Source organism: Prinia subflava, assembly GCF_021018805.1.
Source record: "Prinia subflava isolate CZ2003 ecotype Zambia chromosome W unlocalized genomic scaffold, Cam_Psub_1.2 scaffold_2cwr_NEW, whole genome shotgun sequence".
NCBI lineage: Eukaryota > Metazoa > Chordata > Aves > Passeriformes > Cisticolidae > Prinia > Prinia subflava.
This window is the reverse complement of record NW_026960607.1, coordinates 380,558-524,736: the sequence shown is the minus strand read 5'-3', so window position 1 is coordinate 524,736 and position 144,179 is coordinate 380,558. Positions and strand designations below refer to the sequence as shown.

At 41.4% G+C, this 144,179-nt stretch overlaps 2 protein-coding genes and 1 long non-coding RNA gene across 9 annotated transcripts; all 3 read left to right on the top strand.

Moving 5' to 3' along the window:
- Positions 1–3,513: 3,513 nt before the first annotated feature.
- Positions 3,514–14,145, top strand: LOC134564941 (uncharacterized). 7 transcript variants are annotated; one of them, XM_063424253.1, is made up of 2 exons: positions 3,514–3,652; positions 9,996–14,145. In XM_063424253.1, exon 2 carries the CDS (start codon positions 10,010–10,012, stop codon positions 11,525–11,527), a length of 1,518 nt encoding a protein of 505 aa, XP_063280323.1. In that variant the 5' UTR covers positions 3,514–3,652; positions 9,996–10,009; the 3' UTR covers positions 11,528–14,145. The 7 variants fall into 7 exon arrangements, 6 of the variants coding, with proteins under 6 accessions (XP_063280323.1, XP_063280321.1, XP_063280324.1 ...); XM_063424251.1 differs by having other exon boundaries at positions 3,525–3,652; positions 9,964–14,145; XM_063424254.1 differs by lacking the exon at positions 3,514–3,652 and adding an exon at positions 8,111–8,332.
- A 42,097-nt stretch (positions 14,146–56,242) lies between these two features.
- On the top strand, positions 56,243–106,852 carry GALNTL6 (polypeptide N-acetylgalactosaminyltransferase like 6). Its single transcript, XM_063424255.1, has 6 exons — positions 56,243–56,917; positions 64,534–64,641; positions 86,041–86,262; positions 93,559–93,675; positions 99,529–99,678; positions 106,225–106,852. The coding sequence occupies exons 1-6, from the start codon at positions 56,687–56,689 to the stop codon at positions 106,387–106,389; spliced, it is 993 nt and encodes a 330-aa protein (XP_063280325.1). The 5' UTR covers positions 56,243–56,686; the 3' UTR covers positions 106,390–106,852.
- Positions 106,853–125,390: 18,538 nt separating this feature from the next.
- On the top strand, positions 125,391–131,628 carry LOC134564959 (uncharacterized). Its single transcript, XR_010083719.1, has 3 exons — positions 125,391–126,072; positions 126,818–126,946; positions 131,344–131,628. It is a non-coding gene; the product is annotated as an uncharacterized LOC134564959 (long non-coding RNA).
- Positions 131,629–144,179: the final 12,551 nt, after the last annotated feature.

Genomic DNA, 144,179 nt, shown 5'->3' with positions numbered 1-144,179 from the left:
AACATACGTTCTCTTTATTCTCGAAATGGCTGGTTTTATACAGTGCAGAATAGTTTACAGTTGCAGGTGCATTTCTATTGGCATTCAGCGTGAGCAAATATGTAAACTATTTCAGTTTAAGGCAGCAACTGTGTTTCTATCCTAACTGCCCCAGCTAAAGTATGCACACACCTTAAGTGAATTTCTAACTGTGCCACAGGTTTATCTACTACTACATGGGCCCAAATCTGAGGCCTTGCAGGCCCAAATCTGAGGCCCAGTTTGGGATAGCTCAACTTTCATTCCATAACACATCCTGATCTTGCTACAGGTACTTCACAGCTGTTCATGAGTAACAGCACCATAAGATTTATAAACATCAAAGAAAGATTTGAAGACAATTGTGAAGTACAACGTAGAACATCCCAGATCAGATTGATGCTTTCTAAGACTCTGCAGTAGGGAATCAGCTAGAATAAAGTTTGGATATGAGAACTAACAAAATAGCCATAAGCAAAGATTTGTGTTGAGGATGAGAAAAAGAGAAAAGAAAAATACAAAATAAGGACAGAATCACAATAAAAAACATTTGGGAAAAAAAGCTTAATTTCATATGTCAATATATTGAAGGATTGCACAGGCCCTCCTAAATATATGTACATAATCTGAGTAAGAGGCCACGTTTGAGAACTCAGTTTTAGTAAATACAGCATGGTATCTGGTGCAAATGGTAGTTACATATCTGCAAGTACATGTAAGAAAACATCAAATAAGCAAACATACACCTTAAAGCTGACTTGCAGCCATGGATTTGATAATATTGTAGCAATCATTTTACTAACTTTTTGTCCCCCAAATATTAGCACGCAGGAGCAGATGCAAATATTTGCAGATTCTGCTAGACACTGAAACATATTTGATCTCACCTTCGGTTTCAGGTAAGAATATAGTTATAGTGAAGGCTGAAATACTAAAAATACAAGAAGGCTTAGATTATCATAGGAAAGGGATAAAGAACCAACATAGATAAAAAATTCCAGAAAGCATGCAATAGCTTAGAAGCAAGGAGGGGGGAAAAATAAAATCTTTAAAGGAATCAGAACCTCCTCAGAAATACACAAATACTACAGCAAATCTACTATAACACATATAAAGGTTTTTACCAACAAAAGGCTGAAGATACTGTAATGAGGTATAAATTAGATAGATCTAGTCTAATCATTGATAGGGGCTCTTGGTGACCAACTGCACAAGATTTACACAGAGTATTAATGAAGGGTGTTTTAGATCTGTCTGGAAAAGAGAAAAGGGCTAAAGCTGTTTACTTTCTGTTTTATGTACACTTCAGAAGATGAAACAGTTATCAAGCTGCAGGCAATTAAAAGTGAAAACAAAAACCCATTATAAATAGGGGAATATCACCTCCTGGAACATTATACTTGTGAAGATGGAAATCCTATGGGAAAGGTGCTGTGGAGAACACGCCACTTTCTTTCGCAGTAGACAGTGTTAGTCTGAGCAGAACATCATCAGAAACTAAGACAATACAGGGCAATATGGTAACAGACTCCCAGTGGGAGAGCCATGTGTCTGTTCTGCTTTAGGAGGACAGGCACGCTCACTCCAGGGAGGAGGCAACACAGGAAAGCAGCAGGACGAGCTGTCAGCTCTGACTCCATTGAGGCACAGGAAGATCTTCTCAACAGAACATATGGTATTTTCTCATTTTCTGTAACAGAAACTGAAAACAGGCCTACCCTTGATGGCCTTTGGGAAAATGCAAACTATATGGAATCTGACACACAGGTTTATTTGTGGTTTTACACTTTCCCTCTCTCTATTACTGAATGCTTGGATACTAGAGGTTGGCTTTCAGGGGAAGGGGAATAGCAAAAGGCTTCTGGACTGGGACAGTTCAACACAGCAGCACACATTAACAGCACAAATAAATATTATAATTTTATACAGAAACTGGTTCTTATTCTTATCTATAAGAATAAGAAGCTGTTGGAATTCTGGAAACTGAGAATTTTGGGGTTTAGTATATTGTAATATATGTGAGTCAAGATGGAGGACTTCGGGTCCTTTTTCACCTTCTTCATTGGTTTGAGTGGTTTTCTGTAATTGGGTGAGAGAGGTCCACACTGCAGGCCTTGGGTGGTCCTTATTGGGTCAAAAGTATAAATAATACAGGTGTCACCTAGTTATTGGGTAATTATCGCTTAAATAACCTTGGAAAGAGTCAGAGATACTCCTCATAAATGATTTTACCTCATTTCTCTAACTTGCTAGTTAGAACTCACACCTCGTGAGTCTGTAAATAGATAAGAAACAATAAGTCTGAACTCGAAAACCACATTTCGCATGTCTTAATCCTGACCTTGGCAGAGAAAAAAGAAACCAGAACTGTCACAAGAAGCTACCAGTGTTTTTCATTTTTGCTTTAGGATTTTTTCTTCTTTTAATTTTGTAGCTACAAATTTTCTTCTAGCTTCCTTGAAGAGCCTCCTTTCACAGTTGGCATGGTTTTCCAGATTGTTCCCAACTTCCTTATCCCAAGAAACAGCAGGTGGGAGTGTTGAGATGCCATTGTCATGGGATTCTCTTACATGGAATAGCAGTAGAACAGTGCTTTACTTATTTTTCCAGTTACTTCTGGAGCATAATGAGATGGATGAGAACATTAAAAACGTGTCACTAAGGACATGTGCAGCAAGCTGGGCTATGAGCAGTGGTGAGCTTCCAAAGGGAGGTTTGCTGCTGCTGCTTTCTGTTTGGCTGCTCGAGAACCTCCTGCAATGGAGAAGCCACTGAGGGAGGCAGCAAACAAGCACTGCACAAGCACAAAACACATCAGACTCTCTCATTCACACACACTGATAAACACACTTGTCCCATTTGGGAACAGTTCTCCAGTTCCAAGTGTGTGAGCCTGATTTGCTTCCATTTAATCTGCCATAGGCGGCTTTCTTCAGGCCCATCCCTATGACCTTACAAGCGTTGAGGCAAAGCTAATGAAGCAAACACAATAATCTAAGGTGGTTTATTTTTTAAATCAAGAAACTGAAGTTAATATTTCTATGCTGAAGCTTTTACCTCTTTCACAGACCTCCTTTATTTATTTTTAAGGGCTTGTCTATATTTACAACCATGTTTCTACCTTAATTAAGAGTAGGTTGTTTTCTTGTGTATGTGTAAGATTCGGTCCAAAGGCCCCTCATCTGCCTCACAAATGTCAGAGGCTGAGACCCCCACAGACCCTGGGCCGCAGCACAGGAATTCTGGCCTGACTGAGGCGGGACCCAAGTTTCTCCCTGCAGGTGCACCCGTTGGACCAAAACGCCCTCCCCAGAGACCGGTGCATGAACAATGGGGGGCTGTTATGGTTCCTGGGCTGTGTTTGCGGAGGAGTGTTTACTGTTTCTGTACCGACTGTACTTGCTGTGAAGGACTGGGCACACCGCTCCCTCCATTGTGAGGAAACACCTGCAACCTTCTCTCCCTTTCTGGCATGATGCCCTTTGCCTCGAAAAAGAACTATAATAATCACCCCCAGAGAAGAGACACTTTGAAGCCTCCCCGGCGGACAAGACGGGTCTACTGGCGCACACCACGAGGACTGCGAAGGTGGTCGTGGTTTCCAGCGTCATGAGGACTCGCGTCTGTTTAGTCGGTAGCTATAACCCCCCCTTTTCCTCTTTTCTCTCTCTCTCTCTTTCTCTCCCTTCTCTTCTATCACATAATTGTGTGTATCAATAAAGATACAATTGATTCTATTTGAACTAAGTTCTCATTGCCTCTTTTTGCACTCTGAAATCAAAACGAACCATCACGACCACCCTTTGGCTCGTGACATTAAAATTGGTGTCACTGTGACAGGGTCCTGATAGACAGAGGGGTTGCAGGTTGTCTACAGTCTGTACTAGGAAGATTTGCTCCAGCCGCATGTAGCCCGTCACCTTGGTGAATGACGCTAGAAAGCAAGGGGGACTTTTCAGATTCTTCCCACACTGTAGACACCTAGGTGAAAAGCATCCCTATACTCTATTGAGGTGTATCTGTCTTCAGGATTTCACAAAAGATCTCCTAGTGCAAAAAGAGAATTTGTTTTGTGTGTGCAAACTGTCTTGTTGAAGCGAAGGGACAACTTGACGTAACTAAACAGTGCCTCAGCAGACAGGGTTTTGTCCCTTCACCCACCCCAGGGAAAGAGATGAAAGCAGCATAGCTGTGTTAGTACAATCAAACATTACCTCCCTGTAGTGGTTTTCTAATCACCTCCACAAAATGACTGATGATAATACATATAAAACTGCATTTTATGCAGTGCTAGCAAAACACAATTGCAAGCCATCTACTGGTGGCGAAACTTGGGCTCAAGAGCATTGGTTCAATCTCAAAAGTGTGATAAATAGGATTTCTTCTTTACAAAGTGAACTGAAATATAAAACTGGCAAAGACAAAGCAATAATTTGCTCTGTTTTGGGGGCGTCTCTCACAGCCGCAATTGATGATCGCCATAAGCGATATGAGGAAGACAAAGCTGTGATAGACTCCCTCCAAAATCAAGTAAAAATATTACAGAGCCAGCTAAAGAATGCACTGAAAATCACTTACTGAGAACTGCTTTAAGAGATGAATATTGCAAAAATCAAATGAATTCTGACTCCTTAAAGGAGACAGAACAAACTGACACACTTGACACCAAACAAATTTACCCACACAAAGAATTAGAAACAGTTAAAAATTGTGGTGAATATTGTTGTCCTCATTTGAGACCCCTAATTAAAACAGAATACAACTATCTCAATGATGAGGACTTTGAGCTACACATTACAACTAAAGAAACCCCTTTTGCAGCCACAGAGTTAGTTAAACTGAAAAAAGAATACAGCAGGCTTCCACACGAGACAGAGACAGAATATGTCTTCCGTGTGTCTCTCACAGGAGGACACCAAATTAAATTAACTGAACAAGAAGCCAGTGGATATTGGGGGCACGTAGTCTTTTTAACAACAGGAGACAAACGTGACCCATGGTCCCTAACTCAACAAGCTGCCTTTTGGGCAGGCGGAATTAATGCCTTGGAAAGGGGTGATCCTGTAGCTATAACCAGCACCCTTGATAATATACTGGAGAGTGTGTTGCGGTGCCTTTAAGAGAACTCAGTCTCTCTGCCTGCCCAGGCTAGCTCAGACACCGCAGCAGGCTAAAAGGTACAGCCAGGCAAGTCACACAAGCCGGCTGATCCCTGTGAGTTCTTGTCCTGAGAGGCTGTGTGAGGCGGTGAAGAATGCTGACAATGATGGAGAAGAAGAAGGGAGGAGCCAGTCCATTAAAATGACAGATTTATTTGGGGGTCACACGGGACCTCCTTACCACCTGCCAGATCCTCAAACTGCTCCCCCTAGGCTCTTCTGACCTGCCATTTTATACAGCAGTGTCGTGGGGCGTGGTAAGGAGGTTACAACCAATGGGCTTCAACCAAAGAGGTGGTACGGACATGGGGTGACATTACAGAAACCAAACAGGGACAACAGGGAGGGGTTTACACAGACCATGAGAAAAGATTGAGAAGTAACTGAAGAGTTATATGACTTGGGGAATTCCAGGATAATACCAACAGGGGAAAATGGGGTACAAGGAACATACCATTGTACAATCAACCTGCACAAACCCAACAAACCTACCATGAACTTAATTCCACACCACCACAAGAGTTTACAAAAAGCCGCCTGCCTGCAAATGATACATGATAGGAAATTAATTCCTGCATGTGACTCTCCCATGCAATTGCCTGTGAAGCCCGAAATCATGACCCCTTTAATCCGTGGACTTCCAGAGTTTCTAAAACCAACCGCAATTGCTTTGCAAAAAACCATTGCTGCATTGAGTCCTGTAGAGAGACTTGACAGATTTCTTGGCAACCCCAGCGAAAGAACCAGATCTACTGATCAAGGTTCCAGCCCATATTTAACTTCCTCCCAGGCCCCAACCGCTCAACCCAATTCAGTTACTAATGACCGTAAAGTTTGGGTTTGGAGTGAAATTGCAGTTGAATTGATAAATTACAGTAGACAATACGGGCCAGTTTCTACACCACAAGACACTTCTCAAAAAATCAAAGGCATCAGAAATGTTAAAACTACCAGAAACAAAAACTCAGAGAAAACACATCTCTACACGTCAACACTGGTGGCTATTAGGTATCAAAAGGGGGGTGCCCAAAGATGTCATGGATGGTTTGCCCCTAGATAAACTGCAGAAAATAATCTCAAACTGGCATTTTAAAAAAGCTAATCTGCCAGCTCTACCTATTGCCAAGAAAACACAACCTAGCACACACACTTCTTCTGATGATCTGGGCAGTGAGCCCAGAAATAATCAAACAATTCAAGGCACCGCACCCCCCACCACACAGCAAACATACAACAAGTCACATCAAAACTCCCCCTCTCAAGACCTAATAGACTTTAGCAGTGAACCTAAAAAGGTTTTTCACTGAGACCATTACTTAAAGGTGAGTGAAGTAAGGGTTTTTGGATATATCTCAGAATGCTCAGAAAAACAGAAAAAGGAGACCTAAAAATCACAGCCATTACAGGTCCCAAAAGAGCACCTATAACTTACCTTGTTGACACAGGTGCTCAAATCTCTGCCTTAACAATTAGAGATGCACAAAAGTGTGGAGCTGTGCTAACAAAAAAGAAATACTGTGTTCTAAATGCACTTGGAATATCTGAAGTTATGAGAGCAGCTTTAGTAAGAATTCTCCTGCCAGGAGATGAAAACATGCTCTCTTTAGACAGAGTGATAGGAGACATTCCATACAGTCTCCTAGGGCTAAATGCCATCATTGGTAAACAATGGTTTGACACTGAGGGGAATCTCTGGTCTTTTGGCACACCAATGCTCAACATTAGATTACTTCAAACAGCACCGCCCTTACCACACAGCAGTGACAAATGTCAAACAATACCCAGTTGCGTTAGGAGCCAAGGAAGGAATAAAACCAGTTATACAAGATCTGAGAGAACAAGGAGTTATAGTACACACACACTCTCCCTATAACTCACCAGTCTGGCCTGTCAGAAAGCCAAATGGTAAATGGAGACTCACAATTGATTTTCACAGACTGAACTCAAACACAGAGCCCCTAACAGCAGCAGTTCCAAATTTAGCTGAATTAATAATATTAATTCAAGAAAAAGCTCACACAATCATGGCAACTATAGATGTCAAAGACATGTTTTTCATGATACCTTTACAACCAGGTGACAGAGATCGATTTGCTTTCACCTGGGAAGGCCAACAATACACATTTACCAGACTCCCTCAAGGCTATCGACACTCTCCCACCCTTTTACACCATGCTCAAGCCCAAGAATTAGAAAAAATACCCATACCTGACAATATAGGTGTTTATCAATACATTGATGACATTCTTGTGGGTGGGGACGAAGTAGAAGTGGAAAATGCCCAACAGAAAATAATTTCCCACTTAGAAAGCCTTGACTTACAAATCCCACCTGAGAAAATTCAAAAATCTTCCCACGAAGTAAAATTTCTGGGCATTTGGTGGAAAGCAGGTATGACCTGTATTCCCCATGACACTTTAACTTCTTTAGATCAGATTAAAATGCCACAATCCAGAAAAGAACTGCAACAAGCTTTAGGATTACTAGTGTTTTGGAGAAAACACATCCCAGATTTTTCTATAATTACCAGACCCCTTTACAACTTGCTGAGAAAAGGCAAAAATTTGGAATGGGGTGATTCCCAAGAGGAGGCTTTAAAATTGTTAATTTTTGAAGAAACAGCCCACCAAGCACTTGGTCCTATTCACCCCACAGACCCTTTCCAAGTAGAATGGGGCTTTGCTACTTCAGGACTGTCAGTTCACATTTGGCAAAGAGGTCCTGAGGGCCCCACAAGACCTGTTGGTTTCTTTTCTCATGGTTTCAAAGATGCAGAAAAGAGATATACTGTCTGGGAGAAAGGGTTGTTTGTAGTTAGTCTAGCTCTTGTAGAAGTAGAAAAGATCAGACGACAACAGCCCATTGTCCTGAGAGGTCCTTTTAAAGTCATTAAAGCAGTCACTGCAGGAACCCCGCCACCAGAAGGGGTGGCACAGAGGGCCTCAGTGAGAAAATGGTACGCACAAATTGAGTACTACTGTAACATTTTCTCCATAACTGAAGGGGCTGTAAAGAACTTACCCATACAAGAAACAGAAAACTTGGATGACAGCCAAGAGAAACCAGTTTCAATGATCAAAGTAGCTCCCCCTTTCACACCTGAGCAGTCAGCAAACTCCTGGTTCACAGATGCTTCAGCCAAGAGAGAAGGAAAGGTATGGAAATTTAGAGCTGTCGCTATTAACACTTCTTCTGGTGAACGTATTATCACAGAAGGGGAGGGAAGTGCCCAGGTAGGTGAACTTATTGCAGTGTGGAGTGTTTTTGAACGAGAAGCACAGAATACTTCTCCTGTCTGTATTTACACTGATTCCTGTGCTGTGTTCAAGGGATGCACTGAGTGGCTTCCTTTCTGGCAACAGAATGATTGGGAAGTTAACAGGGTTCCAGTGTGGCAAAAGGAAAAGTGGCAAGAAATTCTAAATATTGCAAGCCAAGGAGACTTTGCCATTGGGTGGGTGCCAGCTCATCAGGGAGATGAGAACCCTGCAGGAGAGTGGAATAACAAAGCTGATGAGCTAGCAAGACTGAGTCCCCTGAAAAATAACCAGATAGCTGAAGACGGGGAACACCTGTTAGAATGGCTGCATGTGAAAAGGCAGCACACTGGTATAAAAGATTTATACCAAGGAGCCCTTGCTCGCGGCTGGCCAGTCACCAGAGAAATGTGTAAAACATGCATATCAGCCTGCAGCCAGTGTCGCAAACGATTAGAAAGACACCCCCTGGAAGATGACCCCCTGCACCTAAGAACAGGTAAAGGCTTATGGGATGCTTGGCAGGTAGACTACATCGGTCCCTTTAAGAGGTCAGGAGGTAAACACTATGTGTTAGTAGGAGTAGAAATAATATCTGGATTAGCTCAGGCTAATGCATTCAAAATAGCTACAGGATGTAGTCTGGAACTCAATCTTGGGGCTGGAGACAGAGCAATGCAAGTCCAATCAATGTGATTAATAATATACGTTCTCTTTATTCACGAGATGGCTGGTTATATACAGTAAGAATAGTTTACAGTAACAGGTGCATTTCTATTGGCAGTGAAGTGTGGACAAATATGTAAACAATCACAGTTTAAGGCAGCTACCATGTCTCCACCTTAACTATCCCAGCTAAAGCATGTTCACACCTTAAGTGATTTTCTAACTGCACCACAGGTTTATCTACTTCTAGGCAGGCCAGAATGTGAGGCCTAGTTTGGGATAGCTCAACCTTTATTCTATAAGTCATCCTGCTACAACAGGAGACAACACTGTCACAGCACTACAGGAGTGGTTTGGAACCTTTCCCAAACCACAAGAGATCCAATCTGATAATGGGTCTCATTTTACAGCTAAAGTGGTGCAAGACTGGGCAAAAAGTGAAGGTATCAAATGGGTTTTTCACACCCCCTACTATCCCCAGGCAAAAGGAATCGTAGAAAGGACAAATGGTCTCTTAAAACGATTTCTAAAACCACATGAGGGAAACTGGGATGTTCGGTTGTGGGAGGCGGTGAAAAGTGTCAATGACAGATGGGGGATAAATGGGTGCCCCAAAATCACTGCTTTCTTCCTGAAAGCCCCAAGCCTAATCCCCTCATTATGGGGACCAGATGATTCCAAAAATCCAGCTCATTACCCTGGACAACCAGTTCTAGTGAATCTCCCTGCTGTTGGAGATGTACCACTAGTGCTGAAAACTCCTCTGAATAAATTTGTGTGGGTTGCATCTGATGCCCTGGGGAAGGAGCATTGCATAAACACACGCTGGATAGTCCCTTCATTTTAACTATTCTGCCCCTTAGTGGCAGATTTTTGTTGTGTTTACTTTTAACAGATGGCTGAAAGAAGATGATAAGGATCATGCTAAAGCTAGTGATTCTTCTCTGCGCCCTTCCACAACTCCGTGGCCAAGAACCAGCTGAGTGGCCATGGACCGAAGCTACCTACAGACACACCACCACCATGGGGTCCTACTCCAGCCTCGGAGGACGTCGCCTGACTCTGGCAGTGGTGGTACTGCATAACTCCGAACTGTATCGGCCGAGTGAATGGAGGTGGGATAGAAACGCTCACTCACACGCTTTGAGTGGAACTGTAGGTGAAAAGATCCAGGCGTCATGCAGAAAGGTAGAAGGGTCTCTCTACGAAAAAGCTTCCTCAGTTACAGTTGCTGGAAAATTCCTAGAGCTAGGTGGGATGAAAGCTTTACACCCCCAACTCACAGCAGAACTTTGTTCCACAACTAAATGGAAATGCATTAAACAAATTCCCCTTAGAATATGCTGCCGTCACACACAGGCTCCCAAGACTGACAATGTAGTAATTACAAAAGAATGCAAAACTGAACCTGCTGACTGTTGGTATAATTTTACCCTAACCCAAACAATTGATATATCATGTAGTTGGTTCAATAACTCGGCAAACCAGTTAGGTCTGAGAGGCTTAGCTCATAAATTTAGAATAAATGTTATGGCTAAGCCCATACTGAGTACAGCAGCCCCATTTGTTATAGAAGTAACAGAAAGTACACCCATTACATCCCAAATCGTAGAAATAACTCAGAGCGCTCCTATCACATCCCAAATAGTAGAAATAGTAGAAAGCACTCCTAGCCATTCTACCACACCACAAATAGTACACACAATCACACCACAAAAGGTAGCAACCACATCGCAAAGGACAGAGGGAACTAGCAGTACCCTCAACCATTCTGTCACTTCCAGCTCCCAAAACCTACTTAACATCGAATGGCCATGGTCCCAAGCTTTTACTCGCTTTACTGGGTCCATGGGAAATGTGAAAGGTTTGAACCTGTTAACTGTTGTTATGCATGATAATCAAGTGTACACTGGGTGGGAATGGGAACACCGAGATAGGATTTGGCAACTACAAGGGATGATAAGAAAAAGAATTAGTGTAGGCTGTTGGATGATTAATGGAACTGCCCAACACAAAGCAATTCAAATCACTGTTTCAACAGACCAGGCAAAGTATGACAGGGTTTGCACGTCCCCTAGAGTACAGGATTGTTGGTATGATTTTATTTTAACACAGACTGTAGAAGTAGTCTGTCTTTGGGCCGATGATGATGAAGGGCTTTCTTTAAAGTTTAAAATAAATGCTGTAGCTCAACCTGTTACTGTTAGCACTAGCACTCAAGCACAACCACCAGTTGTACTAAGCCCAAAAATCTTTAAAATTGGACCATATATAATCAGGAAAACTGGCCAACAACAATTATTGTTTAATCCGATATGGTCTCTCAAACAAGTTAAACTATTGGTGCAAACTAATGTCACTGAAATTCAGCCTGCTTGTTCACCTTTCTTGCAAACTTCTTTTGAAGGAGGGACGACATGGTTGTGAAGGCACAGCCCCCCTGAAAGACGCGTGCCAAGAGATGTTACCGGTGCCGTAGGAACAGGATTGGGAATCTTGAACAGCATTGACTCAGAGGTACTAATAAACAAATCAGCTGCCTCAGCCAGAGATTTGGCCAAATTACAACACCCCCTACGGTCGCCCTTATTTGCTTTAGGAATGACTCAATGGCTTTTGTACAACATATTGCCTAATTGGGAAAAGGTAAACACAAACGATCACAAATTGATAATTGATGCTCTTAATGTTACTTAAAACAATAGCTCTCTGGCTCTCAGCTGTGTCCAAGCTCAATTGTGGATGCAGTCAGTTGCTGCCTCAATCATAAGAGAAGGCGAAGAAGGCATTTTTCCCACTGAAATTCGGAAAATAATTTGGGATAATGCCAATGATTTTGAAAAAGATTTCCAATCCTGGTGGAACTTAGTGAATTTCACTTACAATTCAGTAACAAATACAGCTACAGCTTTTGTGTTAACTATCAGCAATGCTTCAGTGTATACAATATTTCCCATCATTGCATTAGGACTGAACCACAACAGAGCTACTCTACCCTCTCGAGCATAGGGAGTGGGCCCATCAAGTCAGTGAAAAATGGCAAACTGTTAACTTAGAATCTTGCATTGTCCGAGAACAACAAGGGTTTATCTGTGAAAGTAACGCAATTGCAGCACGAGACATTTGCTTAGATACAGAACAGAATATCTGTCATTTTGAAGTACATCCTAATGAAACTTCTGAGACAGTTCTTGTGTATATAGGCAATGGATGTGCATGCTTTAGGACTGCTTGTGATGTAGTAACCATAGAAAATGTTATATTAGAAACTAAGAATCATTCGAATTTTTGTGCTTGTAACTTTACCAAAATAACAGCCTGTGATTTTTCGTACTCAGCTCCAGTTACATCTTATCAGCTTCTACAATCTAACTACACACTGATCCACAAGCTATGGCCTACTCCGATTGGGATGAACCCCACTTTAACAAAGCAATTCTTGCTTCACCAAGATTTAATTAGGATTTTAAAGAAAATTAAGAAAAATGGACAAAAGATTGATAACTGTCCATCACAATGTGGAAGAAATCCATCGTGTTCTGGAAAGGGTAAGAAAGGATGTCGAGCACAGGTGGATGGATACTCTCTTTGGGTGGTCGCCCACAGCTACGAGTGTCCTGAATAAATTGTCTCATCCAATCGTTGTTCTTTTGATTTTAATTTTGATTGGTTTTGTTTTATCAGAAATCTCATTCTTTTTGAATTGGAGAGTGATGAAACAGTTGAAACGGTTAAAATCTGTGATGTATGCACACAATTTAGTGTACATACCCCCTCCAATAGATATACTTAGAAACAATACATATACTTAGAGATGTTGACACAAGATAAACTTTATAAGTAGGCCATAGCCGTGGACTGTGAAATGGATTTTGCCTAAGTAAGATGAAGAAATCTTAGATACATATTTTTAAGCTAATTATGTATTTTTGATTTTGTGTGATTTGCTATGTTCACTTTTAAAATTTGTTCATTATTTGAAAATTGTTTTAATTGTTATCATAATCTTTTTATTTGAAAAAATTGTTTTAAGACTTTTGCCTTGAATATTTGGAAATTGTTTTAATTAATATTATTATGATCGTTTTGAATTAATATTGTTAAGATTGTCTTGATTATTTGACTTTGTGAATCATTTATCATTATAATTTGCCTAATAATTTTATTAATCAATATTGACTATTATTTGGATTTGTTTTAAGATTTTAATATCATTGTGATTTGTCTTATCATTGTGATTTGTTTTGAGATTTTAATAATCAATATTATTCATTGTTATACATCTCTTGTTTTTTCCCTTCTTCTCTCTCTATTTCTTTTATTCTCTCTCTCCCTCTCTCATCTTTGTTTTCCGGGATATACTGCTGACAACGAGTCCTGAAGACTTCAGAACAACGCAACAAACTCAGCTGGTGGAGCTCTCTTGTCGACAACCATGAGTCACAGGGTGGTGTAATAGTCGGTCCAAAGGCCCCTCATCTGCCTCACAAATGTCAGAGGCTGAGACCCCCACAGACCCTGGTCCGCAGCACAGGAATTCTGGCCTGACCGAGGCGGGACCCAAGTTTCTCCCTGCAGGTGCACCCGTTGGACCAAAACGCCCTCCCCAGAGACCCGTGCATGAACAATGGGGGGCTGCTATGGTTCCTGGGCTGTGTTTGCGGAGGAGTGTTTACTGTTTCTGTACCAACTGTACTTGCTGTGAAGGACTGGGCACACCGCTCCCTCCATTGTGAGGAAACACCTGCAACCTTCTCTCCCTTTCTGGCATGATGCCCTTTGCCTCGAAAAAGAACTATAACAATCACCCCCAGAGAAGAGACACTTTGAAGCCTCCCCGGCGGACAAGACGGGTCTATTGGCACACACCACGAGGACTGCGAAGGTGGTCGTGGTTTCCAGCATCACGAGGACTCGTGTCTGTTTAGTCGGTAGCTATAACCCCCCCTTTTCCTCTTTTCTCTCTCTCTCTCTTTCTCTCCCTTCTCTTCTATCGCATAATTGTGTGTATCAATAAAGATACAATTGATTCTATTTGAACTAAGTTCTCATTGCCTCTTTTTGCACTCTGAAATCAAAACGAACCATCACGACCATCCTTTGGCTCGTGACAGTATGTTAGAATTACTTTCATAAAAAAGAGAGAAGCAAAATTCTATACCTCAATTGTAAAATCTCTGGAAAAATTGTATTTTCTTGTTGAATCTTAGTGAGAAAAAAAGGTCAAGGTATGTCACTCAGTTAACAGAGAATTGGCCCCAATAATTAAAAAATAATGAAAAAATGCAATTTTGTTCAGACACCCACAATAAAGAGGTTGAATTCCGTTCTGAGTTGCAATATTCTAAATATAGATGAACAATCAATGATGAAATAATTCTAATAAAAAATGGGGACAAGACAGCAGAAGCACCTTCTCTTGAAATAGAGGAACATAATAAGTCAAGTCAGCCCAGAACAGCTGACCACAAGCTGACCACAAGAAAGATGAATGGAACAACAGCACAGTAAAGGACCAGGAAATTCTAGGGAAAGGAAGAAGAGCCATTTTTTATCTTATTTAAAGCTGATCTATAAGTACTGCTGTTACTCCACTGACTCACTAGAATTAAGTAGTGTATCAGGTAAGGACCTGACCCTAGATGTGTTAAATATGGTCTGTCAGTTGAATTTCACACAGAAACTAGATGGTAAAGATCTATCCACTATATTCCTAGAAAAGCAAAACTGGGGATTCAGTGAAGATAATCTAGTTCATATTTGAAAAATACTTTAAATGAGTATAGACATATATATGTGTGATAAATGACATGGGATACTTCGTGTTTATGATGTATATAAAATATAAACCAAGCAATGCTCTGTGAAATAAATGGAAAAAGTCAGTCGGGCTTGGGACAAACAAGTTTTGAGATGGACAATTGCCTCTGCAGGGGAATTTAGGGATGGGCAATTGTCCTTGCCGGGAATATGGGGATTGTGGAATTGCATTTTATTGAAATGGTGAGCTCTGGCTCACCCCTAGAAAGTGTATGGTTTATTCCAAGTCTGTAACCTCCCCTGCAGTATCGTTTATCTGTAACCCCATTGGCCTGAAGATCTATCCATGCCCACTTTGAATCTGCCTGTTAAGGGTGCAGACAGAGAGGGCTCACTCTTTTTGCCCTGGAGGCCTCTGGAGGCTCTGCTCTTCTCCACTTCCCTCTCCCCTTCCCTTCCCCCTCTCCCTCAGTGACCATGCTGCCTTCCTGGGGTCGAACTCCAAATAAATCTTCATCCCATCAGCACCTCACCAGCCGTCTAGAGTCTCCTTGCCTGCCTGCATGCGAATACCAACGAACCTAGGGCCCGGGGGCCTCTGGGAATCCCTCCCCAGGGACCCCCCAAATCCACACTGCAACAGGGGATGAACAATACCTCTGCCGGGAAACTGGGAACTACAAGATTTGCAATAGAAAAGAAGGAGGGTCCGAGACAGATGAAACTGTGAACGATCCAGCCATTACGACCGATATGGATCTCGCTCCACCATCTGGGGGGCGCATCCCAATACAGATTCCAAGAAACTGAATTAATATTCATCCTCCCTCAGAAGAACTATTCAAGAACTACTCTGTCCCCGGCTAAAAAATAACTGTATATAAGCAAATCCCAAAAAGACTGAATTCGTGAACGGGGGAGTTACGGTGCACTAGAGGCCGTAGCTAAGGTTCACCCAGTGCCGATCCCGGGACTCGACACTGAACTTTCAATTGTTGGCTGACCCTAAATTTTGTTTGTTGATTCTTGAAAATTAATAAAATCATTTATTAATTTGGAATTGGCTAAACGTTTATAATGTATGCAAACACACAAACACACAGATTTGTCAGAATAGAACACAGACAATCCCCTCCCAGGATACAATCATTGGGTGGGGTTTTTATTACTGCTTTGCATACGGAGATAAGACTGCCTTTGGCAACATATCACTTTATGCATTGTGGATAAACATTTTCATATAAGCATGTGAATTTTCAGAGAGATGCACTATCTACAGTAGGAAATAAATTCCACTTTCCACCATTCTGCTCTCCCTCATCTGAACTGTACATATTTTCATCAAGTTTTGCACATCAGGAGTAATATCAACAGAGGAAGAGAGAGTTAGACATAAGGAAATTGTAGACATGTTGCTGTGCTCATTTTTAAGCTACTTTTCTGTCCTGAGTTCCTGTCATAGACTGCACAGATGTATAGGCATGGACATTTCAGTTCACAAAGACTGGGTCTTCTGTAAACTAGTGAGATCACAAAGCAGAAAAAAATTTCCTCTGTGTTATAAATGCCAGGACAAATTTATTGCCAAATTCAATAATTTGGTTTATTAAAATTCAAATCACAAATTTGGAATCAAATTATAACAATTTTAAGTAATAAAAACAAAACAATACGAAACCCCACAAACAGCGACACTTAACTTGACAGAATTTCTCCCGGGAAAAGTTGAGCCAAGGGTGACCCAGAGACACGGAACCTGGCAGTCGGTGTCTCTAGCTGGGTTCACACTTTGCCCACCTAAAGGCTTCACTTAAATACCCTTAACTTCCCCCTCGGCAACCTTTCTCCCATTGTTTCACTAAGCACCGGCCATTAACTTTGTTTATACTAAATCCCGAAAGGGTCCCCTGGCACATTCAAATGCTAATGTCCAGAGTTAGTCCTTGCTTTGAGTAATTTAACCGTCGTAGAAGTGTGTGATGATCCTGTTGGCACGTAGCATTTGATCGGTGAGAGTCCCTGTTGGCACGTAGCATTTGATCGGTGAGAGTCCCTGCTCTGAGCCGTAGAGGTGTGAGTTGCTGATACCGGCTCATCTCAACAGGTCCCCTCCCAATACTTGAGAAGGCTGCAAAGTCTTTTGTTCCCTTCTGAATGGAGACACCTGATTTTCAGGGTGGTCAGTTTCACCATCTGCTGCAGAAACCTCCTGAAACATAGACTTTTACCTGATATAAATTTATACAGCTTTATAATTTTCCAATTTACCATAAGAACATGAATTAATCATCTCACATTTTTCACAATTCCCCCATTTCTTTTCTTTTGTTAACCATTTAATTCATGTTCGCATCGTCATCATTTTAGATTTTTCTTTAAATCTACTTAAAATTCCTCTCTTGAGTTTCTCGTTCCTTGGAGAAACACCTGACCAGCAATTCCTGAATCATGTTTGCCTTTTCTGCTTTTCTTCTGATCTTTCCAATTCCCATGTCCCTGACTGCCTTTGAGTGCCAGCCAGTTACTTGTGTCTTAACAGGGGTAACTTTTTGGAGGAGCCATATGTCACAGGGCTGGCTCTTCACTGAGTGCACAGCCTGGTTCACACTCCTAGAGTGATCCGCAGGAGCTTCCCTCTGTCTGGCCCAGCGTCTGTCGGGTTGCAACCGAACAACGGGGAAGTTTTTCTCTTTGCGACAGCAGGGGCTCTCTGCTCGGACCCTCGGGGTGGTTCGGACGGCATATCTCCTTTTACAAGCTCCCCACCAAGATAACTTTACCGGCTCTGCCACACACGGCACTCAGTGGCTAACACTTGGGCCTTTAGATCCAATTTTCCCTTTAACCCCTTTTTTCGTATATTGAATACCACCCGGGATAATCTGGTTCTATCAATCCCAAACGTGTGGCACAGTCTAAGAATCGCATAGTCAGAGTCTGTTCTTCCTCAGAACTCCTGTGGCATAACCCCAGCGGCCTCCACCCCCACTTGCAGTGCACCACCCAAATTTCAAGACAATAATTGCATTTGAAATGGATATATGGATTGCAGGGGCATCCAGGTTCAGAGCAGCGAATGGATATTTCTTCTGCCATTTGTTTCTGATATCCTGGGGGTGGAGTTCCTTCTCTTTAAATTTCTGGAGCTCCGGATTCACCCTTCCTGATGTTCTTCCGTACTAGCACCTGTTAAAAACAAAACAGGGGAACCCTCCAAAACTGAGGGGTTAGCACAGACTACACCTTTGTCACATGAAAAAAAACCCCTCTTTTTCCAGAATCTATCTGATTTTATAAATTAACATCTTGAAGCTCTCTCACAGCTGGCTTCAAATTAAATTTATCAATTCAGATCTAGGTATAATGCAAGTTTAATTTTTAACCGTACTTTTTGAAAAATCTCCGGAAATACCTTACAGGAAGAAAACATGCTACGACTATTATTCAGACAATCTGAATATTTGAATGAGTTTTCTAGCTCATAATTCACTCATCCCCTTTATACAGAATAATTTACAATTCTTCATACGACTCAAAATCTTCTTTTCACACAAGAATGATTTAATTCCTTATCTAGAATTTAAAGAACTCAATACAAAATTCAAAAAAAATCTTCTTTTTTGTACTGTTACAGGGAAAAATTAAAATTAACAGAAAGAGAATTTTACTTCTTATTAAACGAGGTTTATACTGAAACATACAAACAATTCTTTTTACATTCTACCAATACTTCTGACAATGTCCACTGGATATATAGCGAGTAAACAATAAACACTAAGACTACTCCAAATCCCATAGCATTAACACAGGTTTTAGCTTTTTAAAGAAAAATTCAGTTTAAAAAAAATCATAGACAAGCACAAACAATTTGGGCTTATTTCAAGAACCAAACTCAGCACATTCAGAGTGATTTGGTATACAGACAAACATTCATAAAACCCCGTATCCTACAATGTTTTGTGACACCAGCAGTTTCCAAGACAATCAGTTGTTAAGGTTACACACATCTTCCCTCAGTTTCTGCAGTCTCAGTGCAATGAGTCCGCACTACTGCTAATTAACTGAACTACAAATTTATATTTCAGACCCCTACCCAGCGCGGCAAGATACAATCTGCAGTAATAGCTGAAGTGACCACTTCGACAGGGGGCCAATTCAAACAATCAGTGAGCAGGACAACGTAATGAAGGATAACCTTTAAGCAACATTTGTACCTAATACAAATTAAAAGAAAAACTTAAGACCTCACCCATAATCCTGGGGGAGTATTTTAACAAGACATAGAAAAAACAAGGCACACTAAATAGAAGAAAATGATATTACAAATAGCAGAACTTATTCCTTTACCACTTATAGAATATTCTAGACATATACAGATGCTATAAGAACAATACTGGCAGCAATATAAAAATGGCATCGCCTCAGGCACTTCTAACTTAATGCGGGTCTGAGCTTTCTTCAGTTTTTATCAAAAGAAGTGAATAAAGTAGCAAGACTAACTCATCTGTTTTAGATGGAAGGCATCAAAAGCTATGGTTAAAATGCATCAAAATACTCTGTAATATACCATGCATTACTTAAATTCGGAACTTAAGACTCAGAAAAGTTTTCCAAAGCCAGGAGTCACTGTAAACTTCAGGCCCCGGTAATCAGACAGCTTTATCTAGTGCAATTGTCAGAACATTAACACTACTGCTTTTTACCTCAGTCCTAAAAAACTTCACAAACTTAGCCTCTCTTAACAAGCAAACTCGAGTTAAATTATGCCTAATTCCCAAAGCAAAGCTCCTGTATTTGCTATCCATTCTTGCGTATTATTAAACCTAAATACATGGCTCGAAGGACCACAAGCAAACACCGACCATACTTAACACCGGTGACACAAATGCTGCCTCTCATACATCACCTTCTCTCCACCCCTGAAACACAGGCACCAGGGAAACGTCAAGGTTCACATCCTCCAAATTGAGGAGCAAGTAAGAAGACATAATATCAAAGGGACAACACAAACTATCTCCTTCTAAGGAGTCAGTAATTAAAATTAAGAATCCCGGTTCCCAACTAGATAAAATACATACAGAATAGGAACTGTAAAGAATAAAGACAAATCCTGTAACTACCAACACAGAGAATTATACCACTTTCCCAACTTAATACTAGAATCCTGACTCCAACTACCATTCTAACACTATCTCGACAGAAAGATTTAGTATCCTGCCTCTCAACAGCCGCTTTAATTTGGACTCCACCGGCCACATGCTTCAACCTTTTGAAAGAAAAACTTAAACACACAAAACCTTTGCAATACATTGTCTGCCAACACAAATGCCATATTCCTGCTCAAGCTAACAATCCGAATTCAAAATGTAGCAATTGTTTCAAACACAGACGAACTACATCCACCATACTATCAACATTTTGATTTGCACGAAATCCTCACATGCAGTAGACAGGCAACCAAAAGGAAGATATATTTTCAGCTTTTCAAGAACAAACACCTAGGTATTTCCCACGCATAAGTATAGCTCTCATTCTTGGTCTCTTCTCTCAATACTTTTATCCATTTTTGCTTCCTATTTCGCCTTACAGGGAGGTTTTCTGCCCCGGGCAGCCTCGTCTAGTCACTTTAAAACTGCCGCTTTCCTTCGTCTCCCGGCAACCATGGACTGACTCGCCCTGCCGCTTGCGGGGGGGGGGAAGGGGGGGCGGGTTTCGTTCCTTTCCCACATTAGCGAAAAGAGAAGAAAAGAAAAAAAAGAAAAAACTCTAAAAAAACTCGGCCGATCCCGTCCAGGAGAAGAAAAAACCCTTTTAAGCAAAATACACAACTCTAGGGAGCCTCCAAAATGTATTCAGCCTGAAGTAAAAGATCTACCACCACCAAGGAAAAGAGTAAGCAAGATTCCTTTTAATTCCTTTTTCTATCTTTTTCTCCTTTTGCAGACTTGCGTGAATTCTCGCATTTCTAATTTGCACGCTTCCCAACACCACTAGTTATTCTCTAATGCATTCCAATTCACTTTTGGTAATTTCTGTTTTGCTCTACTGTCTAGCTTAAATTTCTTACGGGAATGCTTCTTTTTCCCCATTTTTCCTCCCGGGCCGTTCTTGCTCTCACACCAACTGTCCCACCCTGAATCCCTCCCGGGTTCTTCAAGATCTCCTTTGGGGGTCCTGGTTTTAGCCGGGGCTCTAACTGGTGTATACCTGTCTGGTTTATTCTTCCACCCTTCGTTTTTCTTACCCTTCTTCTCTTTTTCTCCATAGTTTAGCGTCGGTGGCCGAGGTGCGGGGTCAGGACCAGAAACGGGGGCAGGATTCCCTCTCGGGAATCTCCTTGAGCGGGAGGGAGGTTTCTGGAGTGGCCGCTGAGCTCGGGGCTCCACATGGGTCTCGGATGGCAGTGCTAACGCTGCCCCTGAGAAGGCCGGGGAGGAGGAAGGGGTAGGGGTAGGGGCTGACAGGATGTGGGCCACCGAGCCGTGAGAGAAGTTTATCCCGTAGTCCAGTTCATTCCGTGTTTCCCTTTCCTCAGAATACAGCTTTACTCGTACCCCATACCATAACAGAACATATGCCAATTCCTCAAATTCTCTCCTTTTCTTCTTCGCTACATGTTCCCACAGAGCTTCCCATGCCCATTCGTCAAAAGTACCAAACACAGGCCATGTAAGATTAGGTCCTATCTCCTTTCCTCCCCAAACATTCATACACAAATAAATCATCCGATCTTTAGATGCTCCTCTCCTAATTGGGCATTCTTGCCAACCTTGCAACAACTTTCCTAATGGACTTTTCTGAGGGATTTCAAGAGCAGCCCCCGCTGAGGTTTCCCTTAAGGAATCCTCCCGATCTCTACTGAGATCCGATCCCATACTCCCCGTGGCACAGAAGTTATGGGATACTAAAAAATTAAATCCCGAGTTTCCGAACTCGGTGCCGTTAACTTAATGATCCAACAGATGACTGTTCCGTGGATGTTCGGTTAACCGCGGGGCTCTATAACCGCCACCGAAAAAATTGACGGACCCCACTCGGTCGCGGTCAAGAAGGCTTACTCGTCCCCGAACTCAAAAAGGGATGTTCTCTTTCCTTCAGGACCCCTGGTGACTCCCACACCCCGTCGGGTAACACTCACACACAAAGCGAAATATCACGCTTTCCAATCGCTTCCCCGTCGGTTGGCCGTGTCTCTCGCGGGAGCAGCTGAACCGCGACCTTAAGGTCCGCTCTCGCTTCGTGATAAATCACGTCTCGTTCACGCACACACTCACACACACATATACGTTCTCAAGCACTTGGTCACCCCACTCAACCACGCTATACTTACGGTCCTTTTCCTGCGTGGATTCTTCGTGCACTTAGACTTTTACGAGTGAAACAATACCGCGGTTCCAGGGGAAAACCCCTGCTGAGTTCCCGAGCCCCCCCCCAAGCTAGCTTGTCCTAATACCTAGTACTTTCGCCGTTGTGGGTTCTGGGTTCGTAAAGCCAGTTCGTTCTTCTGGACTTACCCGCTCTGCCAGGCCGCTTTTTACGGCGGGGCACCTCCCAGTCAGAAGCAGGGGTCCGTAGAATATTCAAAACTGGCCCCACGTTGGGTGCCAAAATTGTTATAAATGCCAGGACAAATTTATTGCCAAATTCAATAATTTGGTTTATTAAAATTCAAATCACAAATTTGGAATCAAATTATAACAATTTTAAGTAATAAAAACAAAACAATACGAAACCCCACAAACAGCGACACTTACTTGACAGAATTTCTCCCGGGAAAAGTTGAGCCAAGGGTGACCCAGAGACACGGAACCTGGCAGTCGGTGTCTCTAGCTGGGTTCACACTTTGCCCACCTAAAGGCTTCACTTAAATACCCTTAACTTCCCCCTCGGCAACCTTTCTCCCATTGTTTCACTAAGCACCGGCCATTAACTTTGTTTATACTAAATCCCGAAAGTGAGAGTCCCTGCTCTGAGCCATAGAAGTGTGAGTTGCTGATACCGGCTCATCTCAACAGGTCCCCACCCAATACTTGAGAAGGCTGCAAAGTCTTTTGTTCCCTTCTGAATGGAGACACCTGATTTTCAGGGTGGTCAGTTTCACCATCTGCTGCAGAAACCTCCTGAAACATAGACTTTTACCTGATATAAATTTATACAGCTTTATAATTTTCCAATTTACCATAAGAACATGAATTAATCATCTCACGTTTTTCACACTCTGCATTATTTTTTACATCCTTTTCTTTCCTTCCACACAGCTACTGTGTAATTCCAGAGTAACAGAGTTGAAAAACTGATCAAATTAAAGCATGCTCACCCTGCATTGACTATGTCCCCAATTACTGCAAACACACAGAAAGAACACCCAAATTCTGCCGTTTAAACTGAGTGAAATGGCAGTACATATATTAAAGGGATTCCTCACCTTCTCTTTGAATGTAAATAACAGATTAAATCAACAAAATAGCTGAAATTTCTGAAAGACGTAAAATGCCCCATTTCCCTGTTGAAATGTCACTGTTTTAGTCTATTAGTCCACCATCTAGTTCATTCAACAGAACCTCAGGGATGTGCACCGCACTGCAGGCTGGGCAAAGCAACTCACCTCCTGATAGCAGACTATGAATGTGCTGAAGGACCAAAAATAGAAACAAAAAATTTGCAGGCTTTATCTAGTGTGACAGATGTACCAGGTAACATCTGGCCTGTTGGTCTGACCAGATGCCACCAAGATTCCTGAATCCCAAGTCCCTGTCCCTTTACAAGCATATGCACTCTGCAGAATCCAATTAGCACTTGTATACCTGTTCTCTCAGAATCAAGGTAATTCACTGATCTTCTGCTTGACAACACTTAAAATCCTTAACCTTTAAGTCAATGCTGACCCAATAGTTTTCACTGTCATTTAAATGAGGTTTATCAGGTGCAAAGGAAACCAAAGCTAAAATCAAGAACCTGGCTGTGACTATGATGATGTAAAGAGGTTCTGAATAGACTTGCTCATGACAAAGGTATCTAAAAAAGTGGCAGAGCAACCAGCATACCCTTAGGGATTCAAAACTCTTAGGCTGATACCAGCTGAACAATTCCTGCCAGCCTGCATGGTGCAGCCTGCACCCCAATACCTATACATATAATATAGAGGTAACTAACTCAAAGCATCAAGGAAGAAAAGATTTTAATGGTGACCATTTGAGGTACTAGTATTATTATCACCTGATGGTTTAAAAGCTATAGAAATCACACACAAGTTTATATAAGTGTTTTAGCAATATTTTTCTCCTTATTTAAGTCAAAACTTACTTGAGTTAAAACCAAAGATCTCACTTGAATGACTTTTAATTATATTGATTACATTATATGAACAGCATTAATGATTAAAACATGAGAAGCTAAAAGAGCACTTCTACTGTTCTGCTTTTCTGTGGTATGCAGGCTGAATCATTAACCCAGTATTACAATAAAAAAAAAAAAAAGAATCACAGTGATTAACAAAAAACCCAAAAAGCCAAACCAACCAACCAAAAAAAAAAAAAAAAAAGATCAAACCCAAACAATAGGAAGTAAATGAATTTAGAAAGAGTAGAAGGAAAAATATAAAACAAGAGCATTTACGGAGAAGAAGTATTTACTCCTTCAATTCATTCTTCAAAGTTTTGTGACTGTTGAATAGAAAATATTTACTGATTTAATTTTTTTCACAGGGAACCAACCACAAGCAGTAAAACTGTCAAAATGCACCATAATGTTCAGTACCCCAAATATCAACTCACCCAATAAAGGAAGAAGAACAGCCGACCTATTCAGCCAGTTCCATTAGTCTAGAGATACTGATGGTGTCATTTCTTCTTGCTGCTTTCACATAAATGATGAAAGTCTTTCACTGCTTTTTCCCCCCCTACACAATTAAGTTTGTGCCAAAATGTTTACCAGTAGTATCATTTGTTCTGCAAACTGTGTTAAAAATTCCAAAGCAGTTTTTGCTCAGGTCAGTCCATCAAGTACTCTTCCATACATTTTTCACTGAACAGAAGTTTCAGCAGTGAACTGCTTCTCATCCCTCAGCAGGCCAGATGAAAGATCAGGTAAGTAAAGATTTTAGAAGTCTTGGTTATTAGTCCAATAAGATAATATTTCTATTCCAGCTTTGGAAGCATTGTCATGTGTAGTAACAATGTGTTCCTGGTCCTGCCAGCATTTTCATACTATCTGAATTTTTGTTTTGGTCCAAGATTATGCATGCAACTTATAACAGATGAATGCTTACTGTGCAAAACTGAGATATCTGTGCATGAAGTCAGTGAACTCTTTTCATCCTGTCCAGTGAGAATAGTTTCCAACTGTTTAGCATACACACAGAAGTTAAAATGTAGAACATTTATTGGGAAGAAAAAAACCCAAAACTTTCAAATTCTGAATACTCACTGCCTGGTATCTCCTACTCTCCTGTGCAGCACAGTTTAATGATTTTCCTGCTTTAATGAAGAAAACATGCTTTCCAAGGACAATAAAGGGGCTAAGTAGGTTGCACTTAATTGGAAGACTAAATTTACTCAAAGTGTCTCTGGATGTCTGCCAGATTCTTTTCAGTGACACTTACTATGATCTTAAAGAACTAAAAAAAAAATAAAAATAAATGCCAGTGAACATCCCAAAAAATTAAATGCAACATACTTATATTTAATATAAAGCAATAAATTAGTACATTCAAAAGCTATTGAGACAGAAATGTCATTACATTCTAAGCATAACTGGGGGGGGGGAGGGAAACAGCTTCCAAATTATTTTCACTAAATCTACGTTGTGTTAATGGAAAGTGTATCTTTATGAAAGCACAAAAGCCAGAGAAGTTGATATGACAAATTCTGCCAGGCTTGAATAGCAGAAATGCAGATTATGAAGACTGGCCAGCTAATCATTTAGTAATTCAAGCCTATTGTTATAATTTCCATTGTCCAGACTATTCAATGTGAGCAATAAAAAAAAGTGCATATAAAAGTAAAAAGTGAAAACTCCTTACTTCAAACATCATTCTGCCTTATTAGTCTCTTACAGAGAAACAAAAAAACCTGATGACTACAATAAATGGACCTGTATTTACAAAAAAGAAAAAAAAAAGGGAGCTGAGTGACTTTCTTAAATAAGCCCTTTTTTTACCATTGCCTGAAGCTTCATTCTTTTCCATTACAGTTCTACAATATAAGAAAAGTGTTTATCTCATACACATCAAAACATTAAAATATAGTCAAATACAAGAAGGAGCCTGCTTCAAATACAGACACACAATTTTAAGTGAAGCCTGGGATATTTACATAAATGTATAAAGCTTTTGACATTTAAGTTTTAAACAGTCTTTCAGTCACTGTATTTGAATGAAGAATAAATGCATACACTAAACACTAGACTGGAGTCACACTCATATCTCATTCCAAAGCAGATCAAATTTTGAGTCAGGTGCAGTACTGTGACAAGTTTTTGTGTCACTCCTTGCAGTAACTAAGACTCATGAATTCACCACTTTGTCATTTCAGCAAAAAGAAAACAATAAAAGCAAAAACATATAAATAGACAAAAAAGTGTACATGGCCCCACAGGTAACAGATCTCCTCTCCTTCCTCCCTCAAAGAGTATGTTTGTACAGTGTCACAATTTATAGAAATGCTGAAATAATACCATAAATATCTGGGTTATCTGCATTTTGAACAATGAAGTGTTTATATTTTAGAATTAGAAGATGTGTAAATTAGAATTTTTTCCTAACCATTATGCAGTCAGTAGTCTGATCTTTTCAGAAAAAGGGTTTTCAAAGACATTAGTTTCTCTAGAAGCAGAACTTGATGGACACTGATAACTATTTTCTTTGCACTATAAACTTCTCAATGCCTCTCAATGCCTTTTTGTGATCTCTGTATCCATTACTGGTTTCAGTAAAATGATTTACACTAGGTTCTAGTGAACAGAGGGAAAAAGGAGAAAAAGAAATAATAATGAACCAGTTGCTTACATCTTTGATCATTTCACTGACCCAGAAATCCTTCAAGTACAGATGTAATTTCAGGCACATGAACAGTATTATGATTCTAACGGAAATTGCTCCTGGAAGTGCTAGAGTAGAAGGCTTTGCCTAAAATAAAGACTAAAAATCTCAAGCACTAAGCAAGCTGTAAGGATTTCAAAGATTTTGAATAAAAGTCCTCAGTTTTTTTCTCATGTACTTTTTATGCACTTTATAAATACTTTTTAGCTAATAGTCTACAATTTCTAACTTTCACTTAGAAAAGTTGCATTGAAGACTGAATAGAATGCCACAAAAACTTATACTGATGAGGACTTAAACATCCAAACAAGTACAAGGAAACACGACATTAATTTGTATATGGCCTAATATTAAATACACTTCAGATTAGGGAAAAAAAACCCCCAAAACCACAAAATGCCAACCAACAACCAAAACCCAAATTCCAAACCCCAAAATTCCTTCAGTGTGGAGAGGAACTCATGCTCATATTGGGTTGCAGTAGTTAATCTGAAAATGACAAACCAGACTGCATATATGTACAAATGGAACAACCTCTCATTTACTCCCCTCTCCTGCCTATTTGGGTGGAGGTCAAACAAACTTGTGACATTAACACCTTCCTCCAGTAAAATCACCTGGGGATTCATTAAAATGGCCCACCTAGGAAGGTAGGCCACGAATTTTTAATCTGCACGAGATGATATATGTTTTAAGCCTATAAAAAGGCTTAAAGATGGACAACTGCTTACACCAAATAAAATGAAGAAAAATGTTTCAAATTGAATGAAAATTGCATTGAAATACCCTCAAGAATTCATCTGTCAGCCTTCTGGAATACAATTCATGCTTCAACACAGTCTCAAGAAAGGACAATGCAATCAACAAAAGCCTTCACATGTTAGTGAACTTCAGAACTTCTTGGAATTCTGGCCATTCAGATATTAATATCTAAGATATTCAGACATCTTAGAATTCTGGCCATTTAGCACTTCGCATGTTTAGCCTGCACTGACTCAGATCAAGTAATGTGTGCTTTTTAAATTTTAATAATGAAAAAATTATACAGTTAAACTATGACCTCCAGGGCTCAAGAAATTGCCCTGCATGGAATTTTATTCTTGCAATTTATTAATTAGTCTAAAATATAATTTGTATACAACCACTGACTTCATAAAATCACCACTTACATTGATTAGCTTTAGTAGAACATATTCTTTAATGGTGTATCTTAATACAGTTAAACCAACACAATAGTTCAGATTTCATCCTGAGGCTCATTATATTGCTAATCTCAAAGATGAAGGATGGCTGTGGCAGTGTGGATTTAAGTTTACATAAAGTTTATAAAATTATGTTTGTAGAATGGTTCGTTCTCTGTACCCCACTGTTCTTCCCAGTTGGTATGCTCCTGAAATCTCCCTAGTTATGTAACCGTCAGTTATCTGTCAATTTTGTGTGAATCCCCTCCCCAAGTTTATCTATTGGTTTCTGTAATGTCACCCCATGTTCTTACCACCTCTTTGGTTGAAGCCCATTGGTTGTAACCTCCTTACAATGCCCCACGTCACTGCTGTATAAAACATCATGTCGCAAGAGCCTAGGGGGCGCAGTCTGAGGATTCGGCAGGTGGTAAGGAGGTCCCCTATGACCCCCAAATAAACCTTCTGTTAGTTTACTCTACTGGCTCCTCCCTTCATTTCTCTCCGTCGTTGTCAGCATTCTCCACCGCCTCACACGGCCTCTCGGAGACAAGAACTCACAGGGATCAGCCAGCTTGCGTGACTTGCCTGGCTGTACCTTTTAGCTTGCTGTGGAGCCTGAACTAGCCTGGGAAGGCAGAGAGACTGAGTTCTCTAAAGGCATTGTGACAGATGGCAGCAGTTAATTCTTATGTTATATGTTTTGAAGCTCTTTTAATACTTATCTTCTGAGAGAAGAAAAAAAAAGGCATTTTAACAATTAAATGTAGTTTCTTATTTCTTTACAGAGTTATTAGAAGTTGAATCAAATCTTGCTCCTATCGAGCCAACCCTATAACTGGTGAATTCTTCATACCTTGCAGAACAGTGCTACACAAAATACCTTTCTCCCAAATGTATACAAACTACCATATTTTAAGTATTTAATAAAACAATCAATTTAGCCAGGGCTTCCTCCTGATTAAAAGTTTTCAGAATCTTACCTTTGACCTAATTGTACTTTGCTACTTTACATATTTGCATGAAAGACACAAATGTATTTTGTAATGACAGTAGTTTTAGAAAAAGATATGCTCCCTCAGCTATGACCACTGCATATTACTGTGTAAGACTGTTGCTCATATTCTTCTAAACCTCTTAGATTATTACTTAAATGTAGAATAGCTGAGATAGATACAATAGTGTTTGGCTTTCTAGCCACACCACCAGCACAGTTAAAAAGAAAGAACAAGATGAGATTACAGATAATTTCCACCTAAAAGTAAAATAGTTACATACGAAATAGTTTCAAATGAACATCACAGTCTAAAAGTAAGAATGTGTCAATGGAAGTACAATAATATGAGGAAAAATCATTAAGCTGATACACTGCTTTGAAGGAATGTCTTTGCTATAGTACTATCAGACCTGGCACACAGTGTTTTCTTTTGAGACTGACCCTTCCCAGCGGTAGGCAGAACTTTGATTTAGATCATACATGACAAAAAAACAAACCTGAATGAATCGAGAAAAGGGTGGGCAAGCATCACAGAAGCAACAGGCACACTGGAAAAACATTCCATTCTTATAATGGAGGGCTACAAAATTATTAGGAGACTGGAGAACCTCTCTTATAGGGAAGAGCTGACAGAGCTGTTCCTGTTTACCTGGAGAGGAGATCTTACCAGTGCATACAAGTATTTTAAAAGCAGCTATGGAGAGACTGGGCCAGACTTTTTCAGTGGTGCCCAGCAACAGGCAATGTACACAGAGTGAAACACAGGAACTTCTATCTTTATATCAGGAAAACTTCTTTACTTTGAGGGCGACAGAGCACTGGAACAGGCTGCCCATATATCCTAGGCAATCTGTTCCAGATAAACCTGCTTTAGCAGGGGTTTGGACCAGATGATCTCCAGAGGTTCCTTCCAACCCCCAAAATTCTGTGACTTTGTTACCATGAATAAATAAAACATTTCTTGATTCGTTAAATATATAATCACAGTATTAAGCAACTGTACCTATTGATCTTTCACACTGATGCAAGTAACACACTAGGCACAAAACAGACTTCCACATATGGAGTGTCAGTTGCAGCTGTCATTGACAACTGGAGAATTTTATGGTATTCAAATATAACTACAAGAATTAATTTACTTACTTTCTCATTTTAAAATCTTTATCAAACAGATGTATGTGGAAACACTCAGACCTTTGACTACATACCTCTGGTACAAATAATCATTACAAAGGGAAAAGACCTACTGAAATGTATAGCTCAGCTTTTTCTTTAAGTGCCAGAAGGACTCAGCAACAGGCACATGCTGGGCTGCCTTGCTCACAGTCCACCCAGATTAATATGCGTAGGGGGTGAAGTATTTGTGGAAAGCTACTCACAGCTTCAGCACTGTGGCCAAGTGCTCAGCTGTTAAGGGCTATGTTAAGCCAGCAGGGAATCTTCAATTTCACATGTGAAAGGATGAAAGGGTAATTTCTGTGAAAGGATGTAAGGGTAATTTCTGTGCCAAACCAAGGCCTCAAATTAAGAGTCTGGTGCATCTCTAATTCTATTTGACATGAAACTCTCAGAAGGGTTAGGCTGAATAAGTATATTAAACTGAGCTCTATTTACTAGATTATGTATGAGAAACTGAAAACACAGACCCTGTAGGAAAATAAATTTTCTTCTTTGCTCCCAAAGGACTGGGAAAGAAAGAATTGCCAGAATTCAGCATTCAGGAAATTTGATTCAAATGGAGGCATGTCACCAACACAGGTGCATCAGATTTTTAGTTCAGAATGTGGCCCTCTGCTCCAGTTAAAGAGAATCCGGTAAATACAATGCTCAGCTAGCATATGAAGGTAATGCTATTAACCTCTACCCTCTCTGACCAGGTGAGTAACAAGTAATGAAAGAGGGCACAGCATATTTGGGGAAGTTTTCACTAATTTACTCCTGTGAAGAACCTCCTAGCATGGAGGAAATAAAAAGGCACAATACATACTATATTAAATACTGGCTACACAAATGGCTATAAAAAAAAAAAAAAAAAAAAGCCCCCACTGTTTGAGAAGACCAAAGTATTCCCTAGTCAAGTGGTCTAGAAGTTCTGCTTACTTCCATACTTGTGTTTGGAAAAGTATTAATGTAAGTCATCTTGATGCCTTAGGGCTGGGTTTTCTGGTTTGTTTGATAGCATTGAGTGGTGCTGGGATCTCTTCATGGGGTGATGGGGGTAGGGCAGTCTTGTCCTGGCGGGGAATTCAATGACATTGTCTCCAAACTCCAGGCCGCAGCATAAACAACGTGGAAGAGAAGGGCAAGCAGGGAGGATGGTGTTCTGTGATTTGGGGTTGTTGATTGGACAGTGGGTTGTTATATGCAAATGAATGGAAACTTGTAAAAGGGGTAAGATCTCGGGACAAGCCCCGTTTTTCTCCATCTTGGAAACATCTGGGCTAGGCCACTTGTGTGGCTCTGGAGACGCCAGGGCATAGTGTTGAATAAATACTCACTTTGTTCCTTTCACTCTGTCTAGCCTCTGTTTCAGCCTGTCAAGGCATCAGTTTCTGGCGACTCCGCCGGGACAAGGTGAGGCGTCTGGGAAATCTTCTGTGGATCGAAAGAAGGCACGCCCCCCCACCTCATCCTGCCAGCAGAGGTCCAGAGGTACCAGAGCCAAGAACCTTTGAAACGGAGACACGTGAGTCATCCTCGAATAAAGGGGGTATTCTATTCAGTATCTGGGTTAGGTACTAAAAATATTTGTTTTTTCTTTACTGTGGATACCAGAATGGGGTGTGCGTTCTCTAGCGAAGGGAATAATAATGATATTATCCCGAGAGATAGCCCTCTGGGGTTGATAATGAAAAATTGGGTGTATTTGGTCGGAGAGGAGTCAGGGCTTTCTATACCTAAACTTATTAGGCTGTCGGAGAGGATGTGGCCTACTTATGAATTAGATGGTGGAGAAACATGGCCTAGATTTGGGAGTGTGGACCCAAAATTGATATCAAATTTGATGTCCTGCCTACGCTGGGACAGGGCTTTTGAGGAGTTAAAGTATGCTCGGCTCTTTATGGTGTTGGCCTGCGAACGGAACTCGGGTAATAAGAAAGAAAATATATTGGTCTTGGAAGGAGAAAAGAAAAAGCTGACCATTAGTATTATAAATGCCAATACAACATTCCAATTAAAATAATTTGGTTTATTAATCAAAAGATCGAATTACAGAATTTCAATAAACCCACCAACAGCGGAGATACTTGACAGTCTTTTTCCCAGGAAAATGCCAAGGGTGAACCTCGAGACACAGAACCTGGCCATCTGCTGTCTCCGCCTAGGTTCACAAATTTGCCCGGTTTGGGGCTTAGTTTTTATACATTTTATTCTGCCCTTGGCAATATTTCCCCATATTTCCCTTTGTTTCCCAGCTAGCTATTCAAATCCAAGGGTGTCTCCGGCTAGGCTGAAAAGAGTTCTTTCTCTCAGTTCATATGTTAATGTCCAGTTTCTATAGATTCTCATGGCTGATGAATGGTCGAGATATGGATGATGATGCTTGATGCTTGGTGAGGGTGTCGGCTGAGGGTGTTGATGGCCCTGCCGCCTCATCTTGATGGGTCTCCTCCCGGTGATTGAGGAGACTGCCGGTTTTCCTGTAAACCTTTTGTCTATTTCTGAATGTGAGCTTCTGGGGTGGTGCCTGCCTTTTCATAATTTGGTTTAACAAAATGTTACAAGGTATCCTGAAACTTATACTTTCATACAACACACACATATATACAGTTTTTATAGTTTTCAATTTGTCATTAACCATAAGAACATGAATTATTCATTTCACATTTTTCACAATTCCCCCATTTCTTTTCTTTTATTAACAATTTAATTCATGTTCGCATCATCCCTATTTGTGGAATTGCATTTTACGGAAATGGTTTGCTCTTGTTCACCCCTGGAAAATGTATGGTTTATCCCAAGTCTGTACCCTCCCTGCAGTATCGTGTATCTGTAACCTCACTGGCTGGAGAATGTTACCACGCCCCTTTGAACCTCTGTGTTAAGAATGCTAACGCAAGGGGTCTCGCCCCTCTTTGCCCCTCTTCCCCTGGAGGCCTCCGGATGCTCCCCTTCCCTCACCCCTTCCCCTTCCCCCCTTCCCTTCCCCTCTCCCTCAGTGAATAAACCCTCACCTCATCAGCACCCCACCGGCGTCTGAGTCTCTCTGCCTGCCAGCACGGGAACACCCACGACCCTAGGACCCGGGGGTCTCCCGGGGGACCCTCCCCGGGGACCCCCCAAAATTTAAGCAACAACAAATGGTGCCCAATGTGGGGCAGATGGACCATGGTAACACCGTTTCGGTGCCATCTCCAGTGGAGTGGCCGTTCCGGGGCGGCCCCTCCCCCACCGCGCAGAGACCTCGTGAGCCACCACGCCGCCGTCCCACCACCGCCGACTAGCCCGGTGTGGGCCCAGGTCCCGGCCCCTTGGGGCCCCGGCCCACCTCGGCGCTGCGCGGGCTGCGCAGCCCCCCCGGGCTCTGCCACGGCGAGGCTCCGGTGCGAGCCCCGGCGCGGCGGGACCCCCCGCCGCAGCGCGTGCCAGAGAGCCAGTGCTGCCCCGGCGTGAGCCGTGGCCCCGGCACCGCCGCCGCACGGGTGCCGGCCCCCAGCACCCAGAGAGGCCACCCCCCGGAGCACCCCCCGCCTGGCAGCAGCAGCGTGAAAGGCTCCGCAGCACAAGCAGACCATCAACCCCGAGCAGCCAACGCCCCAGACAGCAGCGAAAGGAACTCAGCGAGACAGCCATCAGAGAAGGAAAAAGCAGTCTTCAACCGTGGAAATGGTATGCTCTTGTTCACCCCTGGAAAATGTATGGTTTATCCCAAGTCTGTACCCTCCCTGCAGTATCGTGTATCTGTAACCTCACTGGCTGGAGAATGTTACCACGCCCACTTTGAACCTCTGTGTTAAGGGTGCAATCCGAGAGGGCTCTTCCTCTTTTGCCCTGGTGGTCTTCGGGGACTGCTCCCTCTCCATCCCTCTCCCCTTCTCCCCCTCCCCCCTTCCCTTCCCCTCTCCCTCAGTGAATAAACCCTCATCTCATCAGCACCTCAGCAGCCATCTGAAGTCTCTTTGCCTGCCAGCACGCGAACACCCGCGACCCTAGGACCCGGGGGGCTCCCGGGGAACCCTCCCCGGGATCCCCCCCAAAATTTAAACTACAACAGAGTTTAATGTCATGCAAAAGAAAGTAGTGTACATAAGTCAATATTCGTATCACTTACAGAAAACACACATGCTTGTTTTATCCTTAAACTCATTTTTCAAGTCTAAATATTGCAACACTATTCCACTACGGAGAGGAAGGATGAATAGCCTACGCCATCAGCCATGCAACTGATGTAAGTTAATGATTTAGTAGGACATATATACCAGGTGACACTATTCCACACACAACCCTGAATTTGCTGAAAAATTATATTTGCAAAAAATTGAAGTTTGGAACTTAAATGTATTTGACACACAGAAAATTCTGCTAAATTGCCGCTTGCTTCCTGTTGATGCATTTCTTGCTTCAGATACTCTACTTGTAGCTAAGTTATTCACTACTGGATCAGGCATTTACCCTCCTGTTATTACCAGCTTATGTACACAGGCAAGTTACTTAATTGCACTTCTAAAATAACCCAAATGAAAACTAGAACCATGAAAGAAAAGAGATTGAAGAAAAGGAGAGCCCAAACAGCAAGAGAGCTCTGCAGGCTGTCACCAGTTAACATCTCACTTTTTTGTTTCTTTAAACATGACCTACCTTTTTTTTTTTTTTTTTTTTTTTGACATCATCCCTGTCCTTGCATATTGTCTTGTCAGAGGCTGAAGTGCAGATGATCTGTATCCCAATGAAATTTGCATATGATGAATTCCCAAATTTGTAAGACTAATGTAATTTCTATGATTTTAATAATAATAATGCAACTTTATTGGCTTGTACATTTGTGAGGAAACTAATTAACTTTTAAATGTAGTGTCTCCTTGAGGGAAAATAAATGTGTTAGAAACTGAAAAAAAATTATTGTTCAGAGCTGCCAACCATGATGGAATGGTGATGAAACTAATGAGAGTGAAGACAAACAGAAGCAACATTAAATGAAATTTGGCTTTAATTCCAACCATATACTTAGAGACTCTCAAAGTCTCTATCAATCCTATGAATGACTAGTCCTTTTTGTAAAGGACAAATGTTATTTCACGGTACTAGATTGAAGACTCTACTAAATAAAATATGGATAGAGCCACATACATGGACAACATACCAAACAACATTCTAAAGAAAAAAAACACCAAGTTTCAATATCAGTTTTCATCATGTTTCATTCATCACATATCTAGTAACACTTAGGCGCTCAAATATTTATTATACTCATACTACATACTACTAAAACTTTACTTATACATTTAAAAATAAAAGTCAATTTCCAACTTATATGTAAAATCAGTATGAAGAAAGAACAGCAACACTGTTTCATAAAATTAATTCTCTAAACTTAAATCCTTGAAAAATGTAGTATCAACATTGGAGATACAGAAAAAAACAAACCAGTTAGACTTACAAAACTTTTTTGGTAGATGCAGGGGTAAGGAGGGTCCATTACAGCAACATATAAGGTGGAGCTAATCAAGTAGAAGTGTTATACCAGGAACTGTATGAACAGTCCCTGCCCGTTAACATACAATTTCACCCAAAAGAATGTCTACTAAAGAGGTAAAATATTGCTACCAAAATACACACAGCAGGGCAGCGGCAGAAGTCTCAACTGCCCAGAGTTGCTTGAATTCAAACCCGTGCTGTTTGCAGGGACAACCCTCCTTGAATATCAAATGCTGCTGCAAGAAGCAGTCCACAAACCCCCCACATATAAACTTTTATGCTTGTGTTTCATCAGTAACTACAACTTCTGTGCTAGTCACTGGCATTCTCTAAAGCAGATTTGCATCAATTCTACCTGCTGTATTCAAGTTAACATAAATTGTTCTAGTAACTGAGGGCAAATAAAACAGTTTAGCCCTAAATACTGAAGACAATACCTTAACTGCATACCAATGCAAAGATGTTCTGTTATTGTTGCCTATATTCCACAGATGGTAGAGATTATGCCCCTGCAGTTTATGTCACCTAGTAGTACTGTTTGTATTGCACAATAATCATGTCCTCCACTGAAAAATAAGAGCAGATCTTGCAACACCCATACAAATACCTCCCAGCTATGACAAGACAACTTGGGTTCATCAGTAGTTAAGGTAGAAACATTCACAAAAAATGAAACAGTTCATTGATTTTTATACTGTAAATTTTCACTACTCAAAACTGAACCAGTTTGGAAGAGATAATAAATGTTTTTCTGTCCAATAGAAAAATGAACTTATCTTTCACTCAGATTTATGACTAAGTTGCAAAAGTTGGATGTGAATTTTCTACCAGTCCCATCATTTTGTGAGTTAGATCATTCTCTTCAGGATAATAAAGTTAGAAAAATTAATCCTTTTTTTCTGGTAATTCAACCATGGTAAAATGTGCATATGCAGTGGGGAGTAGTAAGATCATAAGAGAATTATTTATATTGTATTCTTTTATGACTGAGATGAAAAAAAAAGAAAAAGGAAGGAAGTGGAACTCTAATGTAAAACTGATGACATTACTGCTGCACAGAGAATCTATCAATTCAAATGGTACTCTTAAGAGTAACTCTGCCTAAGATAATTTCCGGATAAAAACGTACGTAAATTTTTATTAAGGTTCTAAAGAGGGAATTAATGTGAAAAACTTTCTGATGAGTTCTGAAATGATAAAATATGCTCAAAAGTATAGATAGGGCTACTCAAACATATGTTATTTCTTCATGGAAGCACAATTTCCAAATACTAACCACATCTAGTGTGGGGTTTTGCCTCTTTAAAAAATATATATATCTATAAGATAAAAACTTCAGAGGCTTCTATGTGATGAAAATTCAATGTTTTAGATATACCTTGTTAGTAACTTTGGGCACTACATGCACTGAAAACTACAGCTGATGACACAAAGTAATTCTTTGAGACATGTTACAAGGAGACAGGCATTTAAGGAAAAAAAAAGTGATAACAAAACACAAAGCAGAAAGTTTCACTTTATCAATTAAATATTTTCCAAAGGTTACAACTTTTCTGTGCTGAATTAAGAGTCTAATTAAGCTCACTGTAATACAGATGACTAAGCATCACGGCACATGGCAAATCTGGAATATCCCTTTTCGTCTAACTACAACACTAAAATCCAACAATGACAGTTTATGGGAGGAAGCACTGTTTTCATTTCCAGTTATCAATGTCTTTGAAAAGTTTTTGAAATCTGTGCCCTGCTCTTTCCTAATGCACTCTGAAATTAGACTAATAATACAGAATTGCTACTGAACTGTTGTATGTTAGTTTTCTGACAAATTCTGTAGTTCAAGATCACTCCTACAAATACATTTTCCTTGTGGGCAGGCACAGGTGCCTTGTTTCACTGTTCAGAAATATCTTTTTCTGGCCTGTTAGTGTCAACAAGTATCACAAAGTGTAAAGAGATGCTTGGTAAAACTATCACAATGCTGGACCTTTCTGTAGCTGAGATAGCATTTGCTGTATTGCACAAGATCTATATCTAGGAACATGTTTATTTGGCACCTATTAGAAATGGGCTACATGCCATCTTCACAGATAGCTCTAAGTATTCACCACTAAAATATCATGTAGCTTCAGAAACCTGAGAGTCAAGGGCAAGGTTTCTCATATGAGAACATTCACATGTTGTCACATTTAAGTTATGTGCCATTATAATTCTGCCGTGAGCAAAATTAACCTTCAAAGTGTGAAACCAAATTTTGCAGACAGGTAAAGGAATACTTGTTAGAGTGACCTACAAGGAAAGAACATGAATTCAAATGCCTTGAGAATTTTCTGTCGACTGCTCACTTTCCCTCCAAGGGCTTCAAAAATAAATACTATCCTACTGTACAGGTAAGAAAAATAATTGGAATGATATTTCCAAAGATGTAATGCAATCTATGGTGAGTCTTGGAAACGTGATACTGACACCAAGTACTGTTTATCTTCTGTTCTAAATACAAAAATTTATCTCTCTCCAGCTGACTTGCACGCAAGTTGGATGCTGCAAAGAATTGAAACTTTGCATGTTTCCAACAACTGCTTGCCAAATCAAGTCTGTTTGCAGAATTTTTTTTCCTTAGACTTTTAAATGGGAATTTCCTAAAGCTCCAATGAACAGAGCTCCATGATGACAGGCACTGAGTAGGACTGGCCAAATGGAAAAACATCTTGCCTAACATACTTATATTAAAGTAATGTAGCATTTGAGTTCATCTGAATATAAAGGCCAACTTAATTCTAACACTAAAGAAAATATTAAATTATGTTCACTAATAGTAAAACATTAAATTAGAAATTTTACCTTTTTTCTTTTTATGTAATATTATATCAGAAGAAAGAAAAGGAAGACAGGAAGGTCTATTATTTGTAGGAAGAGTTTGCCTGTGCTGTAGAATGAGATACCAAGACTTTCAAGCCAGCAATTTGTCATGAGAGGATTCAAAACAATGCAATTTGTAAAACAGGACTGGACTTTTTTTGTAAGTTTCAAGAACTAAGACAATCAGGCTTCCATTTTTTCTCCTGTTGCTGATATTTAGCAATCTCAGACAAATTGTGACTGTGCCTCCAGTCCCAATCTGTAGAATTCAAGTAATGCTGGCCTCCCCAGGGCAGTGCTTCTCATCAGTAGTTTGAAGTGCACTTTGTTGAAGACCAGTATTACAAACACACCACAAAAAGGATGTGCATATGCAAACCAGTCCTGGGATCTCTTTGACTAACACCACTGCCAACAAGAGAAAAATAGAAAATCAATTTCCATTTCAGCAGCGTGTACCATACTATCTTCTTTAAAATAAACATTTACGTAGTACTGTATTGAATTCCTGTTGAATTGATGTTTGCCAGAAAAAGTATTTTGCCCGTGATCTGATTCTGGTGTTGTTTGACGAAAAAATAAGACATGGTGGTATAAAGTCAGACTTCAAGGTTATACTGAATGACTGAAGATACTAGAGGACAACTATTTTAAAATATTGAATTTTAGAACATTTGACAGCAATCTCTCTGTAATTAAGAAATGTGGTACTTTTGCATGGCTAGAGATACCATTTATTATTTTTAATTATGCCACCAAACTAACATCAAAAATGTTCTGAAAGGTTGCTACTGATCTGTTTTTTCCCTCAGTATGTTCATGCACTATTTGTGAACTAATCAAAACTCCAATGTATAACTTCCTAATACCAATGGGCCAATTAACTTAGACAAGAAATTTCTGTTTGGTAACAGGTTCATTGAAATATTCAAAGTCAAAAATAATAAGCTTCAAATCTGTTATGATGCAAGCTCATAGTTTTTTCAAAGCTTATAGTTTCCCCAAAATTATAGTTTAAGATGATTTAAAAAAAAAATAATCAGTAAACCAACTTACTAGAAAATACACGAAAAGCACGCTCAAAATAGATTCGATATGATTCAGACAGTTTCTTATTGAAGTTTAGATATGTTCTAGTATTTATGCTCTGGAGTCAGCATTGAAAACACCGTAACAGCAAAACTGCATCAGATATTTAACACCACAGAATTGCAACTAAAGAGTATCATCTTTGTAACACTTGAAACCCATTGTACTGTTTGTCATATCAGTCACAAGTCCTTAATACAAATCCTATAATAAATTAACATTCAATTGAAAAACTGCAAACCAGCATCTTCTAGTTGATATTTTCCTACATGTATACCATAATTTCAATAGCAATTCATATATTCCTAGAGAAAATGATAATTTGACATCAATTGCCTTTTTTCTCCTCTCAGACATTAAGAGAAGAATCTGATATATATGACCTGTGGACATAACTACATAATTTTTATTCATGCTTCAGAAAAGCAACATATTTATATGCCACCACTCTAGTTGTATTATTTTTAAAGCTTTTGTGAAATTCATGCACAGAATGTCTCATTGGCAGCTCTATTTTTTTTAAGCTTAGGTGTTCCCTTTCACTAGTATGTAATTTTGAGTTTTACTTCCTAAAGGGTGAACCAACAACTCATCCAAAAAGTTCGGGGCCCCTTTGGCCCAAGGTCTGTCCTTATGATACTGGTAACACAATACCTTTCTGCTACAGGGGTAACACCACAAAAACTTAAAAGTGACACTACAGACAAATGGGAGTTTCTGGTCCCTACTTGAATTCTGCTTATAAATATCAGATTTCCTTGGAGAATTCATTACACTGCAGCTGAAACACAAACTGAAAATGAAGAATCGAATTTCCTCTTATTTGTCCTTTCTTCTCTTTATGAGTACTAGTTTTCACTTACTATGAAATCCTAAGTTTCCAAAATTTTGTGGAAATTGGACACTTTCAGATTGTTTTCAGCTGCTCATTTCAGTGATGGTTTTCAGCTGAGACATTTTGATGTGAGTGATTCATTACTATTTCTGGAATGGGAAGAAAGCTTTAATACAATTACAATGCACATTTCGTGGGAAAAACCCCAAAAAACCCAACTACAGATGACTATCAGGATGTCAAAACTCATGGGCTTGCTCTATGGAGTTGATATATCAGTTTTATACTTAAAAACTTCAATCTGAAGTAATCTCAAAACCGTCTCTCTTTTCACATTAGGAAGAAAAAAACCTTCTTAGATTCTAGGCAAAAGAAAAGCCTTTATGTTGAACATTTCCAGCATTTTCAACCAGATAGTGGCACAAGTATAAATAACTTTCTCTTCTAAGAGTTTGTATTAACATATTAACATTTCCAATTATTCTTAACATTCATCTATAGAGTTCTAGACAGAGAAAATATATGGGCACTTTTAAAGAAATGAGGATGAGAAACAGACACGTCAGGCTATTGCCAGTATCTGCAGGAGGAGGGCATGTGGAGCAAACTCCAGTCACTGTTTCTTTTGAAGATGGCAACTTTAACTGAGTGACAAGCTACTAGTACTTTAGTGCTGTTTTTAGTACTTCAGCAACACCAAAGTGCTAATAGCATATTTGCAATACCACAAAAAAATCTCAAAGTAAAGCAGCTTCTCAAATAAAGTGAAATTTCCTCTCCTTGAAGGGAAACCAGTACAGGTTTTGGTGGATGAAACAGGTAAATGAGTCAGTCTTTTAATCACAAAGTCATTACATTAGATCACTTATTCTAAGGGTTTTCAGATAGGTTCTAAAACCTCAGCACTGGTGATTCCCTTCTGAGGGGGACAGAAGGCCCCATATGTCGACCTGACCCATCCCACAGGGAGGTCTGCTGCCTCCCTGGAGCCCAGGTACAAAACATTACTGAGAGACTTCCTAGGCTGATTCAGTCCTCTGAATATTACCCGCTGCTGATACTCCAGGCTGGCAGTGATCAGACTGAAAAAAGGAGTGTCAAGGTGATTAAAAGGGAGTTTAGGGCACTGGGTCAAGTGGTTGATAGGACAGGTGTACAGGTAGTGTTCTGCTCAGTTCCTTTGGTGGCAGAGAAAAATGATGAAAGGAATAGGAGAACCCGCATCTTTAACAAATGGCTCAAGGGTTGGTGTTATCGGCAAAATTTTGGATTCTTTGATCATGGAGCAACCTTTATGGCACCTGCTCTACTGGAATCAGATGGGATACATCTCTCTGTTAAGGGCAGGAGGTTTTTAGCTCATGAACTGGCAGACCTTATTGAGAGGGCTTTAAACTAGGTTTGAAGGGGGAAGGAGATGCATCTGGGCTGTCTGGAAGCAGGCCCAAGGATGATAAGACTGTGTTAGGGGAGAAATCAGTAGCCCAGCTGAGGTTCATGTACACCAATGCACGCAGCATGGGTAACAAACAGGCAGAGCTAGAGGCCATGGTGCATCAGCAGAACTATGATATTGTTGCCATCACAGAGACGGGGTGGGATGACTCACATAGTTGGAGCACTGCACTGGATGGCTACAAGCTCTTCAGGAGAGACAGAAAAGGGAGAAGAGGTGGAGGGGTGGCCCTTTATAATAGGGGAGTTTTGGATGTCATAGGTATCGAAACTAATGATGATGAAGTAGAGTCCCTATGGGTAAAAATTAAGGGGAAGGCCAACAAGGCTGACATCCTCCTGGGAGTCTGCTATCGTCCACCCAACCAGGATGAAGAGGTGGACAACTTATTCTATAAGCAACTGAACAATGTTTCAGGATCATCAGCCCTTGTTCTTGTAGGTGACTTCAACCTACCAGACATCTGCTGGGAACTTAATACAGCAGAAAAACAGCAATCTAGAAAGTTTTTAGAGTGTGTGGAGGATTATCACCGTGGGGCCTGACCAGAGATGGGACTCGGGACACAGTTCTGGGTTCAGCAGAGCAGGGCAGGAAGACCACTTTATTTACAAAAACCCACTCTTATACATTTCCTATGAGGCCCGTGGATTGGAGGATGGAATTCCACCTCTCAATCCACACTGGTCAAGCCAACTGTCAATCACCTTTCTCCTCCCACCTAGAAATATGTAAACAATGAAAGACAGTTAGCAAAACATGGCCAGTGTTTACATTCACGAGCGTGAGAAACTGCACGTCTCTCCTTCAACATGAACACTCGGCAAACCAGGAAAAAACCTCATGGCAAGAGAGGATAACTTTTTGTCACAACTGGTGGGCAAGCCCACCAGGGGAGGGACTATGTTAGACCTATTGTTCACAAATAGAGATGGACTGGTGGGTGATGTGGAGGTTGGAGGCCGCTTGGGGTACAGTGATCATGAAATTATAGAATTCTCGATAATTGGTGAAATAAGGAGAAATATCAATAAGATCTCTACACTGGACTTCCGGAGGGCAGACTTTGGCCTATTTAAGAGACTTATTCAGAGAGTTCCTTGGGAAAGAGTCCTTGAAAACAAAGGAGTCCAGGAGAGATGGGTGTACTTCAAAACAGAAATCTTGAGGGCACAAGAACAGACTGTCCCTGTGTGCCGAAAGAAGAGTCAACAAGGCAAATGTCCAGTCTGGATGAGCAATGAGGTTTTGAAGGAACTTAGAAATAAGAAAAAGATGTATCATCTTTTTAAGGAGGGACTGATTTCTCAGGAAGTATTTAAGGGAGCTGCTAGGGCATGTAGAAAAAAAATCAGGGAGGCCAAAGCTCAGTTTGAACTTAACTTGGCAACTTCTGTTAAAAACAATAAAAAAAGTTTTTACAAATATATCAATGATAAAAGGAAGGGTATAACCAGCCTCGGTTCCTTATTGGATGAGGCAGGCAACTTAGTAACTAAAGATGAGGAAAAAGCGGAAATGCTTAATGCCTTCTTTGCCTCAGTCTTTATTGGTAGGACAGCTTATCCTCAAGATAACTGTCCTCAGGGGTTGGTAGGTGGTGTCAGGGAACAGAATGGTCCTTTTGTTATCCAAGAGGAGGCAGTCAGAGAGCTGCTGGGACACTTGGATATTTATAAATCGATGGGACCAGATGGGATCCACCCTAGGGTGATGAGGGAGCTGGCAGATGAGCTTGCGAAGCCGCTCTCCATCATTTATCAGGAGTCGTGGCTCACTGGTGAGGTTCCAGGCGACTGGAAACTGGCCAATGTGACACCTGTTTATAAAAAAGGTAGGAAGGAGGATCCTGGTAATTACAGGCCAATTAGCCTGACCTCAGTACCAGGTAAGATAATGGAGCAGTTCATACTGAGTGCTATCGCACAGCACTTACAAGATGGCCAGGGTATCAGACCCAGTCAACATGGGTTTACAAAGGGTAGGTCATGTCTGACCAACCTGGTCTCCTTCTATGACCAGGTAACTCGTCTGCTGGATGCAGGAAAGGCTGTGGATGTTGTCTATTTAGACTTCAGCAAGGCCTTTGATACTGTCTCCAATAGCATACTCCTGGAAAAGCTGGCAGCCCACGGCTTGGACAGGAGCACTCTTCGCTGGGTTAGGAACTGGCTGCATGGCCGGGCCCAGAGATGGTGATGTGATGGTGAATGGTGCAGCATCCAGCTGGCAACCAGCCACCAGTGGTGTCCCTCAGGGGTCTGTACTGGGACCAGTTCTATTTAATATTTTTATAGATGACATGGATGAGGGGATTGAGTCGTTCATTAGTAAGTTTGCAGATGACACTAAGCTGGGAGCTTGTGTTGATCTATTGGAAGGGAGGAGGGCTCTGCAGAGAGACTTAGATCGGTTGGATGGATGGGCAGAGTCCAACAGCATGAAGTTTAATAAGTCTAAGTGTCGAGTTCTACATTTTGGCCACAAAAATCCCCTACAGCGTTACAGGCCGGGGACAGTGTGGCTGGACAGTGTTCAGGTGGAAAGGGACCTGGGGGTGCTGGTCGACAGCCGGTTGGATATGAGCCAGCAATGTGCCTTGGTGGCCAAGAAGGCCAATGGCATCCTGGCCTGCATTAGGAATTGTGTGACCAGCAGGAGCAGGGAGGTCATTCTTCCCCTGTACTCGGCGCTGGTGAGACCACATCTTGAGTACTGTGTCCAGTTCTGGGCCCCTCAGTTTAGGAAGGATATTGAGATGCTTGAGCGTGTCCAGAGGAGGGCAACAAGGCTGGTGAGGGGCTTGGAACACAAGCCCTATGAGGAACGTTTGAAGGAGCTGGGGTTGTTTAGCCTGGAGAAGAGGAGGCTTAGAGGTGACCTTATTGCTCTCTACAACTTCCTGAAGGGAGGTTGTAGACAGGTGGGGGTCGGTGTCTTCCACCGGGCAGCAACTGACAGAACAAGGGGACATAGTCTCAAGCTGCGTCAGGGAAGGTACAGGTTAGATATTAGGAAAAAATTTTTCACTGAAAGAATAATAAAGCACTGGAATTGTCTTCCCAGGGAGGTGGTGGAGTCACCATCTCTGGATGTGTTTAAAAAAAGACTGGACATGGCACTTAGTGCTATAGTCTAGTAGAGGTGTTAAGGCATAGGTTGGACTTGATCTTAGAGGTCTCTTCCAACCTCATTATTCTGTGATTCTGTGATTCTGTGATTCTTAGTCATCACTTCAGATGGCATCTGTCTGTAATTAGTCTGTGTCCTATGGCAAACAGGGTGTGTCTTTAAAAACTTCAAAAACCCCAAACAGGTGGTGCATTGTTGCAGCCATGAGGCCTAGTAGGCCTCTTTGGTGGTCAGTCGCCTAAAGGCAAAGAAATGCCTAGTCATGGTGACTAAGCCAAATAACCCCTCTCCTGCCCTCGGACCCTCTCTTATCTCCCTGTAAGACAATAGGTCACTTTCTACCCCGACTCATACCATTGGACCATTTCTCAAAACCTCAGTACCCTATAAAAACCCCACTGTTCCTCAGCTCAGTAGAAGAGCTGTCCCTGAAAGCCTTCACAGAGGATGCCAATAAAGATTCATCTGTGGAACTTCATACAGTGCTTCTCCTCTCTCTCCCTGCATCTGCCAAGGCACTTAGCAGGCTTATGAGCTGAAAATCACTGTAAAGAGCTAAACACTGCAAAGAGCTGAAATCACTGATAACTGAGCTTGCTAAGTATTGCCTGTGCCTGAAAGTTTCGCCTGGGTTGCTTTGGGCAGGAGGTACTTAAGTGTACTCCCTATCCAGGAGCATCTAAGGTAGCCGGGATCGGACTGAAGCTACCGGGAGAAAACAAAAGTGCATCTCTTGCATTCATTTCTCTCTGACTTATTAAATCCCCCAGGAAGTGAAATCAAGTCTCAAGGTGAATCCTTCCCCTGTGATGCAGGAAGAGGAAGGTTGCTTTGTGTGTTGCTTCTGAATGGGGATTTGGAGTATGCTGAGTTTTCTCCTTGGAAAACACAGGTGTATAAACCACCCCTAGATTAATGGGAAGGTATCTAAGGGGTATTGGTACAGACAGGGTGATATATGGAGGAAGAAAACTGCTAATGCAGAGCATGCTGTGTCAGATTTGCTTGAAGCTGTTCTCCCTGCTCTGGAAAGAGAAGCAATGAGGACAAAGTGCTGACCTCTGTGAAGCTCATTCTTCTAAGAAAATGTACTTAGTCTTTCTTTCTTGCTATTATTCTTTGTCAAGAAATTGTACCTTCCAAGTAGAGCAGGTTTTGGCCTCCAGGAATAGTTGCACCTGCAAGTGATTGAAAGATGTCCAAAATCCACTTCATATAAGCCCAAAATACCATTTAGTTGTGACTATATCGCTTTTCTGCCTCTGTGGAGAGATTAAGCCTCATCACTAATAAAACAACTAAGTTGTGAATGGAGTTCTTGTAGCAATACTTGAAAGCAGATTTTTTCCCTTTGGTTTGTTTGCTTTCCCACTTGCTCCTAATATTAATTGGTAATGGAATAACATCCTGTGTAATTACAGTGGAAGCATAGTTCTGCTTTTAAAGTATAGTTATGAGGAGAAAATATTTGTAGTGTTCTGTTTCATTTTAACTTCATTTATAAGTGTAGCATTTAGAAGAATAGCATCCTGTATATAACTTCAGAATGAAAGCTTTAAATGCAACTCTGTCAATGCTAATGATTTCAGTCTTTGACCTGCAGTTCTGTGTTTCATAATGTACTTACTTGTGTTTTGCAATTTTTATTTAATTGCATGTCTAAGAAGGTTCATGCATAACATTCTTCCTTTAAATCTTTCATTCGGGTTTTTTTGGTTTTTTTTTTTTTCTTGCTAGCAGAAAATGACTGAATGCTACAGCAGCTGCTTTACAGCCATAACTCTTCTGTCTTATTGCTGGTAATGACAGCCAACAATTTACTGTGTATATTAAGTTTGATTCTGTGTTGTTGTACAACTGAAGTTTTTAGGAAAATATTTTCACAAATGTAGGATAACAAATGTTAAACTGACGTAATTACTATTCTTCTTTACACTTTCTGTGGGCTCTGTTCTCTTCTGCTAGCTGAAGATGAGTAGTTTGAAAATGTTTTCTCTAGAAAAATATTCAGATTTATTATCTTGGTCTTTATGGCATTATAGTTCTCCTTTCTGTTTAGCTGGTAGTGAGGGTTTATTTTTTATTTACAAAAGTAAGTAACAGGAGTAAAACCTGCTGGTGAGATCCATGCTCCCCAGTTCACACCAGCTGCAGAGAAGCATCCCCTGAGAGTTTTTTGGGGAACCTGGCAAAGTTTCCTAGGCAGGGAGCTGGGGAACAAGCTATAGGACAGGGTCAAAGCCAAGTATTCAGGAGACTCGGATCAAGAGATCAAAAAGAAAGAAGGTTATAGTGACAGTATAGACACACATCATCATCAGATTTCTCTCCTTTGGAGGGGTACAGATTTTATTCAGTCAGCATAATCTGTGCTGACCCTGGCCACCAAATAACAGATGATAATCTCAAAGATTAAGGGTAGATTACTGCAGCATAAACAAAGGTGATGTAAGTATCTGTGGGGCTAAAGTAATGTCCCACGGTGAGAAGTTTTTGGACAGATGGAGCAGCTTGTCTCCTTGGGGGAAACAGGTGATCTGAGGCCTGAAGCCCATCTATGTGCTGACACCAAGGTGGGGTTGACAGCAGCACCTCAGCCTCTCACTGAGATTTGATTCTCGACCCCAAGGACAGCCTCCACCTGTGAGGATGAGAAGCTGGGGAAAAGTGAGGACTCAAGGCCTTAAAGTGGACCTTGAGTTATCTTTGAATCTGCATTTGAATTATTTCTCAGAGGACCTAAGAAGTCCATTGAATCAGAAGCACTGAGCACTCTTTGTGTAGTCTGTAAAATGATAACAGTATTACCGATTCCTCCTATGAATACCATCTACTTAAAGAGACTATCTGTCAGTAATTATCTAGATGATATAGACCCCATTTGTTTGAGGTGGTGAATGTGGCCAGTGATGGAGATCAAGTGAAATGACAGTTTCAGAGGAGTCAGTAGCAGCCATTTCTGACAAAGATTTCTTTGATTGTTTGTGATTAAGGATTTGCTTTTTCTGGTTTTTTTTGTGTGTATGTGTTCGTTTATGGTGGGTTTGGGGGTGTTTTTTTGTAACCTCTTAACAATAAAGCCTATCTAGGTTAGATTAGATATTTCTAATACTGCCAAGGTTGTGGGTTTGATTCCTGAACAGTCCATTTACTTGTGGATCCCTTCCTACCCAGAAGATTGTGTGATCTTCTCACCACTTACAAGAGTTCTTATTACTGTTTAACTTAGCTTCCTGCCAGTTCAGGATTTGATACACCTTTTTTTGTGCTTTCTAATGTAATTCTGAAGTGATCTTCAGCACATTTTTTAAATGATTTGGGCATTATTGATTGCCCAAATCAATTTCTCCAAATCTCGAGATGTTTCGTAAAATAACCATAATGCTTTTTTTTTTTCATATATTATTAGTCTAGATAAATGCAAAAGATTCTTTTTTTCTGGAAGCAAGTTTTCTGGAGACAGGAGTCTTGGGGTTTGAGCTAATGTAGTTACATTGCTTATATGTTATTTTTTTCAGTTCTCAATTTTTTCTTGCAGTATTTTCCTTATAGATATCTATAGGTTAGGGTGACCCCTCCTGATCAATGTGCTGTTATATGGCAGGCAGTGGGACAGTGCTGGCACAAGAGTATCAGGGCTGTGTGAGCTTCTGGATCCAAGAGGGAAAAAGCTTGCAAGGCAGCTGCAGTCTCTGTTGGTGAGTCACCTAAAAGCCAGCATTGTACCCAGTCCAGCCTGAGCCCGTATCATCTCCCATTATCCTGCTTTTGAATTACTCCCAATGGTCCCCTTTTGCTAGCTGTTCTTAGAAATGTATCCTGTACCTTCCAGATGGAAGAGAATTTTAGTGTGCAGCTCCTTGGGTGAAGGAGGTTGGCTGTCTCACTTGCACTATGTAGGGATTCTCGTTCCCAACTCTGAGATCACTATGGTTTGCTCAGCAGTTTTCACTATGGCCTGAGTAAATTAGCAGAGCTCCATGGCAAACCGATTATCTGTGTTTGCCTTCAAAGTCAAGTGCAGGGTTCACATACTTACCTTAACTTCACTGCAACTGATAAACCAGGAAGACTCATTTCTCTGGTTTTCCACAGCCTGTCCATCTTTACAACATCAAATTAAAAGTAGAGGCTATCATGAGACAATCAAGTGCTCGGCCTCATCAGTTTTCAGCTCCTTCATACTCCATTGAGAAGTACTTTCCAGGTTTTTTCCTGTCAGTTCTATACTTGAAAAACTGCTTTCACTGCTTTACATTTTTTACAAGAAAAGATTCTTGTACCTCTGATGCAGGCTGGGAGAAACCTAATGCCTGGCTCCCCATTACCCTCCATAATAGGGTACCACAGCAAATTATAGAGCTTTAATAAATGGCAATGATGCATCTAAGAGAACATTTCCAGGATCCCAGAATACCTTTGTGGATGCACGGCTGGAAAAGCAGGGACATGCACAATCCTGCTCTTAGCTTAAGGGATGAGTAGAAGATGAAATGTCCTTGAACCATTCCTTAGATGGGATAAGGAGGAAGTAAAGCTTGGAACAATAGCTGTAACAGGATGCTAGACAGGATGCATTGACCTTAAGTTAGGGAAGATTTGCAGCATTTAGCCTCGTGGACAGAGCTTCTGAACCAATTATGTATACTGCAAGGACACGTGAACACTATGGTTTAACCAATGATGTTCAGAGTTAGGTGCATGATATGCTTAGCACAGTATAAATGTACGTCAAATAGCTGAATAAATGAGCAAGATTTTTAACTCATATTGAGTGTTGTCTTGACTCTGGCTGATTCCCTGGCCAACATACCTTTGGCCACATATTAGCCTCTTCAGGCATTTTTTTTTTTGCCTGCTTAAAACTTAATGTTCGTGAAATCTTTGACCACTTGCAAATGGATGAGCCGCTTTTTGTAGCAATGGCACAGCTACACAAGCTCCAGCCTCTCTCCCTGTCAGCATGGATTCTTTTCAGACTTCTGCATTAATCCCCAAAGACAGACATAAATGAAATTACTTTTTGTCCCCACTTCCTGCTTGCATTTGAAACAGTGTTTGTGCATAAGGGTAGAGTGGGGGCACTTGCTGACAGTACTGTGGAAGAACTGATCAAAGGAATAACACTCATCCACATCCTCAGCTCCATGGCAGATCAAAGCCATATCATTAACTACGTGTCTCATCTGGTTAGCCTAGTGTGAGTGCTCTGTCTGCTTGATTCAGTCACCAGGGGTGGTCTGTGGGACCCTGAAGAAAAGCCAATTCCATCAGGATGCTAGGCAGCAGTATTTTTAGAGACCTTGCTAAAAAATCAGGAGAAGGTTATTGTAACTATACTTCCACTTATACAAAATCTTTTCAACTCAGAAATGTTCTGGAAATGACCTTCACTAACTATTCAGTCTGATCTGGTGTGTGAATAGTGGCAGGAACAGAAAAGAAAAGCTACTGAAACTCCAGGTGCCATTTCCTTGCAGTGCTTTAATACTAACACTTCTCATTCGCCCACCTGAATCAATTTGGTGTCACACAAAGACAGAGCCTGAAATACTGCAGGAGACCCAGAACAAGCAAAGGTTTCTCTTTTTTGTGGAGTTTATAGTGATGATTGCAATTCAGCTGCCTTGTTGGTCGTTTTTCATAGTTCTCAACTGCTACAAATATGCACATGGTGCTATACAGTAGTGTGTAGTGTATTTATCAGAAGGGTTTCTTTTCCTCACGGGTCATTCCTAAACTACCCAGGCTGCTGGGTGTACACTTTATGTACCAAGCTATTTTGGGTGGGCTGTGACGTCTTTAATCTACTTTAATCTGCAGTAAGTACATAATGTTTTAGAGTTCTAGGAAACATGGAGCTATAGTAATCCAAATAACTTAGTCAAAATCACCTGTAAGTTTTGAAAGCAGACTCCTAACTGATTGCATTTGTAATCTAGGAATCTGCCTTGGGAGGACAATGTCTCAATTAAAGGACTTTTTTGAAAATAAGAACCTATTTTCAGACTAGTGGATATGTTTCAAAAGGAATCATTTATTATCTTTAATGAAATTGAAAATTTTTCCTTGAGTTTAAACTTCGCTTATGATGCTATACGGAGCTTAATTAAATCAGTAAAGCAAAAGTAAGCCCTGAAAGATAATTCTCTGTTTTTTATCTCTCTGTGTAAAGAGGGTAAGCAAACATTGGATAGCAATTCTGTTCAGATACTGCCCCCATATGTTCTGAGAGAACTTCCTTGAAGATAGTGGTGGGATTTAATGAACCATTACTAGTCATAGAAACATAGAATCAAATCAAAGCTCAGTAAAAGCCAGGAAACCTAAAGTTCCTAATTTTTGGACAGTTGATACTATTTTGTCTCCAATCTATCTTTATTTCTACATTTAATTTTCAAGGATTATATTTTCAAGGGACAAATGCAGATAATACCCGTCAATATGAAAAGGTGCTAAAATGACAGAGTTGTTTCAAATTGCGTTTAGAGGGGTTTTTGTTTTCTCCAGCAGTTCTTACTTCCTACTAATAGATTGAAGGATTTTTTGCTGCTGTTGAACTCTACGTGTCCAAGAACTGTCCCTCCTCATGTCATGAATGTGGCTCAGCTGAGGTTCACCCCTTTTTCATTAATTTTCTAAATATGAGAGAAAAGGCTAAAAGGGCCTCAACACCCACATAAGGACTCATTGCTTTTTTACAATACAATTTTTTAATGAAGTTTAGCAATGTGGTTAGAAAAATAAGAACGTGTGATGAAATTACAGTGGAAACTTCTATAAACTGAAAGTCAAGCACTTTTAGAAGTTTCTTTGTAGCTGACTCTCCACAGCTTTCTGGCTCACCATTTGAAGAATGGGGTTTTATCTTAGTATTTCCCAAACAAAAGTGGAGTTTAAAAATTGAAGGTGATTGTAGAGAGACTTGGGAGTTAAGTTTAATGCAACTTGGCTGCTAAATGTGTCAGCATAATGATCATTTGAACTGGTAGTTTACATACATTTATCTAGGGTAAAAGTTGCTCAGAAAAAGTAACATTTGAGTTAAAAAAGAAAGAGTAACTGCCATAGGCTAATGTCACAGAGACAGGTTTTGCTTTCTGAATGTTGATGACTATAAACATTGAAATGGGTCATGTTGTTAGAATGGATAAAAGATAAAACAATGCCTTACAGGAATATTAAATGTAAAAGAGTTGGCACATTTAAAAATACATTTTAATAAGTTTTATTTATATTTGATTAGAGAAATAAGTATATAAAATATCCTTTTTTTTACTTCTTGAGAAATTCAGGAAGACTTACCAATATTCATTTCAGCTACTTTGTCATCTTTTTCTCTACACAGTATAGAAACTGTCTTTAGGTGGAGCAACCACTAAATTTTTATTTTTGTCATTTATTTTAACCTACATCACTTTCTTGCCATCTGATCAACTCATCTTAATTTCAGATTGGTTTATTTCTGCATTCACTTCCTCTGAGTAGCCAAGTCTGTCACTTACATTACACAGACATAAATTTTAATTTTCAGGTTTTTTAGAACTTTTATCTAGGATTAGTGTCAGCTTCTGCTGTTTGCTTTAAGAAGCTTTGATACAGTATCAGAAATCACTGCAGAGAGGGCCTGGAGCAGTCACCGGTGAAACTGAATTTATTCCCTCTCCTGAGGTGCCTTCATGTGGTGCCACTAGGGTGAAGGAACACTTCTTGCTTAACAAGACATTGAAATTCATTCTAAAAAATGCAGAAGCCTAGCTCAAGGCTGCATTCAGTAGGTCACCAGTCATTTCTGGGGCTGCCACTGTGCCAGCAGCAACATGACCCCTTTCCTCTTTTTCCATTACATCCCTGATGCCACAAGGTCAGTAGGACCTAGTCCTGATTTCTGTTGTGGGCTATTAGCCTTTTTTTTGTATCATGTGCCAGTGGGTCTGGCACTGCAGATCAGTTTGTCTGATGTATCCTGCATGAGATGGACTCCTCCCTCCAGCATTCATCCGTCTCTCTCTTCAGTAGCTCAGCACAGAGCCTTTAATCAGTCTGGGTTATACAGAGAGGTGCAGAGTGCAATATGTGCCCTTCTCTTGATTCTATTATAATGGCCAAATTTCAGCTGTTTTGGGCAGGTGGTTCCTATCAGTGTACCTCCTGTGCATGTCATCCAGCACAAGTGCTTTCCCATTTTCATTTCCCTCACTTTCATTCTGCAGGCTGTCAAAGCTTCCCTTTCCTTTTCACAAATCCTTTCATTCCACTGTGTGTATCACTCTTGCAATGTAATGATTCTAAACCCTGCTATGCAGTTCACTTGTTTGCAACATACCACATTTGTTTCTAATGCAAGTAGCTTCACACTCCTTTGAAGTTCATGTCATTTTTCTCTTACCATGAAAATTCATAGGTGAGATTTTCTCTTTCCTTCCTCTGCATGTTAATTGCAAACAGTTATAAAAATCTTTGCTGGCTACAGTTTGAGCTACTGCTACACTTCTTTTAGTGCAGTTTTTTGTTTGTAAGCTATCTTTTCACATGAAGTATTTGCCTGCCTTTTTCTCAGTCTGTCTTTTTTTGCAAAGCAAGTTTCGTGAGGTTTAGGGGATGGGTTTTACACTGTAACTAAATCAAATTCTTTTTCTGTCTCAGCACAGCAGTCTTTGACCAGTTGGGCCATTTTTCGATCAGGTAGCTTTTACTTCCAGTATTGTTCTTTCATGTATATTCAGTGAGTCTGGGCAGTAGTTCTCTTGTGGAAGGATTTTTACAAATATCTTTTAGTTTAGCAACCTTACCCTTCCAGCTTTTCTGATGTTTTAGGAGTCTTTATTCTTTTAATGCTTTGACCGTAAGCACTTTACAACTTTCCACTGTAATTACTCACATAATATTATGCTATAATAGCTCAAGTCTGATTGTTTGAGCATCTGATTAGGACATTTCATGAAAAAATTACTTCTACAAACATAACTTTGTACTTGATATTTCTATACAGAGGCCACTAAAAAAGAGAATAATTCTTGTCCTTTGGTCTCAATGCAGTTATTTTATCCATGTAAGTGATCCTATTGATATATAAGGATTTTTCATATTGCCATGACTGCAAGACTGGACCCTTGTCTTCATATTTTGGAGACAATTTAAGGCCTGTTCAGCAGTAGCTGCTTGTGATGTGGAGTGGAATTCATGCGGTGCCAAGTGCTCAGTTTCACATAGCTTATTACTAATTGCACTCTAATGAAAACCAAAAGGCCATCCTGCTTTTCATTACTCTTCCTACAAAACAAAAAATGTCAGAACATCTTGTGGAATAGGAATTAATGGGGCAACATTACATTCAATTTCTTCTTTTTTAAGGAAATGCAAAAATTAGGAGTTTGCTACTGTTCTGGTCATAAGGTAGTTTTGTTAATTGCAATAAATGTTCTGAACTTCCACATCTAAAAAACAATGGATTTCATTACTCAGTATTTATTACTGGAAAAATCTATCGGTTCAAATATAATTTTTAAGTATTTGCCAAATATTTTGGAATTTTAAGTCTGATGTTTTTTAATCTTCCATCTGATTTACCTGCAGCAGTTGCCTTTTTTATAGGCCATTCACTGAACTGAGAGAAATGCTTAGGAAAGATATTGTATCTTTGAGAATTAGAGAAATCCTGCATTTTCCGAGTGATTTTTGGGACTACATTTCTTCTGTTGGTAGCAATTAGTTATAAGTATTCTCTGTGTAAGTCCTTCTTTATAAAAGGACATTATGTTTTGATTATTTAAAACCTGAAGTCAAAAAGGACATGTTGTAGTTAGATTTACTTTGGTAGGAATTGAAAATGTATTGTAGTTGTCAGAATTCTCAGGGGAAAATGTCTAATAAAATCTCTGTTGAATTTATTCATATGTGGAAATACAGGCAATATTGAAATATGAAATGTCAATAAAAGTAAAAAAATGTTAGCATTCAGTGTATGTTACAGTGCACAGCCTTGCCAGTTTGGATTTTTTTTTTTTTTTGGAAAGCTTTGTTTCTCAAAGCTTCTATGTGCTTTTAAAAAGTATAATCTCTAAAGGAAGATGAAATTAGTCTGTAAGAGTCATGAAAATAGGTAGCTTAATTTTTTTTTTTTTTTTTTTTTTTTTTTTGCTACCATATAGAAGTGAAAGGAAAATTATCCACAATGTTTCTCATTACCATGAATATAAATAAGGGAATAATTTTCTTACATTCATGCATGAGGATTCACTGGCTGCCTGATGGTGACAGAGACCACTCAGTTGTTTGCTTGCTATTTTATCATCTCTACTGCCTTGGATAAAAGACAGCAGTATAAAAAAGTGTTAAGGCAGAGAAAATATGGCAGAATGTTCCATTAACCTGATGTCCTTTTAAATAAAATTCTAACTTGTATATGGATTCCTGAAATATTACCAGTCCCAAGTTCACTGCCTAATTCTAAAGCAGTGACAAAGGGTTGAAGTTTTTATTTTCTAGTCAGGACTTCCAGGATGATACCATCTGCTCCCATAGCCCCAAACAAACCACCAGCAGTAATTCAAAACAAAAATGCCCCAGGATGGAACAATTTTCCCTTGAGGCTTCACTGTTACAAGACAGGGGGCATAGGACCCAGTTTCATGTCAGCTCTCTGCTAAGGAAACATTGCCTGGAAGCCATGCAGGTCTCCCATGGCTGTGTCTTTTCATCTCTCTCTGACCAGCCATCAGCATGAATGTGTTCCTTCTGGCCTCTTACTCTAAAATTCATAAGGCTAGTGTTGATCTGCATTGATGGAATTGCATGGTTGGGTTGGACTTTCTTAAGCATGTTGTTTCCCTCCTGTACAGCACAGATGCCTTTCCATTCCCCTTCCACTAGAACTTCAAGGAATCAGTTGAAGAGCAACATTTGAATCCTGAGAGCTGTCAATGTATTTACTGCATTAGAAACGTGGTCTTCTTGGTACTGAAAGAAAGAGAAAATGCTTGTTTTCCAGTACAAAACTCCTGCTTAAAAATTTACCATATGTTTTTGTCATTATTCTCTAACAATAACTTTAAGTATCTCATTTGTTTTCTATATTGTCTGTGAAAAAGACTGAGTTAACTGAAGAAAATTCCACATATTTATTAATGGAATAAATGGAAACATGGGAAGCATAGCAAATTATTTGCTTATAAGTCACATTACCACTGTGAGATACATTTGAGGAGTTTTAAATGCTTAGGAAAGCAGATGTTTAGCTCCCAACAGCTTCTCTTCAGACATCCTCTTTCACCTTTCTGCCTTTCTCTAGCTGACACCTGTGAGACTGAAATGAAAACTTTTGCTCTCTTTCAAATGCACGTTACTTCACATGGAGTACTGAGACTCATTAAGTACTTTGGCAGGTTTCCAGACTCCCTTTCTTTCTCTGTTACTTAGCAACAAACAGAACTTTTGGGAGGACTATTGGTTTTTTGGGCCTGGTTTTGTTGGTTTTTTTTTTTTTTAAGGAGTTTCTGCACGACTGTCTACCATTCTCTAGATCTACCACATTGCCTGTTTCTCATCTAGAGCCCCTTCTTGGATGAATAAAGAGTAAATATTGTTTGGTTACACTACTCTTTGTATATGCCTTTCATAGCTTTGCAATTCAAACAACATTCATACATACATACCCAGAGGCACACACACATGGTCCAAACATCTTCATTGTTGTTTGTGTTGTTTTATTCATCCTTCAGGTCTCCTGTAATGGCTGGAGGTCTGTTTGCTGTTAACCAGAAATGGTTTTGGGAGCTGGGAGGCTATGACCCAGGCTTAGAAATATGGGGAGGAGAGCAGTATGAAATCTCCTTTAAGGTAAGTCTTCAAGCCACTTCATAGAATATTCCTGCTGATGTTGTCATGATGCTTTCATTCATTTGGGCTTCTGTCTTTTAATTTAATACAATACAATACAATACCTCTTTTCATTATGAATTTCTACAGTGCCATAAACACTTGCTCCAGAAGCCATACAAAAATCACACAGAGTGCAGCTCCCTCTGAAAACATGGTAGCTTACCACTGTCAAAGAATGAAGTTCCACCTTTTTCCTTTTATCAAGTCTTCTCCACTTACCTTCACTCAGATGCTGTGTTTGTGCTCGTGTTGAGCTCTGTTCAACAAGCCAACAGAGAATTAATCCAGCAAAAAAGAAAATGGAATAATTTTTCTGTCTAGATCAACAAGTTTAATCATCTCTGGGGATAGGTTGCCCTGGAGTCAGCTCAAGAAAATGAATGAAAATAGAGAAAGTCATAGGAAGAAAGACTCCTGTCAATAGCAGTGGATCACTAGAGCAGCTCAGCTGCCATGAGCTTTTGTCTGCAGGCCATTTGTTCCAAAGCAGATTTTTTAAAATTTGTCTTGGGTTGAAAAATGTAACCAAAAATGTGTATTCTATTTTCATCTGTTGAAGCCGGTTGGGAGATATTGTTCCTTATCTCTTGTAACTCTAGGGGTGGAAAGAGGGCGGATGCCTTCTGTTAATGGGACACATGATAACACCAGATAAGGCAGTGCCTTCTTATCTCTTCCTCCACCCATCCTCCTCCGAGGGACATCACCTGTGAATGGGCCATTTAAGGCCTCTCACATGACTGATAACATTACTTCATTCCATTGTGAAATGCTTCACCCAGTGGGAGGAGCCAAAGCCTTTCCACAGGGATAAAACCAGCAATCCCAAACACCAAGGGAGCCTGTTTCCACTGGATTCCCAGAGGACGACTGACCCTTTCTTGAGGATCATCTCTGGGAGGACTTACTTCAGGCTGCTTCCAACACCCTGACCAACAGGGTGTCAGGTTTGCATTCTGACTCTGTCAGTGGTCCTTTGTACTATTGCATTTATCTTATTTTATTAAATTTTTACCTTTCTTGTAGTTTGTTCTTTTCTCTCTATTAAATTGTATTTCTGACTTGGAGTCTCACTGGTTGTGCTTTCAAACCAGTACAAAATTGCATTTAAATTATTGTAATGACATATGGAGAGTATTCAAGTGCTCAATTTATGTACAGCCAGCCATGTTATAGTATACCCTCATATCCCGTATGTGGACAGGAAATCAGTTACTTGGCATTTACATGTAGAGCTGAAAGTCTTGTTGCTTTCCGCATGTAAAACAGGCATTTGTATTAGTTTGCTGAGGGCATGTCTACTTTTGAAAACTGAGTTTATTTTCCAGTATACCCAAGGACATAAAAATTTTGCTTCATGGTCTCTACATGCAAAGTTTTCAAGGACTTGGTAGAGTTTCAGTTTCACGACTTAGATGATTTGCATCCAACATGTTTGGATAAAGCTTGGAACTGAAATTTCAATTCAAATTTTGCTCCAGGATCTTTCCAGCCTATTTCCAAACTCTGTCAGTGTAAAGCTCTTTAAATGAATTTCGCATGTCAGCCATGACTAATGTCAGATATCTTGCTGAATGAGTTTCAGCTGCAATTAAAACAATGCTGATGCCATTCTGTTGAATGAAATGTACAGTGTTACATGCTGTCTTTATAGGAGTTCCAAGAACTTCACAATGTTTTGCATTAACTGGCTTACTCTCGTGTTTCTCCAAATCGTTTTTATACCTCAACAAAATAAAACAGGAGGGCAGGAGAAACTCAATAGCTAGACTATATGATTAGAATATATTGATTTACCTTCTATCCATTTAGATTGTTTCAGAGACAAATATAAGTAGTTACTTGTAGCTGTCGCAATGGTGTCTGAGAGATCACCCATTATTTTATTATCCTACTTCAAATATTCCTTTTATTCATCTTCTCAGGGAATATACTTGTTGTCTTCTCCAGGCTTTGTATAGAAACCATGGTAACACAACTGGAAATTGAGAAATGAGATTGTCCCAGTGTGTTTTGTTCAAGTGAGAGGATTTGGTTTTTTGGGGAGGGCAGCTGTGTCACACTAGGTCTCATTTCAGTCATATCTCTGGATCAATCTCACTAGTAGGTAATGATCTTAGGGTCCTTGTCCTTTCCTACTCGTGTTAAAAGCAGAACAATATGATCTTTAGAAATGAATGCCAAATAAGAGTAAATTCCTACTGGAAGAATTTAAGAGATGTAAATTTTAAAAAGAAGATTGCAGTTTGGTTTGAAATAACAAAAAATAGGAGAAAAATCACAGAGGTGGAAGAGAGGAAGGATTGGGGTTTATTATGTCAGAATCACCACCATCAGCTTGGAAAAGGTTTCTGCTTCAGCAAGTTCTACTGTGCCTGTAGATTCAGTCATCTTAAAACTTATTTAAATGAGGACAAGTTAGCCAGACAGTTCAATTTACCAAATCTGTTCACAAAACTTGGAAAGATGATGGACTTGCAAACTGTTCCAAAGTCAGTGAAAAAGCCAGACAACCAGACTAGTTCAGCTTCCTTGGCTTTACTTGAGTGAATCTAGGGGTGACAATTTACTCTTTCTGAGAGCATCCACATCTATGGCTTGTGGAAGGGTTGTCGGACAGGTGCCCTGTGCTGATGCTACATCTTACATTGGTTTGCTTGGCAAATAATTATTTGGAGTACTTTGAATGGTGACACAGCCACAAACTGTCTCAAAATATGACCTCTTCAATCAGTAGTTTCTTAGATTAATTTTTACGTAAGAAAGTGTTCCAGATTTTATTTTTTGGCAACATCAGGATCAATTTTTTTTAATTGAAAAGGTGTATAACATCTTGCTGACAGTACTCTTTGGTGTGTACTAGACTTATGGAAGCTGGCAAAGCACTGGAACTCTCCTGATTAATAGCATCTCTTCACAATAACAAGGAAAGCTACTATTTGGGAAATCCTAAATTTAAATGTGCCAGACAGGCATGGTTTATGTAGTAATCACCACAACACAGAGTAGCAAAAGATACTAATGTCCTGTGTTTCCTGAAGATGCTTGTGGCTGACCTTGACTCTATGCCAGGTGCCCAGCAAAGCTCTAACACTCCCTCCTCATGTGAGTAAGGGAAAGGAAATATTACAAAAGGCTTGTGGATCAAGATAAGGAGAGGGAGAGATCATTCACCAGTTACCGTCATGGGCAAAGCTGACCTGACCTGGGGAAAAAATATTTTATTACCAATCAAATCAGAGTATGGCAATGAGAAATAAACCCAAATTTTAAAACACTTTCACTCCCCCAACCCCCTTCCCTTCTTCTCAAGCTCCACTTCACTCCCTATTTTCTCCTCCTCCTCACTTTCAGTGGAACAGGAAATGGGAACTACAGTCAGTTCATCATATGTTGTCTCTGGTGCTCCTTCCTCCTCATACTCTTCACCTGCTCCAGCATGAGGTCCTCCAGGGGCAGCAGGTGGATCTCTGTGATCTCTGCTCCACCATGAACCTTTCAGAGGCTGCAGGGACACAGCTGCCTCTCCATGATTTTCACCACAGGCTGCAAGGGAATCTGCTCCAGCACCTGGGGTACCTCCTCCACCTCCTCCTTCCCTGACCTTGATGGCTGCAGAGCCGGTGCTCTCACATATTGTCACTCTTCTCTCTGGCTCAAGTTGCACAGTAACTTTTCCCTCTTCTTAAATCTGTTATCCCAGAGGCGCTGCCACCATTGCTGATGGCCTTGGACAGGGGCATGTCCATCCTGGAGCCAGCTGCCATTGGGCCTGTTGAACCTGAGGGAAGCTTCTGGCAGCTTCTTATAGAAGCCACCCCTATTGCTCTCCTGCTACCAAAACCTGTGCATGCAAACCCAATGCAATCCTTTTGCACTAGACATTCCTTAGGCATTGTAAATAATACCTTCACAAAAATGCTAATGGTTGTCACCCTGGTTTTGAAGACTTTTTTAAGCCTTCTGTAATATTCTTCATATTGGAGTCAGAAATTTTACTTTATCACACTTTCTACTATAAATAATGGCCATGTTTTGCTAACTCTTTCATTGTTTACATATTTCTAGGCGGGAGGAGAAAGTTGATTGACAGTTGGCTTGACCAATGTGGATTGAGAGGTGGAATTCCATCCTCCAATCCACAGGCCCCATAAGAAATGTATAAATTTGACTTTTGTAAATAAACTTGTCCTTCTTTCCTGCTTTGCTTACCAGCGTGTCCTCGTGTGGTTCTTTTTGTGTCATCTGTGACAAATGGTGATTCCCTAGCCTCTTGAAGGTAGTCATCTGTATCTACAGTTGTTTTATCCTTATACATGCCAATACATCCTCCAAATTGTCTTCATCTCTGTTTTCCAAAACACACCTCCAAATTCATTAGTACCTTTCTTTATCATCATTATCATCATAATCATTATTCCCTCCACAGCTGTCAATCTTGGCAGGAGATAGGGAGTGGAGGAGCATTACCACTTGTCAGCACAGTTGTAATCCGTATGAAGGACTGACAAATGTGGAATATTGCCAGTTTTCTCAGAATTTGAGAGGTGCTGGTGAGTATTGTTGAAATACCCACAGTCATCAGTTCCCAGTTTACATGGTGCAGTTTTAATATTTCCTGACAGGAAATTCCACTGCACCTCCAGTAAATGGTTTTGCAATTTGTGAACCCATTGACTGTAGATTTGCAGTCAGTGATCCTATTTTTCATTTTTTTTTCATTTAGACAAACATTCTCACTGCATGTAAAAGTTCACAAGAAAATATTGTTCTTTGTCCTTTTCTACAACTGCCAAATCTGTTCTTTTGGCTTATATTTCAAGAAGAGTGACTGAAAAATCCCATAAAATTTTTATATTCTTATTTTCTACAACTTTTTCAAGCCTCACTGTTGTAATACATTTCTCCTGTTTGTAGTCCATCCCTCTTGCACAACATGAAGAGCACAAAGTTGTCACCTTTGCATGAAATACTTTATATTCCTTTTCCACCAGTTTACTGTTTGTATTTTCCCTTTATTTCAATGTCTCTCACTGTTGTCTGTCTTGTTACTGACTCTCAGCAGCAGTATATTTCTCAATTCGTTTTGAAGCTTAATCCAAAGTCCATTCACTAGCCTCTAAATCGTTTGAATAATTTGCTGTATGTTTATGTTCCTTTTCCCCAGCGACATATCCTCCACTGCTCAAAAATCATAAGTCTCTTACTGCAGTAATTATGACTACAGGGTAGCATATGGATTGGAATCTCAGTCTTGCATGCACAGTATTTACATTTTCCAGGTAGTTTCCAGGCTGGATCACTCATAAACCATAGAGATAAGGTGAATGAACCACAAGAGAAGGCAAAATTCAATTTAAAAGACAAAGAAGTAATGTGAAAAGAGAGTGATTCACCTAAAATCTCACAGGAACTGTAGAACAAAGCCAAAAATTACATCTGTGGCATCTAAACTCCAGTCAGGAACAAAGCCACGTATCCACAGCTTAATTTCTTTTAAAGCTTGTGGTAATGCCTGCTTTTTGTTTTCAACCATCCCTATAAAGTGTTTTGCAACAGTCTGTTGGAAGGAGCCATATAAAGATAAATTGTGAGATAGTCTCTAGTTGACACAAACTACTCTTTTGATCTTCCCAAGCTGGAATTGCATTATTTTAGTTTCATCTTTTTTTTTTATACCTCAGCTGCAGACCAGATTCATTGCTTTTGTAAGAAGGAGAGATCCTGAGAGTTTCACTTCTTCTGATATAATTTTGCCAAATGTCCTACACCACCTGAATTTCTTTCATGGTATACTGGAGGTCTGTAATGCTTAACACAGAAGTAATTCTCCAATTTCTTGTATTTAGTGCATGTGACATAAAAATGCACATTTTAAAGACAAAGTTGGCAGAATTTATCTTCTCAGGAAAATATAAAAAATGTTTTTAATACCATTCTGAAGCTGAAAGATAAACACGAACAGATGCTAAATGTCCTTCAAGGCAACCCAAGATTCATTTCAATTACCCTGCATGGTGTACCTCAGATGCAGCACAGCATTTTCAAGTTTTATATCTATCAAATATAAGCCTAACAGAGTGTTATTTCCTCCCACTTGTTACTGCCTCAACATATCTGACTGGGGTTTCTTTTTTTTTTTTTTTTAACTGTTATCCTACTGCTTTAGAAGAAATGCAATATATGTCTACTGCAGCTCTCATTGCCTCAGTTCAAGTAATACTGGCCTACAATTATTATATATGTGTGTATATATATATATAAAATTTCTGCTTTCTTGTCTTTTAAATTTGTGGTGAGGCTGACCTTTGGGTCACACTGCTATGCTGTCCATTCTTCAAAGGCTAAGAGGCCTTGATTAATCACAGTAATAATTTGTCTAGGCTTTGAAATGGCGCATCCATTTAAAAAACAAGAACAAATAGTAAACGTAGGTCTGTGCTTTCATTGATGCACTGGGTCGTTTGAAGACAACCACAGAGAGGAAATTCCCACTTAAAAAAAGTACAAATGTAACATACAAAGTAAATATTGTTAGAAAAGTGAATAACATTATTTTAATACTCTTGCTTTTATGATATTTTACTATGTTTATGCATGTTTTCCAGTGAATTAGCTGTCATGAGATGAAACAGGTGAGGATTTCAAGGTTTATTTAATAAGCAGATTTTACAAAATGGGTGGTTTTTTTTAAGAAAATGATCCTCATGTCTGCATGGCATGACCACGTGCAAGATTGCTCTGGGTGGTAATAAGCTATTTTGGCATGGAGGCATAGCATTCATTTGGGGCTCCATTCCCAATCCACCAGAAAACTTCCTCTCTGAGAACTGTGCTCGCTAGGAGAGTAGTTGACATTTCCAGAGGCTGCTGTGCCTTAGTCAATTCTGTAATGGAGATAGTAAGCAGCAACTTCCCAAGTAGCTCTCAACTCTACCCAATTGCACATCAGCATCCATGGAATTCAAGGAAAAAGCCACTTTCACTCGTTTCAAGCCTTCCTTAGACATTTACATTAGTGTGTTCAGGTTTGCTCTGTAATGAGGTTAGATCCTCAAACATTTCATTATCAGGTCTCAGTTGGATGCCATAGCTAACTGCTAAGGGACTGTAAGGGCTGATACACGAATGATCCATAAGAAGCAGCTACCTAAATCACTTTTTAATTCAAGCCTTCACTCTAACCCAAATTTTCTCCATTCACAGTATGAATACCACAGTCAGTCAGGGGCTGAATTCCAGGACCAGGTAGATATACCCACCACAACACAAACAGGCAAGCACAATGAAAGTACCTGAACTTAAAGTCCCTTCCAACACAAACATTTCTATTTCTATTCATTTTATTATTTTCTTTTGAACATACTCTGCTTTTGCACAGTGAGATTCTGGGTGGGAGAGTCTGCCACATTACCATATCCCAGTTACCAGGATGCCAAGAAGGCCACCATGACTCTGGGAGAGGTCAGCACAGAATGATGTGTTATTTTCAAATATACATTAGTTAAACTGCTTTCTTGACCTCATTTGTTTCCAGGAGTCATTCTTTCATTTGCTTTCTGTCTGCTTTCCAGGTGTGGATGTGTGGAGGTGGCATGTATGATGTTCCATGCTCTCGAGTTGGGCATATCTACAGAAAGTATGTCCCGTATAAAGTCCCTTCCGGAACCAGCTTGGCACAGGTGAGGAATTGGGTCTTGCTGTTTTTCATTTTCATTTATTATCAGTCTCTTAATTCCTTGTGGACCAGTTTCCAGTAAACTATTAAAACGGAAAATAAATGTTTCTTTATTTTTCTGAAATGAGATGTGCAATTACTGCAGTTATTCTGCCTTTCAGAGATAAGATTGCCAAGAATAAAACGGAAGCTCAAAATTTCAAGATTGGACGTCTCGGCACAGAAGCACATTTCATGCTGATTCAAAAGAACCTAGGAATAACCTAAAGCTTGCGGTTCTCAAATTGCACAGTGTTGTCAGTCATAGTTTTTAGAAGCAGGACAAATTTGAATGCGCATTTTCTTATCAGTCAGCAGAACAGGCAGAATCTCGTGGAAGGGCTATCTTCTGAGGCAAAAGGACTGAGTAACAACTATTTGAGTGACTGTCAGATTATTGTGTAAAATCTGGTTGTGGAATACAGCCAGCTTGGAGCTGTGAGAGTGAGAAATTACAAGACCTCTAGACATTTCTCAAAGACTACTGAACACATTCATTTCCATGAGAGGCTTTTTGCTCAAGGGAAAATGTTCAGTAACTTTCTGGAGATGTTCACAGGATGTCAAAAGATGGGAGATGAAGGGCACAGATGTAGCTTCTAGGAAGATACTAGTATTTATTCATGGTTGAGTTTAATCTTTTCTATTTTAGAGGATTTTTTTTTTTACTAAAATGACATTAATAATAAAGTCTGCATATTGCCATAGGGTAATATTTTATGAATCATAGTTTTTTCTTAATAATGAAAATGTGGTATGAATAAAAGAATGAGTTCCTTGCTTTAAGGGGGAGATATCCTTGGTTTCAGCACAACAGGACATAGGCTTGCTCTACTAACTGCAGCAGAGAAAGGAGGCTGCCTGTGCTGCCTGCCTGACAGCTGGCTAGACAGAAAGAAGAATTTGCATTAACAGGGCATCAGTGTAGACACTGTGACACACAATTCAGTAATGGGATCAGTGGTGGGGGCAAAACTGTATTGACTAAACTGTGAGATTAATATCTTCCCCAAGTATAGCTCTGTGTCCTGTCAGAGTTGCCCCATCCAGATTTTTGGACTGCAAATGAAACTGCTTCATCTATTATATTCCCCGCAAAAAAAAAAAAAAAAATCACACAACTGGAAGTAAGAAATTCAAGCCTCAGTCTCTTTTTTCTTCTGTTAGAGCACATAGTATCTCATTACAGAATATGCTGTCTCATGCACTACCTATAGGAGCAAAATACAGCCATTTCTCTTTGTACTACTGGCATCTTGCACAGTTCAGCACTTAGGTGGTTTTCATGGTGGCACTGTGAATGCCTGCAATCATCAGGTAGCCACAGCCTGCAGCCTCCCTGTACTATTTATTTTAGCTTGATTTCAATAGATCACTCATGAAGTATCACTGAAAAACACTTCCAGTTAAAAAACTGATATCTCTGCCCATGCACAGACTGATTACCCTAGAATTTGTGAGAAAAGATCTAGTGGTGGGTCTTCTCCTTCCATTCAAAAAATGGATAGTTTTTTCTGCATTGTGGCAGTCCAAAACACGATGCTTAGGTAAATTTGTGACATACAGTTATCAAAAAGAAACTTGGAATTCTCAGATTCACAGCTTCTTTCTTGTACAGTATTCTTTGCATTGCATCAAGACTAACAAGAGCACCTGTATGTTTTGGTGTTTTGGGCTATTTCAATAACTAGCCAAGGAAGAGAATTTTGTCCTTGACCCATCATATTGTATGTAATTTTAAATCTAAAAATATTGGGTTTTGCTCATCCTTGCCAGAAAAAGAAAATCAAGGACAGATTAATCTTCAGTGTGTCAGCCCCAAATGGAGCTGTTAGCCAAAATAATATTAGACAACCATTCACAGAAGTGGCCTGGATATTTCAACTGTCTTTGCTTTATCCTCCAAATGTTATATTATCCAAAGATTATAATCTAGGCCTTATGAGTTTTTTTATCTAAAACTTCCTTCTAGTTCAAATATATAATGAATACCACACTCAAGAATATCTGGAAATATTATTCCCACTGCCAAAAGCAGTACTTTTCACTACTAAGTAGTTTCCACAAAGGTTTTTACTAAATCCTTTTCTACCTCTTGCTGTTTAAAGGAGTGTGCTGGACATACAGTTCACAAAGGAATGAGCCCTAGAAAGCCCAACTGATTCTATAAATGATTGCAAGAGGCCTTCGTTAATCAAGGAGGAAATTCCCCTTGTGCAGATACTGCATAAAATGTTGACAAATTTTTCCATCCTATTCCCCAACACCAGCACAAGATAAATGGGGACTAGAATTAGGAAGAGAACAGAGCCTCCAGACAAATTCAAGCATAGCCTAAATCATGCCATGGGTTTCCTTTCAAGCTGTTTCAACTTATGTTTACCCTTAAAACATAATCTTTAGTGTGAGCATTTTACCTTCCCTTGGGATTTCACCTCTCTATCTTTTAGCAGTGAGTTTCAACACACAGTTTCAGCCAGCTACGTAACGCTTGACCAATCTCAGTATCTGTTCAGAGACCTGTGACCCGGTGTGAGGATCACACGTGCTTTCAGAAATCAGAGACCTGTCAAAAACTTTGTTGCACCTCCCCATCACTAAATAATAATTACTGTACCACACACAATAGTATGGATCATGACATCAATTTTCTGTCTTATCTGTCACTCAAGATCTGGAAAACTTATGTATATTGTTTGCTGACACATCCCACATAAATGGAAAAGCATACACATATAAAATAGTAATATTGTTTGGTGGTGCAGAGCAAAATTAAAGGAAGTTGTAAACATGCATAGTAGATTTATAAACAGATTCTGACAATTAAATAGATAAAAAGATTGAATATTTTTGTCTGAAGATGTCTTAAGATATTGCTGCTTACCAAAACTAGTCAGTGTTAAATTTACTGTGGTAAATTGCTCATAAAGAAATATTAATAGGCATGCAGGTGTCAACACTGATTCCACTTTATAACCTGGAAGCAGCACATAATTATTCATTCATTCCAAACCTGTCAATCTCTGCACAAAACTGCAGTAAAGAATAACTAATTTTGCCTGTTTGTTTTAGGTAAGGCATGTTTAGAAAGCAAATCCCCAGATCCTAAAAAACTGCTGAATTGTTTTACTGGATTATTTTAGTTGCTAGTTTTATTGCGGATTGTTGCTCCTCTTTTAACAATTCTAGCTAAGCCATTTACTTTAAGCCAGTTACCTATGAAATTAGACTTGAGAATATTCTTAGCAATTTCTTCTAGGTGTATCAATTTATTATTTATTTTCTTTAGTTTTCTATTTGTGGTTCTATAAAAGCTGTAAGAAATATGTCAATAAAATCTGACTGTTCCATAGGATATGCAGAGATGAACTAAGTTTCAAAATATAGCTACAGAATTTCTTTTTCTTGCAGGTATTTTACACAGCATATTAGGATTAACCATAGAACATTAGCTCATTAGCACTTTTTGAAGGGAAGGGCAATCCCACGGAAATTCAAACTGGATGCTAACCCAGCAGGGTGGTGAATCCTAACCTTAAGTTGAATTCCTCCCTGCCTGCCAGGACATGGCATCCCACAGCACGGTGATGGTATGGCACATCAGGCACAAGCACAATGACATTTCTCTCATTACACGGTGTTGCTGAATTGGAACTGGCATGAGTTTGGGTTCAGGAATTCAACTGATAAAGGTGGGCTCAGATTCCTACCTGAAGCATTGTCTCAGCCTTTTCGTATGGCTTCAAAAGGGATCTTCAAAGAAGATTACTGTAACTATATCATCTGGTGCTCTGGCCACATTTGCAATTTTGTCAGAGCTTCCTTTAATATAATGACTGTTATGGTCTATTTTTTCCATCTACAAACAGTATTTGGGAGTTTCTTAAAGTTCTCCATGAATATTTTATATTTTTTTCAATGCAGATTAAAGAATCAGGACAATCAGTTAGGTGATGGCTACATTTTCTCTTGACCAGAGTGCGAATGGATAGACGTGGCGTGCTGTTCAGGGAACACTGCTGGCACTTTTGCAATCACCTCTGTAGCACAAAAGACTGCAGCAAAAAGTCAATTATGATTCAGCAACCACAGTAAGCAGGTGCAACATCAGCTTAGAACAGGCACATTATTTAGAAATCAAGCAATATTCACCTTCTTAGAACAGCACTGCTATAATATATGATGATTGATACACAATACAGCTGTTATGTTTCCATCATAATATTATTCATTAAGAGGTTTATAAATTTATCATTAAAATTAATTAAACTAAGATCTCAAACAGGGTACCTTCCAAAGAAAATATTAAAATTATTACCCTTGACTTTGACAAGGCTTTTGACATCCTCATAGGCAAACTCAAGGAGAGCTGGTTAGATGGGTGGACAGTGAGATGAATAGAGGGCTGGCTCTATGAGGAAGAATGGCAGATCCCAGAGGGTTGTAATCAATGGCACAGGGTCTTGTTGGAGGCCTGTCACTGTTGTTGGGCCCAGTATTATTTAACTTATTAATTCATTCAAAATTACTTGAATTAAGGGGCAGATGCCTCCTCAGCCACTTCACTGATGACACAAAGCTGGGAGGGGTGGCCGATACCCCAGAGTGCTGTGCAGCCCTTCAGAGGGACCCTGGCAGATTGGAGAGATGGACAGAGAGGAACCAGCTGAAATTCAACAGACAAATGCAGAGTCCTGCACCTGGGGAGGAATAACCCCATGTACCAGTTCAGGCTGGGGGCTGAGCTGCTGGAAAGCAGCTTGAGGGGAAGGACATGGGAGTCCTGGTGGAAAACAAGCTATCCATGAGCCAGCAGTGTCCTTGTGGCCAAGAGGCCAACGGTGTCCTGGGGTGCATTAGAAAGAGCATTCCAGCAGGTCAAGGGAGGTAATCCTGCACCTCTACTCAGCCCTGGTGAGGCCTCACCGGGAGTGCTGTGTCCAGTTCTGGGCTCCTCAGGACGAGAGACATGGAGCTTCTGGAGACAGCAATAAAGATGATTAAGGCACTGGAACATCTCTCTTATGAGGAAAGGCTGAGGGAGCTGGGCCTGTTCAGCCTTGAGAAGGGACAACTGAGAGGGGACCTCATCAACATCTGTCAGTATCTGATGGGAGGGTGCCAAGAGGATGGAGCCAGGCTCTGCTCAGTGGTGCCAAGCAATGGGACAAGAGGCAATGGGCAGAAACTGATGCACAGGAATTTCCACCTGAACTTGAGGAAGAACTTCTTAACTGTGTGGGTGACTGAGCACCAGAACAGATTGTCCAGAGAGGTTGTGGAGTCTCCCTCTCTGGAGATGTTCAAGAACCATCTGGACACAATCCTGTGCCATGTGCTCTGAGATGAGCAGGGAGGCTGGATCAGATGTGGCCCCTGCCAACATTACCCATTCTGTGATTATTTGATCTTCTAATCCTTGAATACAAAAAAGGCTAAGTAATTTTTGTGGGATTTTTTTTTTAATTTTCTCCAATCTGATTAGAAGTTTTGCTTTTAAGTTAATGGATACAATTCATCTTAGCTATCCAAAAAGATCACAAAGAAGATGGAGAACTAAATATTCTTGGAGAATAACTACATCAAAATGGTGGTAGCGATTTGTCAGGATTTACTTCATAAGCTAGCACTGGAACCCAAGTTACAAGGCTAAATAAATCTGTTTGGAGTCAAACCCCTGAACTCTTCCAGGCTCAGCTGCAGGGATGGGCTATGGTCTGTCTGGGTGTATAAAGCAAGCATGGCAGCAGCCAGCAAATTTCTGAATATGTTCTTGTAGTGTCATTCTGTGTTCCACAGCTCCCTCACAGCCACAGAGCCGGGGGCAAGCAGCATCCTCACTGGGACCAGAAACATCCCTGCCCCCAAACTCTGCAGGTTGGCCTCATGTGAGCAAGAGGTGTAGATTTTCCAGTGCATGCATTCTAAGTTATTATTTTTGTGTACCTGCTGAAGATGCAAACTTTTACAGAGCGAATGAAATCCTGTTTGTTTTCAGGTGACGTCTGTGGAATTTCAGTTCTAAGTATTTGCAGACTACTGGCTGAAAATAAAGTCTCTTGCCTCTTTACCAGCTATGCTAACTTGTAGAAGATTTATTTATATACCATGCCAGCTTTGTCACCTAGTTAGAATACTGTCTTCCATGGAGACACATTTCTTTTATGCCTGCAGACATCTCTTTATTTGGTTGGATGTTGCTGGTTGTTGGGTTTTATTACATAAATATTTCTGATATGAAACCCAGTTAAGTTTTAAACACAGTTATGTGAAAACAACCAAAATAAGATACCCAAGAAGGGGGAATATTGACAAGCAGTAGCACTGTGTAAATTAAAAGGGAGTTAGGGGAGAAGGGGAAAGGTGTGAAATCCCCTCATTGAGGCTTAACTGATGTGGGCAGGTTAAAGTATTGAAACCTGAACATCACAAGACTGTGGTTAGTGTCCAGGAAATGTTTTATTGTCTTTCTGCTGTAGAAATACACAGAAATGGTAAACCTTGTCTTCTGACAGGGATGGAAGGACCTTTGCACAAAACTGAGGGTATCATTTTTCTCCTTGTGAGTGTTCTGGAGTTTTGTACCCTGCTGCTTCTGGCATATTAATCCATACTTGTTGGATAAGTTCCTCCAGTCATACTTTGTTCTCTTCTCTGTGAAGATTCATTATAACATTGTGCTACCCATATTCCAGAGGAACATAGGGTAGTCTTGACTGGATAGATCCCTATGCACTTTTAAAATACATTTTGTGTAAAACAAACTGTATGTCATATTATTTCCAGCCAAATAATATACTGTGGCAGTGTGTTAATTTAATCGGTTAGGCTTTCTATACTTTTGTACTTGTTGGGTTCCCTGTACCCCACCCCTCGATTGTTCCTTTGTTTAACTCACATGACTCCGGCACCTGTCATGCGACACACGGTTAGCTGCCTGTCATTTCTCCCGCCTTTGTAAATCCCTCCTATTTTCCCCTGATTGGTCCAAGTGATGTTCTATTACACCTGTATCCCCTGGCAACCTGCCCCGGTTGGCTGGCAGTGGCTGGCCACCCCCTTTGCCCCCCCTCCGAATCCTTCGGACAAAAACCCCCCACACCCCTCTCCCCCCGAACAGTTTCAGGCTGAGGAGGTGTTTGCAATAAACCCTCTGTTCGTCTGAAGTTGTTTCCTCCTTTCTTTCCACTGCCTGTCGAATCTCCATCGCTCGCATAAGCCTCTGCCAGGCAAAGAACCCACAGGAGTCAGTACTGCTTGCGTTGCTCGCAGACTGACCCCCCTACGACACCTTTCGCTGTGTCTGTGCCAGCGGCGACAGAGCCCGTTGGCTCTCTGTGAGCACACCGATGGAGGTGTGGCGCCCACCGTCCAGCACTGGAAAGGGGCTTTCAGCGCCTTTACGGAGCCGCGGGCAGGATTGGTGAGTCTCAGCAAGGAGCTGAGCTCACCTGAAATAATCCCTGGACGTCACATCGGCCCGGGTTTGAGCGCCCTCCGCGAGGGATCGCTCCCCAGGGAAGAGGAGGGCAGCCGTCTCCGCCGCGTCCCAAAGACGGTCCTTCTCCGGTGGTGGATCTTCTGGAGCAGCTTTGGAGCACCACGCCAGGGGTTCGTAAGTAAGCAGACCCCCCTAGACCATGGGGCAGGTCAGTGGGGACGGCGTTCCCCTTTGTGGCAGCCTGTGGGGGACAGCCCCCCCTTGCTGAGGTCGCGCGGCCCCCGGGATTTGGGTTTTTTGGCCCCTGTCCTGGGTTCACCCCTCCCTGGCGCTTTTCCGTTCCCTCGGTTGATTTAAGGCTTTTATTTTTGTGCGCGAGCGCGAGCCCACGCAGCGCGGCTGCCGGCAGGTGCGGTTTTTCGCCGGCCAGCCAGTTTCGGTTTCGCTGCGCGCGCCGGCTTTTTGCAGAGCGGTCGGGCGCGTGAAACATCGGTTTTAAAAAGCGCGCGGCGGCGAGATTTTTTTTTCATTGCGTCTTTCGTTTGCTGGCTCCAGAAATTACGCAGGCAGAATGGGTGCTTCTCTGTCTGCTTCCCAGAAAGGAGTGTTTTACAGTTGTGTTGCGTTATTAGAAGCTAATAAAGTTAAGTTCTCTAAGGATTGTTTAAAAAAGCTGGTCCGATGGCTTTTCCTGCACTACCCGACGGCGTCCCCACCGATGGTACACAGCTCCCGGTTTTGGGAGCTGGCGGAAAAGAAACTGTTACAATTAGGTAACGCCGGGGAAAAGAACACACAGAAATTAGCCTTTTTAATTTTGCAATTAAAGACGGCAGCGACGAAAAAGGGAGTGCAGAAAAGCTCTCAGGAACCCCAGCTAGCCCCGGTTTCCCTTCAACCCAGTCCCAGCCCCTCTGCCCCGAGAAAGGGAATTTTGAGGAAAGCGGCGACTCAGAGAGTTGTCAGCCCAGGCTCTCCGAAAAATTCCCGGCCCCCGAGCCCCAGTAGCCTGGGACAGACTGCTGGGGACCCCTCGGAAGGCTCTGGCCAAGCTGACCAAGGACCTTTCCTTCCCCCTGCTTCCCCGAATTGCAAACCCAAAGTTCAGTTAAATTTAAATGCGTCACACTGGCCACAAAATAGCGGCAGTGACCCATCTAATGGCGTCCACTCCTCCACGTGGCCGCCAACCTTCCCCCATCCCCTGAACCCCTTTCTTCCCTCCAACCCCTTCCTTCCCTCAGCTCCTCCCTCTGCCCCTCCCATAGCCCCTCCCCAGACCCCTCCCTCCTCCCCAAAGGTCCCGCCCACTCACCCTGCCCCTCGACACGCCCCTGAGGCAGGGCCGAGTCCCTCTCCCCGCCCCGGAAGGACGCCATCTTGCCAGCAATTTTCCCACGCCCTCATTTCCGGTTCCCACGGTTGGGAGCCGGAAGAAATGAGCGAAGGTGAACCGGAGGTCACTCTCTCTGCTGCGTCTGTCACCTACCGCAGAACACGTGGTGGTGACACACCAAAACCCAATTGGCATGCTTTTTCCCAAAGCATCATTCGGGATTTATGCAAGGCGCACAAGGAATATGGCAGGGAGAGTCCCTACTTCCGTGGCCTCCTCACTGCTGATCTCGCAGGTGTCCATGTTGTTCCAGCAGACCTCCAGCAGCTTTTCTCTTGCCTGATGAATGGCACAGAGTTTAAGCTCTGGGACGCAGCATTTAAACAGGCCCTGCGAGAAGCAATGCCTCAGTTGCCCTTTCCAGCTATCGATGAAGAGGGCAATCCCCTCTCTCTTGAGTTGCTTGCTGGTGAAGGTTCCTATGTTTCCCCTGAGTCCCAGGCAGCTCTAATACCCTCAGCAGTCCTTTCAATTATAAAAAATATAGCCTGCAAGGCTTTCTTTTGTTTGCAGCCAGACGCACCATCACCACCCTATACCACCATTAGGCAGGGACCTTCTGAATCATTTGTTGCCTTTGTAGAGCGGCTCACCAGAGCAGTGGAAGTTCAAGTTAAAACAGAAAGTGCACGGGAAGGTATTATAGGGGAGCTTGTTTTCGTTAATGCTAACGACCTGTGTAAACAGGCAATTTTGAGTCTTCCCCTAGATCCGCCCCGCACTCTCCAGTCAATGCTCCAGGTGTGCCAGATGAAGGTGCCCTTCCTTGCCCGGAGGAACCCACCACCACCCTCCCAGGCAACCTTTCCGCCCAAGGCTGTGCGTGCTGCAGAATCATCCCAACAGCCTCGACATCGTCCGCCTCAGCGGCGACCCTCCTTCGGCAACTGCCCTGGTCGCTGCTTCTTCTGCAAGGACGAAGGACACTGGACTGCCAACTGCCCTAAGAAACCTTCACTACAGCGGACTCAAAATACATCTCCAGGAACACCAGTGCCTTCCCAGGCACAGCAAAAAAACTGAAAGGGGAGCACGGGTCCACCCAGCACGACGACCCCAACCGGGTGGACCGGGCAGGGAACTCCAAAGGGGGTCAATTGGATGGACATTCTACACCAGACTCAAGAACACCTGAACATGATATAGCAAAACCTATTCTCACTACCTCTTCCTTTTTTGAACCCTACAGGTTGCATCTCACCAAACCATTGTACCTGACGGATAGGGACTTCCATTTTGTGACCATAGACCCAAAGAAGTTACATCAGTGGCCAATGACCGGTGAAGGTAAGTTCATCGTCATCGGTGATTGCAAATATACTCCGCAGGAGATTGAGGAAGTGTCCTGGGGACACTTCACAACAACCCCAGGGCCCTCGTTCTCTGGCTGCGCTGCACTCATCCGCTCACATTTTTACCCAAGGGCCAGGTCATCGCACAAGCAATTCCTTATGGTGACCCAGAACATCTTACCTTTACTGTAAATGCTGTACATCACATTTCCACCCGTAAGCCCTTGGTGCGATGTACGCTCACTGTGGGAGATGAATCGGTAGATAAAGATCTTGTTTTTGACACGGGGGCAGATGTTACGCTCATCCCGACCGCGGAATGGCCGTCGCACTGGGCCCTAGAGGACGTGGACGGACAGATCCAAGGTGTAGGAGGGTTCCAATCCACAAAACAGTCAAAAAACGTGGTAAAAATTACGGGGCCAAAAGGACAATTGGCTGCCATCCGTCCTTTTGTTTTAGATTACAAGGAACCCCTGCTTGGAAGAGACCTCACGGCTCAGTGGGGGGTCACAATCGAAATTCCCGAACCCTCGCAAAATTTTCAGGCAGCAGCTGCTGAGAAGCGCCCGACCCTCAAACTGAATTGGACGACAGATAAACCAGTCTGGGTTGAGCAGTGGCCGCTAACAAAAGAGAAATTACAGGCGCTTGAGGAGCTTGTGGAGGAGCAATTAACTAAAGGTCACATCGTGGAGACCAATTCTCCATGGAACTCGCCCGTTTTTGTCATTCGAAAGAGTGACAAAAAACGATGGCTCCTCCTCCACGACCTCCGCCAAATTAACAAAGTAATTGAAGATATGGGGTCTCTCCAACCTGGAATGCCTTCCCCAACCATGCTGCCACGAAATTGGAATCTGGCTGTAATTGACATAAAAGATTGCTTTTTCCAAATTCCTCTACACCCGGACGATGCCCCGCGTTTCGCCTTCTCGGTTCCTTCCATCAACCGAGTGGCCCCAAGGAAGAGGTACCACTGGAGAGTGCTCCCGCAAGGGATGAAGGCCTCCCCAGTGATGTGTCAGCAGTACGTCTCTTCCTTGCTGTCCCCTGTGCGCACAGCCACGGAGGGGGTTGTCATCCACCACTATATGGATGACATCCTCGTTTGCGCGCCGACCGAAGATGAACTTACGCGAGTGCTTGACCTTGTAACCAATTCGTTAGTTGCTGCAGGGTTCGAGCTGCAAAAAGATAAGATCCAAAGGATGCCACCCTGGAAGTACCTGGGCCTGGAGATTGGTAAGAGGACCATTGTGCCTCAAAAATTGGAAATTCGGACAAATGTTCGTACCCTTGCGGACGCCCATCAACTTTGCGGTGCCTTGAATTGGGTAAGGCCCTGGCTAGGTCTGACCACCGAGGATCTAGCCCCTCTTTTCAATTTATTGAAAGGGGGAGGGGAGCTCAGTTCTCCTAGGGTGCTTACCGCAGAGGCAAAAGCAGCGTTGGAGAAGGTCCAGCAGGCAATGACATCGCGACAGGCACACAGATGCGATCCCGAGCTTCCCTTTTGGTTCATCATTCTGGGTAAGCTGCCACATCTACATGGGATCATTTTTCAATGGCACACGGGTGCAAAAACATCAGCACACAACACCAAGGGCCAAGGCAGAAAGGACCCTCTTCTTATTATAGAGTGGGTCTTTCTCAGCCACCATCGGCCCAAAAGAATGACACAGCCACAAGAGCTTATGGCTGAACTCATCCGCAAAGCAAGAAGGCGGATGAAAGATTTGGCAGGGTGCGACTTTGAATGTATTCACATGCCAATTGGATTGTCAACAGGCCAAATGACCAAACCCATGTTGGAACACCTGCTTCAGGAAAATGAAGCACTTCAATTCGCTCTAGATTCCTTTACGGGCCAAATTTCAATTCATCGGCCGGCCCACAAACTATTTAATTCGGACGTAACATTTAAATTGGCTTTAAAGAGTGTCCAGAGCAGGAGACCTCTCGATGCGATGACAGTTTTTACTGACGCGTCCGGGAGTTCTCACAAGTCAGTGATGACTTGGGAGGACCCTGAAACTCGGCAGTGGGAGGCAGATATTAAAGTAGTTGAGGGTTCACCTCAAATAGCCGAGTTGGCCGCTGTCGTCAGAGCACTTGAGAGATTCTCTGGACCTCTCAATATTGTAACCGACTCCGCATACGTAGCGGGGGTGGTATCTAGAGCAGATCAGGCAATTTTACAAGAGGTGTCCAACACAGCTCTGTATGAGCAGCTCTCGAAATTGGTCAAACTTGTCTCCCACCGAGAGCAACCGTTTTATGTGATGCATACCAGGTCGCATACTGAATTGCCTGGGTTTATTGCTGAGGGTAACAGGAGGGCTGACGCTCTTGCTGCCCCTGTAGCGATAGCCCCATTGCCTGACCTTTTTGAGCAGGCCAAGCTCAGTCATCAGCTGTTCCATCAGAACGCGCCTAGCTTAGCTAGACGTTTTAACCTCACACGTCAACAAGCTAAGGCGATTGTTGGCTCGTGTCCTTCCTGTCAGTCCCACACTGTGCCTACCCTGCATGCCGGGGTCAACCCTCGCGGGTTGGAGAGCTGTGAACTCTGGCAGACAGATGTCACCCACATTCCATCATTTGGGAGACTGAAGTACGTTCACGTCTCCGTCGATACCTTCTCTGGCGCTGTCTATGCCTCTGCGCACGCAGGTGAGAGGGCCCAACATGTTATCCAACACTTTGTTCAGGCCTTCTCATTCATGGGCATCCCCAAGGGGATCAAAACAGACAACGGCCCTGCGTACAAATCCAAGGAATTTGCTGGCTTCCTGCAGCAATGGGGAGTGGAGCACAAGACAGGCATCCCCCACTCCCCCACAGGCCAAGCAATCGTAGAGAGGACCCACCAAGAGATCAAGAGGGTCCTTAAACAACAGCAACAGGTATTAAAGGTGGAACCGCCGGCAATCAGATTGGCCCGAGCCCTTTATGTCATCAATTTTCTAAATTGTTCCTTTGAAAATCCCAATCCACCCATTACCATACACTTTGGGTGCAACAAGGAGTGGCAGTTCGATCCCAAGCCCCCGGTGCTGGTGAGATCGCCTGAGTCAGGGAAGGTGGAGGGTCCATTTGACCTGGTGACGTGGGGGCGTGGGTACGCCTGTGTCCTCACGCCTACCGGGATCAAATGGATACCTGCCAAATGGGTAAAACCATTCATTAAAAGGAAGAGGGAGCGTGACGACAGCGTCCCGCAGGTGGCTTCGGCGGCATTCCGCCGTCGAAGGTGAGTCTCCTCCAGACCCTCTCTTCCCATCCTGTGGGAATGGGACCATGACCTGTCCTTTACCTATTTCTGTGACCCAAATTAATAATTTTTGGCCCCCCAGTTTTGTTTTTCAGACCCGGACCCAAGATGCTAAGCCTCCCGACCGTGCTCTTTCTGACCAAGCTGCTAACATTCACCCAAGCTTGGACCGTCCCACAGTCGCGAGCCAACGTGTGGGCTCTGCTCGCAGAATCTATGGGACGGGATCACATCTGTCTCAATCAAGCATCAGCCTCAGACCCGATGTCCACATGCCTCATGGGGATTCCCTTTAGACAGTGGGAAATGCCTGAAAGACTTCTCCATTGTGCCCACTGCATCAGTAAGACCTCCCAATTTAATCCTTTTATTGGCTGGAAGAATTTTGTGCTTTCCCTGCCAGATATGAAAGAGGAACCCCGAGAGCTGCGGCTCCTTGGAGCAACTACAGCTCCCGCCTGCATTCGTATTACCAATTCGGCCGACACTTTAGACAACCGCACCAAGCACGCTTTTCAATCTAAAGTGCTAGACAGAGCCCACTCGTGGTGCAAGAAGTTGGCCAAGGGAGTTCTTCCCCCTCAAATTCACAACCACCCCAAAAAGTTACCCGAGGGAGTCTTTCTGATCTGCAGAGATCGGGCTTGGGCAGGTATCCCCTCTCGTCTTTCTGGAGGTCCGTGCACCCTAGGAAAGGTAGGGCTGTTCACACCCAACAAGATGCAAATTACGGATTGGAAAGAAAAGCAAAAGAAACAAAGTGGTGCACATGGATTGGCAGTTTCCAAAAGAGACCTTAGAAAATTAGACCCGGATTGCGATTCGGAAATTATTCATTGGAACAAAACTAAAGAGGTCGCAATCACAAATTTTGCCCCATGGGTCTCCTTTGCTAAGGCCGTGGGGGAATTGGGACATTTAAAATGTTGGGTGGCGAAACAAGCAAATTTAACCTCCAAAACCCTATTCAACCTCCTGGAGGACGAGGAAATAATGAGGCAAGCTTCCCTCCAAAATCTGGCAGCCATAGACTACATCATACTTCTCCACGATCACACGTATGAGGAGTTTGAGGGTCTATGTTGTTTTAATCTGTCGACTCGGGCTGAGAGCACTCGAAAACTCATTACACAGATGCAAGATATGATCAGTGACGTCAAAAGAGAGACAGGTGATTGGATGAGCAACATTTTTAAAGGTTGGGGTTTATCTGGATGGGCCAGGTCCATTTTAAAAACATGTCTGTTGATTTTGTTTATTATTTTAATTGTTTGTCTTGCTTTCGGACTAATCAGGAGATCGTTAATTAAATTAGTTTTAAGTTCCACATCTACCCCCTCTCTGGCTGCTGCTTGGGTTGCCAAGGCCACGGCTCCTGAAGACGAGTTGAAGGAGCTTGAAAAGGAGCTTGAAGAAGAAAGTGACGGTGAAAGCCTCGCAGACGATTAGTGGCCAGCTCAACAACCTCGATTCGCCAAATGTTACCTGGACTCTGAGCGTCTGCCAGACCCCCCTCATTTCTGTTCTTTTAGTAAAAAGAAAACGGGGAGATGTGGCAGTGTGTTAATTTAATCGGTTAGGCTTTCTATACTTTTGTACTTGTTGGGTTCCCTGTACCCCACCCCTCGATTGTTCCTTTGTTTAACTCACATGACTCCGGCACCTGTCATGCGACACACGGTTAGCTGCCTGTCATTTCTCCCGCCTTTGTAAATCCCTCCTATTTTCCCCTGATTGGTCCAAGTGATGTTCTATTACACCTGTATCCCCTGGCAACCTGCCCCGGTTGGCTGGCAGTGGCTGGCCACCCCCTTTGCCCCCCCTCTGAATCCTTCGGACAAAAACCCCCCACACCCCTCTCCCCCCGAACAGTTTCGGGCTGAGGAGGTGTTTGCAATAAACCCTCTGTTCGTCTGAAATTGTTTCCTCCTTTCTTTCCACTGCCTGTCGAATCTCCATCGCTCGCATAAGCCTCTGCCAGGCAAAGAACCCACAGGAGTCAGTACTGCTTGCGTTGCTCGCAGACTGACCCCCCTACGACACCTGTCGCTGTGTCTGGGCCAGCGGCGACAGAGCCCGTTGGCTCTCTGTGAGCACACCGACGGAATATACAGCTGCTTTTAGAGGTAAACAGGGCACCTATTTTGAAGTAGAAACAGTAATGTGCTTCACAAAATAAAAATAGAAAAATTTTAAATAGTAAAATGATGTGAGGTGAAAATAATCCCACTAGACTTCTACCAGGAAGAAAAAGAGATTGACTAATATTAACTGACTAATATCAGTTGTTACCAAGATTGTTGTGTTATTCTTGTCAAGTAAACAGTAATATTCCCTCCAGCGGCAGGGATGTCCTGGCAGGACAGGGCAGTGCAGGGCTATAGAGTAGCAGGAAAACCTCAAAGTTCCAAAGGAGCAGCGGCGGTGGGGGCAGGGCCAGAGAAGGCGAGCTCAGGATTCCTGGGTACATGACCAAATGATGGTAGACTTCCCAGGACGAGACAGAGTGATGACCGTGAACTCTTCCTGCAGCGAGCGTCAGCCTGACTGTCCTCCCCAATGCCGAGAGCAAGAGAGAGCAACTGCCTCTCCAGCTCTGTCTTTTACCTTTCCCAAAGCTCGCATTATCTCCCCTCCCTGAGAGAAGCTCCTGGAGACCTAAAAACAATAGGTGTAGCCTTGTGCTGCCATCTCCTTTGACCACTTTATTTGTTTTGGTTAAGCACTGTCGTTAAGTTCTCTAGCAACTTCTGGGAAAAAATTCTGTAAGTGAAAAAGAAGCAAATCTAACCCCCAACAGTGCTGGAAACTTATCAATGTAGAGATGTTTTCCTTACTGCTGAGCAGGGCTTGCACTGGGTCAAGGCCTTTTCTGCGTCTCACACCACCTGTCAGCTGAGGTTAAACCTCGACATCCATATATCAGTGACATTGTAACTTACTGTCTTGCAGACTACTGTTGAGTAAAAATATAAAGCAAAATCACAGTCTTAAATGTGTGAGTTCATATAAACCTAAATAAAACGTGTCTAAATGTAAGCCCGGTGGTAAAGAATTTACCAGAGGGTAAAATTGTAATAGTGATTAAAATTATATCAGGAATGCATAAATGAGCAACTGATGACAGCTGATGACTCAGTGTGATTGCTGTCACTGTTGTATTCATCACACAGTTTCTTTGCAACTGCTGTTAAAACCTAACATATAGAAATATGCATCCACTGAAATACCACTGGGCCTTACTCATTCTCATACAGAAATTTTTCAGTGAAGATGACAAAAGAGAGAACAAATTGTCATTGGTCTTCTTGGAGAGGTCCTGAGACACTCCTCAGATGTCCACTTAGAGTCCCAATGACTTCTTTATTTTGTGTGTCAATTCATATAACTAATTAATAATTAATTGATTCTTATTTAATTGTTTTTATTTCATTTTCCTCCTTTTTTTTTTCTATTAAGAGTAACCAATCTGGACATCTGTAGCCTTGCAATGAATTTGTCAACCAAGCTAAGCTACACCATTTTCAGCTGTAGAGACATGTTCTCAAGCATTGAAACAGGCTGCCCGGGGAAGTGGTTGAGTCACCATCCCTGGAGGTATTTCAAAGACATGTAGATGTGACACTTAGGGACATGGTTTAGTGGTGGACTTGGCAGTGCTGGGTCAACAGTTGGACTCAGTGGTCTTTGAGGTTGATAGTGGAGAGTTAAAAATAATAATTTCTGTATAAGCTAACTGTGGGTGGTGGGGGGAAGGTAGAAGATGCACGGTTTGAAACCTGATGCAGCCTGGCCTTGGAAAAAACGTCAACTTTCTGCAACCAGCCTCATACTATTGTTTTAATGGAATCAAGTGTGACTCCAGCCCAGGAGATAATTGAGAAGCTTTGTTTTAACCAAATCAAGTATAACTCAGGGTAAAGCATAGGTATGATTTAAGATAGTAACTAAGAAATAGGATAACCAGTATCTAGGGGTGGATGTTAGTTAACATATGTATAACTTGAAGCTATAAAATCACAAAGCAACTCTGTATTCTTGGGCACAAGATTTGGGCATTCCATGCCCCTGTGTCCCGAGCGCTCAAATAAAGAACCGCATATGATCACCTTTGTGTGGTTATGTTTTCCTACGCTAACAAGGTCAGTTAGAATCTAAATGATTCTATGATTCTATTTTTCATTTTCCTTTCCACATGCATTTACATGAGATTTTCATATTGAATCCAAGCAAGTGATCTACCACAAAGACATCCCAAAACTGATTCTTCCTATAGTCATATTTGATGCCATTGGAGAAACTGGCATTTAGAGTTTTCTGTAGAAGATTACCTAAATAGTAACAGGAGACAGAAATCAAGATTCAAAATCTAATTCCTGTTGACTCTAAATTATTTGAAGATTAGTTTCACTGTGAAACTTTACTGTCTCATGATGATGAAAATGAAATGAGTGCTTAAATGATGCTGTAAGACGTTCACAAAACGCGACCTAATGTGGTAGGCTCTTAAAGTTCTTTGATATGCAAGTTCTGTGGCAGCAGGCACACACAGAGTAAAATCATATCAAAGTCAAACTGCTTAAAGCCTGGTTTACAGCTAGATTCTTTTAAGATTGGGTAGCTATTCAAAACCATTCCCACTTGTGGGGCTTTTATGACATGCTCAGATTGTATCTAGCCTCACCTAAGTGTCAGGCAAGGAGGAAGTGACCATTCTCCTTCCTCCATCCACTATGTCAGACATCCACGCAGATTATGGGAATGGCAACTCTGGAAGACTTGTAAAGGACTTGAAATCACATCCTTACCTTGCAGTAAGTCGTTTGATTGGTAGGCCTAAAGTGCTCAGAGATGAGGGCTCTCATTTTGATTTTGTTCCTCAGATGGGATGAGTAAAAGCCCTGCAGCTCCCTGCCATAATTTGCAGGGAAGAGTTACAATCCTAAGAGGTTGTCTGCAATTTATCATGCTGCTAGACAGCCACAGAATGGGGATTTTCACCTTACAAGTTCACCCATCTCATCTTGGACAGCCTGTATTTTTGCTCCAGGAACATGCTGGGTTAATGCATTCTAAATAAGAACATAAATGATGTTTGCCTTTTCTGTGCAAGGTTGCACCAAACCAGCTTTCAGTACAGCAGCTCTTCCTGACTGCGTTCAAGTATGGGGAGTTTTACTACTAGCCTGGACACATTTATGTTAAAAGGAAGTATGGTGATTTCTGAGCTTGTATAGTGGTAATAAAGATGAGAAATGATAACCCAGACTAACTGAGGTCAACAAACCTCTTTAAAACTAAATTGTTTAGATGCTGAGTGCTTGCCTCAGAAACAACTTCGCACTACTACAGAACACAGTGTTCCTTTTGGTCATGTTCATAAGTAGTCTGGAGATTTAGAGCTAGCAAATCAAGAGTTTAAATTTTTAAAAACAAAACTATTGAAATTCAAAGGGCTGCCTCATAAAGGTTTGGTTTATGACATTAGTGTGTAAACATAGTAAGGATAATATACAAGTTCATTACAGGTGATTTTTAGCATATGATGGAAAGTATGGTCTTGGAAGAAAAGGGAAGGAAAGTTTTAAATATATTTGTCCAAAATGATACTTGGGGAATGGTGGGAAGAACTGACTCTTTAATACAATGTTTGGTGGGTTTACACACAAACACACAGGAAACCTAGACAGTTATAAAGGTGTTATTGGAAAATAAAAAGTTTTTGACTGCTGAATTAGAATTTTGAGTTAGTGACCAGGTATAATGTCAAGATTTTTGTTGGACTCATGTTTTATCAGTAACAATCATCTAAAGCTGAATGCAGTCCTTTGAGTGCAGCCAAGTAACTAAAGTAAAAAGTCTGTCAGAGACTACTCTTAATATTGGTGGGGTGGTGCAAGACTTAACTAGAATTTTTCTTTCCTAAGAGATTTTTTTTACTGTACTTTTACTGTATGGCTCTTTTTATAATATTGTTTTTAAATACAAAAATAGCCTATCAGATTAAGTGATTGCAAAAAACTATATTATAGAACAGTCCTAAACTGCATTTGCATTGTAGTAAATGAGGTATGCAGCATTGCAGTGAAAGATATGCAAGAAATCACACGTATTTTCATTATTTGGGCTTTTTGTTTAATGTTCCTAATCTTTTAATTTTTTTTTTTTTTTTTTTTTTTTTTTTTGCCTCATGTACAAAATCTCATCACATAGTATTTTTCACTTGTCAGAAAATTTCTGTGTTACAGGTTTTCTGCCAGAAAGGTGAGATTGTCATTTAGATGATATTCTTGACTTTTTCCTGGTTTTCATTGTCCTACCCAGTTCCTATTCTTGAATTCTAATTTCTGGTAAAAATTATTTAGGTCTTCATGAAATTGCAACACAAGTCAAACTGATGTGGGGCACAAGCCATTTTTTGAATAATGATATGTGTGTTGTGAATTCTTATACTGCTTTAATGTTACTTGCTTTATCCCTGCAGGTTTAACATACTTGCTTCACAGAAAGCACACAGAAACTTATCTTGCAGTGTCAGCTAAAAGTACTTCCTTTGTTCTGTGTCCCGCTGTCTTTGTATTCAATAAGCCTTATTAGTTCAGGGACATTTAGTTTACGTGGATTAACAAAATTCAAGAAAAGAATTTTCCAGTGAATCTTGAAGGCAAGTCAGAGTATGAATCCGGCTTACCTAGATGTAGAGAATGTTCTGAAAAGAAACATTACCTTATGTTGATGATAATCAGATGTATGTTGTCCTCCAGGTTATTACAGAGTGAATCTCAGCATTTTGCAGTTAGTGTTCTATAAAAAGAATATTATAAAACTTGTTTATCTTGTTTTTACAAACAAAGCAATAACAACACCCTAAGTGTCTGAATGTTATCCACCGAGATGTTGTTTTGTTGGTGGGATAAAAGGTTATTGGGCAGCTGCAGCAATACAGAGTACGCCAAGCCCATACTCCACTATAAATCTGCATATAAATTTGTGTGGATTGAATTGCAGGAGGAATTTTAAAAACAAACAAAAATACAGAAAAAATGCCCCTTCTTGGTGGTAAATAACAATAAAATACATCTCTTCAGTCTGACCAGATTTTTTCTTTGCAATAGTATTTGTTTTTTGTATAATTTGGGGCAGCTAATTTAATTAATTATAACTTGAATAAATTCTTAGGCAGCAAAATGGGTAATTCTGTTTCTTATAAAATGCCAACAGAAATTAACTTTGTGGAACACATCCAGAACTGGGTTTCATGGAACCTAAATAGTCTTAGATATGTTGACAGGATGAATGAATGCAGAAAGCCACAGGTTGTTGTGGCTCCTAACCCCAGGAGGTCTTTTTCTTCAGATCAACTCCCCTTCAGGGCTACTTGTCCTCAAACATTCACTTGTAAGACCTGACCCTAAAATTTAGGTAGGAATTGCTTGGTGACTAAGCAGTATCATGACAGATTGAAATTCAGATGCCTTTCAAATGCAAAGTGAAATACATCATAAGGAAGGATTTGAACCACTCTTCCACATTAGCGGGTCTGAACTAAAGGGAAAAAACAGGGACCAATGTAAGCAGCTGAAAGGAAATTTCTGTTCAACATCCATCATTAATCAAAAGCCCATATGAAGAATATGCATAAAGAATGTGAAGGAAAATAAGATGCTCAGCAGACAGAAGACTGTCTCTCACAGAGCCAGTAGGAAAGCAGGGTACTTAATACTCTTTAGCGTTTGCTCAACACTGTAATGAAGATAGCATACAGTTACTGGAACTTTTCCAGGTTTTAAGACTGAGAAATGAGACCAGCTAAGCTTAAAAATTGTGTGGAATGCTGATTCCTTGTTTTATTTTGTTTACAATTTTTTAAATTATTTTTAGTTAGCATTTTAAAATATGAATATCATTCACTCAAAACATTGAAGAAATTAATATTTAGTCTTTTTTGTGCCATGAAGAACCTGAAGCGAGTGGCCGAGACATGGATGGATGAGTTTGCAGAGTACATTTACCAGCGGCGGCCTGAGTACAGACATCTCTCGACTGGTGACATCTCTGCCCAGAGGGAGCTGCGCAGGCACCTTAAGTGTAAAGATTTCAAGTGGTTCATGGCTGCAGTGGCTTGGGATGTCCCCAAATACTACCCTCCTGTGGAGCCTCCACCTGCTGCCTGGGGGGAGGTGAGGAATAGATCAAATTAAAATGAATCTAACATTTTAGATTGTGGGAAATTAAAATTATTAAATCAGAGTAAACCTGATGGTAAGTAGTGTTATTAAGGAAGTTCACAGTGGTTGAAACAATCCCTGAACTATCCATTAAAATGAGAAACTGTAATGTCTTAGAACTATCACTGTTGCTTTTGTAACTCATTGCAACTTTGTGTGTACAGGGTATATGATGTATGAACAATGAGTACAAGAATGAGGAAAAAAGTATGTAGCACTCATTACTGCATGTCGCAGAAGATTTTAGATTCAGAGAATCAGCTTAGTAAAAATGAGGTCTGAAGTCACTGCCTGGGGTTTTTTGCATATCTACTGGTATACCTCCTCCTGTCCTTACAAGGACAATTGTGTGCAGATGGAGTTAGGTTTGCTCACATGTGAAATGTGACAAGCAAGGCCTGGATACTTTCCTTTTAAAACAACTGATTTTGCTCAGCTGTTCTCTACATTCTGTAGGTGCTGTCATCACTGGGCACCAGTAGCAGACAAATACAGTTTCTCTATTGATGGATGAGGGGAGGGAGAGACCACAAAAGAGAAGCCAGTATCTGAGCATCACTCCAGAGCAGGGGCTGAGCAAACAGCCAGCTGCAAATCTCCACCTGTGATCTAAAATGTTCTGCATTCTGACCTCTCTGAAGGGCAGAGATGTAGCAAAGCTTGCTTTGACAGTTTGTTTTGTGCAGAAGAAATGAGAACACAAGGAGTGCCAGGAGAGGAAATTACTTCCTTAGTTGCACTGAAAAATTGCTGTGGCCTTTGCCCCCAAGAACCACAGCAACTTCACTCCATGGATAGGTCACATGTAGAGGGCTCTTTCCTCTCAGTTCATTAGGATATATAAAGAAGGCTTTACTCTTCCAGTGTATCGTGCTACTTTTTTAAAAAACATAGGAATATCTGTACTGTGAGTTCCAGCCTTCTTTGATTTTTTGGGGAGATGTTTTTGGGGCTGTCAGAAAATTAACTTTCATATTTGAAACCAGAGGATGAAGTTGAAACTTTGACCAAAACATTTGGTAAGGTCAGACACTAGTCTGCATATTCCCAGTGGACAAGACTGGACCATAAACTTCTAAACATAGGTACCTCTACTATTCCTCAGAATTTCTTTTGAGAAAGGTAAATTACCTCATAGTGAGATTTTTAAATAACTTTCTCTGGTACTAGCAATCCTTAATTCTTCTTTTTAAGCAATCAGTTACAGATGTTCAAAAAAACTCCAATTTATATGTGTCTTACTGTTTGCTACTTCTTGGCAATAATGAATTCCTTTGTTAAAGTTTCTTCTTTTTGGTCCTGTTGCCCACGCTTTATGAGATTAATGTGTGCTGAGAGGTAAGGAATTTATCAGTAGAAGTCAGGCTGGATCAGATTGCTGTGACTGCTACTGTCATCTTCCTTCACCGTCTTTCACATGTATGCATGGGTGTCCTTGGAGGACTGGGATCAGGAGATGTGTAATTTCTCTGGCCAGCTGGACAATCCTTAACTCAGTCAAGAGGGTCTAAGAGGAGGAGCTTGTGATTCAGGTATTCATCCTTTTCACAACATTATTAATATAATCTCTGCATAAACCCAAGTATTTTTAACAGTAAATCAAAATCATATCCATGATGTTAAATCTATGCCTTAAAAGCATTTACTGAGTACTTAAGAAGGATGTGAAGACCAAAGATTTTCTTTTTTGTCTAAAACATACTTTCTCTAACAGGAAGAGAACTTCTCAGCCCTAGTTCACTTGTTTTTCCTGAGACTGTCAAAATCCTGTGCAGTTTTAGTTAATTTCTTGGCACTTGCAAGGACTTTGAAAAACCTTGAAGGTCAATGGCTGTGAGAAGCTGAAAGAGGGAAGCAGACTGTAATGTTACCGCTTTGTAAGAATCATGCCGCTCTAGAAACCTTGCTGATTATCCACACCAAATTCTGTGCCAACACTGACTGTCATTTAGTACCCTCTCTGCTTCTATTTGGAAATACTTTACATCTGCTTGCCTATGCCAGTCTGAGAAAGAGTAAACAATGAAGTACGCAGGCAAGTTTGGCTCTAGTATTTTGATATCTAGCTAGTAAAAGCATGTGGTGTGAAAGCAGGCGTCTCATAAACAGCCTCTGCTCAGCTCTTTTTTCGCTTACACATTTATTCAAAATCTGACTCTTACATTTCTTGAAAAAAAATGTTTGTGATAGAAAAGAAGGACATTTGGAAAACAAAAAGCAATCTTTTTTACTATACTTGTTGTGGCCTTATCTCTTATGTGTGTTTGTGCCTTTTGTCCTTGTAGCTGGCAGGGTGTACATACCCTTGATAATCTGTTCTGCCTTGTAACACCTGAAAAATGTGCAGTAGAGCAATGTAACAGCATATCCAGACAGATAAAGGTCAGTGAGACTGTCTGTTCTGTGTTTGAGTGAGGTAACTGTACTCTTTTCCACCATGGTAAAGAGGAAAGTTTTCAATTAGGTTTTGTCTTACTCCTTTGAATATACTGGGAAGTCTGGTACCAGTTAAAAACAGTAATAACCATCCCCTACTCTTTCTACAACAGAATAATTTATTTGTAATATGTATTTGAAGTCCTACTACCTAAAACAATAGGTGTGAATTGGACACAAGGTGTTTTCTTAGGAAGTACTCATGAATCTACAAGCTGTGATCTAGCGTGAATATATTGTGCAGTTATCACAGCTTCCAATATCTTTGAAAACACCTTTTACAGTAAATCAATCATATATCAGACATTGTAATTTATTTTAGATTTCATGAGTTCTGTAGTCAAGGTGGTGCTAAAAAGTTGTTTTACTCAGTCAAAAGGGAATTATTTAATGAACTTCAGTAATTTAATGAGGAAGTGTCTTAGTCTCTGCAGCAGTGCTAAGTGTAGAACCTGAGAGTACTCCCTTCTCAGCCCCAAACTCATGAATTTTACAGAACTGTTTTACAACGCTGATATGTAAATGTTGCACATAAAGTCAAGTGGCACATTTGAAAAAAGATGAAAGCCTAAGAACTCACTAACTTCTCTTTCAGTTGTTTTCCTTTTTTTAAAATGTGTCATCCTCATACCCTTAATGAGTCAATCTGAGCCCAGCAAGTGTCACACATCTGTTGTACAAAAGCGATATAACCCCACCCCGCACAGACTGAGTGCTGCACAGCTGGACTGTTCAAATTCTTTTATCAGGATCACTGTCACACTGAATAAGAGTCCCATGTTTCTTCAGTGAGGTTTTTGGCAGTGCTTAACTTCTTTACCTTTGAATTTTTCTTTTTTATGCCTCGCATAAAGGATAAATACTTCTAAAATTATTCTGTATCAATTGACAGAAGTGGCTCATTTTTCCTTATTTGATCCATAGACATTGATGGCCCTTAGGGTTATCTGAGAATGTACGCAGTGCACTAAAATTGGCTCTAAGTGCTGCTCAAACAAAAAAAAAAGTAACATAAATGAATATTGCTAATGTATTCTAGGAGTTAAAGCCATTTTCATATTTAAGGCATTAAATGAGATTTAGGGAGGGTATTATATAAACTGATAGCACAAGGTGCTTCTGTTGTTGCTATATCCCTAAGGATTGTCCTAAGGCCATCTCTGCAGTCACTGTTCAAAGATGACCATATTGAACATATAGTTGTCTTTAGATTACTACACTTTGCCTCTTTCTGCTTTTGGCACAGACAGTTTCATGTCAGGATGAGCATGCAGGGCAGCTCTCAGAACCCCTGGGAGTTATGCTCTCCCAGTCTGGCTAACCCCTCCCTGGCTCCATGAAGGCTGAACTGTACCTGGGTGACAGCCTGGCTCCAGTGTAAGCAAGGCAAGGCTGCAGGAGCTAGGACATCAGCTACTACCTCAGCAGCAAGTCTTGCAGGAACTCATTTGCCTGGGAAAGGTTGTAGAGTTTTAGAATTATCAAAGAATATTGATCAGTATAACTGCTGGGCTCTAAGAAGCTGTATTCTCTATGCTTCTGTACTGTTGCCATGAGGTTTTTTCCTGGTTTGCCAAGCGTTCATATTAAAGGAGAAATGTGCAGTTTCTCGCGCTTGTGAATATAAACACAGGACCATGTTTTGTAAACACTGCCCTTGTTATGAATTCCTTCTCAAGGAGAAAGGGAGGTTGAATGACAGCCTCCTTGGCCAATGTGGTGGGAGGTGGGTATTCCATCCTCCAATCCACAGGCCTCACAGGAAATGTATAAAGGTGGGTTTTTGTAAATAAAGTTGGCTTCCTGCCCTGCATGCCCGATGAACCAAGATCTGTCTCCCGAGTCTCATTTCTGGTCAGGCCCCGCGGTGATACTGTACCTCATCTGCTTTCTGTAAGGACTACAGTGCCCATAGTGAGTTAGGACAGCATTTCAAGAACTAAGTATGTATAATGACTTACAGATAGCATCCTGTGCTTTTGTCAGAATTTATTTAATTCTGAAGCAGCCTTTTATATCACCACTAACCATCCTTATCAGTCCATACATCAAAGTCCTTGGAAGTATGATTTTCCTGTACACTTATCTGTATGTACCAATGATGGCATTTAAGGCTGAGCAAAAAAGTTTTGTATGTAGCAACTCAACCTACCTGCATGGCAGATAAAATCTGTCTCCTGTCCATCCCTGGTCTTACAATTGCACAAATAGGAATTTTGAAAACATGTTAGAATCACTAGCTAATTGTTTTCTAGTTGTAACTCACAACCTCAAAAATCCTAAATCCATTGTGCTGTGTGACTGGAGATAAGGCAGTTCAAAAGCATATTGGCATATAAATGAGTTTTTAAAAAGCCCTGTGCTTCTGTTTTCCTTCCTTTGTCCATGGAAGCATCTTAGGGGATTTGCAGGCTGTCTGGTGCTGAAGCTTAGCAGAATGTTCCCCATGGCTCTGGCATGATGGCTCAGTTCAGTTTCTAGCAACTGCCAAGGACACACAGAAGCGCTGCAGAACAAAAGCACAGACCTGACTTAAATGCCTTATTACAAAAAGAAAACAAAAAACAAACTGTGACCCCTCTGCAGCTGAAAGGATGAAACAAAAAAGGACGAGCTAACATGTAAGCTGCAAAAAAAAAACAAAAAACAGAGGAAAAACTAACTCAAGCGAACCTTTCAGGAGCAGAGGGAAGAGGGGAGGAAATAAAGAATGTGAGACAGATTTCAGCAGTGAAGCAACTAAATGTAGCTTCAGCTCAAGCCTTTTCCAGAAATGGACTGAACACATTTACTGCACAGTCCAAATGACAGAGACTGTGATGGAGCAGTGCCATTGAGACAAAATTATGAAAGCCTTTTAATGCAATAAGCATTAATTGGATGTGGAGTGTATTCACTGTAATTTTACAATTCTGAATCACATAAATATACCCAATTATAAATGACAATTGTTAGCAGTTCCATTTTAATTAGCTTGCATGCTGTAAGAACTGAACTGATGTATCATTTAATTTTCTATTAGATCAGAAATCTTTATCTATACAATGGAAATTTAAGTGCATTGAGAAATGATTGAACATTCTGCAAAAAAAATATACTTGGAGAGGGTATTTCACATAAAACTTTAAAAATGTGACATTAAATTCTATTCCTCTCATTATTCTTTCCTGCCTATTTTGCTGCGTGATATGAAAATGAAGGTTGTGGAGAACTAATTGCCTTTCATCTTTTTTACTGTAGGGCTGCCCAGTGCTGGATTTCTGTATCTGGTTGTGTGTATGAACAGCTGTTTTACCTCATCTTTAGCAACTTTTATTATATTGAAAAAACAAGAAATATCCTAGGACTGGGCTGGTCCAATTTTTTTTTTTTTAATGCTTCTCTGTGTTCTGGTGAAGGATCAAAGGTTCTGGAGGCAGTTGTTCAAACTGATGCTCTCCCATCTTTTGCCCAGTCTGCAATTTTCTAAGCTAAACAAATGCACCTCCTGAAACCTTTCCTGAGAGTGACAGCTTTTACATTTTCTCACTACCTTTTGCTTTCCCATCTGTGTCAATCCTGATCATGGTTAACAGACTATCCCACTCCTCCAGAATCAGAGAAAGAGCAGAGTAGCTCTGGAATGTGTCTTGCATGCACATGGATTTCCCTTCCTCACAGTGTTTTGTGCAATGCTGAGTAGTTTTCCATCCTTAGGATGTGTGTGAGGTATGCAGTGGCAATGTGTACATTTGTCTGGCATATTATGGCAACAGCAGTGACTTCTAACATTTTTTTCATGAAAAAGCACAAATGACTGCTCAATCGTATCTCCATTCAGCATCTTTCTTTTTAAAAAGGATCAAAGTAGCATCCAGAATGTCAAAATATGCACCTACTTTTTCTATATTATACATTTAGAATTTATGTGTGCTTCCATGCACTTTGATTACTCAGTTTCTGTTTATCTCATTGAGAGGGTAATATTTTTTAAGAAATCCTTTTCATTATGGAGGTGTCTAAAGGATTTTTAACTAGCCCAGCTAAGGTACTCAAGGACAAATGTGCATAGATTTGCAACACCAAGTTAGGATTTTGTTCTTTTTGCTGGCAGTGGACAAATAAACTTTTCAACCCAATATTTAAAAGAAAATTTACATATCAGCAGTAGTACATAACTGGTATGATTGATAGTCATAAGTTAATTATTGCTCAGTTACTTCAGCCTCAAGAACAAGATTTTCCTTTTAAGAACAAGTTACACTGCAATGTTTGCAGCAGGCGTGCAGGGGGAACCTCCATGGGTAAGCATAGGTTTCAGTACAGATTTGTTAAGTACTTTTTAATTTTATGCACTTCAGGGAGTAATGTGTGACCTTATCTACAATGGTGTTATTGTGTCAAAGTAAGAGCATGGATTGGAGCAGAGCATGCCTGAATTTTTAATGCATACTGAACTGCTCCCATGCCTTGGAGAGACTCATACAGAAATCAATTCCTTCTAATACTGTTGATGTCTCTTGCTCTCATAGGATGGAAGAAGCAGTCAGACAAGCTTTGAACTTCTCAGACTGCTTTTCTCTTAGGTTTTTTTAATGAAGTTATTTTGTAAGACCTACCTTTCATTTGTTAAGTAGAATATTTCAAACTTTGCTTCTTCTGAAGCTGCTGATAAAAAGAGTAGTTTATTCCAGAACATGGCTCTCTATCCTGTAAAAAGTAATTCTTACCAGTTTTACATAACTGATGGTCAATCTCAAGTTCGTCAGAGCTAAACTCCTAACCTGGGCTCAATTCTGCAGCCCAGTTTAATGTTGCTGCTTGGTTTTGCAGATTCGAAATGTGGCAGCAAACCTCTGTGTGGACAGCAAACACGGAGCCACGGGGACTGAGCTGAGGCTGGACATCTGTGTGAAGGATGGCTCAGAACGAACATGGTCACATGAACAGGTATTTTAATGGGGGAAGGAGAAAATCAGGGTAACATTGTTGCTTCCCTTTCCCAGTTTTAAACATTTTCTGAGGGCTTCTCTTTTTCTTAAGGTAAAACAGAGTGTAGAAATAAGTTTTGAATTTTTACTGACCTTAATGGCATTTACAAAGTACTTCTTAACATAACCTCAGAAATTCCAACAGCTACCTGGGCTGTTTTCATTTCCAAAACGAATTGCAATGCCCAGAGAGATTTTTGAGGCCCCATTCTCCCCTACTGTGTCATGAAAACATGTTGATTTTGGCTGAGTTACCTGAAAATATTTTAACTATAGTACCAGGCCTTTTACAGCTCCAGTCATTGTCTGGTTTTATGCTTTTATCTCCATAAGCAGTTATATTTTAAACAAATATGAGGCATAAGTGAAATAACTGGGTAAAAGCAAGCAAAAAAGCATTTCAGAAGACAAGGAATTATAAAGACTCAAAAAAAGCTTTTATTTAGGTTGGTTAGGTAGAAAACTATTAGTTCTCAGGAGTATGCAGGAAAAGAGCTCGAATTTTTATTTATTGTGGGTGCCATAGGAAAGGGATCATGACTTACAGGCTCTGGGTCTTGCCAATGTGAGCAAGGAGAATCCAGATGAAAAGTACAACCTAACCGTTTATTAGCAAATTTAGTGAGCAAGTCTTTCACAGGGAAAGGTCCCAGATTAGTAAAAGATTCCTAATTCTGAGGAGAAAAATTGACCTGGCAGTCACACATGACACTTTGTAAAAACTTAAAAGCTCAGGAGAGGAGTCCTGAGGGATATTTGAAGTGCTGAGGTCAAAAAAGCATGCTCTGAGGATACTGAGAAATACAGGAGGAGAGCTGCAAGTGCATGAAACCGAGAAGCTGAAGGATTATCTCAATTTAGACAAATGCCGACATGGCAAAAATGGAAGCTGCTGAAAGAAGACTTCTTCAGATAGCTACCAAAGATACTGCATGGGGATAGGATGCCAAGACTAGATAAATATAATTGTTTTGTTTCTGAAAGACATACAGTAATTCTAGGAGTTAGTTGAAGGAAGTTGTATGGGCCAGACTACACCCATCACAGTGTTCTCTGGCTTTAAAATCTGCACAGCTCCAAACCCTCCTCAAGAAGGGAGGGAGAAATGCTGAGCCTGCCAGATATGAGAAAGGAGGGAAAAAATTGGATGAAAAGGTGAGAGAAGAAAAAAATGTTAGCAGAGAAAAGGGGGACTTGAATTATCCTTTGAAAGAGTAAAATCTGGAACAAAGGGGAAATGATATGAAGGGAAAAGGAGCAATCCATGTTTCAGCGTACTCCAGGGTGCTGCAGCGTTTGGGATCAGACTGGATCTATGGTCTTACTCTGTGCTAAGGACACAAAGCGACTTCATTAGATCAGTAGGTGAAGCTAGCACGGAGTTCAACCAGCCAGCTCCTCAGATCCCAGAACCAGAGCTGGGAAGCCTCAAGCGCTTCGGTGCTCGACGTGTTCCCCAGGGACGGCACGCACGAATCGTCTCCGCCGAGCTGCTGGGGAGCAGCGCATACTCACTCTCGCATTGCCGGAGAGCGTGGCAAACTTCCCAGGAGCTCCTCGTCCCTGCGGCGGTGCGGCTGCCGTGCGGCAGGTGGGCGGCAGGGGGCGGCGCGGCCCAGCGGAACGGGCCAGCGCCCCTCACGGCCTAACCCCCTCAGGGCCAGCCCTGCGCTGCTGTCACACTCGTCTGTGGGGCGTCAGACCCTGGCCCAACCTCACAGAGCTCCTCTTCTTTATATCTCACAGAATTTGTCACCTCCATGAGTTCTGCATACACCAGTGGAAATCAGCAGTATTAATGGAAGTATTAAGTATTTTATTATCATATTTCGAATAGCATGGATAGATGCTGAGCTGGACTTGTAACTTCTGGTATAAATTTACAGAGTTCAGTGGCAAGCTATAGTAGCTTAATGCGACCAGTGCGACAGGCATCAGTGCCAGACAGAGATGATTCTTTGTGCCACTTGATTCATGTCATGTTTCCAGGGCAGGAATTAAAAGCTGACAGTCTCGGCCACTGTGCCAGGGGCACAGCTCTTTGGTAGACCCCAGGAGAAGAAGACGACCTTCCACCTCTGGGCTGTCCAAGCCCCACTGGGCAAACAGTAGTCAAAAGGTTTGTGGGGTGCTTGAAGACTTTCTGGTAAACAGGAGATGGGTGAGAAGTGAGGATGTGTCACTGTGGTTTCTGAAAACTTCCCCAAAATTAAGAACCAGAGGCGAAGAAAAGGGATGGGAGGATATGTCATGGCACTGCATTCTTCCATCTCTGTCTTCCCAAAGCTAGCTTTTGGCTTCAGGGTAAACTGAGGCTCTGCTGGACTGATAACCAACAGCAAAGGAAAATGACAGGCATCACAGTCTCTCATTAAGTTCCCTAGCCTTGCCGGGGAATGGGTGGACAGGCACCATCTCTAACATGGCTCAGCAAGTGCCCAGCTCTTTCTTCTCTACTTGGAGGTATAGTTCAAGCCAGAGCCCAGCTCTGAAACATGGAATTTCATCTTTGGATGGGGGTACATGTTGTCCCTTCAAGTGTAATGGCACAGTCAAAGCACAGCACCAGCTGATGGACCCCAGCCAGACAGCGAGTAATTGAGAGACGTTGCCAGGCTGGAAAGCATTTATGGCATCAAAAGGGCCTTTGTCCTGTAGACAGTCCCAGGCCAATGGCTCTATCAGGCAATCGTTCTTCAGGCCCTGTGCCAATTATAAATGAAACTGGAAAGCTGTATTTCCCAGTTACTCCATGACAGGGCTCAGCTACATGAAAAGGCAAAGCATGAGGGCTGAGGGATTGCTTGATTGCAAATGCAGGGGATGGGGCTGTGTTTTACAGATTCTGGTATGAGAGAAGGCGAAGGAGGAGAATGAGCATCCACTGAGCCAGGACAGAGGGTTTCTTGGGTCCAGCAGGAAACAATGAACAGCAACCCCATGCATTGCAGGTGAAGAATCAGCCTGCTGTTCATTAATAATGTGTCTGGGAATTTCATGCAGCCTTGTTTCAAATCAACAAGCAGTCAGAAATGAATGAAGTACAAAAAAGGATACAAAAAGACTTAGCCATTTCTTGTAAAATCTGACATAGTTTGTTCCTAACAAAGGAACAACAAATTCAAAGTGACAAGTGGTGGCAAAGCAGAACATTATATACTCTAGGCTCCAGCTAATAACATGTAGCATGGTTGGACATTATGCAGTGGAGAGATAATATTTATGTTGGCCAGATTCAGTGTTAACTAGAGGAAAATTGCTGTTTAAAAGAGGAAAGCTTAAAATTATGAGATTGGAAAGAATGTGCACCTTCATGTTGTGTCTGTAATTGCAAGATCTTAATGCTAATTTGGTATATAGAGAAGTACAACCTTTTTTTCTGATTTTTTTCTCCTCTCTCTCTTAATCCTAAAATTGAGCTCCTTTCCCTAACAAGGTAGGTTTTATAATAATATCACTAGGGAGAAGACATACTTGTTGATTTAAAAATAAAACTATTTTTAAAAAATGGAGGATAAAGAAGGAGGGGAAAAAATCTAAGCTAGTCTAAACATTGAGATCTAATATTATGCAGATCCTGGTTTTCAGTGGAAGGGAATAACCCCCCCCTACTGTTACTATGTCTTGGCCTGCAAACAGGACACAGCCTGGCAGTCTTCAGAAACCACAGAGGAGTGGAAAGATCAAAGGGATAGTCTGGATCAGTATGATCTGATTTAAAGGCTGGCTTGAGCTCTTTCAGGTGTACCAATGCATTCAGTGGGGTAGTAGTCCTCAGGCCAAGGTCCAGAGAGCAGCAAGAATTGGTCTTTCCACTCACCACTCATGCACAGAATGAGAAATATGGTGAGCCACCCACTGGGAAAGATGAGGATGGTCCTGAAATAGGATCTCTCTCTGCAGTAGTAGCAATGAGAGTGAGAATATCACAGAAGTACTGTTCCACACCATTCCTCTAGGTATTTGTTATTCATCACTTTGAACTCTAGGTTTATTACATGCCTGTGGAAAGGTAAAGGATAAGATGAAGAAAATGGCTTTTTCTGCCTTTTTGTTAAAGGAAAATTGTCTCAGGCATCCCTTTTCCTGAAGAAACAGCAGCATAGTTTTTTTCTGTACAAAATCTTACTTCTGTCTTTGCTTGTGAAATGGTAAGTTATTGTAGGGAGCCCATGATGATGCTTCAAAGAAACATGAATAAAAGTGGAAAAAGATTTAACCTTTTGAAAAGCAGAAGTTGTTTTGAAAACGAGGTTAAAGCTGCCCATTGCATTTCACTGCGGATAAATGTAAAATGCACTCTGGGAGATGGAAGAAATAAGCAGGACACAGAAACAGATTAAGAAAACCTATAATGCACATGTAAATAGGGAGTAACAGCAGCTAACAGAGAGAACAAGGGTTTACAATAAGACACAGACAAAAAGGTACTTATTCAGATATATGCTTGTATTTAGGACCTACAAGCCAAGAGAGACAGTAACACCTTTCAAATGTGGTATTCAGAGGATGGTACAACATTGAAAATGCAGTATTTTTAAGAGGTGTTTCTTTTAGGAAGATCATGGAAAGAAGATAACTATAGCAATGAAAAGGTTAAAACCTGGGAACCACTACAGAATTGTTCAGGATCAGACCCACATGATATTTATTAAGCTTCAATTTATAGCTGGTTCTATCAGGGAATGTACACACTGGAGGAGGAGGGTGCAAGATAAGGGCCGAAAGGAAGCTGAGATGAGGTGCTGGAGACAGTCTGGACTCAGTATGGGGAGCTGAACTCAGTATTCTCTGGATAACGAGCCTGCGTGCAGTTCCACATGAACCATCTCAGCTGAACAGTATCTACTAGCAAAGTTTGTTCATTTAAAAAGAGCTTCACTTTCTCAGTATTACATTTCTTTTTTTTTTTTTTTCCTATGGCAAATCAAAATTCATGCAGAAAGACAAAGAATAGCACTCACTCAAGAAAAAAAAAAGAAAAAAAAAACTTCACAGCTCTTGACAGTGCTTCTAGGTAGTAATTTACAGCCTGCAACCTCTTTTCTGCAAGGATCAGTCCATGGAAAGGAAAATGCACTCCACATCTTTAAATTTGATGCTGTCAGACCTGTCACCTTCATCTGATGATTGAAAGACTGCAGTGTCACAGCATCACTTCAGACAGCTGGTGTCTAATTGAGAAGGATTCCTCTATTAACTGTGACCCTCTGTGACTCCTCTCAGGCAGTGAGAAAAAGGGCTTTGACAAGTTGCCTGTAGCTCACAGGTTTCACAGTAGAAAGATGAAGATCATTTAGCATGTGTTGTCTGGGGAAAAAAGACAGTTGAGAGAGGCTATGTCAACAGTGTCCCCTATAAACAGAAGGAAACTACTCATTAAACATAGGAAAGAGGCTGTGATGGGAAGATGTGTGGGCAGCTTGTTCAGACCCAAATGAGAGCTAAAGGAACATCACTGGCGGCAGCTTTCTGAGTCCTAGGTAGCTGAAATCCTACTGCTTACAGATGCTGCTTTAACTGTGGTAACTAAAGGCTTTAATACAGCATATCCCTTCTCCTCTCTGCAGTACTGTCACTAGAGTATTTTTCCTTCCCTGACATCGGGATTGTGCCTTCCTGGGGTATATTCTACATGACCACTGATGCATTTTAATTAAGGCAGTTGGCATCACTGAATCATACACAGGCAGGACCTCGTTCAACCAGCATCTGGGGTGTGTGAAAAGGGAATTCTGCATTAAGCTTTGTGTGTTATTTTAAACATTTTTCACTAATAATATATCATTGTATTGTCTGATTGTTTTCCCAGCTCTTCACCTTTGGTTGGAGAGAAGACATCCGCCCCGGGGAGCCACTTCACACCAGGAAGTTCTGCTTCGACACCATCTCGCACAGTAGCCCTGTCACACTGTATGACTGTCACGGGATGAAGGGAAACCAGCACTGGAGCTATAGGAAGGTCAGAGTCACTGTGGGGCATCTCAGAGGTTCAGACCATCTTGAGTGTACTCAGCATAGACTTGCGCTTTCACATCGAAGAAGTCGTGTTTTAAAATCCACCACATCCTATTCCAATTTAATTTTGTCAAAATCTCTAGAATATGTTCCTTTTGAGCATTCAGATATTTAGGTCAAAATTAAATGAAAAGGGATCTGATCCAGCTCAGAGGGTGGCTGTATTGGATCTGTTCCCTGAAAGGTGTTTTACCATTCTAGCGCTTCAAGATGCTTGTGTCATTTTAACAGAGGCAATGTTGGAAATATTTTCATCCAATGTGACAGCATCAAGACACGCTGCTCATGAGTTAAATGTATTTTACTACATTTTAAAGATTATAAGTGGCAGAAAAATCTCCCTCAAAAAACCAAAACAAACAAACAAAAAGAACCTAAACAAAAAAAACCCTACCCAATATTAAAAGCAGTGCTGTAAGCCTGAAGGAGGCAGGAGTTTATAAACTAAAGGAGCTTAGACACTACTTTGATCTGCTGAATTTCAGCCCATTTTTATAAATCACTGGAAACAGGAGGTCAAGCTAGAAACTGTCAGAGCTTCAGTTATGGTAAAAAGTCCTGGTAATGCTACTGATTTGTTATTGTTGTTAGGATTTTTTTAATGGCTTATCAGCAAGTTGCTTTGATTAAAGATTTCACTAATAAGCTCTGTATTCCATTCAGGATAAGGATTTCTCTGAAGCACTGAGGATTTCTCTCACACATGCTTCAGTTTTCTTTGACCATTGTGCCTTGCCTTGTTTAGGCTGAGGCAAAAGTACCAGGAATTGATCTTTGCCAGATAAACCTCAATACTGTTTTATAGTTTGAAAATATATATAGTAGAAAATTAATTCAGAACAATTAAAAATAGGTTTCTCTTGATGCACTTCTCTGAGTGCCTGCTTATTAGCTTGTGCCTTTTTACCTTATTTATGTTGCAAATCAAGGTCCACCATAAGATTTTCCAGAAATGCAATCCCTTTGAAGCTGAGATATTACTTGTAAGAAAGTTAGAATGCATGGGGCAGATATTTAGAGCCTATAAATTGTGGTGGTTGTATTGCTGCCTTTCTGACTTATAATGAAGTAATAATCTCTTCTCGCTTCAAAACCCTTCCAATTTATCTTTTTGCCTACCGAAGCTGCAAATCAAAAAGTGCTCACACCTTTAGCACTTCATTGTTGCTTAATATAGCTGGTTCATAAGACAAAATGCAGGTCTGGAGCTACCCTCTGTAAGGCTCATCACCTTTGATGAGGACAGAATATAGCAGGTACCTAAAAAAAATTACATTTGGAAAAAATAAACAGTGTAAGTTTTACTGAATTCTCTGCACAGCTTCATTTTTAATTTCCAGAAGGCTGACAGGACTCTCATAAAAATTCTCAATGCAAGACAGGCATTTCCATCTCAGCAAGAGACACCACAAAGTTTTGTTATGATGGAAGTACTGACACCTTCTTAATTGTAATCCCAACCTGACAGCAAGCTGGCCAATTTGCATAAAGCTTCAAGTTAAGAAACTGCATTGGACTAATAGATCTATATATATGTGATTTTCTTTAAGTTTAGTTGTAGTTTGCTACACTGTAAGTATTTTTAATGTTTCCTGTAGACTGTTTCCTCAGATAAAGGGCAGATTTATATTAGAGATTTCTGGTAGTACAGCTATACCTCCAAAAACCTTATATGTGACATAATCCTTTTCCAGCTTTGAAAGCATCTTGGCAATAGAACCTTTAGTGTTTTCCCACCTACAAAACAAAAACTGCTATGTACTAGAGTCCTTTACCTAGGGAATACTATGCTACTGAATCTGCCCCCTAAATAAATAAGAATAATATTGTGGTTAAGAAATATGTGTTTCCTTTTAAAAAACAGAGTGCAGGTCAGCCACTCTCTTCTGTCCTCTGCACCACTTATAGACACTGTAGGTTCCCAATGGTCATGTATCCATCTTGCCAAAAATTCCTCTCATGCTTTAGCAGAAATTACCTTGCTTGTCAATGTCTGATGCCTAATATGAAGCATTTCTTAGCATGCTGTCATATTATGTCTATAAAACTAGAAGATAAGAGGTTTTTATTCATTTAAAGATGAGTCTCTTCTCATTATCATTTGCATCCTTGAGCCACTGATAAAAAGTTATGGCTGTGAAGTGATTACCAAGGGCTGCAAATGCAATCTGAAGCCAGGCTCTATTTTCAGATTCCATACTCTTATATCATAGAAATCCTAACAACTTGGTTTTGGATCCTGGCAAATAAAAACAGCTTAAATATTTTAGCGGCAAGTAGAATACATTAATATTTTACTTTGGGTAAGGAGTGCTCTTCTGGAAAAAATTTACAGCCTATCCCCATTACGTGCTCTTTGCTTCTCATTGCAGTGCAGTCTCAGAGCGTGCAAACCACATTCTTTTCAGATAAATGAAGTTAAAACTTCCACTAATAAACATATGTCAAAAAGCTGCTCTTATTCCCATACTGCTTAAGCTACATCTAGGCAGCTATCTGAAAGTCTCATAAGTCTGCAATATTAAGTAATCAATTTTCTTAGGAACAATCTGAAATACTGGCCTACAGCCAAGTATACCTTTGAGAAAACCCTGTAAGAAGCAATGGAGCAGAATAAATCCAAGCAGTACTGCAAACATTGCTGTGGGTTGTAAACAGAAGAATGTGAGTAATGCCAGGACAAAAAATATTGGCACTGTATTTGAGCAATGTATGATATTAGATAAATGTAAATAACCTGTAATTATTAGATATTTGGGAGAATGGCTTTAGCTTCCCAAGCTAAAGCCATTTCTTTGATATTCCTAAGCATGCCAGAGCCAATGATGAGCAGTGCCTACATATTTCTGTTCCTCATAGTGAAGGAATATGCCTCTGGCTTTCAATGTAGCATTGTTCTGGGCTGACAGGTAGTGCACTGATTCTGATTCAATTTGTGTGCCACAGGCCCACTACTGCTATTTGTAGAGTACAAGTATCCAAGAGAGGGCTGATTTAGTAGGTCTCTAAAAAGAAACAATTGTGCAAAATCAATTTCATTATGTGGTAATTTTACCCTTAGCCTAGTGATTATGATAGGTGCTAGACTGACAGCATCAAAAACTGTGGCCAGAAGATGGGGGTTTCCTCACAGTCTCCTGACAGCTGCAGGGACAAATTGTAAGTCAGTTCACTCATCACACAGGAGGTGTAGATTATTCCTCAGACAGACGAAGAAATGTCATAGTGATAGTGGCTTTTATCATATGGACATCAGTCCTGCTGAAACTGTGCTAGAGCTACCAACTAATTTCAGATAAACTACCACAGCCACCAGCTGACAATGACTTCCAGTTGCTCTTGACATTGGCCATAGTTACAGCAGTGACCTATAAGAAATGAAAGGCTCTGTGTGTCATTACCAACCACCCTGAACTGTCAAGACCAATTATCGTATGGAGGCATTTCTCCTTCTGCAAATAATCTTCAGGCTTGCCTTCATACAGAAGGAAAAAAAAATTATTCTGCTGTTTTCAGATGTTAGAATTGTCTCCACAAGAGCGCTTGTGGTTTCTCAGTATTGGTGTAAAGAGGAATTTATGTATTTCTTTGGTAAAACTCTTCTCTGGGATACATGCAACTGTTACCCCTTGAAGTCCTGAGCCTGTTTCCACTGAAATCCAGTGGAAGATAAGACTGCCAGGCTTTGACCTTAAATCAGTATAAGCTTGAGATGATAAATTATTAGGCCTTTATATATAACTAAGTTAGCCAGAAGTTTTTCCAGTGGCAACTCTGTCCCTATTCTTAAAAGACACTCTTTTTTCCTAATAACCAAACTCTCTAAATAAAAGCACCAATAATGCTTCACTCAAAAATTGCCTGCCTGTGATATTTCTATAAGAAAGACCGCCAGGTTTCTGGAAAGGCTAGAGTGTTTTTCATAGCAAGCTTTTTGTGCTCAAGATGTTTCCTTTCTTCTTGTACCAGATATCTTATTAAAGCTTCTAGTGTTCCAACTTTGGCTTCCTAATAGCTTGGCTGGCCCTCATGGCCAGCTATACTGCAAGGAAAACCATATGCCCCCTTCCTTCAAGATCCCACATCAGGCAGGATGGCCATGGTACAGTCACTGTGTCCTGATTTTGGGCAATGCCACTCTATCAAGCTCTTACTAGTACAGGAGGAGCTGGCAAGGTGCAGAGGGATGCCTCTACCACCCCATAGGCTGCCTGGCAGTTCTTGCAGGCCCACCTCATCCTAGCAGGGAAACAGTAGCTCTTTGTACATAGTACAGTTCCCCCTTCTTGCAAGCTGAAGTATCCTGCCTGCTCTCCTTGTACAACACAAGAGAAAGCCCTCTACATTTGGTTTGTGCCTGTCAGCTTTGATGGCATCCCTCTGAATTTCAGTCTGGTGGGGGGGGTGTGTTCATCCACTGGTTTTAGGGAAAGGCTGGTGCTGAAGGTAAAGCAGTGTGAAAGACATGTAAAACCATCCCCCTCAGCCAGAGCACAAGGTACTTTTGACTTGGTTCTCTGTTGCATATATTAATTTAAAAAAAACACATTGTACTTTGCCATTTTTTTCATAAAACCACAAATCAATGAATTTAATCTTTCCTAAATTAAGAAAAAAGAAACTTAATTTTTCAAAGTGCTTTTAAATAGCTACTGTTTCTGTTTGTTTTTGTACTTTTTCTTTTGAATGTGGGGTATTTTTAAAGAGAAGTTTTTATGATTGTTGATCAGCACCCAGAGTACTTGTGTGAGTTTTTAATCAATTGCAATTTGACAAGTAAATTTTTTTCCCTCTCACAAACTGGGCAAGCTGACACATCCTGGATTAGTATTAAAATACTGTCAGGGCATCATCGGCATGGAGGCGAAAAGCCTGAATGTGGTTTACCAAGAGTAATCTGAAATTTATTTCAACAGATGCAGTATAGTCCCTGGAAACTTTCAACCCATCTAATGACTCCCACATCTGTCTTTCCCCAAACACTTGCCTACATGAACTAAGTATATTGAAACTACCCAACTCACCACCTGCTCAACTGAGTAGTTTCTGTTTTCACAAAGATTCACATCAGGTTACTTAATATTCACTCCAGTTTTGTGAAGTAAAATTAATAAAACTAATCATTGTAAATATGCTTTTTAAAGCAACTTAATCCATGGTTACCCTCCCAAAATCTCCATATGGAGCTAAATCAGTGTAAGGATTTCCATGTTATTAGGAAAGAGAGAGTGTATTTCAGTTGCTGGTCTTAGCGAGGACACAGGCATTGAATGGGATGAGAACATCAATCCTATGTCCATCTGTCCCTCACTTCAGTTAATAACTCATTTTTAATATCTTCACCAAGTTGAAGATTTTACAGCTCCCCCTGTCAAGAAACACAACACTGTTAAGAACAAGACTTCTCTAAAAAAACCCCAAACAAATCCATTTTTCAGGTTCAGACATTTAAATGGTCCCCAAGCAAATACATGGTATGCAAAGATATTTTAATACATTATATTTTTTTCATTATATTATGCAGTTGTTAGTCAAGGACCAAATGATGTCTCCCTCTTTCCTGAATCCCCACTTTCATAAAGGATGTTATAAATGCTAATACAATATTCCAATTAAAATAATAATTTGGTTTATTAACAAAAGATCGAATTACAGAATTTCGGTATCAAAAGATCGAATTACAGAATTTCGGTAAACCCACCAACAGCAGAGATACTTGACTTTTTTTTCCCGGGAAAATGCCAAGGGTGAACCTCGAGATACAGAACTTGGCCGTCTGCTGTCTCCCCCTAGGTTCACAAATTTGCCCTTTCAGGGCTTGGTTTATATACACTTTATTCTGCCCTTGGCAATATTTCCCCATATTTTCCTTTGTGTTCATGCTAGCTATTCAAGTCTATGGGTGTCTCCGGCTAGGCTGAAAAGAGTTCTCTCTCTCAGTTCAGATGTTAATGTCCAGTTTCTATAGGTCTTCATGGCTGATGAATGGTCGAGATATTGTCGATGGTTCTTGCTACCATCGCTGATGCTCGAGGAGGGAGGTGTCTGGCTGTGTTGATGGCCCTGCTAATTTCTTATCTCTATCGAGTTTCCTCCCAGCGCTCTCCATTCATCCTTTCTCTATTTCTGAACAAAAGGACTCGGGGTGGTACCTGCTTTTTGTCTTAACATAATGTTACAGGACATGCTGGGACTCACGTCTTCATGTATCACATATACTTCTACAGTAACTTATAGTTTTTAATATGTCATTAACTATAAGAACATGAATTAACATTTCACATTTTTCACAAGGATAATAGCCCAAGGGAAGAAAATACTCCATTCTCTACAGCTTTCTAATAATAGCTGTTATTATGACACAGATTTAGTGCACAGAGACCACAAAATCATTTCAGATAGGGCTGTTTTAATCCATGTTCTGTAAAATTAGAAAACTTCCAGTGATTCGGCATTTGCTACTTAATTCTATTTTTTTTCATTCCTGTAGGACAAAACTTTGTTCCATCCGGTAAGCAGCAGCTGCATAGATTGCAACCCAGCTGAGAAGATTTTCATGAACAGATGTGATCCTTTATCTGAAACTCAACAGTGGATTTTTGAACATATTAATATAACTGTTTTAGAAAAAATTAACAGCAAGGCCAGTTCCTAGAAGGAAAAAAAAAAAAGAAAAAATGAACACATATTTACGTATAGACTGCAGACTACAATTTTGCCAGCATCTGGGTCAAAGGAGTCAGGAATTAAATTTCCTAGATCCAGGAAATGTGTTCTGAGGATTAAGAAAATGCCACAGCAAGAGCCAGCAGGCTGTCCTTGTGGATATACAGTATCTGGAAAACTTGGCCAAGAGCCTCACCGGGTGCTGCTGAGAACTTCAGGCTGAAAATTCCCTTGCTGGCCAAGGGAAAAACTTTGTTTAAAAACTGTTTAAAAGTACTCCAAATTAATAAAGTAAAAAAAAAATCTATAGTTTCTCAGGTCAAATCCTGCTGTAGTGAGTAGCTCAGAACAGACGCTATGATTTGGGATGGGTTTATGGTGTGCATGACACCTGCAGGAACCTGAAGAAATCCCAGGTTTTAGAATTAAACATGCTGGTAGAAGAATAATGATGTCCCAGCACTCCCTAGACAAGACATATGTTCTGTTGACATTCTTTTAATAAAAGGTTGGGTTAAGCAGGTTTAACCCTCAGAACTGCTGCAATTAATTTTAAATACCTCCCTTTTACATTCCATTCATTACCAAAATAGGAATGGTAGAAATCTTAGGGTCTAGAATTACACTGTAGTGAAGCATGAAATAAACTGTATGGTTTTGCCCTCACATTTTCCCCCTTCAGGAAAAATAAAGCAAAGCAATCGAATTTCTATATATGTTATATTTAGCAAATGTGATTCAAATCCCTTTGTCATACAAGGTGAGATTTTTTTTTTAGTGACAAATATAACAGCAGCAGCTCCAGCATAATGAAAGGCTTGTGGACTATCTGTCTTTTTTAAAGGTAGAATCTTTACCAACATATAAATTAAATTGAAAATAGGCTGGGGAAAAAAATCAGGAGGAGAGTGGAAAATAATTGCATACTGCATGCTAAACTAGGTTAGTCAAATTAATACTGGTATGCTGCCATCACCTAAAAGCATGTTGACTCCCTGCAGTGCAGCTTAAAAGATCTTGCAGTGCTCCTGACACAGAGGAGTGGAGAGAAAAATTGACAGGAAATCAGCTGGGTGGTTTTGGAGTTTTTGAAATCTGTGATGGAAATCGTGAACTTTCCAGAGTGAGCAAGTGAATGGTATTGTAGATGTCATGAGGGAGGAAACAAGAAGTGCAAGCAAGTCACACATTACAATATTTTGGCACTTTAGGCACAGGCACCATTCAGGGTAACACAGACTTCCCTCACACTGATGAACATGATGGGTCCCTCACACCTATCAAGCTGTTGGAGAGAGAGGCCTCTAAAACATTTTAGGGAGGGTGTCTATGGTTCTTCTCAGTTCATACTGATGTGTGGAATGTGACTGATAACTTTGAGATTGTTCAAGGTAAGAGTGAGTATAAATTTATATCAAGTAAATATGTGGGTTTTGCTTGAAAGATGAATTTACAGATAAAATCATCATAAATACAGATAGATCACATCCTCTGTGCTGTAACACAGGTTCCAAAAATAACATTTGTGATTAAGTTGCTTATTTTGATTGCTGGTGAGGTGGCTGACTAACCAAAATACTGATATGCAATCTACCCTGTTTTAAGGGAGAGGAGTGACTGTGTTTTATTTCTCCTTAAGCTGTGTTTGTGCACAGAGCATTGATTGCATCCAGAGGATGGTTCTAGTACCAGTGTGCTATTTTATGGCAGCATCTTGTAATTGCAGGTCATATGAAAGTTTTGGGAGGGGAATGAGGTGTTGTAGTATTCAGGATGCATGCACTTGGGAAATTGTGAAATTTCCAATATATTGAGCAATTGCTGCAAGTTATTGAAGAGATGTTTCAAATAATTTAAAGGGATGTGTCCACAGAGTTATCATTTTATGATTTTAAAATAAGTGAGCTTGTTTAGGTATTGTTTAAACTTAATTTGAAGATACAGTGTGCTCAGGAACAGAAGGTAGGTTCTGGTATGAGGATACTTCAGGTTTGTTTAGCTGTCAGTATGCAAAACTAGCCTAGCCTCTGCAGACTGTCAGCTTTCCCAGATAGGATGCTCACAGCATCATTTATTTGCAGCCTGATCATGAGGAAAGAGGGTTTGGGAAAAGAAGAAAATGGCTGCCTCAAATATAAATGCAGCCCTCGAGCTGCTGATTGTAACTGGCCCCAAACTGTCAGTCCTGGAAGCAACACTGTATGCTCAAAATAGAGAGGCAAAGGAGGATTGCTGAACCAGAACAGATTGGTAGGGTTATATTGTTCAGTGTTTGACTGCATCTCAGTGGTCTGATCTTGAGATGCCTCATGGGAACCAGTCTGCTCTGGGGGCAGAGAAATTCTATGCCTTTCACAGCCCTTGTTGAGTCATATTGCACAGCCCCTTACACTGCCAAAGGAAGCTTTGCACGCACTTGTAGCTGATCACAAATTGTAAGGTCTAGCAGTCCTTGTCAGAAAGCAATCCATATGACTACCAGTCAGATGTTGTGGGGAAAGAGAACAGTCCTTGCACAGGACTCCTTCAACAGAAGTTTTATTAGTAATAAATGTTGATCACTACCTTTCACTTCAAGTCTGTCTTGGGTGTTCTCCAAAGGTTTCCACTGATAAGAGTATTTCATTACTAATTTACCATTCAGCATTTCTTTAGTTCTTCCTGCAACCGTATTTTTTTCCAGGCAGTAAACTTCTGAACAAATTGCTAGGTTGGAGAGATGTGTCTTCCTCTCATATTTCTCCAGGAGCATTTAACTCTAACACATTTCTTCAAAAGACTATGAAATTTCTTCACACAATTTTCTTTTCAATACTAGGTAGTATGAACATATTTTAAATGTAGTGCACAGGTGGAATTAACTAATGTGGGCTTATCAATTCAGTGGAGCTATACTGATTTCCCCAACTAATGACTTGCTTCAGGTTTTTTTCGATTGAATCTTTTATGGCTTTAATCAAGATGTCTGAAAAGAAGATATTTGTATCTTTAAGAGTTCATCAGCATCTACCTTAAATATTTTCCATTTAGGGTTAGCTGACTTTTTTTTTTTTTTTTTTTTTTTTTTTTTTTTTGTGGCCAGCAAGCTACTACAGCTGGAGAGAGCAACTGGAAAAACTGAAATAAACTCCGAGTGCAACTAAAACTCTAAAATAACATATCTTTTCCTGCATATATTCCAGAATCTAAACTATACAGAGACCTAGCAGGACAGGGCTCAAAGGAGAGGAGCTGGGAAACAAAGCCTTTCATGTGTGGAAGAGCAGCCTTGTTGCAGAGACACAAGACTTCACTTTTCATTGGCCACAATCTTATTTCAGAAAAATGAGATTGCTTTAGAACAAATGTTTCTGTGACAGTATGGATATTTTAATGATATAAAGCATTATTCCTGAGTGTGATCCGTTTGAATAAATGGTCTCTAGCTGCTGAACTAAGTCTGCCTCATGATAAAGATAGACTAAGCTTGAAACGAAGCTGACAAGCACTTAACAACCTTTGATTACTGGCAATTTACCAGGCATCAATGTCTCCAGTGACCTCAGTGAAATCTTATGTCACATAGAAGAAACATGTATAAAGAGCAAATTGATTAGATAGGTGGCAGTTCTGCAGGAGTGGATATTACCTTTGTTTAAAAAAAAAGTCATACTCACAATTCATTTGCATTTTTACTGCTAAGTTTTGCAAGGGACTGAGTGAGGGAGAGACCCTTTTAGCCTACCTGGATTGGATTGGATTGGAGATGGAGCATTTTAGAAAGGCAGTACTACACCGGGGTGCATCCATTTGCTATTTAAAGAGCATCTGTATTGCTGATAACCCAGTGCATTTCAGGAGAACACAGCACATATGCTAAAAAAAGGAATATGATAATGGTTTTGTTTCTCTTTTTTAATCCATCAAAGTTGTTAGGGAAATAATTTCAAAGCCTTTGAAGACAACACAAGCTGAAAAGAAGTAATGCTTTTATAGCTGGTACTAGTATTATAATGTTCATTTATTCCTTTGTTTAACCCCCTCCCAAACATGTTCCATATTCTCTTAAAAAGAGCACAAGGGTCCAAGAGTGCTTTTACATAACATTTTCAGGATCTTGCCCTGTATGAAAGTTTTGAAAAGCCTTTAAAAAATTAGGAAATTTAAACCAAAAGATAACATAAAAACCCAATGAGAAATACCTATTATGTCTAGTGTACCAAGAGACTTTGCTAAATGTTTGCTAAGATATTATCTTTCAACTGGAAAATTTCAGATGAATAAGTAATAGAGTTATTAAATCTTCAGTGTGTAGTGCTTTCTATTTAAGATTTTTAATTTTAAAAAAAGTGGTGAATTTGTGTGGCTAGTTGCTGACAGTTTTTTTTTTTTTTAACGACATGTAATACATAAATCTGTTCTTAGGTCTCCTGAAATATTTCTGTTCTCATATTTCCTTGTTATAACTCGGCAGTGAATTTAAGAAAATCCAAACATATGAAAAAATGTCTAAAAGGTAAGAAACATATGTAAAAATAAATAATGAGAAAGTTTAGCTAGAGAAATTCAGAGAAATGAATTACATTTCCAAAGCTTGAGCAGCATTCAGAAAATACATTTGCTCTGTGCAGTGTTTTTCTGTTCTTTCAGTGTATCATTAATACCAGTGGTACTACTCCTGGGGCAGGACTTCTGAAACTAGTGTTACTAGCATTTGGACATCATGGTGCCAGAGGGAAAAAAATCTAGGAAGAGCTTCTGAAAAAATTGCATTCAAACATTGCAGTCTGGTTTGCCTTAAGATTCTCCTTGTTTCTAAGGTTTCTGTTATCTTAGTATTTTTTTTTTCACTGGACCTAGCAGTGCAGTAGGTGCTTCAGTGGGCCTTTTGAAAACAATGCAGACCACAGAGGAAGAAAGAGGATGTGGGTTAAAACAATAATAATTTTTGGTTACCTAAAGGTGCGTTTACCACAGCACTGTCCAGCAGGTTAAATATACACAAAGAGAAGTTTGTATTTTGTGCAGCCACTTTGATAGGTGCTTCAGGGAATAGATGAATGAAAAGGAGCCTTGCAAAGTGAGCCAGCAGAAAAGCTTGTACTCAGTAGATGTAGAAAAACTCAGAATGATCCATTTTAGAGAAGCGGATGAATAAGACGTTGAGATAAATATCATGGACAGTGTACGGAATGTGAGGGGAGCTGCAGTGAGGCAAGTCTGGTGAGTGGTACTATCTTAAAGATGCTGAGACATAGGAAAGGAAAACTCGGTCCTCATTAACCTCAGTGGGATCCCTAACACTGTCAAAGTATTAGTTGATTTAATTAAGTTAATCCTTGATCCCCCCACTAAATGAGAACCTGGAAGGAACAAACCACAGTCCAAGAAAATTTCTGCTGATCACTCTGGAGCATCTAATCAGCAAAAGACACCACTAGGCACAGTTTAGTCAAAAACCCCAACTGGCACCAGAACTAAAGCAGTATTGTCAGCCCAAAAGATCTGTAGGCTTCTGGCATCCCTCTGTGAAAAAAAGATTTCACTTGCCTAAAGGAGTGATTGATGGTAATGATCCTAGATTAAGAAGATCAAGAATTGTGAGCTTTCAAGAAGGTGAAAGGCCAAATGGTGAGATTAGGAGCTGGCAGTTTAATTGAGAGAGGAAGGAGGAAATAGGTGGTAAAAGGGCAAAAGTAGGAATCAGGTTTAATTCCGTATAAGAAGGAAGTATAACCTACAAGGGTCAGCAACTGATAATTTTGGATACCTCTTCATAGCAGGGCTTGCATGTTTATTTCCATCACAAATATTCAGGAACTGAGAGGCGATCAAGCCCTTTTGCAAGGACTTAAATTTAGAAGGTGTTTCTGCTGTTGCAGATCGCTTCCTCAAGAGTGACTAAAGCTGCTTTGATCTTGACTTGGCAGAGCCTCAAGCCCTTCTGCCTCGGGGTACCTGGCTTGTTCTAGCAGAGGGATGGGGAGGAGAAAGGCACCTGAGGAGAAGGGAGAATTTCTGTCGTTATGGGCCAGTCTTACTACAGATTTTGTCTGTAGAAGAGTTATAGCTCAGCAGAGACAGAGAAACATCTTTGAGGGGGAAAAAATTGCATTGGTGATCTACCTTCTCATCCATTTTCAAAATTCAGTGCTGCCTAGAGAGGGGACTATGTAGGAACAGGAAGCATCTTTTTCAGAGGATATACTTTGTACAAATGTTTAGAAGCAGATGAACTTCCTGACTTCAAGTTTTTAGCTTTTGATTATTCCTATTGAGCTAATATGGATGCAAGAAACTGTGTAGAATTATTTTTAAAGTGTGTTTTTTATAAGTAACCAAGGGGTTATAACAACTTTAACTGAAGGCATTATTCCAAATCTGAAGTGGATGTGTGATCTGTGATGAGAGCATGATGCAGGTTAACCTCTAGTCAAGCTGCAGAGAGTCAGAGAGGCTTTTTTTACAAAAAGAGAGAGATTGTCCAATGTGCAGCAGCCTTTTGCTTACAGATGTACAGGGTTCTAGTTTATTCCCCAGCATGTCAGCAAAATCAATATCTATAATGATTCCTATTATCAAAACAACAATTGCAGAGATAGCAGTAAAACATCACCTTTTCCTTCCTACTAGAAGAGAATCCTTTCACTGGTTTCCTGTGTCTTTATGCTCCTCCAGAGTTTATTTGTAACCAGAATATAAGGATAAAAGTTATACCCTGTCCTTTCACTAAACAAGTTCCTAAGAAACCAGAGTACCAGTATAAAGGCTGCACAAGTGCACTGTCCAAAGGATTGTCAGCCAAGGAATGGTGGTTTCATACAAAAGAAAAACAAGCCTCCCTAAATGGACATGACCTGGCCATGTGCACTCACAGCCCAGAAAACAAATCCTGTCCTGGGCTGCACCAAAAGCAACATGGCCAGCAGGGTCAGGGAGGGGACTCTGCCCCTCTGCTCTGCTCTGGTGAGACCCCACTGGCAGTGCTGCATCCAGCTCTGCGGCCTCAGCACAGGAAGGACATGGAGCTGTTGGAGTGAGTGCAGAGCAGGGTCACCAAGTTATAGAGGGATGGAACACCTCTCCTGTGAGGAAAGGCTGAGAGAATTGGGATTGTCCAGCCTGGAAAAGAAAGGGCTAAATTCTTTGCTGTGAGGATGGTGGGGTGCTGGAATCAGTTGCCCAGAGAAGCTGTGGATGCCCCATCCTTGTAAGTGTTGAAAGCCAGGTTAAATGGGGCTTTGAAAAACCTGGTCTAAGGGAAGGTGTCCCTGCCGACAGCAGGGGAGTTGGAATGAGATGATGGTTGAGGTCCCTTCCAACCCAAACCATCCTATGATTCTATGCTTCTAAAGTTTGTTTTGCTTTATTTCTGTCATATCAGCCTCCAAATTGCAGCTACTGCTCTACATCTGTCTTGGTTTGAAAGACAGGTATCTGCTAGAAGGGGGGCAGGACCTCCCTAGAGATGGAGAATTCGAATCCCCTCCCTCCAAATTATTCTAATTTAGAAAATTAAAGGGGCTTTCAGGCAGAGGTATGGGGATAGGAATAACAGTTCTTTACTAGTATATATGACAAAACAACAAACAAACAACTACAGCATTAGTAATAAACAGAACCAAGAACCTTGAGGGCTTTCTTTCACAAAAAAGCCCGGGGCAGTTTGATCTCGGTGCCCCTGCAGGACTCCGAGAGGCTGAGCTGGAACGGGGGGAAGTCCCGGGCTGGTGGATGAGATGAGGAGCTCTGTGCTGGTAGCTGGAATGGCAGGGGGTGTCCCGGCAGGGCTGGGCAGTGCAGGGCTACAGAGTAGCAGGGGAACCTCAAAGCTCCGAAGAAGCAGCGGCAGTGGGGGGAGGGCTGGAGAAAATGAGCTCAGGATTCCCGGGTACACAAGCCGATGATGGTAGATTTCCCAGGACGAGGCAGAGGCAGAGTGATGGCCGTGAACTCTTCCTGCAGCGAGGGGCAGCTTGACTGCCTTCCCCGATGCTGAGAGCAAGAGCCCCCCCCCCTCCCCCAGCTCTGTCTTTTTACCTTTCCCAAAGCTCGAGTTATCTCTCCCCTCTGAGGGACACTCCCAGAGACTTAAAAACAATTGGTGTAGCCTTGTGCTGCCATGTCCTTCAACTACTCTCTTTGTTCTGGCTAAGTAGGGTCATTAGGGTTTCTTAGAAACTTATGGGAAAAAATTCTGTAAGTGAAAAAGAGGCAAATCTAACCCCCAACATTATCCACCCCGAATTTTTTTCCATACCAACCTATTACATTGAATTTAAACCTTTAAAAATATATACACACATGCACTACCTAAATTATATACATATATACATACAGATATGGGTACAGACTCGTGATGTGGGTAGTTCATCCTAAAAAAAGGCCTCCTTGAGGTATGCATCGGGTCTCTCCACCCTTTTGCATCACCCACCAGGTGCATCCTGGTCCCTGAGCGAAGACAACCCCACAGATGGGATTGTCTTTCCTGGAGGCAGAATTAATCCAAAGTTTTTCCCAGCATACCTCTCATGTGTACTACTGGAACCTTATCTCCATCTGTTGTTCTCAGGGGCTCAGATTGGGCAGGGCCTGCTCGGTTGGTGGAACCTCGAGTGTTCACTAACCATGTGGCCTTTGGTAAATTAATCTTCCAGTTCTTCAAAGTCCCCCCACCCAGTGCCTTCAAGGTGGTTTTAAGCAGGCCATTGCACCGTTCAACTTTCCTGGCTGCTGGTGCATGATGAGGAATATGGTACACCCACTTGATGCCATGTTCCCTAGCCCAGGCTGCTATAAGGCTGTTCTTGAAATGGGTCCCATTGTCCGACTCGATTCTCTCAGGGGTGCCATGTCTTTACAGGACTTGCTTTTCCTGGCCCAGGATGGTGTTCCGGGCAGTAGCGTGAGGCACAGGGTAGGTTTCCAGCCATCGAGTGGTGGCTTCCACCATGGTCAGTACATAGCGCTTGCCTTGGCGGGTTTGGGGAAGGGTGATGTAGTCAATTTGCCAGGCTTCCCCATACCTGTATTTGGACCACCGCCCACCATACCATAGGGGCTTCACTTGCTAGGCCTGCTTGATTGCAGCACACGTCTCGCAGTCATAGATAACCTGAGAACTGCTGTCCATGGTTAGATCCACCCCTCGGTCACGTGCCCACTTATAGGTGGCATCTCTGCCCTGATGACCTGAGGCATCATGGGCCCATCGAGCTAGGAAAAACTCTCTCTTGTGTTGCCAATCTAAGTCTATCTTTGACACTTCTATCTTGGCAGCTTGATCTACTTGCTCGTTGTTTCGGTGCTCCTCATTAGCCCGACTCTTGGGGACGTGGGCATCTACATGGCAGACTTTTACAGGTATCTTTTCTACCTGAGCAGCAATGTCTTTCCACTCATCAGCAGCCCAGATTGGTTTTCCCCCATGCTGCCAGTTGGCCTTTTTCCACCTTTCCAGCCAACCCCACAGAGCATTGTCCACCATCCATGAATCAGTGTAGAGGTAGAGCTTTGGCCACTTCTCTCCCTCAGCAATGTCCAGGGCCAGTTGAATAGCCTTGAGTTCTGCAAGTTGACTTGATCCACCTTCTCCTTCAGTGGCTTGTTCAACCTGTTGTGTGGGGCTCTATATGGCTGCTTTCCACTTGCGGTTCATCCCTACGATGAGACAGGAATCGTCAGTGAAAAGAGCATAGCGAGTTTCTTCTGCTGGCAGCTGATTATACGGTGGAGCTTCTTCAGCACATGTCACTTGCTCTTGTTCCTCTTCATCAGTGAGACCAAAGTTTTCACCTTCTGGCTAGTTGGTGATTATCTCCAAAATCCCAGGGCGATTTGGGTTTCCGATATGGGCACGCTGAGTGATGAGGGCACTCCATTTGCTCCATGTGGCGTCGGTGGCGTGGTGGGTAGAGGGAACCTTTCCTTTGAACATCCACTCCAGCACTGGTAGTTGGGGTGCCAGGAGGAGTTGTGCTTCTGTGCCAGTCACTTCTGAGGCAGACTGAACTCCTTCATAGTCAGCCAAGATTTCCTTCTCTGTGGGAGTGTAGTTGGCTTCAGACCCTCTGTAGCTCTGACTCCAGAAATCCCAGTGGTCGACCCCGAGTCTCACCAGGCACCTTCTGCCAAAGGCTCTAGGACAGTCCATGGTTCCCGGCTGCAGAGTAGAGCATGTTCTTCACCTCTGGTCCTGTCCTGACTGGGCCAAGGGCTACCGCATGAGCGATCTCCTGCTTGATCTGGGCAAACACTTGCTGCTGTTCAGGACCCCAGTAGAAAACATTCTTCTTGAGGATAACCAGGTAGAGAGGGCTCACAATCTGGCTGTACTCAGGAATGTGCATTCTCCAAAAGCCTATGGCGCCTAGGAAAGCTTGCATTTCCTTCTTGCTGGTCGGTGGAGACATTGCAGTGATCTTATTGATGACCTCAATGGGAATCTGACGCCGCCCATCTTCCCACTTTATTCCCAGGAACTGGATCTCCTTGCAGGTCCCTTGACTTTGCTCTTTTTGATGGCAAAACCAGCTTCCAGGAGAATCTGGATGATCTTCTCTCCTTTCTCAAACACTTCCCTTGCCGTGTTCCCCCACACAATGATGTCATCAATGTACTGTAGATGTTCCGGAGCCTCACCCTTTTCCAGTGCAGCCTGGATCAGTCCGTGGCAGATGGTGGGGCACTGCTTCCACCCCTGGGGCAGTCAGTTCCAGGTGTACTGCACACCCCTCCAGGTGAAAGCAAACTGAGGCCTACATTCTGCAGCCAGAGGAAGGAAGAAAAATGCATTAGTGATGTCACTTGTGGCGTACCACTTCGCTGCCTTGGACTCCAGCTCGTTCTGGAGTTCCAGCATGTCTGGCACAGCGGCACTCAGCAGTGGAGTCACTTCATTCAAGCCACGATAGTCCACAGTCAGTCTCCATTCTCCGTCAGACTTGCGCACAGGCCAAATGGGGCTGTTGAAGGGTGAGTGGGTTTTGCCGACCACCCCTTGGCTCTCCAGCTCTTGGATCATCTTGTGGATGGGGAGCACAGCACCTCGATTGGTCCGATACTGCCGGCGATGCACCGTCGAGGTGGCAACAGGTACTCGTTGCTCCTCTACCTTCAGGAGTCCTACTGCAGATGGGTTCTCTGATAATCCAGGCAAGGTGTTCAATTTCTTAATGCCCTCTGCCTCTACAGCAGCTATTCCAAAAGCCCACCTGAACCCCTTAGGGTCTTTGTAATAGCCATTCCTGAGATAGTCTATGCCCAGAATACTCGGAGCCTCTGGGCCAGTCACAATCGGATGTTTCTGCCACTCCTTCCCAGTCAGGCTCACCTCGGCTTCCAACAGAGTCAATTCTTGTGATCGCCCCGTCACACCGGCAATGGAAATAGGTTCTGTTCCCACATGTTCCGATGGCATTAGGGTACAGTGCGAACCAGTATCAAGCAAAGCTTTATATTTCTGTGGCTCTGATGTGCCAGGCCATAGAACCCACACAGTCCAAAAGACTCGGTTTTCCCGTGCCTCTTCCTGGCTAGAGGCAGGGCCCCTCTAGCACCGGTTACTACTCTCTTCCTGTGCATACATAATAGAGGTTCCTTCAAGGGGGTCTGACAGAGCATCCTCATTTCTGTAATACTTGACAGCCTGGTCATGGGAGGCTGAGGCTACTTTCATTCTAGTGGAACCCCTTCGGTTAGTGTTTCTCTCTTTGAGCTCATGCACCCGTGCTGCTAGAACAGAAGTGGGTTTCCCATCCCACCTTCCCATATCTTTTCCATGGTCATGCAGGAAGAACCACAGGTCAGCTCGTGGGGTGTACTCTCTCTAGCTGAGGGACGTTGGGTTCTGACTGTGGGGCCTGTGACTCGCACCGGTGCTACATGGGAACTGTTCTTCCTCATCTCCTCCCTTACTTCCCTTATCTCCTCTTGGAGTTTGTCATGGGTTAGCACTGCCCAGATGTTAATGCACCCATGAATATATGTTTTTTCCCTAACAACTACTGTGGGATGTGATCAGGAACAGAGCAGAGCAGGCTTAAACCTTAAAAACAGAAAAACAAAACTTTATTACATTACATAAGAACAGAGATAGAAAACTCTAAACACACACAGAGACAGAAATAAAAACTTCTCAGAACATTTTTTCTCCTCCCCCAGTTTCTACCCTTTACACATTACCCTCTATAGACCAAACCTTTGGGTTTTAAATCAAACAATCACTACTCAAAAAAAACCTAATCTTCAATTCAGCAAGGTAGAGGAGTCTCTCCTGCACCACAGACTGCTCCTCAGGAGACGCAGGTCCACTCTTTGTGTGTTTCCATGTCACCCGTGGCACCGCCCGGAGAAGTCTGCCAGGGGACACTTTCTTTTTCCTATGTCCAGTGCTCTCACCACTGTCCATAGGCTAAAGCTGCATACAGGGCTCTTTTAAGGATGCTTTCATGCCGAGCTCTCCCCATCTTTCCCCTGGGGCCGAGGGCTTTTTTTTTCTCTGTGGGCAGAGGGCGCCACCACACCCTTTCCCTTCCCTGCTCTGTTCACTTCACTGCAGCAAGTCGAGCTAGGCTACATCCACCCCAAAATGCTCAAAAGAGCATTTCTTATGTTCAAAAGAGACTTGAGTTCAGTCTATGGCTAACATTATGCAAGAAAAGTCCAGCTCAGAAGCCACTCTTCTTCAATTCCCTGCCCATTGGGTTCTTTCCAGTCGTGCTTTATCATCTCGGTCCCAGGCTATTTTTCCCTCTCTTCTGAAACCACTAGCCATGAGAATCAATGTCTGGGAAAAAAGTTTCTTTCTGCCTCAGAAAGAGTTAACAGTTTCTGGCTCCCGGCAGGGGGCTGCAGGCTCAGGCACTCCCTGGCTCGGCAACTCCCATGCAGCTGGGCACTTTCTCCGGGAGAGGGGGGAGGAAGGAAGGCACCTCCACAGTTTTCCACCCCTCCAGCCTGGATGGGGCCAGATCAACTCAAATCTTCTCTTCTTCCCCCGGGGCCCCAGCTTACTTTAGTCTGCAGCGTGGTTCTCTTCAGACCGGCCACGTGGCCCCCCTCCCCCACCCAGCCTAGAAACTGGGAAGGGGAGAGGAGATGTTTCCCTGCTGAAACTGGAACCCAAAAGAGGCCAAACCCCCCTGGAGTCCTGCTTTTAACCCCTTGTGTCTTCAGAGGCGTGTCCAAACCTCCGAGTGGCCAATCCAAGTCTCAGCACAAAACCTGATCACTGATTGGCCTGCCCACATTCCCCTGGAAAAATTCACCTCCCCCCCCAACCACGACAGAGTTCTTTAACCATGGCAGAGACCTGAGCCTGCATTGGGCCACTGATCATACTGTCAAAATTTCTAAGCTTGCTGGCTACAGAACCTACAGTCACTCGGTTGGTATCAGCATTAATCATTGACATGAATGTGGTGTATTCAGATGGCCCTTTAGTTGCTAGATTCCGCAACATTTGCCCTGTGCACCTGACTTTGTCGGGGTCATTGTCATGCTGTCCACCCCTCCCAAAAACTACCTCCAGTACTGCCACTTCTCTCAGCTGTTGGATCCCTTCCTCAAGAGTCCTCCAGCGCATGCTATGGTGGTGCTCCTGCATTCTGTCTCTGTGGACAAACCTCTCCCTTACACTCATTAAAAGCTGCTCCCAAAGGTGAAGGGGTCCTTGCTCCTTTACAAATACCTGATTCACACCTGAGTCTTGGGTCAAGGGTCCCATATTCCTTGCCTCACCACCATCCAGTTGCACACCTCTACCCATAAGGTCCCAGACCCTAAGTAACCAGGTTGTATAAGGCTCACGTCCCCGTCGTGCAGCATCTTTTTGCAGACTATGGAGATTTTCACATGACAGGGACTCAGTGATGATCTCAACCTCTGGCTCACCTGTGGGTTGTGAGGGCCCTCCTTTTTTATCCTTATCACCTGGATGCTCTGATTTCACCTTCTATTTCTTCCTTTCCACAGGGGCAACTGCTGCTGGCTGTGACTGCCCCTGTGGTTCAGCTGGAACCTGGACGGTTGTAACATCTGTGGGTTCCACTGCTGCACCTTCAGACTCTCCCTCTTCAGGGAAGGGGGAGGGTTTGCCACCAGCTGGGGCTAATGAGGCCAATGAGGCCACCACTAGGGAAGTGTGCTCCTTCAGCATCTGGCCTATCTCTTTTACCAGAACTCCCACCCAATCTGGGTGGTTCATTTCTGAGGTGGGCTTCATGGCAGGGTCAGGTAGTGGGGCAGCATCCTTAGTCTGTGGGGCAGTGTCAGGCTCCATGGCAGCACCCTCAGTCTCTAGGGCAGTATCCTTATTCTCTGGGGTAGGTATCAGGGTGGTTATCCAGGCCAATCTTCCCTTGTCTCGGAATACTAAATAGAATAAGCCTGTGAGCAATACCAGCCATTGTATGATATCATTAGCATTCAGAGAAGATTTAAACCCTTCAAAAACTGGTGGAATAGACCCAAACAGCTGAGTGAAGGGTTGGGAAAAAATTTCCCCTGGTGTCATTTCCTCACAATAGGTACCATTGTTAAAGTAACCCCACAAACAAACAGTGTGTGATAGCCATGTATCCATGTGCCTGCCTTGCAGAGGAAGTTAAAAATCCATGAATTCCTCACCTTATTAACCCATAGTGCAAACTGGATAACAGCCACAGTAGCCCTAGTTATAGGGCCCATGTTTAAATAAGGGCCTGCAAATGGGAGAAACACAGCCACAACCACATGCCACCCAAACCAAGGTAAGCTAGACCACATGATGCTATTTAGGGAGGTTTCTATACCCAGTGCACAAGGTCACTTAAGAACTGTTATTCCTTTTCCTCTCAATGCCCTCAAGCCCCACACTTGGGCACCAAAAATCTGTCTTGGTTTGAAAGACAGGTATCTGCTAGGAAGGGGGCAGGACTTCCCTAGAGATGGAGAATTCGAATCCCCTCCCTCCAAATTATTCTAATTTAGAAAATTAAAGGGGCTTTCAGGCAGAGGTATGGGGATAGGAATAACAGTTCTTTACTAGTATATATGACAAAACAAACAAACAACAACAACTACAGCATTGATAATAAACAGAACCAAGAACCTTGAGGGCTTTCTTTCACAAAAAAGCCCGGGGCAGTTTGATCTCGGTGCCCCTGCAGGACTCCGAGAGGCTGAGCTGGAACGGGGGGAAGTCCCGGGCTGGTAGATGAGATGAGGAGCTCTGTGCTAGTAGCTGGAATGGCAGGGGCTGTCCCAGCAGGGCTGCGCAGTGCTGGGCTACAGAGTAGCAGGAGAGCCTCAAAGCTCCGAAGAAGCAGCGGCAGTGGGGGGAGGGCTGGAGAAAATGAGCTCAGGATTCCCGGGTACACAAGCCGATGATGGTAGATTTCCCAGGACGAGGCAGAGGCAGAGTGATGGCCGTGAACTCTTCCTGCAGCGAGGGGCAGCTTGACTGCCTTCCCCGATGCTGAGAGCAAGAGCCCCCCCCCCTCCCCCAGCTCTGTCTTTTTACCTTTCCCAAAGCTCGAGTTATCTCTCCCCTCTGAGGGACACTCCCAGAGACTTAAAAACAATTGGTGTAGCCTTGTGCTGCCATGTCCTTCAACTACTCTCTTTGTTCTGGCTAAGTAGGGTCATTAGGGTTTCTTAGAAACTTATGGGAAAAAATTCTGTAAGTGAAAAAGAGGCAAATCTAACCCCCAACAACATCAAAGCATATCATGGTAATCTACACCTGGAAGGATACTGATGCATCAGGCTTCTGCTGCCAGTTTTTCATACAAATCTGCAGCATGGCTATATAAACCTTTTCTTTGGGGCTGGAGATTGTTCTGCACAGTTGTTATCCTGGCAAGGGGTACATTCCTTCCAAATTTGGCCTGACCTGCAGTTTTCCACCTCAGACTCTGTTGGTTGAAGTAGCTTGATATTGGCCAGCTCTCCAGGTAATGTGGTTCATTGCACATCTCTCAACACTTCACAGCAGTCCAGTCCACACACACACAGACACCCACACACACATATGATTAACAAGTGCTAGGTATCAAAATATAAATATTTGGTCCCTTCTGAGCCTCTGATGTGCTTCTACTTATCAACTAGTCTTTCTGATGGTCAGAGCGTTTCCCAGGCATCCCTGTGAATAAACACACTTTCCTGCAGGTATCCTTCAAAATATCCATTTCTCTCACTTTTCTGAGAGTCTGGAATTACAGCCTTCACTTGCTGTTAAACAACATTCAGGACAAAAGATTTCCTGGCAATTCAACTATTATAAACTATATATAAAATGCCAAGAAGAACTGGAGAGAACTTTGTGTAACCCCTGTCCAATGTCCCAGCAAGCAAGACAGCCAGTAATGAGCTGGGCTGATAGGCAGTGTTATAAATGCCAATCCACTTTGCTAATTGAAATATAATTTGGTTTATTAAAAAAAATCAAATTACAGAATTTCAGTAAAACCAACAAGCGGAGTTACGATGACGATAACCCGAGATCGTCAAAGGGTGAACTGGAAAGCAGCCTCTATCACACTGCAATCCCCCAGAGTTCATGAATTGGCCCCATCTGGGGTCCAGGTTTTATATGGTTTATTTTGCCCTGGCAAAAGATTTCCCCACAATTCTTTGTTTCCCTGGAATAGTTATTCGAATGCATCTCTGTTGTTGGTCTGCTGAATAGGGTCTCCTATGGGAGGGAGAAGTATCAATTTCAGTCCACCCGTGAATGAATGGAAGACGAAATTTTGAATGGACAGATGTTCTCCTCTGGTGATCAGTGAGATGGTGGGACTCTGATGACTCTGCTGCCTTTGGGAGGAGAACTGATTGCTTATCTTAATGTGTCCTCCTTTCTGATGCCAATGACGGTGCTTCTGAAACTAAGGTTACATTCCACATAACATATTTACAGTTTGTATTTATGATTTAACATACTATAATCCATAAGAACACGAATTAACATACCATATTTATCACAGGCAGCTAGTAGAGATTGATCAACAAGTAAGATGGAGTTGTCTAATTTTCTGTGAAACAAGGTCAAAATATTTGGTTACTGTGATTTAAGAAATATAGCTCTCTTAAAAAAATGAGGAAAATATTTTCAGGTGTGTGCATTTGAAGTATTATACAATAGACTGCAATTAGTAATATATACATTATAATAAGTAAAATGAAAACATACACTTTTGTGCTGACTAGTCTGAGATAGTTGGCTTAGATGTTATTAAATAATAGCTGTAGAAACTGACCAACTCACTGATGCATTAAAATAATGTTTTCAGGACATGCTTAAAGGATTTACAGAGAGCACATGCCTTTAAATTTCTGAAGTGTTAAGAAGCTGAACTATGGAATAAAGATTGTACACCTGTCCTATTTTATATTTGGATGTATTACATTACAGGATACAAAGTAAAAGATTGCTAAACCGCAGTTCAAAAAAAATACCATGATCTGAATGAATAAATACCTCTCAGAAGCTACAGCATTAATTTTTCAGTTTGTTGTACATCTCTTGCTGCTATAATAACCTTCCGTGTCAGGTGGGTAAAGAACTAGACAAGCCCAACCAGCTGCAGGGCTGCCCAGGGCTATATTGCTGCTCCCATTCCCACAGCTCCAGCCATGCCAACTGTGTAATATTGACAGAAGGAGAAAACAAAGTTCTCTCCTTTAACAAAGAGCACCATTAGCTCTGGCAATACTGTAAATCATGTCTTGAATGGCCACCTAAATAAGAGAAATCAAGAAGTGAGGACAAAACAGTTGTGTACACATAATAGTCCTCAAGTGACAAGTAAGGAAGCATTGAAAAAGTTTGTGAGGACTTGATTCTAGTAAAAAGTCATGTAAGTCAAGATTTATTTGTCCCACTTCCACACCAAAAGAAAACCACCAAAAAAGCAACAAAAAAATCCCTGGAAATTCCCAGCACCACTAGTTCTTCTACCTACAACTAATAAGACATAAAATACATCATAAAGAGGATTAACTGTAAAAGGTTAGGAGTCACATAGAAGAACAATATTAGGCAATCATCTTCAAAGACTAAGGAAGAAAGAGTCGATTATTACATATTATTTTCCTTTAAAGTAAATTTTTTTTAAATTTGTGTCTCTTTAAGTCTTCTAACTTAATTTTATGCATACTCATACACTTTAGTTCTTCAGTGCTGTACATCTATCCTAAAACCTTCTAATCAAATATTGTTGATTAAATCCATCCCTGACATCTACAGCATATGGCAGAGTTGTGGTAGGATTTAAATGGACACAATGTAGTTTTTATTTGTTTCTGAAGGAGCAGTTAAAGTGAAAATTGCTTCCAAAGACCCTGAACACCAAATCTCGCAAAACTAAGAGAACTATAAGCATGCATTGAAAATGTGACTCCTCCTTGTCTAGAGAGCTTAAAGGATACTGTAGTCAAATGCAAACTGAAGACAGCCCAATTAGGGAAAAATTGTGATTTTCTACCAAACCTTTCCACTTAAACTGTTTGGGACTAATTTCTTGTAGGCAGTTCTATTAAACAAAGCTTGGTAAATATCTTTCCATGAACCGGTGATTATAACAACAAAACAAACTGTAAGTCAGGGGGCTTTGATGAATAACATAAACTTCTATCAAGTCCCTAAAGAGACTGGCGTCATTAACATTACAGGCACAACCCTTGGCAAGAGATCAACTAGAAACAGAGAAGAATTATTACTAAAAGAACAATAAAGTGGTTTAGATACATCAAGATCAATTAGGCATTAGTTTTAATATAGCCTAAAGTTAAAAGCTGTAAAACAACAGAGAATTTTCCCATTTGCATAATTTAAAGTTCACAACCCAAGGAAAATACCACATATACAGAAACCAGAAAGCCTTCTGTGAATTGTGTGTCAATTATCTAATTACCTTTGATAACATCAGGTGCAAACCTTCAAGGAAAAAGCTTTAAAGAGCTCTTGCAGGTATGGGTATATTAGGTAATAAGATTTGTTGCGGGGAGAATGAACTGCATCTTGCACTGAAATGAATGTCCTGTCCCTGGTTGCAAGAATATGAGAGACAAGAGTTACACAATGGTTACTGGAGCATGGTTATCAACTCCAAATGCAGCTTCTCAGCTTGGGAAGAGGGACATGGAGACTAGGCAAGTTTCTGCTTTGACCTTTCATTCCAGGCTGAGATGCTGTTATGTATTCCTGCTAGTCAAGAAGGAGAGAATCCAAGCCTGGCTCCTACTTCCTGGCCTCCCTCCTTCCTCTGCAATGTCTCTGGATGGGGAAGGGTGAGAGCACTTTGTGATCCTGCTGCCTGGGCAGCTCCTTGCAGAGGTAACAGAGCTCTCTGACAGAGTAGGTCAGCAACAAGATCTCAGCCTACAGACACAGCTCCACCTTAGGGCTTGCATAGGGCAGCTGCCTTTCAACTCCCATCATGAAAAGCCTGTGTACCACCACCTTGGGCAATAGCTCTGAACATTAGCGGCTCAGTGGTGGTGCTTACATCCCTGCTTCTCTGACTGGTAATTCCCCACACCAGTTGAAGGAGTGTTGCCTGTCTGCATAGTGGGAATTGCTTTGAGGTCTGGACAACATGCTGCCCCAGCCAGGTGGGAAGATGTGTCTGCACTCCTGGTCAGCACCAGTATCTGCCCTCTGATTTTTGAAGGGACATTGTAATAACTTCTTCAGCTGGAAGCCTTGGTGAGTAGATGCAGAAGAGAGTGTCTGGTGGCATGTTTGTATTTGGATAATTGCTCTAATTAGTTAATTTTTTTCTTTTAAGATGTGGGGAAAAAACACAGAGGTTTTTAATAGTGTTTTTTTTTCTTCTGCCTAAGTGATTCTCAAGTGACATTCACCACTGTTTTAATTAAACATGCCTCCTGATTTAGAATTAATAAGCTTCTACTTCAAGGAAACGCCAGGGTAAACTTTTATTTTGGCAGGGGGAAGCAAACTGCTAAGTAGAAGGATAGTGTCTCCTAACAGACAGAGAAGTGGGAAGACTTCAGAAAGTGCAGCTAGGGGGACTAACCCCAGGAGTAGCACCTGCAAACTAATCCCTCACAACCATTTGCCATAGAGGTTGGCTCTGTAGCTACTGCCTGAACTAGAGATGTGCACTTTGTCTGGATTACTTGGTTATGGTCATCTCCTTGGTGCTTCCCAGAACTCCAATGGAGAGCAGGAAACCTATCATCATTGGACAACACCCTGAAGTGTTTCCTTAGGCCACCCCACATGCTTCAGGTGACCCAGGAGAGTCCATGCTGGTTCCACCAACACAGGAGACTGCAATCAGGGGCAGGAACTGCCAGCTCCTCATCAATCCCACATAGCAATGGACCATGTCAAAGATTTATATAAAAGCCTTTACAAGTACATGCTCAGGGTTGGGATTTTCTCAGCTGCTTCACTTGGCGTCTTGTTTTTGCCTCCTCCTTAGTGACCAGCTGAGCCTTCTCCATTCTCATGACAAGAAACCTGCATTTGCAGCTCTTTAAGAAGGTATGACCCTGACTCTTCAAGGACCAGAACACACAATGGACATGAAACCACACCAACCAAAAATCAGGTTAGTGATTAAACTTCTTGATGTTGGCAAGTCAATGTCAGTATCAGAAGGGAGCTCATGAAGCCATTTGGGGTTGTAGACCTGAGAACAAGAACTGTCTGTTTAACTCTTTCTGAGACTGCAGCTTGTGGGCAGGGAAGGTGGGGAGACACAGCTTTTCTGTTAAGAAATGCGTGTGTTGGTTTAGGAACTGCCACATCCTAATTTCCAGTAAATGAAAAGCAACAATAATAAATTTCATGTCCTGTGTGCTAGCTACTTTTGGTATAAGGAATATTGCTGAACTTCTGTTCCATGGGAAAAACCATTCTCTTGCATTAGATCTTCACCTGACCCATTAATGAGATAATCTTCGGCTAGCTTACACCTAAAGGCTGGAGCTGTGGTAATTCTCAGACCAGTCTTGTCAATGCATATGTGATTAAATAAGGGAAAGTCTAGTAATGAATAAGGTCTATGTTTCCAGTTCCCCTGAGAGCTTCCATCAAACAAAACTATTTTCCTTCTAAAGCACATGTTTGAAGAAGAGGAACTAAATATTTTCTATTATTTTCCTGCTGGAGTATTCTTTGCTTGGTGTCTGAGCACAGTGGTGACATATATAAATATTGCAGCTCATCTTTTAAAAAGCATCATTATATCAGTAATAAAGAAAACAGTTTACATGTCAGATGAAGAGACAACAGTATATCACAAAATATGTACTCTGCCCAGAAGAGCACCAATTTACAGATTATTTAACAGCAGTTTGTGTATGAATTTAAAGATTACATCTTTTTTTAACTAAGGTTTTTATTTGTGTGCTAAGTAGTTTTCTGTAAGTAAAAGGATTAGACCTTGTCTGGCATCTTTGAATTTATATTCTGTGAAAAGCAGTAGTGATTTAGATGAGTTTTTATAGCATGTGGCATATAAGGTGTGTTTAGCTCCTTGTGGATGTTATTTAGATTTTTTTTTAATATATCATGGTCTTTATTTGCTTTTCTGGAGAGAACCAACATAAGCTCATAAGTGTTCTACTTTTAAGCAATATACAAAACCTAACTTCTTTGTTAGTTTAGTGGTCTTACACCATTTGCTAACATTCACCAAAGAAGAACATTTTCACTGAAAATGGATCTTGCTCCCTCTCTTCTCTCTGGTTTTCTTGAAAAAAACCACAAACATATGATCTCATCAGTTGACTGGAGGAGAAAAAAGAATCAAAAAATACTTCCACATACCACCTATATTTTCAACGATTATGGAGAAGTGAGGGGAGATACAGCAGGGAGCAAAGAAGGGCTAGGAAGAGCCCAGTCGGTGCATAGCCCTGAGGAAGACTCTTGGTCCTTCTGTGTCCTGTGAGCTGAGTGAACTGGCACAGGGGAATTTTGTACTGCTGTCATTAGAGTGCACCTGGTCACAAAACTGCATTGCAGGCCTCTCTCTAAGCTTTTTTGGTCGTAATGGGGACAGCTGTGTGCAAGGGTCAAATATGAGCTTACTTGCATGGAGATGTTCCCATCTGCAAAGCCAAACCCCAGTGAAAGTTCTGTGGCTTTGCAGTGCTGGATGGTTTGTGACTCTGACTGTGAACAGCAGCTGCTCTTGTGGAGGGGGCAAGAAGTCTGCAAGTTCTAAATGAAATACAGTTTATGAGGAGAATGCCTATTGGCACTTGGCTTTTCCCCAAAAAGATGGAGCTGCTGTAACTCCCCTCACAAAGTACACCACCATTCACTGTTTTGAAGCACATGTTCTCAGGCCACAGTGAAGTTAAGTATAGAAGAGGTCCCTAAGTGGACCTTTTGCCTGACAAAATTCACAAAGAAGTAATTTGCTCCATAAATGCCATAGCTACCTACCTGTAGCAAAATATGCCATGTCAGATAACCCAGGCAGCATCTATATATCCTCACCTAATTGCTCTATTACTTGTGGCAATGATGCCTCAGAAGAAATCCCCCAACCCTTTTGACTAGAGCTGAGGCCCTGGCTCCCACTGCCATGGCAACAGAAGTGCTGCCTGCTGAAAGAGCCAGCTGAGTCCAGAAAAGGTCAACAGAGTCCTTTAGAAACCCTAGGAAACCCTTTATCCTCAAAGAATGAAGAAGAGGCACAAGTCTGAAGCTGAAGAGACAAAATAGTTTGCTAACGATGAGCATACAGAATTTCCAGTTTATCTCATAAAACATTTTTTTAATGTATTTTTATTGCCTTCAGGGCTATTTAAGCACCCTGCATGGTTTTAGGGGGGATTGGAGGGTGGTCAGGGCTTGGGGAACAAGGATGGAAAGATTGTGATTTTCTTCAGTTGTCACAGCTAGAATTTATTTACAAGGCTGTAAGGACTGAGGCCTTATGGAAAAAAACCCAGAGCTGCAAGAGCTGGCACAAAAAAGAGAAAATATCTTGCCTTTGGCTTCTTTTCTGCACTGTCCCAGTCCAGCACTTGGCAGAGCAGATATAAAACACAGCACGCTGCTTTTGGGAGTGCTTGTTACGGTACCAGGTCTGGGGTTCTCAGACACAGCTTTGTCCCACCCCTTGTGACATCCTGGAGTTGTAGGAACCGTTGGATCAATTTACCAGATCCAGGCAGAATGACCTTCATAGTGGAAAGCTTTTTAAAGAGTTACAATTCTTGAAGCACCCTTTCATGCTTAAGGCTGTATATGATTGCAGCAGTTCACTCTTGCATGCTTAAAGTATTTGTGTAATGCTTCCTTAAACCAGTAAAAAACTCTCTCTGACAAAAACTGCGTTGGGAAGAAAAGCATTTTTTTCCCCAAGAAAAGGTGTATTAAAGCTGCTGGGGTTAATACAGGGAAGAAGGTGAATGCACAGCAGCAAAGGCAGCCTGGCTCACTGACCTGAAACATTGTGCTGGCCAAGGAACAAAAGCGTGACTCCACTCACCTTTCCTTTACCTCCCCTAAAGCAGCCATGCCAAGTCACATCACTGTCCAGCAAAATGAAGCAAAGAAAAAAGATGCCACCACCAGACCCCTCCCCAAGCCCTCTATATTTTAAGGGGATAAGCTAAAAAGGTGCTGGATGGGAAGATTTATTGAGGATTCAGACACATCCTTGATACTGCAATCTTCCCTACTCCCAGTGCATGCTAAACAAGGAGGTGATTCTGAATGCATGAGACTTTTCTTTCTTCAAAATGAAAACACTTTTAAGATACCTATGATTTATTAAAATATGAATATCAATCTAATATCAATATTCAACTGTGAGGGACAAAAGACTCTCTAACAGTTAAAGTTAGAAAGTGTATGTTTATTGCGATGCCGGGCAGCGCGTGGGATAGCTCCCTAATGCGCACTGCAAAGATCACAGGTAATTACAAAGCCTTTTATTTACAAAAATGTTGAATACACAAAATACAAATGCATATTCATACCTCTGTCATTTCCTCTTCTCCACTTCGTATGCTAATTGACAAAAAGGCTATTAAGCATGCGTAGTTTGTTCCCTGAAATGGGTCGGTGGTCCTTTTGTGAGGAGTGGTCACCAAAAGAAGGAAGTAAAACAAGTCTTCCTCGTTATAAACTTTCAACCTTTTCAATGCAGGTGTGATTGATGGATGGTAGAACTCCCTGTTTCCTGTTTTCCAGGACTATTTCAGTGGGTTTCTGGAAACAGGAGGTCTGGTGTTGTATTGATTAGTTTCTCTGTTTGACAAGCAATGAGTTATGAAATCCGGGGTAGCTGATCTTAAATCCGGTTTCTTTTAACCATCCTCTAACTTTTAACTGATTTCAGCAAAGCTTATCTATTCATTTCAGCTAAATCAGCAACATCTATTGTTAACTGTAACCTTAGCTTTTCTCAAAGCTTCAAAATTAGTGTCTCACCTACAAATGCTTGGTGTCACAGTTGTATTACTAAGATGTAAAGGGTTTAAAAAATAAGTATGAAAGTATAGTTGGTGCACAGAATAGATAAGAATGAAGCCATCTAAACAATTTAATGTGTGGAAATACTCAACAGCTTTTACTTTTTTTTTTAGTTCTTTACCTTTCTACCTATCTTTCAGCTTTTCATGTCTATGCATGTTATTTTTGTAACCTTAACATTTTCCAGGGTCTGTAAAAGTCTGAAGCTAACAGTTCTGGTTATGTTTTTCTTTAGCAAACAGTTAATTCCAATGAATTGTGAAATACAAAGTTATGTTTCATGTCAGGGAAATGAAGAAAATCTGTGTAATTGTAGTTGTGGAACACGGCCATGGGACAGTTATAAAGATGAGTTCTAATAAACAGCTGAGGAAAGCATAGAAGGAAGTTTTTGAATAAATCTTTTGCTTGCAATTACCTATTATAAATCTCAAGCTATTCTGTAATAAGTGTCTTTTAATTAAAACTTTAGAAGCTTACTTTGTATTAAAGAATTTTTAACTGTAGTTTTAGATTGTAAAAAGGCTTTTAGACAAAAGAAGGAAATAAGAAGGGGGCCCAGGCCTTTCACAGAAGGTGGGAAAACATCCTGGACATGAAAGAAAGATTTCAGCTCACTGATTTATGGCTCCTGAAGAGAGAAACTGAAAAATCACTATCGAAGATTGATGGACCTAGAAAATAGAAACTGGACTCCCACATCTGGAAACTGGACCCCACCATCTGGGAGACATATCCTGGATGTACATCCTGGAATACTGAAATATCGAAATAGATCACAATAGCCTATAGAATTATCTGGGAATACACAAGACAGAGAGTCAAACAGACTTGATTAGCATATCTGGTTTGATAACCAAGATGCCATGGCAGGAACAAACAGAACTGTGAAAATTACAGGAGGTGGGATTATACCTGCTTACGGGAAGAGAGAAGATTCAATCAACTTCTGCAAGCAAAGAGTTGTTGTAAAATGCATGAGTTTTCTGTGTGATTTTTAACCTGATTATTGTAGTAGAAATGATTAACCTGTCTGAAATAGTATATAAGCTTTTGGAAAACCTGAGTAAAATCGAATTCTGATCACCGAATCAGTCTTCCCGTCTCTCATAATCGCCAATAATTGGTGCTCCGTGTGACCGGAGAAGAACCGGCAGTCTGCTGGCAATTGGCGACGCCCCTGGAACTGATCGTGGCGGTGAAAGAACCGTGTTTGGGCCTACAATCATCTGTACGCCGGACGTGACAGGTGAGCCAGGGGAACTCAAGGTATGGGACAGGTCATGTCCGACGGAAGAGACGTTAAGAAAACCATCCAGCGCTTGCTGAGCAAGCATGGATCCCCCATTCTTAAGCAGGACCTTAAGTCGCTCCTACGATGGGTGTCACGCATGTTCCCCGACACCACCCCTTCCTCTGTTCTTACTCTCCGCTACTGGGACAAGGTCGGCGTAAAGCTCTACGACCTGGCTACGCTGCCTGGCCACGAGCCAGAGCTGCGCCTGCTTCCTGCATGGAGGGCGGTCATGGAAGCGGTTAAAAAAGAGGGGGGGAGCGAGGCAGCCTGCGAGGCTACCGCGGAGACGGCCCCGGAGGCCGTGCCAGACCGAAACCTGCCCAGGTCCCGCTCCCCGTCCCCCGTCCGCACCCCCTCCCCGACGAACGCCAAAGATAAAGCCCAGCCGCCAGCTGCACCCCCACCGGGATCCCACCAGCGACCCCAGAGCCGCCGAACGCTAACTGCTTATGGGGACTCTGACTTTAACAGTGACAGAAAGCCATTCGACCCCGGCCCCGAAAATGATCCGGACTGACTCGCTTCAAATAGGCATAACAATTGGTTACAGATAAAAAAGAAAGCCCTTAAAGACAGAGACCTTGCCTTTATTTCGCTAATCAATGCCTCTTCAAGTTTCACCAAATGGCCAGCTTTTACAGCAAATCATCTCACAGCATGGGACAGCAACGAGTGCAGACACAAGTCCCACAGCCAACCCAGCAGCTGTCACAGCCAGAGCCAACCTTCAGCTTCCAGCCAGCGCAGGCCCTGCCCGCCGGACCATCTCCGACCTACGGCCAGCAACCCCAGGGAGCGCCAGATTGGACATTTCAACCCGTGATACAGTAACGTTGACCAATTCCTCAGTGTTTTGTCTCCCCACAGGAATTTACAGACCTTTGCTACCAGGTCACCATGCTTTGCTTTTAGGTAGATCTTCTACCTCAGTAACAAGATTATTTGTTTTGCCAAGAGTTATTGATTCTGACACGGTTGGGGAAATAAAAATCATGGCTTAGACCCCACAGCCCCCCTGCGTGGTCCCAGCAGGGACCAAAATAGCCCAGCTTGTACCTTTTCCAGCAGCCCCCTTATCCACACCCCCGATAGCTAATCAGAGGGGAGGCGGGTTTAGTTCAACGGGGGTACCACAAATTTTTTAGACGCAGCGCATAACTCCTGAACGTCCTACGTGCAGGTGTAAGGTGTCTCTGAGAGGTAAAGAGTTAATTTTAACCGGATTGATTGACACGGGCGCAGATATCAGTCTTATCTCCCAAAATCAATGGCCTAATGATTGGCCATTAATGCCTGTCCCCCAGGTCCTCTCAGGGGTGGGTAGAAACAGTCAAAGCTATCAAAGCCAACACCTGGTACAGATCACAGGGCCTGAAGGCAGGGTAGCAACTGTCAGGCCTTATGTGTTGTCTGCGCCGCTGATTTTATGGGGGAGAGATGTTTTGTCTCAATGGGGAATTTTCATGCAGTCAAATTTTGTATAAGGGTCATTGGGGCGCGCGAGACCCCCAAACTGACTTGGAAATCCTCTGATCCAGTTTGGGTAGACCAATGGCCCATGTCATTAGAAAAACTGCGCATTTTACAAGAACTTGTAAAAGTACAGCTGGAAAAGGGACACATAGTCCCATCTAATAGCCCTTGGAATTCACCAGTGTTTGTAATCAAAAAGCGGTCTGGGGGGTGGAAGCTATTGCATGACTTGAGGAAAATAAACGAGGTAATTGAGGGAATGGGGCCCCTACAGCCAGGCCTCCCTTCCCCTTCTATGATTCCTAGAAATTGGCATTTAACAGTAATTGATTTAAAGGATTGTTTTTTTGACATTCCTCTGCATCGAGATGATGCACCCAAATTTAGCTTTTCTGTGCCGAGCATTAATATGCAGGCACCTCTAAATCGATATCATTAGTTATCACTTCCCCAAGGAATGCGAAATAGCCCAATTTTGTGTCAGTAGTACGTGGCAAAAACCCTGAGCCCGATACAGGAACAAATGCCTGATGTTCTCTTTTATCATTATATGGATGACATTCTTATTTCTGCAGAAACCGTGGGTCATATGGAGGAAGCAGTGCAGGCTGTCTGCCAAGCTGTTACCTCAGCAGGCCTCACCATTGCTTCTGAAAAGGTTCAAAAGACATCTCCCTAGAAATATTTGAGCTAGCGAATAAGCATGCATTCTATTTCTGCACAACCCTTGCAAATCTCAACTGAAATCAAAACTTTACATGATGCACAGAAGTTGCTAAGAACAATAAATTGGGTCCGTCCCTTGCTTGAGATTTCAAATGCAGATTTAGAGCCATTGTTTGCCCTCCTGGGAGGAGAGCCTAACCTCTTATCACCCAGACACTTAAACAAAGAAGCACAAATTGCGCTTCAAAAAGTAGCTGATGCTATCTCTCAAAGGCAATCAGCTAGGTGGGCTCCAGAGTTGCCTTTGTGGCTAATTATTCTGAATCCTAATAAACAGCCTTATGCATTAATATTTCAGTGGGACTCAGAAAAACCAGATCCTCTTCTAATTATCGAATGGGTCTTTTTGCCTAACAATATGCCCAAGACTATTTCCATGCAAGATGAACTTATGGCCATGTTAATTGTCAAGGCTCGGCAAAGACTGACCTCTTTGGCTGGGAAAGATTTTGATATTATCTATCTACCTCTCACAATGTTTTATTTGAATTAGTTGCTACAGATGTCTGAAAAATTGCAAATTGCTTTAACAAATTACCCAGGGCAGATATCTATCCATCCGCCTAAACACAAATTATTAAGTTCGTCTTTTAATTTAATCCCCAAGCCAAAGAGAAGTGAGACTCCCTTGCAAGCTATGACAATATTCACAGATGGGTCTGGGAAAACCCGTAAATCAGTGATTGTATGGAGGGACCCTGAAACTGGAACTTGGCAATCTGATATTGCTGTGGTTGAAGGGTCTCCACAAATAGTGGAATTAGCTGCTGTTGTCAGAGTGTTTCAGAAATTCAGCACACCTTTTAATCTAATTACTGACTCCGCATATGTTTCAGGTATTGTACAGAGAGCAGAGAATTCTGTTTTGAAAAATGTTAAAAATGACATTCTTTTTTCCTAGTTAAAACTGCTAGTCTCTCTGTTAGACCAGAGGACGGCTCCTTACTTTGTGATGCATATCAAGTCACATTCCAATCTACCAGGTTTTCTCACTGAAGGTAACGCCCATGGCTCTCTCAAACGTCTTGTGGTAAAACAAAAGGGGGGAGCCGGGGACACTCCTGCTGAAAGATTATGCAAAGCCTTGTATGTTTTTAGTTTCTTAAATTGTTCAATGACAGACTTAAATCCCGTCAAATTATTCAACTTGCTACTGCTGTCAGAGCTTTTCAAAAATTTTTCTCTTCCTTTTAATCTAGTAACAGATTCAGTTTATGTTGCAAAATCGTGAAGCCTCAGCCCTATAAGAAAGTGTAAAACCTGCAAACAGATGATAGTTTTGAACAGCTGAATAAACTCCTAAGAAGCTAAAGACTCCATAAATAAATTAGAAATTTAGTTAAAATAAGCTTTCTTGTATTAGACATTATATTATGTATTGTTATAATTATTCCTTATATTTTACAGTGTGTTTAAACTAAAGGTAGAATCTGGATCTTGGCTAGATAACTTGTTTAGTGGCTGGGGTTTGACACCCTGGCTAAAAGATTTTCTTAGGATAGGAATGCATGTAATGATTTTAATAATAATTGTATTAGTTATGATACCTTGCTTGCTTCAATGTGTGCAGAGATTAGTTAATAAAGCCATCAAGGGGGTATTCTTGGTTAATACAGAAGGGGGAGATCTGGGAATACACAAGACAGAGAGTCAAACAGACTTGATTAGCATATCTGGTTTGATAACCAAGATGCCATGGCAGGAACAAACAGAACTGTGAAAATTACAGGAGGTGGGATTATACCTGCTTACGGGAAGAGAGAAGATTCAATCAACTTCTGCAAGCAAAGAGTTGTTGTAAAATGCATGAGTTTTCTGTGTGATTTTTAACCTGATTATTGTAGTAGAAATGATTAACCTGTCTGAAATAGTATATAAGCTTTTGGAAAACCTGAGTAAAATCGAATTCTGATCACCGAATCAGTCTTCCCGTCTCTCATCAATCGCCAATAGAATTATACAGGACAATCTATAGATTTACGACTGTTAAGTACTGAATTGTGATGTTAAAACTAGAAATGGAAACTGCTGAGAAAGCTTATGAATATGTATGAATATAACAAATAAAATACCAGCAAGTCCAGCAATCAGTGTGCAGTCGGAAGGGAAAACCCCTACCACTGTACCCAGCGCACTCTTTGCTCACACTTTACCATGCTAATTAATTAATTATTAAATTGAATTGCTGCTTGATATATTGGCCGTGTCAAGCGTCTCATTTCTAACAGAATGGGTATTGCTGTTTTAATTATGGAAAAGTCAATATACTTATGGAGCTTTGGGCAGCATGACAGCACAAGCCTTAGTACCTTGGTTATGAAATTACTCAGACATATGTATAACTGTATGATAACAAGGTCATTGTAAAACGACTATCACATAATTCCTGAGGAAAGTGGAAGGCAAATGAGGCCATGTGTGAAAACCTATATGTGTACTAGATAGCTTTTTTTTCTCTTCTTCTCTCCCTTCCAGGAGACCCGCATAGCATTCTTAGTCTCCAGTTCTTTGCAATTATGTTTCCCATGGCTCATGATTAATGGCATCAGCTAACCAAAAAGCTGCTGGTGGGGCAAAACTGTGGCAGGAGCAGAAGCACAATATGTGTTTTTGGTATGCAAGGGGCTTCAACACATGCTTTGACTAGCTCGGAAGAAAACAGCAGGATGTAGTTTCATTGTGCCAGGGGAGGTAAAGGAAGACAAAAAGCAGTATTACGTGTCTGCATCCTGGATTGCATCAGGAAGTTGGATTTCAGGTTGACAAATGTTACACAGCACCCAGGGAGAGCACACACAGCAGCGGGTGTGATGGAGGAGTGCCGGGCTGGCCTCAGGCAATGCAAACACTCGAGCACCAGCCGGTGCAATCAGTGAAGCCACCTCACCCTGTTTGGCACGCTGGTAGACCTGTGCTACAGCACCACTGCGAAGGCAAAGAAAGGTATCCGAGGTTAGACCCAGCAAACCCGGCCCAAAGCACCAGGTCAGACATACTGGAGGCAATAGTTATGTGTGAGATAGGCTTACTTGTCATGCATCTTGATGGGAAATAATAATAGAAAGTATAATGGACTATGAAATGTCAGGAACAATTGTCTGCAAACCCCAAGCATTTTAGATTAACATTTTGGGCATTGCTAACTTGAGAAGTGTGGCCGATGAGTCTACTATTTTTGATTGGACTGAGACTTTCCATAAGGTACCTACAAGTTGCTGCCACTTATCAGTGGAAATGTGGTCAGGCAAAGAAAGAGAATGAGTTGCCTGTTAAAGAAATGTATAGTGCAAATATTTTGTGCACACAAATGTTAAGTGCAGAGTGGAGGCAAATTGGACAAAAACTGCAGCATGTATCAGCTGCTGCTAAGGATGATGCACCCTGGGGTTCTAAAGTTAAGGGTAGATGTTCACAACCTCCTCAAGCACAAAAAGTAACTTGAAAGAGAAAAGGCTAATTCTGCTGTAAAGGATCCATGCTCCAAGCACAGTGTTTACAAGCCAGCAGCACAAAGAAACTGATTTTTTGAAAATCTGTTAACTCTAAAGAGTAAATCTTTATAGCAGTGCGATGGAGTCATGCCCACGAATCTCATTATTCTGAAAGCTGCTTAGAAACTTTAGCCCTTAGAGTCAACATACCACAATGCATTCAGAAGTACAATTTCAAAGAGTTACAAATGCTTCTAACAATTAGCTAATTAAAAAAAAAAAAAAGAAAGGAGAAGAAAAATTAGGATTTAAAAGGATTTACAAGGAAATAATTGGGGGAGGGGGTGTTATAAGTAAAGAAGGAGGTAATTGAAAGGGATTGAGAGGAGTACAGTAGGAAGTGGATGGGGTTAAGGCATTCACAAGATTAGTTAAAGAAAAGCCTGGTAAAACTGGAAGTAAGAAACCAAATCCTGAGACAAATGAATATAGTTTCTTTGATGTATTTCGAGCCGCATGGTTTATACATACTCAGCATCTAGCCTGTGAACCTTGAGAATGATTGGGCAAAAATAGTGATGAAAGCTTATTAAAATACTACCCAAAAAAGCTGTATGCAGAATTTGATGCACAAAAGGTTCTTATACTCTCAGAGATGAAATATGTAGTCAATGATCCTGAACAGCTACAGGTATTTCAGCCTCAGGAGTCTCACAGAATTATGAAACTTAACAGTAATAAAAGCTGTGACTTGCTATGCAAGCTGGTTTATTGAAAACAAAAATTGTCACAGGATTCATTACTGCTTTAGAGATGGATTGTGAGCTTGAAACTAATTTTCAAATGTCTTCACAACAAAGCAGGATGATATGAATGCTAAAATTGAGGTGGGTGAGGGCAATTTGAGGTGATGAGTAAAGCTCTGGCACACAAATGACATGGATTCTAATTAGTGCAGATACACCTCTTGAAATTCCTGCAGAGTTCTTGTATCTATAGAAAACATATTTAAATCCTGGATAAGTAGGTTGTGTGTGCATGTGTGTGCCTGCCTGAGGTCTCAACTTCTTCCAGGATTAAGAGACTGCAAATACATGCCCCATCCTGTAGGTGCTCTAGTAACGTCCCGGACTGGCCTGTGCTAGGCAATTGAGCAAACAGAGGACAAGGATACACAATAGACAGTGTACCAAGCAAAAAGACAACAGAGGAAGATAAAGAAAGAGCTGAACCAGGTCAGCATAACAGGACCCAAACTTTGTACTCTTTGCTAAGCCTGTAGAGCTCCTAGGATCGTTTTGCATTTCACATACTGAAATTCCAGAACCAGAAGGCAAGGTAATCCCTGTCCTGATGTTAAGCAGAACCATTTCTATGACTCCTATTTCATTTCCCTTGCTTCAGAGAACCAGTGCCATGTTCAGAGCACTGTCAGCATTGAGGAAGAATAGATGAGCACTGAGAGTTTCGTGCTCTTAAACATTGTCAGCAGGATACATAAAATAATGTATTGAATTTGAAACACAACATCACAGGAGAATGAAGAAAACCAGATGCATCTGCTAAGGATTTCTGGACAGATCAATTTACATAATGATGTTCTTTAACTTTCTTTTAGAAGTTGGACAGGACAGTGCTTCAGATCTGAGGTAACCAAAAATGGATACCAGGCCTTCATTATGTCAAAAGAAAAGAGTAGCTCTATTCTTTTTTTTTTTTTTTAAACTTGGTTCAAAGCTCATCAGGATGCTCATCCACAGAACCCCTGAGCTTAGACTTGGTGGAAAGTTGGGTGTATTCAGACAATTATGTGAAGATTTGTTAGCTTTATTTCTGCCACTTTTTTAGAGCTCAGGTTTTGGTGCACAAGACAAGGATTGTTGTAATGAAGGCATGTAATGTTATGCAGAGCTGAGAAACATCAAAGTCATAAACTTCAGCAGTGTGCAGGTATTTGTTGAGGACTTTGACTGTCAGAAGCTTCTGAACCATGACATCCATTTGCTGAGTGATTCTGCCTGTTGTTTGCATTTTATACCAGGTCTCAGGTTTCATCAGCAGCAGACTGGTATCACCCACAGTGCCGGAGACTTGTTTGGTCACTGTGAGAAGCTCCTCCTACACCAGTAAGTAGCAGGAGAAGGCTGTGACACTAGCTTTAGAAAGGTCTGCTTTATCTCAGTCTGTGTAACAAGTGTAAATGCTGATGCTATTGCTGGTCCTTCCCATGCACCATGGTGCACAGTGAAACACTTGCCTTCCTACTGTCAGTTATTGTGGATAATTGAATGGAGAGAATAATTTAACTGTACCCAGATAATTGACCGGGAAACTAGAAAACTGGAATCCTGGTATCAGGAGCCTAATGAGGAATTCATAATACATAAAACAATCTTTCCTTTTTCTGTTTTTTTTTTTCTTTCTTTTTGAGGGAGAGGAAAGAATGATAGACTAACAAAAGGGCAGCAAAAGGAAAGGAAAAATTAGGTGAGAGCTTTGAATGGTCAGAGAGGAAACTATTATGATATGAAGCAATTTCTAGCATTCAGGGCATACAATGAACTGTTTTAATTTTTCAACAACAATGCAAGTTGTGCAGGCCCTCAAAAACTTAAAAGCTCTTTTAGAAATAATAGCATGCATATGACATGTACTATATGTACTTAGAGTGCAAGTTATTCTTGTCTAAGCTAATAGTGCATCTCTGTCTGGATTGCAAAGTTTAATTAACTTCTGTAGGTGTTACAAGGAAAATTATGTCTAGCTGAGTCTAAAATCCACATTCTTGAATGTAGGACTGTTTGGAATTGACATGACTGATACACCTTTTGAAGAACAACTTCATGTTTTTCTGCTTCATACAGGGCAATAGCATTCCAAGTTTAGACCCTGTAGAATCCACACATAATACACCTTTCTCTCTCTCTCATTAAGATGCTATCATGAAGACTATAGATAACTCTAACAACTGTAACTTTTGCTCTGCTACTTAAGGCTGATGAGTTTGAGATGATGGTCGCAAAATAATGGTGATAATTTAGTAGCCTAGTGGGCATTGTATATGATGGGGAATTACAAGATTAGAGAGCATTTTGGGGTCTTCACCTTGCTACCACCACTAAAACACCATTTGTACAGAGTTTGAACTGAGTGATGAAACACAAGAAGGGGTAAATCTCCAAAGCAAAAGGACAAAGATGCTATAATCTCTCAATAATGGTACTGTCCCACACCATCAAGCTTATTTTGGTATCTTAATGCATAGCATCAGGAAGCTTACCACAATTAAAAACAGCAGTAGAAATCTAGTTCATCCTTCTGCTCTAAATTGAGCTGCATGACCAAAATTCAGGCAGAGCCACATATGCTTAAAGGACTCTTAGATACAGCCAGAAATTTGGGCCATGACAAAAAAGATGAAAGTCCTTCTCCTTTGGTGAAGTCCAGTATCATAGTAGGGGACCTTGGTGGAAGAGAAATGTGAATTGTGAGGGCTTACACTAAACTGGAGTGTTTTTAATATCATATCACCAGCCAGTGTGCATTTTTCACCTGTCAAAATGTCAATATATTTTTTACCTATCTGTGTGTTCATGCTAAGACATTAAATGCAAGACAGCAGGATTTGGCACTTTCACTGCATTGGCTATGGATTGCAATACCCCTATTATACTTTTGCTGCAGGTGCACTCATCCTACATCTCTGAAAATCTGCCTTCCTACTTCTAATGTGAACTAAAACATAAGATGACTTCTCAAACACATGTGCTAAGTATGTCAATGACCCACAACTGCACAGCTAGAGGACAGGTAACTCCTAACTCAGGCAAAACTCATGACTGATACTGATTTAACTATTTTCCTACTGACATTAAAAAAAAAAAGAACTTTCCCTATATGGGGTTTTTAGTGTGTTAGTAATGAGAATTTATGAATAGCATTTCCTGCTTTAGTAATCAACTTACATAGGAAAGGAAAATGAGTATGTGACAAAACAAATCTGCATCTTATTTACATTTTAAATATTACATAATTCTGAAGGTATCAGTAGAAGCATTTAGATGAAGGTTTTGACAACAATCCTGTACAAAATGCAGTGAAAATCCTTTTGATGTTTAACTAAAGGAGATTGCAAGGACATAGTTTGAGAAGTGGAGGGTGGAGTTAATAAACATACCTCACCCACTGCAAAAATGCCTGGGCTGTTCTTTGCCTGTGTTTAAGTGCATATTAATAGATCTCCAATAACAGGCATTTCTTGTTCTGCAAGCAGTAAGTTGTCCTGTCATGTAGTACTTTATGATCAGGTGTAAGAAAAAATCCACTGGCTTTTTGCATAGATGAATGCAGGTTTACAGAGCATTGATTCCAAAAGTCACGATACTTCACCCTTGGTATACAAGCGTGGTACTGCTTGAGACAGCCACCACCTTGCACAATTGCATATAAACTTTGCATTGCTAATTGATGGTCTGGTTTTAGTGCTGTGATTCTGTGCTTCACTATCATGCAACACAATACGGATGCAGTGTGTCCTGCAGTGTGTCAGAAAGTGCTCTGGGTTGTTTTTCAGCAGCCGCCGGTTGCATATACACTGCTCCACAGTGTTGGCTTAGCTTGGTTTAAGCAGCTCCAAGAGCTGTTGTGTGTCCTTGCAAACTGTTTGTTTGATTCTAGGAATGACCATGGCAGGCTGCAGCTTAAAGCACAAAAATACAATTTAGTTCCTTAACTTTTACTCCAGTAGGCTTTTAGGTGGGATTTTTATTGTGTTTTTTAGATCTTTTGTCTTTTCTGATCTCAGTTGGATTGAGCATTTTGTATTCACATTTGGCTTAGAAAAAGAAAACGTATGTGATTCTTTTGAATAGCAGCATCAAACTGGGAGATGAGAAGGCTGGTACATTTCATCCTTAAAACAACTGGGGGTGAAATCTAGGCTCTGTTTAAATCTGGCAACATTCCAGTAATTTCAAGTGATGCTATTCACCTTTATTAAATGAAAAGAATAGGGCATATGCCTTTATTAATATTCAGCTCTTTATTAAAGTGATCAGCTCATTATTAAAGGACCCAGCAGGATTGCAGAGTTCAATCGGAGTTTTCCACGCTGCTGCAGCCATCTGAAGGAGCAGGTGCTGTCCCAGTGTATGCTGAGTCCTTGTTCCCATAGAAACAGCTGGCAGCTCTCTCTGGTCAACCATCAGAAATCAGAGCAGTGGCAGTCAGCTCTTTGCCCTCAGGGAAAAGCTTCGAGAGTTTCCCATTCTCTGCCGAAGTCAATGCAGCTGGCTGGTTCCCATTGTATCTAAGCTCCTCATAGGTTATGGTGAATCTGCAAACCAGGCCAGGGGGTGCATCTACTTCTTGCTCGGCTAGGGCACTATCTAATTCTCCTCTGACACATCTAGCTTCTTGTCTTGGGGTGCAGTTTCTCAAAAAAAACAAAAACCAACAAAAAAACCCCAAAAAAAACCTCTCCCAGGATTCACAGGGGCAGTTTTATTTGCATATAAAAATGCATATGCATTGGTCCTGGTCGAAGCAGAGGTATCCCGGCTGAAAGAAGTAGTTACAGCAAACAATGGCTGGGCCATCAAGGCTGGAGCCGCTCCTTTTCACATTTTAATGAGGTAGAAGAATGCTGCCTTTCCCTTCGGGGCAGCTTCCCTCTGTCTTCAAACTTGCTAGGGTGTGGGGGTTACAACCAGGAAAAACCCCCATTCCTCCAAAAGGCTGGGTGAAAGCACAAATTGGGAGGAGGGGGGCTACACTCCCAGAGCTCTTTTAACATGCCAATGCGTGCTCTGCGCTTTCCCCGGGGGGACTGGGCGACCGTCCTCCACGGGGCCAGGACAGGGGCAGCCCAGCCCCTCCCATCCGGGAAGCTTGTTCATAACACTAAATACTTTACATCCTAAGGGCTCTGTAAGTTGTTGCATAAACATTATGTAGTTATACAATGAAAAAAACACTCCCATTTGCCTTTAGGAAAGGGAAAATCTTCACCTAAGGTAAAGTCTTTGCTGCCAGGTTTCTGAGGGAGAAGCTGACAGAGGTAATCCAGCAGTGATGGAATATTCTGGGATTAATTAGATGTGGCCTAGATACACACAAGTATCAGAGCTGACCTAAATGTTGGAAGGAACAGTGCCTCTATCTCCTGCTTTCTTCTAACCAGCCCTGACACAAAGACTTATCAGGGCAAGTTTGGAGAAACTGTTTGGATACAAACCTGAAAGAGAAGCAAATTGTTAAACTTGTTTTCAGTCATATTATAAATCTGCTTATTTAAATCTAAAATTTTCTGAAGACATGTTTGCTTCCTGTGTCTTGGAGGTTAGTAAGAAGTCATCCAGTTTTTTCAAGCAGTTAGTCAACAGTCTACAAAAGTCCTGCTGTAAATCACTACGCTT

Coding starts and splice junctions, on each gene's coding strand:
- GALNTL6 (XM_063424255.1), top strand. CDS start 56,687: ATGCCTTTCATAGCTTTGCAATTCAAACAACATTCATACATACATACC. Junction 86,263..93,558: donor CACCTGCTGCCTGGGGGGAG/GTGAGGAATAGA, acceptor TTGGTTTTGCAG/ATTCGAAATGTGGCAGCAAA. Junction 99,679..106,224: donor AGCACTGGAGCTATAGGAAG/GTCAGAGTCACT, acceptor TCATTCCTGTAG/GACAAAACTTTGTTCCATCC.
- LOC134564941 (XM_063424253.1), top strand. CDS start 10,010: ATGATAAGGATCATGCTAAAGCTAGTGATTCTTCTCTGCGCCCTTCCA.